Here is a 144,179-nt window from a genome sequence, read left to right as displayed (position 1 = left end):
ATTGCACACTGGAACAATGAAATACATTTTTGCTATGAAAAATTGTACCTGAAAGACTGATACTGAAGCACTATGAAGAATTTAGCTAATTAGCTTGACTTATTTTTGTTATATTCCTTCAAAATGTTGACATTGTGGCTTGTGCTATATTTAAAATATTGTAATGTCTATTTTTAAAACAAAATGTTACATCCTTGTTTTCTCTATCCCATGAACATTATTTTTCTAAAGAATCTGAGCAACACAGCTATAGATTTATGTTTAGATTTGACAGATTAGAGTATGTTGCATATAATTTCTAGAGGGATGTGCCATGTGATGAACAGCACTGGGAACCTTAAATATGTTCCCAAATCCAACTTGGATGTTGGCAATGCCTGGATTAAGAAATGTATCTTCCTTTAGAGTTTTCCATTTTCTCAGGTAAAATCATAATAGTTCAGTTTACATGTGACTTTAATGCTTTTATTTATTTGTTTGTTTGTTTATTTATTTATTTATTTATTTATTTTTGAGACAGGGTCTTGCTCTGTCTCCCAGGCTGGAGTGCAGTGGGGGCAATCATATAGCTCATTGCAGTTTTGAACTCCTGGGCTCAAGCAATCCCCCTGCCTCAGCCTCCTGAATAGCTGGGACTACAGGTGTATGCCACCACACGTGGCTAATGCTTTTAAATTTTTTAAGTGGGTAAATACTCTTAAACGAAAAATATATATCATATGCACGCACACATATACACACACACAAAATGTGGCAAAGAGGTGAATCTGTACCTAGGGCTATACACAAAACCAGATGCAGCATGTTTAAAAATTGAACTCTGAAGTCATACCGCTTAAGTTCCAATCACATTTCTAACCATTACTTTATGGTGACTGTAGGCAAGTTATGTAACTTTTCTGCAACCTCATTTCCTTATATGAAAAAATTCCATCTTCCATGTAAGTTGTTTTGAAGGTGAGAATTGTTAATATATGTGAAAGCACTTAAAACAGTGCCCTTGTAGTCAACACTACATGCAAATTTTAGCCATGATTGTCATTGTACTAATGCACATGGAGAAGTTAGTTACCTCACCAGAATATAAACTTAAGCTATCAGACAATCTAGATGAAAAATATAAACAAAAAATAAAAGCAATAAGATTTTATGCTTGTCTTCACCCAATGAAAAGAAATCACTATTAAAACTTTAATGTATTACATCTGTTACACTTATATCTTCTATAAATGTTCTAAAATTTATCAAATTCTATTATTTCATGTTTTCCTTACTGTTTTGCTTCCAACAAACTACCCTCCCCCCCAAAAAGAAAAGAAAATGAATTGCTAAGAAGTTTCATCATTGTTATGTAAATGATTTCTGTATCTGAGCAGAGCTGATAAAATAAGACCAACGTTATCTCATGCTTAGAACTACAGAATCTAGAGTAAATTCATCTGTTTTATTTTTGAAGAAGTATTTTTAAATGTGTACAAAGGCTTATGGAGAAGGAGCCTTGTTAGGAGCGCAAACCTGAGCTATATGATTTGGAGGATAAATATAAAGGTAAATTCTGATATTCAGGTGGAAACATGGGTATCAGGATGTCATTACCTTTAGATATTATTATCTTAGATACTAAACAAGTATCAATTTTTAAAGTTAAAAGCCTAAACCAATAAAAGCATAAACATTTCAAATTTTTCCAGCAGCAGAGTATCTTTAAGAGTTTTGCTTTATATACTAGTAATAGTGGTATAATATATTTACTGGTTTATTAGGACATCTTCGGTCAGCTCTTCCTAATATGCTTATACTGGGAATTTTATATTATTATTTTTACTTACAACCAGTCCCTACATCTGCAAGAAGCATGGAGAGGTAAGACCAATATTTTTTCCTGAACAAGTTAGAAAATATAAAACTTATTTCAGGATTTGGCAAGCATCTTGGCATTTAGCTTTAAATTCAAATGTGATTTTTATGTTAATATATATATTGGAATTAAAATATTCAGTATTTAGTTGATTTGAAAAGTCAGATAATTACTAACCCATTTACTAATTATCCAATTATATAAACCATACCTTTTTTTCTTTTCTAAAAGATATGTTAACACATCTAAATAGAGGATAGCTGTTCATTTTTTCTCAACTATTTTTTGTTTATATTCATCAACACCATGTATCTTTTCACCAATCAGTCAATAACAAGTAAATATATTCTACCACTGGTTAATTTGTTCCAAACGGATGTATCACATGGTGAAAATCCACTTGATGTTATAAGGACCACCTGGATTTTCATTACCCTAAAACACACAACGACAGATGTATAATAATACAACCCCTACAATATTAACTAAAAAGTGATGTCAAACTCAAAAGTTCTAAAGGCACTAATAGAAGCATGACTTTATTAGGAAAACATGTTTTAGTTACACTGGACTGGCCACCTCCTCCTTCATTATTGGATTCAGTTTCAACATCATCTTCCAGTCCAGAGTAATACAATAATAAATAGTAAAATACTTAGATTACTATACTTTTATTGAGTCATTTGAAAAACACTTACATTTATAAGTACCTCAGGTCTTTTAAGCCTCATCTCAACAAACTATTCATATATATGTGGTAGTTAGATCTTGCACTTTCAAAATCTGACCATTTTTAAAATTTGAATAACTTTAAAAATTTTTTAATTAAGGATTAAATTTTAAGATTAAAGACTGCTTAGAAATGATTAATTTTTCTTTTCTTGCTTAGGAATAGTCCTTCCGATGACTTTTGCTTTAAATTTTTTTTCCAGATATCAATTTGAAAGTAATCATTTATGCCATTTTGACTAGAGCTACAATTTTTCACATTTGACATTCGAATAACTGAAAACAGTTCCTTTAGGATGATCATCATGACATTATAATCAAGATTGCAAAACATGATACCTATGTTGGAATTTCCAGTCTTTCATTGGTCACGTCTTGATGGATTGCCCATTGAAGGAAAGGATCCATCCTCCACCCCTAAGAAGTTCAACTTAGAGTTTTCACTTCCTACTTTAATTCCTCTGGGAACACTTTTGTTCTACTCCTCTGTCCATTCTCTTCTTTGGTTTTGATCATCTTACTTCTTTTATTTCCCTCTACTCTTTCATGAACAATCTTCCTTAGTACACTTTTCTGCTGTATGAATACTTCATCTCAGCTTTTACCTAGAGAGACAGTCTTCTCTCTGAGATATTGAGGAATACATGAATCTAACATTTAGAAATGAAAGAAATGAGACACAAATGCCATTAACAAAGTTGTCACAGTTAGTTAATGCTAAGTCTAAGCATAGAGTCCACCTCTCACTTGAGATCTACTGTGAATGTCCAAGTTAAATGGATTAATACACACTTAAGCTATCATGCTCAGATGTTATTAAATCAGATAAAACCACTGAAAAGTAACTGAACAGATCACCATCGATGGCCAATATAAAAATCTATTACAATACTGACATGCTATGTACAATATTTTTTCTCTGTGAAACCTACTCTCAATTAGGATAAATGCACTTCAAATGTTTACTAAAGGCTTGTTCACTAAACATTTTGCAACATTATCTTAGGTGGAAGACCTATCTTCTTTTAACACCCATATTATGATATCTATCATGTCACCTAGCATTTTTCTGCTTTATAGTCTCTGTAAGTTTTGTCTCTTCTATTCTAAAACAATTTTCATGATGGCAGAATCCACATCTGAATCCTCTTTCTCCAACCAATAATACTAGGCAAATTGTTTGTACCCAATAAAACTCAGTATTATTGGACGAGAATATGTTCCTGTCTTCATAGCTATGCAGTCATTGAGAGAGCTGTGAAGTAGGTCACAAAATTGTTATTATTTTTTAAGCTGTGAGCATCTGAATTATTTTTCCTCTTAATTGAATTCAATTATAATCATTGTTATTGGTAGAATTAGGAAGAAAATCCTCTCTTTGCAGTCTTTTAATAAAACAGTGGTACAAAGGGTATGTTTTTAAAATCCATATATATTACCATATGCAATGATTTTTCAATGCTTTTTATATCAAACCTGTTCCTTTTTTATTATACTTTAAGTTCTGGGGTACATGTGCATATTGTGTAGGTTTGTTACATAGGTATACACATGCCATGGTGATTTGCTGCATCCATCCCCACATCATCTACATTAGATATTTCTCCTCATGTTATCCCTCCCCAATCCCCCCACCCTCTGCTAGAGCACATTGAACAAATGGCCCCATGTATTTCTCCCAAATGACAAGCAGCCAGTATCACGAGTGAAAGGTGGACAATTTGTCTGATTGGAGATCTAGCTGTCATTTAAAAGAAATTGGAGTTGGGCACAGTGGCTCACGCCTGTAATCTCAGCTCTTTGTGAGGCTGAAGCGGGTGGATCACAGGGTCAGGAGATGGAGACCATCCTGGCCAACATGGTGAAACCCTGTTTCTACTAAAAATACAAAAATTAGCTGGGCATGGTAACACGTGCCTGTAATCTCAGCTACTCAGGAGGCTGAGGCAGGAGAATCACTTGAACCAGGGAACTGGACTTTGCAGGGAGCCAAGATCTCACCACTGCACTCCAGCCTGGCAACAGAGTGAGACTCTGTCTCAAAGAAATTGGTTCCCTGAAGAACTCAGAAATTTTATGAGAAAAAAATAACTTTGCCAACTTAATATCAAAATTTTCTTTAGAGATATGTTTTTGTATAAGAAACTTCCTAGACATTTCATACCAAGTAGGTCTTACTATGTAAGAGCCCAACTCCCAGTTTAGAAATACCAGAAATATATTTAAAGTAAATAATTCAACAAAGCTCACTTTTCACAATTTATATTTTTCATAGAAATATATTTATATGAAAGAGCATTTATTTTAATTTTTTCAAACAAATTTAATTAGATGAAACAAAGTAGGCTAAGGTGGTATATTACATTAATTTATAGACTAAACTTATATTTGAGTTCATGACCAACAGCTTGTCAACTGTGAGACACTGGGCAAATTATGTAACCTCTCTCTGCTTTGTTTTCTCATATGAAAAATACAGTGAATAACTATACCTACTTCATGAGTTCAGATGGCTTAAAAGAGACAACGTACACAGTTTAGTAGAGTACTGGTTCATAACGTTCTAAATATTCTAATAACAGAAATATCATAAAATAACATGAAAAATTAACATTTTGAAGTTTTGTTTTTTTTGAGACAGAGTCTCGCTCTGTTGCCACGCACCAGGCTGGAGTGCAGTGGCATGATCTCGGCTCACTGCAACCTCCGCCTCCCAGGTTCAAGCAATTCTCCTGCCTCAGCCTCCCAAGTAGCTGGGACTACAGGCGCATGCCACCATGCCCAGCTAATTTTTGTATTTTTTTTTGTAGAGATGGGGTTTCACCATGTTGGCCGGGATGGTCTCGATCTCTTGACCTCGTGATCCACCTGCCTTGGCCTCCCAAAGTGCTGGGATTACATGCATGAGCCACTGCACTTGGCCACATTTTGAAGTTTTATGTCAGTATCTTTCTGAGGTTTGAAATAAAAATATATTTACCAAAATAATCTCAAATACTGTTACTATTTTAGAAAATATCTCATTATAATATCTGTTAAAGTTGTAATTTTTTAGGCAACAAAATTCATTCAAGTTAGACTCAAAGTGTTAATATTATTATAGGAAAGAGAGACTGTTTCCAGAATCTTAGACAAAGAACAATTCTCCATATCAAATAACATTATCTTCATAGATTTTACTCTACTAAACAGCTTGGTAGAAGGAGATGAGGGTGAAGAGTGGTCACAGAAAAGAAAGAGTTACTCTTTCAGCCAGCTAGTAAATTAAAATTGTGTATTTATTTGAGCACCAAAGTGAAGCCATCTTGCCCTGCTATCTAAACTGACTTTGAATATATACATAGAACATGTATTTTAACTAACAGAAAATCCAGATGGGTCAGCAGTTAGAAGGCTGGGCAAACACTCAAGAGGTAGCAGGGACCTAGTTGTCAAAATCAAGTTGATAAGTAACACTCTAGCAATTTGGAGGTAAAAGGAGAAGGGAGACTGCCAAGCATCCAACCTTCATGGGCACTGCATGAGGTCTTAGAAACGCAGGCATGGAGGAAAATAAAATTCAGATAAGGACTGGGATAATATCTTGCAAGGTGATTTAATAGTCTCAAAACTTAGACCTCCTTAAATTCCTGCTACCCAAGGTTAGGAATAGACTGTAGATGGCAACAAAGCTACAGCTATGGGTGAAGGTCAAATGGCGCCAATTTCAGAAGACAAAGCTAAATGTCTATTGATATCCTGGAATGGAAAGCTTACTTGGCAGAATACTGCTCAATGGAAAGAATACTAGCAGCATCTAGTGGCTGGCCTCTGTAAGTGCCCCTGGACTTAGGTCCTAAGACAGAAAAAGTAAAACCTAAACATGGTGAGCTATTGATAGACTTTAATGTATTTCTTATTTCTGGGAGAATGACAGTAGACGTAAGGGCAGTTGTCTAGACTACCACGTTCAAATTATCATGGGAAACATAAAGAAGCATAAGGTATTCAAATGGTTTCATATAACTCTGTTCCTACTATAATTTACCCCCTTAGACCAAATCAGCAAAGTATAGCTGAACATGCTTACCTTTTCATACTTTTCATCAATCTACATATATCATTAAAATAATAAATAATTAATTTAGAAAGAGTAACATATGACATATTTCCTGTACTCAAACTACATATGGTTATAGAGCCTGCTTGGATTCTACTTCTTTGTCTACAATTGGCATTTTTAACTTCCTTATTGCAGAAGTAGTCTCCATATTATAATATTATATGGAAAATGGATTTTTTTTTACTGTTTGGTATTGACCTTTTAAAATCATTTACCCTTGGTGATCCACATGTGATTTTGATGAAAATCACATGGTGATCAACATGATTTATTCTAAATGTTCTGAGAATCGTTAAGAAAAATTATTTGGGAGAAGTATTCTATTGAAGAAACAACTCTATGACAATTTTGCCAAATATCTAGGCCCAATAGGTCATCAGTGTAGTTTTTCAAAGAAATGCAGATTTAACAAAATATCGAAAGGATCTTAAATGGATGGAAAAATCTTCTAGAAAAAGAAGTGCTTGATAACTGAAAAAATCAATTAATTAAGCTCCCATTTAAAGATAGAAAAGAAATAGAAATCACCTGAATTTACATTCACTTGGCTGTTTTTAAAATATTAATGAGTCAGTTAAATCTCGCCTCTAACTGCTATATTAGAATTTCGCTTTGATAAATAAGGATCATTCTTTTTCTGGATGCAGCAGAGTTGCAAGTTTCTCGTTAAAGCCTTTTAGAAGGCAGTTTTTTTTGTTTTTTTTTTTTTTTTTTTTAATTCACAGCTCACTTCTCTTCTTTTCTTAATTAGTAGCTTGAATGTGATTTTCCCTTTTTAAAATTGAGCAGGCTGTGTAGCTAAATGGTGTTTTTGACATTCCTGCACTGGGGACAGATTCAAAACGGAGGCAGAAGACAACAAGAGATTGACTACATACTTCATGGACCCAAATCGAGGCAAATGCTGGTAATTACAGGAATTCAGCAACACTTTGTTTGCTGGCATCTGTACTTGAAAAAACAATGAAATAATCATGGACAAATATGATGTGAAATGTGTTTATGGAGCAGCATGTTTTATTAACACTGAGCACTGTGGAGAGATAAGCACCACTTGCTAATTTTAAAATTTCTATGAACTGTGGCAATTAAGCCTAATAATTATTTAAAGACTATAATAAAGATGAGACCATTTTGTACTGAGTTGAGAGAAAAGAATTAAGTGCCGAATTTCAGTTTGTAAGATATATCACCTATGCATTTTTTCCTACCTGGTATGATTTGAAATTGGAAACATTTCCTGACAAATTCCTTTTAAACTTAAGGACTTATCAGTTCTCATTTTGCTTCTTTGTTAATTTTTTCTTGTTTTTGTTGTTATCACAACTATTTATTGGGAGTCATTTGTACCTAGATGTTAATTTTATGGAGTATTTCCAAACATTCTGGATGGCTATCAGAAAACAATAGGTCTAATTGAATAAACCATTAAATATATTAACTTTTTCTTTTAGAACACCAATTTTTCCCTTTATAGATTATAATAAATAACCGGAAAGCCGGTTATTGTTCTGAGTCTTTTAATGGAAAACTATTTCCAAATAGAGACTTGTTAGAGCCCTGGACAGAGAACAGCACTGTCTTCCACTGTGTTAGCCCAATGGTAACAAAAACAGACTGGATATCAAAGCAACCAGAACCAACACTGTAGGATTTAAAACACGGACAGACAAGAAATTGAATTATTGATCATTAGTATTTATGTTAAAGAAAGGTGTAGCTTAATTTCCTATGGAGAAAATAAAACATTTTTTTCTCTGTTTTTGTCCCTCCATATTCTTATACTCTCCTTCGCAATTCATTGTCATTTCTTGAGTTATTTTAAAAGATAAACTTGCATATTTTACTTTGCAGTGTAATAAAATTAACGAATAGCTATGTTCTGTGTATAAACCAAGGATGCCAAGATTCATTCATCTCTCTTCTTCCCTCACAGAATAAGTTTATTATGACATATATACTGAAAAAAAAAATCATTTCTGTGGCACAGAAAAGGGATGTTGCCAATAATTACTTCTGAACCAGATTTCTGTAAACAGAAATGGAATATGATTGCCCCATCACCACCCCTATAACAACAAAAACAAAAAAAAACTAGATGAGTTGATTAGCAACACAGTGTCTATTGATTACATTCTTCTTGAACTGTCGGCAAGATCATTACAAAATGTTGGTATGTATTTCATAGTTGGGAAGGCAAATTCTATGAAAAGGAATATGGAAAAATAGATCATATCAGTAGCATACGTTCAATGCCTTTCAATGCCTCTCTCTTTTTTTTTTTTTTTTTTTTTTGTAGAGATGGGGTTTCACCATGTTGACCAGGATGGTCTCGATCTCTTGACCTTGTGATCCACCCGCCTCGGCCTTCCAAAGTGCTGGGATTACAGGCGTGAGCCACCGCGCCTGGTCCAATGCCTCTCTTTTTTATTTGCACTCACATAGTTAAAGAGGAAAAGGGCTGGCCTTGGGCAGAAAGATGAAGTAGGAAATTTAAACCCAGCCTTTTCTGTGGTGTCTAATCTTCCTGAGTTGTGAATTTAACCCACTTCCAAAACTCCTATCCCTCACCGCCCCCACCCTCAACACATATACTTCAAATTCTCCTCTTTGTTTTGAAGTCAAAGGCTTAGAGCAATTTTTGACTTCCAATACAAATGATTCTAAGTCAAAAACTGATTTTTCCTGAGACATGTGGATTTTAATTCAAATTTCTGTTTGTGGACTATAAAAATCATGTCCAGTTAGAGACAGGGACAAGTGAAGTTATTGTTCAGACAAAAAGGTAAAGCTGACCATAGGAATAGGTCAGATTTCCAGGATCAAGTTCAGGCAAGTCTTTTTGTTTTGCCAAAAAATTTTACCAGCCACCTCTCAGACTGATTCTGAAGGCGAGCTTGATTCAGTTGTATCAGAGAAATGAAAAAACAAAAAAAACAAAAAAAGTGTGCAGTACATGTGGAAGACTCACACACTTAATCTCATATTTTCACAAATTCGATGGGGCTGGTCCCATTAGAAAAGAAAAAAAAAAGAATAAAAGAAGGAGGGGAAAGAAAGCAAAGGAGAAAGGCGGAGGAAATTACTCCTCACTAGGAGCTGTGAGGCTACAAAAGAAACATGAAGCATAATGTTTCTTCCAACTCTAATAAACCCTAATTCCTGGGTCTTACTCAGAAATTAGTTCTGAAGTCTATTAACGTGCAGAAAATCATGTGGAATCCACATTACATTGAATAATATGTCAAACCATTGATAATTTTGCCCAATTACGTATGTTTTCAGTAAACTCAACACTGACCCTTCTTGGTTGTTATTTTTCCCCTCCAGTCTTCAAGTCAGGTTGCTGTCTCCTGGTTGAGTACTGATGAAGTTTAAGAGTTATGTTGTACGGAAAATATTTGTTTTGATCCTTCTCAGTGTTGTGATGTGTAAGAGGAATGAGGCAATGGAACTAGAGAGAAAGCAGGGTCATAGCTCACATTATGCTGTCCACACTATTACTGAGTGAAGTAGCTGGCAAAATTGCTTACATTAAAACCATGCAATCTGGAAGCTGCCCTCCTAGAGAACTGGCCTATCAGCCCTGATCTAGCATGATGATTTAACTATTCCTCCAACAAAAGCCATCTACAACTTCTTGACCCAGAACTCACTTAAGTCAGTTCTAAACGTCTGTCATCCAAGTATTTTAAATACCAAGACTTTATTTATTTTTTATTTTTTGGAGACAGAATTTCGCTCTTGCCATGTTGGCCAGGCTGGTCTTCAACTCCTGACCTCAAGTGATCTACCCATCTCGGCCTCCCAAAGTGCTGAGCTTACAGGCATGAGCCACCGTGCCCGGCCCCAAGATTTTAATATAAGCTTAGAAATGACTGAAAACTGAATTCAGTCCTCAAGTTGAATAGGCTTAAAGTATTAGGCAACTCAATAATTCATAAAAAACAATACTTCCAAAAATAGTATTAGTATGGGTTTGAATAAATTATAAATATTATTAGGTATAATAAATATTTATAAATGCATATTTATAAATAAATATTCAATCTTTTTTTTAGAAAGAGAAAAAAGAAAGAAAGAAAGAAAAAGAAAGAAAAGAAGAAAGAGAGAGAGAAAGAGGAAGAGAAAGAGGGAGAGAGAATGGGAATCTTGCTCTATTGTCCAGGCTAGAATGCAGTCTAAAAATGGGTATTAAAAACCTCTTTTATGCCGATAATTGTGCTTAACAATGGAGACAGGAAGGAATAAGGGAGGAAAATAGCAAACAAGCAGCCAACCAATATTTCATTTAAACTGTGAAATGCTATGCAATTGCTGAGGAGTGATTTACCTCCAATTATGTGGTCACTTTTAGAATAGGTGTGATGCGACACTGAGAAGTATGTTTTGTGGATTTGGGTGGAGAGTTCTGTAAATGTTTATTAAGTTTACTTGTTCCAGGTCTGAGTTCAAGTCCTGGATATCCTTGTTAATTTTCTGTCTCGTTGATCTGTCTAATATTGACAATGTGGTATTAAAGTCTCCCACTATTATTGTGTGGGAGTCTAAGTCTCTTTGTAAGTCATTAGGAACTTGCCTTATGTATCTGGGTGCTCCTGTATTGGGTGCATACACATTTAGGATCATTAGCTCTTCTTGTTGCATTGATCCTTTTACCATTATGTAATGCCCTTCTTTGTCCCTTTTGATCTCTGTTGGTTTAAAGTCTATTTTATCAGAGATGAGAATTGCAACTCCTGCTTTTTTTTCTCTCTCTCTCCATTTGGTTGGTAAATCTTCCTCCATCCCTTTGTTTTGAGTCTTTGTGTATCCTTGCATGTGAGATGAGTCTGGATGCAGCATACCAATGGGTTTTGACTTTTTATCCAATTTGCCAGTCTGTGTCTTTTGATTAGGTCATTTAGTCCATTTAAATTTAGGATTAATATTGATATATGTGAGTTTAATACTGCCATTTAATGCTAGCTGGCTATTTTGCCCATTAATTGATGTAGGTTCTTCATTGTGGTGATGCTCTTTACCTTTTGGAATGTTTTTGGAATGGCTGATACTGGTTGTTCCTTTCTATGTGTAGTGCTTCTCTCAGAAGCTCTTGTAAAGCAGGTCTGGTGGTGATGAAATCTCTGAGTACTTGCTTGTTCACAAAAAAATTTATTTTTCCTTCACTTATGAAGCTTAGTTTGGCTGGATATGAAATTCTGGGTTGAAAGTTCTTTTCTTTAAGGATGTTGAATATTGGCCCCCATCTCTTCTGGCTTGTAGGGTTTCTGCTGAGAGATCTGCTGTGAGTCTGATAGGCTTCCCTTTGTGGGTAACCTGACCTTTCTCTCTGGCTGCCCTTAGCATTTTCTCCTTCATTTCAACCCTGGTGAATCTAATGATTATGTGCCTTGGGGTTGCTCTCTTGAGGAATATCTTTGTGGTGTTCTCTGTATTACCTGGAGTTGAGTATTGTCCTGCCTTGCTAGGTTGGGAAAGTTTTCCTGGATAATATCCTGAAGACTATTTTCCAGCTTGGATTCATTCTCTTTGTCACATTTAGGTACACCTATCAAATGTAGATTAGGTCTTTTCACATAGTCCCATATTTCTTGGAGACTTTGCTCATTCCTTTTTACCCTTTTTTCTCTAATCTTGTCTTCTCGTTTTATTTCATTGATTTGGTCTTTGACCTCTGATATCCTTTCTTCTGCTTCATCAGTTCAACTGTTAAAATTTGTGCATACTTCACGAAGCTCTTGTATTGTGTTTTTCAGCTCCATTAATTCACTTATATTCCTCTTTAAATTGTCTATTCTCATTAGGATTTCGTCAAATCTTTTTTTGAGGTTCTTTCTTTGCATTGGGTTAGAACATGTTCTTTTAGCTCACAGAAGTTTATTATTATCCACCTTCTGAAGCCTGATTCTGTCAATTCATCGTACTCATTCTCCATCAGGCCTTGTTCCCTTGCTGATGAGGAGCTGTGATCCCCTGTAGGAGGAGAGGCATTCTGATTTCGGGTGTTTTCATCCTTTTTGCACTGGTTTCTTCCCATCTTTGTGGATTTATCCACCGGCCATCTTTGTAATTACTGACTTTCAGATTGGGTCTCTGAGTGGACGTCCAGCTTGTTGGTGATGAAGTTTTTTCTGTTTCTTAGTTTTCCTTTGGCGGACGCCCCTCCCCCACAGAGCTGGACCTTCCTGGGTTCAGCTGTGCTTGCTGTGAAACTCTCAATCCTCAGCGTTTCCAGTTGCTGTTTTCTTTGTGGGGGTGGGACCAGCTGAGCCTGATCACCTGGCTCCCTGTCTCAGAGCCTTTTTTTTTTTTCTTTTTAGTTGAACTGTCGATTCTCTCCCAGGTGTTCCAGTCGCCTGTTGAAAAGGTGCCGGAATCTGTGTAATTTCCCTTGAGGCGACCCACTGCACTGGCTGAAACAGTGGCGTTGAGATTCATGGCACTTTTTTGCCCAGGAATCTCCTGGTCTGGCTCCCTGATTCAGTCCCCTTTTCAATCAGCTGAATGGGCGACTCTGCCTTCCCAGAGCTCCAAACGCCAACTAAAAGGGCACCCAGTCCCATATACTCCGCACTGAGAACCGCCGTGCCAGAGCGCTGGCAAAACAGCCACACCAGCCAAAAGAGTCGCGCTGGTGACCTGTGGGGCTCCTCCGCTGGGAATCTCCTGGTCCGTGGGCAACAAAAATTCATCTGGAAGTGTGGCATCCACTCACTCTCTGCATTTTCACTGGGAGCTGCAATCCTGAGCTGCTGCTAATCGGCCATCTTGGATCATCGGCCATCTTGGATCTCTCTCCAATATTTAATCTTTTAAAAACTGAGGAGTCTTAGGAATTCCATATGCCTTAAAGTTGCCCAAAATTTTATTCTGAATTTGTTATTAAACTTCACTTTCCCTCAAGAGCACTAAAACCTGATTTTCAAAGTAAAGATTTAATGTAGCCAGCATTTCAATATTTGTTCTAAAAGCTGCCAGGTAGAAATATGACGTTAAATATCAGGCCCAACTTTTATTTAAAAAATATATCTGTGTTAAAGTGAATATGGTACTGGGAATTGTGATCATGGATCATTTAAAAATTCTTTATTCTCACTTGTGTTCTAGTGGTTCTATAATGTTTAAAATTTTTATAATCAGATAAAAATAAGTTAATAAGGAAAATATCCACTGCTGAACCAAAAAAAAAAAAAAAGATTCTCTAAGATGAAAGGCTGTATGGCAGGGAATCAATAAAGACTGGCAGAAAGTGAGGGACATGAAGAAAGGTCTGGCATGAGGATTTAGATAAAACATTGAAGGATAAACTGTATGAGGAACTGGGGTGCTGGTGGTGGTTAGATGCAAGACTTTATCTTTTAAAATGTGTGCACATGTCTGGGTGTGAATATATGATTATTAAACAGTAAAGTAAAAGAAAGAACTGTCAACTTTAGCACAGTTTTGAGACACTATTGAAATGATAAACAGAGAAAAAAGTCTACACATTTGATTTCACTATGAAAATAAATCTTAGCTATAGAAATTCACATGAATTACTATAAAATGCATAGCATCAATGGCCAAGTCATATTACATTTATTAAAAAGTATGTATTAGATTACTGTTGCTTTCCTTGACTTCATGCTTTCTTACATACATAGTATGTGCTCTTCAGGATGCTCTACTCATGATTGTTTTTAATTGAAATAACTTGACAAGCAATTAATTTTGTTTTGCCATCACAAACATTATTTGAGAGGAATGCTGTAAATGGAAATATTTAACATTACTGAAAGAATATGAACAACTTGCCAAATAACTACAAGAAGCCTTTTCAAAATAAAGAGAAAAAAACTCATGCTACACTGAATTTTCTTTCTAAAAAGAATAAAATACCTAGGAATACAATTAACAAAGAATGTAAAGGACCTACCTCTTCAAGGAGAACTACAAACCACTGCTCAAGGAAATAAGAGAGGACACAAACAGATGGAGAAACATTCCATGCTCATGGTTAGAAAGAATCAACATCGTGAAAATGGCCAAACTGCCCAAAGTAATTTACAGATTCAACACTATCCTCATCAAGCTACCAATGACCTTCTTCACAGAACTGGAAAAAAAACCACCTTAAACTTCATATGGAACCAAAAGAGAGCCCACATAGCCAAGTCAATTCTAAGCAAAAAGAACAAAGCTGGAGGCACCACACTACCTGACTTCAAACTATACTAAAAGGCTACAGTAATCAAAACAGCATGGTACTGGTACCAAAACAGATATATAAACCAATGGAACAGAACAGAGGCCTTGGAGGCAATGCCACACATCTATAACCATCTGATCTTTGACAAACCTCACAAAAACAAGCAACAGGGAAAGGATTCCCTGTTTAATAAATGGTGTTGGGAAAACTGGCTAGTCACGTGCAGAAAGCAGAAACTGGACCCCTTCCTGACACCTTACACTAAAATTAACTCCAGATGGATTAAAGACTTAAACATAAGACCTAACACCATAAAAACCCTAAAAGAAGACCTAGGCAAAACCATTCAGGACATAGGCATAGGCAAGGACTTCATGACTAAAACACCAAAAGCATTGGCAACAAAAGCCAAAATAGACAAATGGGACCTAATTAAACTCCAGAGCTTCTGTACAGCAAAAGAAACAATCATTAGAGTGAATCAGCAACCAACAGAATGGGAAAAAATTTTTGCAATCTACCCATCCGACAAAGGGCTAATATTCAGAATCTACAAAGAACTAAAACAGATTTACAAGAGAAAAACAAACAAGCCCATTCAAAAGTAGGAGAAGGATATGAATAGACACGTTTCAAAAGAAGACATATATGAGGCCAACAAACATATGAAAAAATGATCATCATCACTGGTCATTAGAGAAATGCATATAAAAACTACATTGAGACACCATCTCATGACAGTTAAAATGGCAATCATTAAAAAATCTGGAGACAACAGATGCCGGAGAGGATGTGGAGAAATAGGAACACTTTTACACTGTTGGTGGGAGTGTAAATTAGTTCAACCATTGTGGAAGACAGTGTGGTGATTCCTCAAGGACCTAGAAATAGAAATTCCATTTGACCCAGCAATCCCATTACTGGGTATATATCCAAAGGATTATAAATTGTTCTATCATAAGGACACATGTACACAAATGTTCACTGTGGTACTATTTACAATAGCAAAGACTTGGAACCAACCCAAATGCCCATCGATGATAGACTGGACAGGGAAAATGTGGCACATATACACCATGGAATATTATGCAGCCATAAAAAATGACAAGTTCGTGTCCTTTGCAGGGACATGGATAAACCTAGAAACCATCATTCTCAGCAGACTGACACAAGAACAGAAAATCAAACACCACATGTTCTCACTCATAGGTGGGTGTTGAACAATGAGAACACATGGACATAGGGAGGGAGCATCACACACTGGGGTCTGTGGGGAGGGATCTAGGAGAGGGGGTGGGGAGTTGGGGAGGGATAACATGGGGAGAAATGCCAGATATAGGTGATGGGGAGGACGGCAGCTAACCACATTGCCATGTATGTACCTGTGCAACAATCTTGCATGTTCTTCACATGTACCCCAAAACCTAAAACGCAATATATATATATAAAAATGCATATATATTTTTATTTAGATATGCAGTTTATCATATTTAGTGTGAAAAAATAGTACAGATATTATTTGGATTAGCATTAGCATGCCTTCCTCAAATGTCATTAGTTTGAATGACAGAAGTTTATTTCACTTAGAAGTTCAATGTAAATATTCCTATCAGAAGTGCTGCTTTCTTTCACGTGGTGATTCAAGGACCCAGGAGCCATGTATCTTATAGCTTCTCTATTCTCTAGGGTGTTGCAGTTCTCTGCATCAGCTGGTGAATGAAGAAAGACTATGGAAAGGGTATATCTATTTTCTAAGACTTGCCTTAGAAATGACACATAATTACTTCCACTGATATTCTATTTGTATAAACTAGCTCACATAGCCATACCTAAATCAAACAGGGTTGTAAAATGTAATTCCTGGCTAGACAACCAAATCCCAAAGATATCTCTGCTCACTCCTCAGAGATATCTCCATGTTATTAAGGGGGAACATAAAATTTGGTGGACACTCGACTATCTCTGCCACAGCAGAGCATTTAATCCAGCCTCTAATTTTAGCCTCTGCATTTCTCTTGACCGTAAGGTTTTGCTGTCATCATCATTTCTTTATTTTCTCTTGGTTCATAAAAATTATTTCTTTGTCCCATTTCCAACCAAGAAATTAAGAATACAGACAGTGAGGACTATTCAGAATAGTGAGAAGATAAGTATAAGTCACTTATTAGTTGTAGGAGTTACATCGTTGATGACCTAACACCAGTGTAATTGTGGGAAAAAAAATCACTTAAGATTCACTAGTCCATCATTTCATGTTCTATTGGCATCTGCCCTTTTCCTGTTGGGTGACCTTGAGAAAATACTTGTATTCTTCAGACCTGTGTTTTTGTAGTTACAAAATAAGGGAATTACATTGGATCATTGATTCCCAACCTTTCTACTAAGAAAGACAAACTCATAAAACCAAATGTTGAGATTACAATACTATATAAGCCTATGTTAATTGAGTCATAGCCTACATGGTCTTGCCATCAGTATGATTTCATTTATTCTTTTTGAAATATTAAAAATAACTCAGGGAACTTCATGACTATTAGTACTACTGCTACCACTATAACGATTATTACTACAATTTGAATTAAACTGACTCTTTTTTGAGTGTTTACTATATCCCATACATTTTTCTAGCTGAAGTTTATTCATCTGGAAGAAATAGCACAACTGAGACACAAACCCCGAGCCAAGTCTGAAATCACAACTCTGCATGGCTGTAGTGGTGATTCAGACACCACTGTGAGGAGCCACTGGATAAGATGAATTACTGTTAAATGTTACTATCAGATCCATGTATTTGTAAACTTTGTATCAAAGAGTGAAAGTCAGTTACCCATGATTCCTCCAAGTGCCCTTCTTCAGTTTCAAGACTATGTGTCTCAGTTTCCTTACTTGAAAACTGAAGTCTATATAGCTGATCCCCATAGCTCCCTCAAATGCCTTAAGTGCCAATTAAGTGACTGCTCCAAAGCAGTAAAAAGCCCAACTTCTGAGAATTAACTATATAAACATAGGGTAATGAAGCCAACTCAATTATCCATGGTAAGAGATGACAAGGAAAAATAAGACTAAATTAAATCTACCGGTGTTCCTACACCACATTTTTACCATTCACCTAGGCTCTTAACTAGCACTACTAATAAGCTGCAAATAGAAATATTTGAATTTTATCACTTTCTCTCTCCACCCCCTACTCTTGTCTGGTTTAACTGCTAATGGGCAGTCAACCACCCTTTTAAAGACAGGAAAAGCAGAGGATGGACCAAGCAATCAATAGACTGGATAATTAGCCCCTGAGTAATTGAGAGTTAAATGTCTTATATTAACTTCACCCCATTACTCCCAGAATATGAACAAGCCAGAGCAAGATGGACAAGAATATGAGAGAGCAGAAGCAAAAGGAAATACAGTAAAGGAACAGAGCTTGGGGTTATCATATGACACAAACTCCAATGACATGAAACCAGATGACAACAGCAGGTTAGCAGGGCAATTTAAAACATGACGGGATGGGCCACAAGAGCTGTAAGAGAGTTGTTTCCCCTCAGCACCAAATTATTTTTCTCTCTCTTTTCTGTTTTTTCAGCAACAAAAGACTCACTCCAGGCTTTGGCTGTGTTCCCAAAAGATTGGGTAATTAAGCAGGTATGATTTCCAAGGAGAAATAAATATTTTTCAGTTACTAGACACTGTCATTGGGCTTTGATTCAAATGTGCATAATTTTTGAACAGGAAACATAATGAAAGGAATGTTTCACAAATTAATATAAAGCCCAAAGGCATACCTGGCACTCTCTTACATGAAATCATTGTCTTTCATATGCCAGGAATGTGAACTGAGTACCCATCTTGGAAAATGCTTTTCTCCTTGTATTATTAGCCCTGATTTTAAGGAAAGAAAACTCCATTTTAATAAAAGTGCTCATAAAATATAACTTAAGCCCTTTTTATAGGTTGTAGAGATTTGAAGGCATTTTAAAATATAATATTATTGATTTCAGTATAACAATAAAGAAGTGACTCTTCTTCAGAGGTTGAGAAGCTAAAAAGCAGGTTAAATGACATGAATAATTTCACAGAATGACTAATCCAAATTAGAGATTAGGATATAGAGTACTGGGCTCTAGGCCCAGAGCCCCCAACTATTATTCTCTAAAATTAATGTGGAACTTTAAAAGGTAAAATGGCTTGAAGAGCTAAGAAAATTCTCCCCTACACATACACAAATGTAATTTTAACTCTGCAAGTGACTGAGTAATCACCTAGAAGATTAAATAAAATGTATCCCTTTTAGCAATAATAGGTTTTTCGTGATCATTCTATATTCTCTCTTCTGTTCTACTAACAGTAAAAAGTATAATAGTAGCTTAGCCACAGGATGGAAGTTGTACTTAATAAGATCATATTTTTTATGAAATTAACAAGAAATTAAACATATTTATGCATCTCATTTTATGCACAATATAACAAGAATGTCAAAAAATTACATACATCAAGAATTGCTTAACTTCTAAAATGATGGTGAGCTGACTGAATTATAAATTTATTTTAACTGGTACCTATAATCCCAGGACTTTGGGAGGCCAAGGCAGGTAGATTATGAGATCAGAAGTTCCAGACCAGTCTGGCCAACATGGTGAAATCCCGTCTCTACTAAAAGTACAGAAATTAGCCAGGCGTGGTGGTGGGTGTCTATAATCTCAGCTACTCAGGAGGCTAACGCAGGAGAATTGCTGGAACCCAGGAGGCGGACGTTGCAGTGAGCTGAGATCACACCACTGCACTCTAACCCAGGTGACGACATTAAGACTCTGCCTTAAAAAAAAAATATTTAAACTGGTAAATATTTCTATCATCTGAGCGACATATTTTTTATATGTTAAAATATTTTATAAGTGATTCGTGATGCATATACCACTGTTTTAATATATGTCCTTTAGAATCTTTTTATAGTCTTTATTTTTCAAGTGATCATTAAACAGCTATAGGAACGGAAAGGGGGATCTCTTTCATCCCCATCATAAAGGTCACAGCTGACACCCTTGTAACACTGACAAGCTAACAAGAGAAAAGTATAACAAATGTATTTGATTATAGTTTATGTGACATAGAAGCCTTCAGAATGAAGACATAAAGATGCAGGGTAAACTATTTTTATGCTTAGGTTCAATCAAAAATGGAAAGTGCCATAGAAATAAGACTGGGAAAAAAGGGTATGATCTAATGGTATGACTAAGTGGAGAAACTCAGCAAGGCCTGTCTGTTCAGATTTTTCTCAACCTCTCTGCGCAGCATTCCTCCTTCCAGGTACAGGGTATGGCCCCTCTAGAAGGAAAGTCTTAATTTCTTTTTTTGGAGATAGACTCTCGCTCTGTCATCCAGGCTGGAGTGCAGGGGCGTGATCTCGGCTCACTGCAACCTCCACCTCCCGGGTTCAAGCAATTCTCCTGCCTCAGCCTCCCCAGTAGCTGGGACTACAGGCGCACGCCTCCCAGCCTGACTAATTTTTTTATTTAGTAGAGACGGCATTTCACTGTGTTGCCCAGGCTGGTCTCAAACTCCTTAGCTCAGGCAATCGGCCCGCTTTGGTCTGCCTAAGTGCTGGGATTACAGGCGTGAACCACCGCAGCTGGCCGAGAGTCTTAATATCTTTATGGCCAGATGTTACACAGAAAGGATGGAGAAGGGACAGTTAGAGTAAAATGTTTAAGCATTATGGCTGACTTTGAGAAAAATGGGTTCTGGTTTCTGCAACTTGCCTTGGTTGGGAAAGAGGAATTCTAGTTTCTACAGCTTTCCTAGGGGAAAAATGAAGGACAAAAAACAGGGGGGCAAGAGAACGTTAGAGAGAGACTTTGCTTCTGAGACTGCTCCTTAGGCCTTTATTTTGGGTATCATTGTCTGAGCCCCAATATTCCCCAGTCTGAAACTTCCCCCAAGAAGTTTTGCAGCTCAAAAATTGGGTTGGTGGATGTCTCATAAGGAATTGAATCAGTCTCTCAGTCCTGAGACTGGGACAGTTCAGTTCAACAGTGAAGGTTGTGTTTGATTTCAGGAAGTGCTGTGGCAGTTGGGCGTCCACCATCTATATATCATATATATCCATATCAGGGCTCTATAGAGTGTGAGCAATCACATATCTAATAATAGGCATTGTTATGGAAATACAAGAAAAAGGTTAATGGTTACACAAAACTATAAAATTCAGTCATTTTTATTTTTTGAGTCCAGAAGGCAGCAGTCAAGACCATTTTTAGATGTTAGATTTGAAACATGTTTAGATGGAGTAGGAGCAGGAAGTGGCAATTGGGCTATAGCTTTTCTTTTGAAACACAATTTTCTCTCTCCAGTGTCCCCAATTTTTACCAAAAATAATCATGATAAGACTAATTTATCTGCAAATTAAGTTTAGTCTCATTAACTTGGCCTGATTATTTGCATAAAGTACAAGAGGAGTCGTGATTTATCATATAGGCTCTTTTTAAGTTCACTTTGCTAGAACTGTTTAAAAAGAATATTAGATTAGATTTTTAAAAGCCTCTGGATGCTTATGAAGCCAGGCAAGGATTTGTCTCACCCTCAGATTGCATCTGTAATACCTGTACAAATTGGTTAATCTTCTCTACTTATGAGGTCCCCAAAATATCTTTCCTTGGCCTGTCACAGAAGTGACATTCTTTACCTACCACAATTCTAAAAATCCTGAAAGGAAAGGCTGTGGACAAGGTATCAGGCCAACTTTTCAATTTTATTTTATTTATTGGCTGTATAAAAGTGAACTTCAAACCCTGAAAGCATTCTGTTGGTATCTGAAAATATGACATTCCAATCAAAGCTTTGGTAAAATAGTCAGTGTTTTTAATTGCTCTATTATCAAAAGAACAAATTTTTGTGATTTTTTTTTTGTTTGAGACAGAGTCTCAATCTGTCATCCAGGCTGGAATGCAGTGGCACCATCTTGGCTCACGGCAACCTCCACATCCCAGGTTCAAGCGATTCCCCTGCCTCAGCCTCCCAAGTAGCTGAGATTACAGGTGTGCACCACCATACCCAGCTAATTTTTATATTTTTAGTAGAGACAAGGTTTCACCATATTGGCCAGGCTGGTCTCAAACTCCTGGCCTCAAGTGATCCACCCAATTTGTCTTCCCAAAATGCTGGGATTATAGGCATGAGCCACTGCGCCAAGAATGAAGTGCAGATTTTTATTAACTTGTGCAAATATCTATATTGCTAAAATATGAGAATACTCACAAATAGTTTCCAAATTTTAAATAAATCAAGTAAAAAGGCAAAGGTTTTTATTCTTATCACAAAAGTATACTTTACTAAATTGCTGTAAAGCCATGGAAGTCCAAAAGAATCAGCAATGTCTCAAACAAAAAGCCATTTAAAAATAATCATCCTTTATCAGTTTAGTCCCATGTAACAAATTCTTGTTCTGCTTGATGTTAACAATTTTTAGTCTTTTTAAATTAGAGTTCTGAAGTTTTTACCCAGTCCAATTATATTATCTTAAAAGTTATCAGAAGTTTGTGTTTAAGAGTACTTGTCAGAGTCCTTTTCATGAATTTTCTTGAAGCAGCAGCAAATTCCAATTGTAGCTGATTATAAAATGCTTATTTTAAAAGAGTATCGGAGTAAAGCAATTAAATGTTATCAAAAGATTAAAAGAGTACCCTAAAAATGCAATTGACAATGAAATTTTATTATTTTCTTTGGCCTATAACAATTTAACTTAATAGTCATAATTATCACTAACATATACCAAGACGTGTCAGAATTTTAGGACTTTCATACAATTTTAGAACTCATATTAATAACACATCCATGCAAATATAATACATAGAGTGGTAATCATTATTTTCTATTTAACAACACTTCTCATATAAAATAAGCCTGATTTGTTTCATTTTTTTTTTTTTTTCCAGAAGCTTCAGGAGCCCTCTGGAACATCACAAAGTTAGTTTGAGGTCAAAAAGATAACTTAGAATTTGGAAATTTAATTTTGGTAAACCTGTCAAATATGTCAAAAGTTTAAAACACTTGATCAGGCCGGACACGGTGGCTCACGCCTGTAATCGCAGCACTTTGGGAGACCAAGGCAGGTGGATCACGAGGTCAAGATATCGAGACCATCCTGGCCAACATGGTGAGACTCTGTCTCTACTAAAAATACAAAAAATAGCCGGGCATGGTGGTGGGTGCCTGTGGTCCCAGCTACTCGGGGGGCTGAGGCGGAAGAATCGCTTGAACCCAGGAGGCGGAGGTTGCAGTGAGCCAAGATTGAGCCACTGTACTCCAGCCTGGCAATAGAGCAAGACTCCATCTCAAAAAAAAAAAAAAAACACTTCATCATAATAGAATCATAGATCATTATAAAATAATTATCATTTATTTAACTACACTGTTAACTAAAAGATTTCTTAAACAAAAACCTTTTACTCTTTAACAGAGAAAAGACTCAGTTTCCCAAATAGTGAAAATATCTCATAAAGACACTCTGAAGCACATAGAATCTGGTTCTCCACCTCACCCCTTTTATTTATTTTTTTATCTTTTTGCAGTTTAAAGTGAAAAAAGTCTTTTACTATCCCTTATTAATGCTACATTAAAATCTTGTTCAAAAGAGAAAACAAAATTTTATTCTTGTACCAGTGTCTTACGAATAACTAAGCTAATTTTATAAAACCTTATAAAGAAATCCATCCAATCTTAGCTTTGACCACACAGATAAGATTTCTATAAACCATTTATATCCTCTTACATTTTATCTTATTTCTAAATAATTTACAGACATTTAGTTTTGCCTATATATTTTTTTATGCTTCTTCACTTCTAAAGCACCTTTAAATAATGTTTAAGCTAGACAAAATTATTTTTTCTCAACAAAAAACATTCTTATAACATTTTTTCCTTGTATACTCTGTATACAGAAATATTTCTCTTGTATATAGTTTTAATTATATATATTAATTAGAATTTTAATCCATAGCAATTATAAATCAGTATTTAGTAAACTAACACTATATATTTTAGAGAGACATTTTTTCTCATTTTTTATTAATAGATCTAGATATATTTAGCTTTCTATATCATATAAAAGCAATATGCCAATATATATAGACTTAAATTTATGTGTAATAATGTTTTAATATTTTAACTTATTTAGAAATGACTCAGATATTTCATTATTAGCCATTATTTAATTTAATATAACTTTAAGATTTTAAATTACTGCAAAGATTTTTTTAAATTATGAAAAGTTTATTTATAACTTTATCTCATTTACATTTACCTATTTGTTTTGAACAGTTATATTTGAATTGCTCATGGAAAACAAAGCCGTGTATTTCAGTTATTTTCAAAAAAGCAAAATCAAGCTAACCCTGAATCAGTCAGCCTTGTTCTAACCAAGGCCTCTAAGACGCCAGACACATGGGGCCCTACTGGGCATGGCCTGTCCTTCAGCTGGCAGTTGAGATGCTGTGGGCACACACATGTCTCCAGTCTTTACCATAGCCATCTCTTCAGATGCCAGAATCCAGAAACTTAAAACTAAAGATATATGCCAATTGCAAGATGTGTGCAAGACTTTAGGAGAACCCAGCAGTTGGTTGCCAAAGCTTCAGCTCACCAATAAATTAGGGAAGTATCAAAACGATCATTGAAAAAAAAAAAGACAGACTGAAACTTTTATAACTGATATGTGCTAAGTAATTAAGTAATTCATCTTAACTGTCCGTATTCTGCTCTTAGGTTATATTTATAGTTTTACGATTTTAAAGCACTAGTAGAGACAACACAAACCTGTCTGACCAGAAATCCCAGGCAAAACTGTATGCTGACAATTCTGAAGACATTTATGTTTTTATTTTACCAACTTTATTTTTGTTAAATAAAGGTAGTTTACAGTTTTTTTTTCTGAAGACATTTATGTTTTTATTTTACCAACTTTATTTTTCGTTAAATAAAGGTAGTTTACAGTTTTTAAACTACCTTTATTTAACAAAGATTGTCTTATATTATGAAGGTCATTTCAGTTAGTTTGTATTTTATTTTATCTCTAGGAAAGTCCTCAGAGCATAGTGCTTATTGTCAAAGATAAGTTTTACGGAAGCTGTGGACTAGATTTTAGGTCTGAATGTTTCTAAAACTCATCTGGGTGGAGGAAATATTCATTTCTTCTGAAACTAGATTTGTTGCATTTTTTCCTAATTAGATCTTGAAGATTTATTCTGGAAAGTGACTCTAAACTCTAGCTTTGGTCTGACAGGTTTCTCAATATAGCCACTCTATAGGAGAACCCTGATGAATGGAAGTATTGGTTTCAGGTGTGTCAGTTAGATGAGACACAGGGGATTCGAAAATGGATGCCCAGGCAGCCCTGAAATCATAGAAATTTATTACAAGGTTTTACAAAAACATATAGATGACCCAAGGAGAAGATTCACAGGTCTTTTCAAATCAACCAGCTGAATATCTGAGAGTCATATTTTGGAGGCCATTCTAATTAGATAAGTGGCATTTTAATTTATTTTTGTTTCTTAAAAAATAAATGAGGTAGAATCCATTAATGAATAGGGCTGACAAAGTATTTGTAGTGCCCAGTACCTAATACTCATACATATAAAAGGCAGGTACAGCTGGAAGGCAGAGCATTCAGATATCCAGAAATTAAGAGTCATATATTTATGTTGAATTTCGGATCTCCCAGAGCCCAGAAAAATGTCCAAAATGGAAAGACCACAGGGGCGGGCTGTGCTGTGCTTTCACAGTACACTTCACCACAAGGATACTCCCTCTGAGGCTGACTGGGCTATCCAACATCAATTAATTTACTTTGTGACTGGGTTGGCAACCATAGGAGCCCCACCCTTTGATGGTAAGTTCCGCAACAGCCTGCAAGTGCCCAAACTGTGTCCATTGTCAAGCTGTGGCTTTGGCTCTATGATCCTTTTAACCAACTTAGCCAATAATTTTCTTGTACCAAATTGCCATTTACTGTCAGTTTCTGTTTGACTCAGTCAGAAATATGAGGCTATTCTTATCTAAATTTGCAAAACGCTGGAGTTCATCCTCTGTGGTAATAAGCATTCCTTGTATCTGCTGTCGGTTACCTTAAAAATTGCAGCTTTTGCCAGTGAATCATTAGTTATCACATACCCAAAGGTTGAGTGTCCTCTCACAGTGTAAAGTAACCCTTGGTACCTCCAAAATCCAAAAAGATCAGGGAACTCAATGTAAAAGCAGAGCTTTAGATGAGACACACCCATCCACAATGCTTGGGGCTCTATTAGGAAGACAAGGGACCCAGAAAGAAGGGTCAGTGGCACATTTTCTGTGTTTCTCAAGGAGTATCAGAGTTGCAAGAGTCTCATTTAGGTCCCACCGTATGGTGGCCAGAACTCTGATGTTCTCAATCCAACAGAGAGCACAGAGGCCTTGAAAAATGTATAGCTTATGAGCTTTTAATTAAGCCAATGCTTAATTTTTCTTTAAATTGTGTCCCCCAAACTTCATGTATAAATTTTATCTCCAAAGTTGGAATTGGAACCTAATAGGAGGTGTTTGGGTCATGGGGAAGGATTCCCCCCAAATTGCTTGGTGCTAGCCTAGCAGTAATGCATTAATTCTTACTCATTTAGTTCCCATGTGATAAAGTTTGGCTGTGCCCCACCCAAATTTTATCTTGAATTCCCAGGTGTTGTGGGAAGAACTTGGTGGGAGGTAATTGAATAATGGAGACAAGTCTTTCCTGTGCTGTTCTTGTGATAGTGAGTAAGTCTCACAAGATCTAATGGTTTTAAAAAGAGGCTTCCCCTGCATAAGGTCTCTCTCACTTTTGTCTGCTGCCATCTATGTAAGATGTGGTTTGTTCCTCTTTACCCTCCACCATGATTGTAAGGTTTCCTTAGCCACATGGAACTATAAGTTCAATTTAAACCTTGTTCTTTTGTAAATTGCTCAGTCTTGGGTATGTCTTTATCAGCAGCATTAAACCAGATGAATACAGTAAATTGGTACCAATAGAGTGGGGCATTACTAAATAGATACCCCAAAATGTGAAAGCAACTTTGGAACTGAGTAACAGGCAGAGATTGGAACAGTTTGGAGGGCTCAGAGGAAAAAATATGGGAAAGTTTGGAACTTCCTAGAGACTTGTTGAATGGTTTTGATTGAAATGCTGATAATGATATGGACAATGAAACCCAGACTGAGGTAGTCTCAGATGGAGATGAGAAACTTGTTGGGACCTGGTGCAAAGGTAACTCTTGTTATGTTTTATCAAAGAAACTGGTGGCATTTTACCCCTACCCTAGAGATTTCTGGAACTTTGAACTTGAGAGAGATGATTTAGGGTATCTAGTGAAAAAAATTTCTAAGCAGCAAAGCATTCAAGAGGTGACTTGGGTGCTGTTAAAGGTGTTCAGTTTTATAAGGGAAGCATAGCATAAAAGTTCAGAAAATTTGCAGCCTGACGATATGATAGGAAAGAAAAAACAATTTTCTAAGGAAAAATTCAAGCTGGCTACAAAAATTTGTGTAACGAGGAGTTGAATGTTAATCACCAAGACAATGGAAAAAATGTCACCAGGGTATGTCAGAGATCTTCATGGCAGCCCCTCCCATCACAGGCCCAGAAGCCCAGAAGGAAAAAGTGGTTTCCTGGGCTGGGCCCAGGGTCCCCATGCTGTGTGCAGCCTAGGGACTTGTGTCCCAGCTACTCCAGCTGTGGCTAAAAAGGGCCAACATAGAGCTTGGGCTCTGGCTTCAGTGAGTGCAAGCCCCAAGTCTTGGCAGCTTTCACTTGGTGTTGAGCCTGTGAGTGTACAGAAGTCAAGAATTGGGGTTTGGGAACCTCTGCCTAGATTTCGGAAGATATATGGAAATGCCTGGATGACCAGGCAGAAGTTTGCTGCAGGGATGGGGCCCTCATGGAGAACCTCTGCTAGGGCAGTGTGGAATAGAATGTGGGGTCAGAGACCAAACACAGCATCCCTACTGGGGCACCGCCTAGTGGAGCTGTGAGAAGAGAGCCGCTATCCTCCAGACCCCATGATGGTAGATCCACTGACAGCTTGCCTCATGCAACTGGAAAAGCTGCAGAGACTCAATGCCAGCCTGTGAAGGCAGCCAGGAAGGAGACTGTACCCTCCAAAGCCACACATCTAGAGCTGCCGAAGACCATAGGAACCCATCTCTTGCATCAGTGTGACCTGGATGTGAGACATGGAGTCGACGGAGATCATCTTGGATCTTTAAGATTTGACTGCCCTGCTAGATTTCAGACTTGCATGAGGCCTGTATCCCTTTGTTTTGGCCAATTTATCCTATTTGGAATGGTTGTATTTTCCCAATGCCTGTACCCCCCATTGTGTCTAGGAAGCAACTAACTTGCTGTTGATTTTACAGGCTCATAGGTGGAAGGGACTTCCCTTGGTCTTGCTTTTGGACTGTGGACTTTTGAGTTAATGCTGAAATGAGTTAAGACTTTGGGGGACTGTTGGAAAGGCATGACTGGTTTTGAAATGTGAGGACGGAGGTGCCAGGGGTGGAATGATATAATTTGCCTATGTCCCTACCCAAATCTCATCTTGAATTCCCATGTGTTGTGGGAGGAACCTGGTAGGAGGTAATTGAACCATGAGGGCAAGTCTTCCCTATGCTGTTCTCATGATAGTGAATAAGTCTCATGAGATCTCATGTTTTTAAAAAGAGGTGGTCTCAGCCAGGCATGGTGAGTATGCACTTAAGGAGGCCAAGGCAGGTGGATCATTTGAGGTCCTAGAACTTTGGGAGGCCAAGACGGGTAGATAATTTGAGGTCAGGAGTTCAAGACCAGCCTGCCTAACATGATGAAACTCCTTCTCTACTAAAAATACAAAAATGAGCCAGGTGATATTGGCACACACCTGTAATCCCAACTACTCAGGAGACTAAGGCAAGAGAATCACTTGAAACTGGGAGGCCGAGGTTGTGATGAGCCAAGATTGTGCCACTGCACTCCTGTCTGGGTGACAGGGTAAGACTGTGTCTCAAAAAAAGAAAAAAATAAATAAAAATAAAGAAAGAGGCAGTACCCTGCACAAACTATCTCCCATTTTTTTTGCCTGCCACTATCCACATAATATGTGACTTGCTCCTCCTTGCCTTCTGTGATGATTGTGAGACTTCCCCAGCCACGTGAAACTGTAAGTTCAACTAAACCTTTCTTTTGTAAATTGTTCAGTCTCATGTATGTCTTTATCAGCAGTGTGAAAACGAACTAACACACCGTGAGAGCTGGTTATTTAAAAGAGCTTGGCACCTCCTCTCATTTCACTTGCTTCCTCTCTTGCTATGTGATCTCTGCATTAACTAGGTTCTGTTTGCCTTCCACCATGAGTAAAAGCAGCCTGAGGTTCTCATCAGAAGCCAACCAGTTGCTGGTGCTATGCTTCTTAGCCTGTTGACCCATGAGGAGAATAAATTTCTTTTCTTTATAAATTACCCAGACTCTGCTGGACATGGTGGCTCATGCCTCTAATCCCAGCACTTTGGGAGGCCAAGGCAGGTGGATTACCTGAGGTCAGGAGTTTGAGACCAGCCTGACCAACATGGTGAAACCCTGTCTCTACCAAAAATACAAAAAACTATCCAGGCATGGCAGTAGGCACTTGTAATCCAGCTACTGGGGAGGCTGAGGCAGGAGAATTCCTTGAACCCAGAAGTCAGAGACTGCAGTAAGCTGAGATTGCACCACTGCGCTCCAGCCTAGGCAACAAGAGTGAAACTTCACCTAAAAAAATAAAATTACCCAGACTCAAGTATTCCTTTATAGCAAAATGAAATGGACTAAAATGGTTGATTTCAGACAATATAGCAATCGAAAAAAAGTCCCTTTAAATCTCTTACCACATTTCAGCTGGATAAACCAGAAAATATTTCTGAATTTTGTGTTTTTTCTTTTAAATCAAAGATATCTACAGAACCGAAGCCAATAAGCCTTTTATGACTTATCCAAACATGTATAAGACATCCAAACAAGTGCAAAATAAGCCATCTTCACAAGATCCAGAGCTACCACCAAAGACAATTAAAAGAAACTCTTTGAGGGCTAGCAATAGTTAGTATGCTAGCTGCAGATAGAGTTCAACACATATTTCTGTCAACCATATTCTTTTTATGGGCCCCCAACTTTTCAGTCGACTCCTTGTCCAAACAAATCCAGTAACCTGCATGCCCCCTACAGGCAGCAAGCTAAGTCAAGTCTTAGAACAGCAAATGAGACAAAGAGGAAAACGGTAAGTGTCCATGAGAGCAAAAGGATAATTAACTAATGGGTATACTAAAACCAGATTTACCCAAGAGTCACAATCCAGACAAATGGTTTTCTTCTGTCAACCTGAATTTGGTAAAAAAAAAAAGTGAGGGTGAGGAATAAAGAAAAACCTTTACCTTCCATTCTTGATTGGACATTACAGAGATTTTGGAGAACTGATTTTGACACAAATGCTTACCTTTTGTGCTAGATTTTTGTAAGTTGTCTTAAAATTTTATCTGCATGCTTTGGAATGAGTCAGGTGTGACCACCATCTCACCTTTGTCGCCAGAATTGCAAGGGTTGAAATGGAATAATCCCTTTCCTTTCTATCCTAAGGGTCACAGCCAACACCCCTATAACAAAGACAGGTTAATAAGGGAAATGTATAACAAATGTATTTGATCATGGTTTCATGTAACACAGGAGCCTTCAGAATGAAAACATAAAGATACAAGGAAAACTATTTTATGCTTAGGTTCGTAGCAGGAGCAGCGGAGAACAAACCTCTTGAACACAGAACTGAGGAAGGTGGTGGCTTTTTAGTTGGCTGGGAGCTGCGGCAGGCAACAGCCTCATTCAATGAGCTCCCTGAGCTGCTGCTTCTCTCCTCTTTTATATGCCTACAATGCTAAAGGGGAAATTGAGGCAGAACTATGTCATTGTCCATTTGCTGGGTGTCCAACCCTACAATCTTTTGGCTTCATTGATTTGCTAATTCATATGCAGCGTGAGTGGGGACCAGCAAGGGAGGGGGGCTTACAGAGACAAGACAAAAGCAACAAGCTGTTTGTTGGCAGAGATGTTTCAGGAGGGAGCCTGGCCCATGGAGACATGGTGGCATGAACCAGTGCTGGGCTCCAGCCGGCAGGGATGACATTCATTTGCAGCTCTTTCAAGGTTAACAGATAGTAGAGATGCTGGGAACTAAAGAGGGAGTCATTTTCCCAGCTCTTTGGTATTTTATTTTCTTTTTCCTTCTTTACTCTCCTTTCCATCTGGAAGGTGGGGAAGAGGTGAAATTGAAGGAGGCAAGGGGGTCTCCCCTCTCAGGTTCAATGAAGAATGGCAACCCTTTAGAAATATGATTGGAAACAAAGGGTATGATCTAATGCTGACAGACAGAGAGGGGAGACTCAGCAAGGCCTGTCTTTCAGATTATTGTTGGCCTCTCTGTGTAGCATTTCTTCCCTCTAGGTGCAAGGTAGGACTCCTCTAGAAGAAAGGCCTTAACTTCTTTATGGCCAGCTGTCACACAGAAAGGTCGGGGAAGAGACAGAGTAACATTTTAGACTTTATGGCTGACTTTGAAAAAAATTGGTTCAGGTTTCTATGACCTGTCTAGGAGAAAAGGAATTCTAGTTTCTATGGGTCATGGAGCAGGGTCAGCAGGATTGGGAAAAAGAAAATGAAGGGTGAAAGACAGGACAGAAGGAGAAGGTCAGAGAGAAACTTTACTTCGGAGGCTGCTTCTTAGACCTTTACTTTGAAGTACAATTTTCTGAGTTCCAAAATGGCCATATTAGTGCTTGGTACTACCAAGAAGAGAAAAAAAAAACTGGAAATCAAAAATTTGGTAGTAACAATTTAGAAGTAAAAATATATATAAAGATTAAGGCTGTGCCAGATATCAACTTATTGTCCCCTCAGCTCCAAATACATCCTTCATTTCCTGCTCTGTGAAAAAGGAGAAGGGGCTTTTAAATAATTTTTTCCTTTGCTAGCTGGTTGATGTTAAGCTTTGCCAAGAGGGCTCTGGAAGGGCACTGCATAAGAAAGAGGTTTTCTTTCCAGGTTCTGGCATGTTCCGTGGCAGCCTCCTGCAACACTTGCAGCTTCTCTAGTACCAAGCACCTACAGTACAGGAAGATTCCATCACACCCGACTCCTGCTGTGTATGGGATTCAGCTACACCCAGGGGCCAGTCAATAGCTTCCTTAGTTGCCTGTCCCAGGAGGTTTTGTTTTGACAGCCTTTTGGAGAGGCACTTCATAGTGAACATCCTTCTCCAGCACCTTCATAAATAGATTTCTCATAAGTTTTAGAAGATGGATTCTAGCAAGTTCTGCCAGCTTAGCAGTGAAATGACTTTTTCTGCCATTCAGAAAACCACAGCTGTGCCCTCTCCAACAAGGTCTGCATCTCAGCCATGGAGTGGCAACCCTACAGCATCCAGTCCGCTATCTCATCCCTAGCGCAAGGCACTGCTCTTTCTATCTACTAATACTATATTCTTCAGAATTCTTTTCTTACTAGTCAATGCCTAGTAACTTCAATCCTCTGTTATAGTTAATAATTCTTTATAATTACATTCCTGTTCTAATTAATCTATGGATGATGTCTTCTGAAAGGACTCTGACTGATACAAACTGTGACTCACCCGCTACAATTCTCCATAATGTTAATATTAGAGAGATCACTGAGTGTTTTTTAGAAAAATGCTTAAAAAATAAAAAGAATTTTTAAGATATGCTAGAAAGCTGACTATGCATTTGAAGGAGGCATCTACTATTTACATTTATTTTTCTAAGAAACTTTTCTTGATTTATCCTCATTTGGAATTATACCTGGCTTCTAGGAACTCAGCCCTGCTATGCGATGCTCCTACATCTATCTATCCATACATACCAGCTTTCTAAAATTTTCTGAATGTTTTATGCCAGCCAGAAAGATCACCAAGTCTTGTGTCTGCAATTTATGTGTAAATATAACACTTTATAACTGCAAATATGGAACCATACACTGACCAAAATTACAGAATGTTTAAAAATATTGTGAAACTGTCTCAAAGCAGTGACATTCTTTTATGGATCTCCTACCAGTCCTTGCATCATGCTGATCCTGTCTGCTTAGTCAAGTATCATTTTTTTGCACTGAAAGGAGTCACAGGGGGAATAAACTACTATGCAGAATGAATCAGCATCCAGCTTGCAGACCATTGCGAATATTTATAGAACATTTGAGTATTATTAGCTGAGTCTTTTTCTCAAAGTACTGTTTTGTTTAATATGTGAGCAGAATAATATTTCCTGTGTTATATCATTTGAGAGAAACTGTGTGTGAGTGCGTGCTCACATTTATGTAACCTGCCCACTGACATATTTCCTGTGATACTTTTAATCTCCTTCTCAGGCCCAATTCTGTCTTTCATCTCTCATTTGAGGCATCTTGCAAAGTCTAGGACTAGACCTTCTTTCTCTGCATACTCACTCCCTTCAGACATGATGAATGGGAGCAGGGTTAAGTTACTTTACAAAGGCAATGCAGGCTCACTCAAGGAAAATCAAGTCATACAGACAAGCAAAAGTATATAACCAATACCCATAACTTCTCTAATATATCCAGAGTCAATTTCTTCTACCACTTTCTATAGGCATACATATATTTTCTCATTCACATTCAGATACACAACTCCCGCTCTACAAGATATTTTTCTAAATATGCATAATGTATTTACTGTTTTCCAGTAGATTTTCCCAACTATTACACCAGTATTATACGTTACATTTCAGTACTACATTTCAGTATTGTAAAGAGTAGGAGGTAAAATTAAATGACTAAAAGTATAATATGAAATAAAGAATAAAAAACATCTGAAACAATCCTGAAAATAAAAATATTCATTTTCTAACAATGCTTTTGTTGATCAAACTAATTGCTTCTAAGTCTCTTTCTATTGCAGGAAAACAGCATTGTTTTTCATGATTAGAATTATTGAAGTGGAACCAAGAATTCATGAAGTATGTCCAAACATATCAGAAATCATGCTCAGGTCAAAAGTTTAAGATTCAAAAGACTGAGATTTAGGGTAGGAAGCATCAAAGCAGATCAGGCCAGTTGGCCCTCTTTGAATTTTAGATCTTATTTCAGTGCCAAAAAAGAAAGAGTTGATATAGCTGTCTCAAAGTCAGTTATGAAAAGTCACTCTCTCTTTCATAGATTGTTCATAATGAACTTCACAAAGCAAGTAACTTGGTGATCTAAAAGTTTGCCATAGGATCAATATGTACTCTCTAAAGCAATGTGTGTATGTAACTTGTAACAAGACAAAAACTAAAATATATTAGGCAAAGGTTGTTCTTTGTTATACAATCTTATCTCAGAAAGTGACTTTACTAATGTGTAAATTCTAGCATAGATTTTTCCTTCTGCCAGGAGAACTAAAAAAGATCAGATTGTGTCACTATTATCTAAGAACAAGATGACATTCTACATTATTCCAGCTCAAGAGGATAAAGAATTTCCTAGTATTCAACAATTTGTTTTTGATGTTAAACAAGTCACTTCTGAATATATGTAACCTGATTTAATAAATGTTTTCAAAACATTGTGTGTTATCAGTAAATAGAATCCTTCATTAAAATTAAATTATGGTCTTAACAGCAGTAATAGATGTACTTTACTAAAACTTTAGCCAGAAAACAGAAAACACAATGTTTTGAATCATTTCCACTCACAAGAAATTTTCAATATGATTCCTAAAGGATTTCAATCTAAAAAAAAATTTCCAGTCTATCTTTTTGTATTAATGTAGTCTACTGCTGCTAGTCTTATTTCCAATGTAACAAGCTGCCCTAAAGAATCATATATTAGGAAGTCCAATTCTTTAAGGATGAATCTAGAAAACTTCCCAGATAATATATCTTCACAATAAATTATATATAACTCAAGTTCAGACTGAACAAAGAAGCAAGGAAGACTCAGTAATTAAACTTATCCTCCATGGATGAATTGCTCACCAGGGAAATTTCTACATAGGATTACTATGGTCTGATGTACCTATTGCCTGGCTACTTGAGAAAACATGAGGTTATTATAATTAATCTTACCATGTCCTAATATTTAAGCTCAGCGACTCCCAATACCCAACCAAAACACCCACAGTATGACTTAGTAAATTTTCAGAATCACAAGGTGAATTTTACTTCTTTGACAATCGAATGCCTACTACATATAAAACCCTGTTTTAACAGGGATTCAAGCGTGCACAAAATCAGAGCTCTACCCTCTAAGAATTTAAAATGTGATTAGAAGGAGACACAAATATGCAAATTACAAATAGTAGCTTATTTTAAGAGATAGTATTCAAACAGTAAACCTGTACATATGTATATTAAGTAAACTATGGTTTCAAATCTAGCCATAAATATATTTGGTTAATTGCCACATTCAACCGTTTTCATATTTATTTAATCTTATCAATATACAAGTAAAATATTTTGCTGGTTTAAGTAGAAAAAGACCATCAGACTGTTTTTCTTTTTATAATACAAAATTTCAGACTGTTTTCCTTTTTATAATACAAAATGTTGACTGTGAGAACACCAGAACCTCACAAATAATCACTCTTAATCTACATTAAAAGCTATTTTGGGTTTGAAATCAAACAAGATTAAACACTACACATCATCACACAAGAAACTATGAATAATTGAAATCTTGACTCCTTTAAACAAGGCAATGATGTTAAATCTCTGATACATACACTCAAGGTAATAGCCTCAGTAAATAATTACAGACTATATTCAGAATTACAAAGCATGTAACAAATAGAGTATGTACAAGTCTTTCAAGAGATATGTTGGATGGTTTGGAGACGGATAATCTCATTTTTAAATCTCACAAACATACATACACACACATACACACAATAACCATATGAATCTATGAATCACAATGATCTCAAAAGACCCATTGATAGTAAAAAGTACAGTGATTGAGGGTCAAATATTAGTAGGCAGTCCTCTATTTATGCAATATTCAGTAATTTGATATATATATATATATTTTTTGAGATGGAGTTTCGCTCTTGTTACCCAGGCTGGAGTGCAATGGCGTGATCTCGGCTCACCGCAACCTCCGCCTCCTGGGTTCAGGCAATTCTCCTGCCTCAGCCTCCTGAGTAGCTGGGATTACAGGCACGCGCCACCATGCCCAGCTAATTTTTTGTATTTTTAGTAGAGACGGGGTTTCACCATGTTGACCAGGATGGTCTCGATCTCTTGACCTCGTGATCCACCCGCCTCGGCCTCCCAAAGTGCTGGGATTACAGGCGTGAGCCACCGCACCCGGCCCAATTTGATATTTTTTAAGAGTAGACAAGAGCTGAGGAAAAGAAGTTGCACACCAATGTTAGTTCTAAAAGGTGGAGATAATAGTTTTAAAAAAATTCTTAAAATTTGGTTTATAATTATGAAAAGTTGGATTTCAAACTGCAGCAAGTATGGGAAAATACTATTTGATTCTTTGTGTCCTGTGAGTCTACCTTCATTGCTTCTTATAAAAAGTACCAGATTTTTCCCAGTTCAGAAGTGTGACTTCCCCATGATACATTTTGAATTGAACCATGGTTGACAGTTTTATTACAAATATGTTGCATTTGTAATTGTTACATCGAATAAAGTGATTGAAAATTTTGCAAAGTTATAAAATTGAACTTTAGTTCTACAGAGAACGAAGAAATAAATGTTAGCTTTAAAAATAAAATCCTCAGAGATGTATATATCAAGATGAAAAATTGAAATTTGATTTATTATTCACTTTGAGTATAGCATTTTCTGATCTGGAAAAAAAAAAAGTCTGAAATTATTTCACTTTACGTAAGTGGTGACAAATCATTGCTTATAGATTTCTTTCCAGAAGCCTTACTGTCCGTGGCATAAAAATTGCTTGAAAGGATTCTGGGTGTTGTTATTTTAACATCTCCCACCACACTATACAAATGCCAATCTGACCACTCTGCCTTTAGGGATTTTCACAAAGCAGCTTTCTTTAAAGGTTACAGGTGATGTTATGTCTTCTAAGAATGTCAGCTCTCTTGACAGTTCTCCATGATGTCAATATGGTTGATACTAAAATTTAGGTAAACGAATTTAATCTAAGAGTGGATTCTGTTCATGGGTTTATTTTTATGCTTGCTAATTGTTTCATGTTTAATCATGTTTTTAACAAAAGCTAGAATACCTCAGTTACATAACTTTTAGCTCTAATTCTTTTATTTTTACTTTTCATTAGGAGAAATGACACCATTAGACCCTTAGACACTGGAGAGGAGATATTTTGTTTAGAAACAGACTCTGTCCCATCTGGGTAATGGACTGGCAGATTTTTCATTAGAAATCCCCATTTACAAAAGCACAAAACTACAAAATTTCTCTAATTCATTTGTGGTTAGAAGGTATTTGACATTGGAACATTTTAAAAATATTATTTTTGTGCTATTTCAATTTCCAAAAGCTGAAAAATATGTGCTTTAGTGTACTTAGTGTATTCTTGCACAACTCAAAAATTAATTCACACAAGAAAAATAAGTGTTATAAGCGTTTATCAGCTGAGTTAATCACTGTGCTTTTTAGAATTAAAAGCTGTACAGAAATTCAGCTTATAATAAAACAAAATTTTAATGCAAACATGCAACATCTTATTTTATCCTGGCTTTTGGAAAGGTTTACATCTAATGCCATAGCAAAAATCCACAGATAAAGCTAATCAGTGTTCTAAATTGCATTAAATATGCATTAATATGTTCTCCTTCCTGATCTCCCCAATTTGGAGATCATTTGATCATAAATTAAATTTTTACAATCTGTTTTATTAAAAAACAAACTAAATTGTTACTACATTGTGTTTTTAGTAACAGTTGAGATGGCAGTTTTGTAATGTTTTTCACAATGATTTAATGCCAACCAAAAATACACCTTAATATTAACACATTTTTTTAAAAAATCAGATGATCCTCTATCAAGGAAAAACTGCTGGCAAATTAATAATATATCAAGTTTCTGAAGATTTAAATGACTACAACTGAAATAAAAGCATCATTTAAGCTTATGACCCTATGACATCAACTCTGTCCAATTATCCATCTAGTTCTTAAGAAGGAAATAATGTTGGCTGCTTTTGCCCAACACTACTGTACAGCAGTCATTTAAATGCCCACCAGACCCTTCTTGGCTTAACACTATGTCTCATGCTGGAGAATGCTTTAAGCATTTTGAAACATTCCAGGAATGAACTCTAGAGAGCTATCATTTCTGCTATCAATCATCTTTTAAGAGTCAACATGGGTTCTCAGAGCTGCTTTTTATATTACAGTTTATGTTAGCATAAGATTGTTGTAGGACCACATCCACAATAGCTATGACCTTCCATCCTTAAATTTGTACAGACAACTCTGCTAACCCCCCTCAGCTGTAAGATGTGATAACCATGTTGCACTGCCATCTTACATGCCACCACCTCCTCTAAGTTTACCATCAACATATAACATTCTCTACGTTGCACACTTCTAATAGATATTTGTTTTCTCTTTCACTCCTGAGTACCAGGATGCCATCTTGGTTCATTTGGCCCCCACCCTTATGGCAGGTGTACAGTCATCTACTTTGCAGTCATATAGTGATTTTTTTTCCACTTCAGATCCCCACCTTCAGCTATCTGTGACCCAACTCCAAATCATGTTCCAATTGTTACTGGTTCGCCAAATTTGCAGCAGCTTCAACAGGAATTCATAAACTTAGATGTTCAGACTTTAATAATGTTACATGTAGCATATATCCGTGTCACAAATATATGCCATTCCAACATACCCTACATGTGAAAAGAAGTAAAAAAAAAAAAAAAAAAAAGACAGGAGGGAGGGAGAGAAGAACATAGGGAAGGAAGGAAAAAGAAAGGGAGAGAAGGAGAAAAAAGGAGAGAGGGAGTGAGGTATGGAAGGAAAAAGGAAAATTCTATTTTAATTAGCTGGTTTATTATGAGGAGTAAACCTGATTCCATGTCTTTATTTTTTTTGCAATTTTAATATATAAATTACTGTTTTGTACAAATTTTTTGAAACCAAATATTTAATTAAATCTGAGGTCAAAGTTCAATATATTAAACAAAAGCTTCCTGTTCACTCTGTCGCCCAGGCTGGAGTGCAGTGGCGTGACACTGCCACCTCCACCTCCTGAGTTCAAGCAATTCTCCTGCCTCAGCCTCCCAGGTAGCTGGGACTACAGGCACCCCTCAACATGCCTAGCTATTTTTTTTTGTATTTTTAATAGAGACGGTGTTTCACCATGTTGGCTAGGCTGGTTTTGAACTCCTGACCTCAAGTGATCTGCCTGCCTCAGTCTCCCAAAGTGCTAATGCTAGAATCACAGGCATCAGCCACTACACAAGGCCCAGTACTTTCTTCTCTGGCCTCCTTATTAGGCTCTGGAGTAAGAAAACAATATATTCTGCTATTATAGTTATATATACTGTCTTCTTTTTTTTTTTGCACAACAGGCTGTTAGGGTGGTGATGTGGTTTGGCTCTGTGACCCAACCCCACCCAAATCTCATGTTGCATTGTAATTCCCAGTGTTTGGGGAGGGACCTGGTGGGAGGTAATTGGATCATGGGAGCGGATTTCCCCCTTGCTGTTCTCATGATAGTGAGTGAGTTTTTATGAGATCTGATGGATTAAAGGTGTGTGGCCAGCCTGGCCAACATGGTAAAACCCTGTCTCTACTAAAAATACAAAAACGGTGTGGTGCCATGCACTTGTAATCCCAGCTACTCGGGAGGCTGAGGCAGGAGAATTGTTTGAACTGGAAGGGCGGGGGTTGCAGTGAGTCAAGATTGTGCCATTGCACTCCAGCCTGATTCTTAATCATTTCCTATATTCTGTGGTGTAATAGAAGGAATTACACTTTATATTCAATGAAGGTCAACAGAAAGCTGAAAGGATAGAAAACAAGAGATACATTCCACTTCCATAAGGGGCTAATGCAAAGAATTCCCTAATCTTTCAATGAAACTGTTTTCAGGCTTCTCAGACTTCCAAGTTTCCATTCCAAAGTTAAGATATAAAAGTTGAGTATGATTTCCTGAAAGTCGTGATAAGGCAAGACAACCTGGGTATTTATGAGTCTCTTATACTGTCATGCTTGAAACTGTAGAATGTTAAGCAGTCTACTGATTCACTAGAGAAATACTCCCAGTCATCCCAGGTTTGTTAACAACAACAGACAAAGGAGAGAAGTAGCTCATAGATCAGCGTGTCATAAAATGGAGATAGCTTCCTGCCAAGGGCAAATTTAGAACTCTAAATGAAGAAAAGATACTGCACCCACACAGCACCCAGACGCAGAAATCCAAGTGACACGATATGGGTGTCAACATTAGAACTGCCACATATAATACAGGGAAGCTCATAAAAAGAAACTTAATTTTCCTGTTGTAATTAGAAATTAGTGAAAATATCTCAGTAAAACCTTCAGAGTGAAAACACAGCTCAGGGGGATCGACCTGAAATAATTTACCAAACTAATGATTAATTGTCAAAGGACCTACACAAGCAACAACAAAGATGATTTTTTAATTATGTATGCACAACTCTGCGATAATAAATTTGAAAACATCAGTGAGATGGATTTCTTTCAGGGAAAATCGTCACAAAATTTAGTTCAAGTAGAAGTAAAAAAGCTGAAACAAATCAAGAGCCATAGAAGAAAGTTAAGTTAGGAAACAAATTACAAAATGTTTCAAAAGAAAGCTTTGCCAGCCAACTCTTTCACACGCCCAAGGAACAGAGAATTAACGTGATATATACATCATTAAATAATATAGGAAAGAATAACTTTGGATGGAAGGATCTTTAGAAAGTTTGATGGTCTAATTGTAACTCTGCCATTAGAATCAGACAATGTCCTCAACCAGAACTTTCCTGAAAGGAAACCTTTCCCTAAGACTTTTTTTTTTTTTCTTTTAGCAACAATGTTGCCTTTTCTCCTGGTTCCTTCTCAGCTTCTTTTTAACCAAAGGAGTCTAGGAGAAATGTTTGATGTTATGTGTCTCAGGAGTCTCTGGCCTTGCTCTTTGATGTTCTAGGATACACACAAGGATGTAGTAAGTCTCTCATGCTAACTTTAAAGATCCTTATTTACCTAAATGTTACTTGTGGGAGGAATTCGGGAAATAACTTTCTAAAGCAATTAGCTGGTACAACCAAAAAAAAAAAGAAAGGAACAACAGGAAAGACGCAAATGGGTGGCTTTTCAAAAGCATACTGCCTTGAGAAAAGTGTGGTCAGAGACCGAATGGTACAATGGGGAGAGTTCGAAAATGTTCTGTTGTTCTATATTTGCTTACAATTCTGTTCTGACATTAAGCCTCAATTTTATTAATACTACACATTTAACAACATAAAAATAACCTTAGAGGAAATTCATTTATGACTATAGATTAAAATGTTTCTAAATAAGATATAAGCAAATTGAATTCAATAGGGTATCTAACATGATCAGGTTGGTTTTAATTCAGGAAGACAAAGATATAACCATAACAAATCTCTTTAATGGTAGTATGGTCAAATAAGACAATACTCTTGATAATTTCAATATATTCCAGAAAGACACATTATAATATGCAATACTTATTCCTGATACATACTTTACAAACTGAACAATTCACCATTCTATATTTTTAAATAAGATCAAAATTATTTTTGGTGATTAATTTTTAGAGGTTTCAGGAATGAGATTAGCATGCTGGTTTTCCCAATAGTATTAACATTTTTCTAATTGTTCTAACAAATACCCAAAATGTAAAACAGGCATAAAACTATAGCAATCAGAAAGTGTTAGCAATGGAATGTATCCGAGACATGGCACCAAAGTATGTTACTGGCGGGAATCAATATGGGTCTGCAGCAACCTCAATTCCTGCCTCCTCAGAAGAAAGAATTTGACTGAGGGGCATTAAGGCAGAAGGAGAGGCCAAGGCAAGTTTTGGACCAGGAGTGAAAGATTATTAAAAAGCTTAGAGCAGGAACAAAAAGAAGAAAAATACACTTAAAAGAAGGCCAAGCGGCAACTTGAGAGAGTCAAGTTTGCAGTTCTGAGTTCCTCAGGAAAAGACCTGCAGGTTCTCAAAAAAAGTATCAAAGAACTGAGACTCACTAGATCACCACATGGAGAAAACGAGATGCATGACCTCTCCATCATGATTGCTTCCTCATTCCTCACTAGTTCCTGCTTTCTTATACATTATTACATTTCTTCCCTGGTAGATAAACTCCTAGTTTTAGTCCAACAGGGAAATGGATTTGAAACTGATCTCTCAGCTTCTTGTGCAGCACCAGATTAAGGTCTTCTTCTTTTGCAGTAATTGTCCTCTCTGTGATTGGCTTTATGCATGGCAAGCAGCAGGTCCTACACAGAACCCCTGGAGTTTTGGTATCATTTTCAAAGGTGTCACAGTGATTCTTAAATTTATAGATAGGAATTAACATGCCTATTATATTTTTGAAAAAGAAAAATAGTGAAAATAAATTTCACAATTTTAACGTTTGTCAAAAAAATGAACAGGAAATGAAAAAGCAAACTAAAATTTGGAAACATCGATTGCACTAAGAAACCTTTATATATGATTTAGACACACCAAATCAATGTTATTGGTTTGATTGCTTCATGCACAAGAAACAGAACAAAAATACATGTAAGTTGGTTCTGTTTGTTTTCTTTTTTGCCAGTATGCTTAGAAACTGGAAAGAAAAGTAGCTCAGAATGTCTGAAGAATATGAGGTGTGCAAAATTTATCAGGCCCAGAGATACCAGTCATGCCTCCTGCACCTATCCCTGGGTTAGTGGGGTTAATTTCCTAAATTCATTTTGAAGTTTTCTTCCTGGTAGTTTCCAGACTAGCTGATAAATTACCTAAAATGTTACCACACATTGCATAATGTGAGCCTTACTTATTACCTCCACCTTGCCAGAATTTGTGATACAAAGAACAACCTATACAGATACCTTATGTAAATTTAAAAACTGCTCTTCCTTTTTCTCTTTGAAAATCCACTTGTAACTGCAGCTAGTCGGAGCATATATTTGGTACAACTTGGGGATCTATGTATCCCAGGCTGCGATCTTCAAACTTGGCCCAAATAAACTTTCTACTTATCATAATGTTGTCTCAGTTTCTTCCTTTAAGTCAACACAAACAAAAAATGGACCAGAAATCAGAAACTTGTGATGGTTAGGCTCAGCTGTGTCACTCATGATGTGGCTATTTATGCATTTATATGCTTTCTGTGTAAACCTTTTTCAGAAGAATGCTTAAAGAAGCATTTTAGAAGCCTGAAGCAGATGGATCACTGAGGTCAGGAGTTTGAAACCAGCCTGACCAACAGGGTGAAACCCTACCTCTACTAAAAACACAAAAATTAGCCAGCCATGGTGGTGTGTGCCTGTAGTCCCAGCTACTTAGGAGGCTGAGGCAGAAGGATCACTTGAAGCCAGGAGGCAGAGGTTGCAGTAAGCTGAGATCATGCCGCTGCACTCTAGCCTGACTGACAGAGCAAGTCTCTGTCTCAAAAGAAAAAACCAAAAAAAGAGAAGCAAAAAATACAAGAATAGTTATTTTTGTTTTGGTTATTATTACTAAGTAACAAAAGAAAGGCAAAAACAAAAAAAATAGAGAAGTGATAGGCTTCAAATTTCCAATATAGTGAATTAAAAAAAAAATGTATCTCTATTAAGGATAGATGACTAACAGCAAAGGAGATCATTTAAGTCTTAATAATTTTTTTTTAAGCAGTTGGGTTTCCTGAATTCCGTTTCCACCTCCCATGAAGTCATTTGTTTGATCATATAAGCACTACCTCATACTAATCTGCATTTTATTACCCTCTATCTTCTCTTCTTTCTCTCATCAGTGCATTATCTCCTGCCTCTTATTCACTCAAGTCCTTGGTCATAACTGGCTGTCTCATGTAATAAACTAATTGCCACCAAAGTATAATTATGCACAATAAGATTACCTATGTCACTTCAGAGGATAGAATATGACTGGTTTTAACACTTACATACTCCAAAAATGTGGTCACCAAAAATATCTTCAATAAATAAATATCTCTTAAACATACGTGTGTGTGTGTGTTTGTGTGTGCATTTTAGTTGTTCATAAAGACATAACATGCAAAATAATTCACTTTGGGATAATGCATGCCACAATCCTAGGCAACTTTAAATTTCTGTGGTTGAATGAAGTTTCAAAAACTCTGTCCAAGTCTGATCTAAAGGGACTACTGATCTAGGCCCTTTGAGAAGTGAAACTTTTCAAAAATACAAAGTAGGAAATTGTGATCACTAAGCCAGAGTTACCACTGTGATGTTCCCTGTGTATGGCTTATTCAGAGCTCGACAAAAAAGAACACAGGTAAGCTGGTGGCCTCTGAAGCTCTAGCCCCATGCTTCTTCAAGGCTGCAATCCTGTGAGCTATTCTTGCAGTGGCCTTTGATGTAAAATAGTGAAAACATTGGATTATCCTAAGAATACCATTTTAAAAGGAGGAATTTCTGGGATTGCTTTTTTTCTATTGCTGACCCAGAAAGACTCGCCAATCCATGGGCAAGCAGATTGAAAAAGAGTGTGACAAGACCATCAGAGATTGCTTAGTTACAGTGAAAGACATGGAGCCACCACCATTTTCCACAGCGGGGATAAAACACAATTCTAGTATTCATAGGTCAGGAATCAGGGAGGGGAGGGGAGTTGTACATGGGGAAAATTCTAGAGCCAATTCACTGTTCCAGTACTGCTGGGCTACTTTTTCACTAATTAACAGAATTCTTTTCTACAACCATTTACTGATAAGCACACATAAAAGACATAATTGTCTGTGAATGCCATTTATGAAGTATAGATGTTCTGATCGAAGACTGACCTACATTAGCTCAATTAACTTACATGTGTATTCTCTTTAGTATTGTGGGCTATGTGATGTCTTAGTCACCGCCTCTGAAAGTTTTCCAATTTGATCTTAGTTGCAATCACCGCCTTGAGTTATTCATTCTAACACACTTTGCATTCAGCCCACCTGTCCTGGGTCACCTGGTCCCTGCTCACCCATAATATGCCTGTTTCATTACTCCAACAATCATCTCCTGGGCTTTGCTTTCATAATCACTGAAAGCAAAGTGAGGCTGAGTATTGCTTTCTGTCCACCCTTGGGATATGACCTGAAGACTGCTCATTCTCATCTCTGGGAGACAACCAAGCTGCTTGAACCAATTTTTCAAGTCAGCCCTTTATCCTACATTGTCCATTTTGATTCTATCAGCTTATACTGAGAACATAGATGTGCCCTTGAGTCCAATGTCAGTTTGAGTCCCTTTTCTTCTGTTTTAGCCAAGCATGGCCCCTGCCTCTAAACTTGAATTGCCTTTCCTTCTGCCATCACAGCTGGTTGCTGGCCTAGAGTTTTATCTCCCCCAATGACTAAAGTACAGGATTGATTTCTGCATTGGGAGGAAAGAATTTAATTGGTGAATAGCAGTCACTTTTGTTCTCTTGTATTCAGCGAATTTACAAGCTATATCAGTATTTCAAAAAATAGGGCCTTCAGGCAGGATTAACATTTGAATCTGAACATCAGCCGTCTATCTACCCAAAGCACTTAGTGCCCAGTGAAATTCAGTTGTTACTTGGAAGGCCTTACTAGGCACCATGGGACCCTAAGGGCCCTAACAAACTCACTCTTTCACACACATAAGCAGTCTGTCAACTATTAGTATCTAAAGAACAAAGACAATCAGCAGCTCTCCCCACTTTCCTATCAAGCTCAATTCCTGCTCACTTAATTTTTGTGTATCCCAAATTAAACTATTTAAGGTATTTTCTCTACTAAAACTACAACTAAACTGTTATATACAATGAAAATATTTGTTAGTGTTTCCCAGAAATATAAGAATTGAATTAAACATCAACACTTTTAAAAGAATAAAGGTATTGTGGACTACTATGCCCCAAAATTCAAACAGCAAACATAGCTCTTATGCAAAGATGAACAGAGGGAGCCCCAAAAGGTCTTACCTTTGTGTTGTAATATCCTCAGGAGGAGATAAACTGATACAAGCTATGTTCCATGTCACTTTATACATCTGCCACAGTCACAGGGCACACTTCAGCTCTATACTACAGAACCAAACAATATCAAATATCCTACATGCTGAAACTGATCAAAGCCAGCTATGCATACTAGCATATTGAAATAAACAAAATGTCATAGAATATAGATTCACGGAATACAGTAATGGAAGGATTTTGCTCATGGGGTAAAAGGAGAAGAAAACTCACTGAAATTCTAATAGGAGAGAAGGTGAATCATATGACTGGAGGACAAACTGAGTGGAAAGCTGAGAAGGCACAAGTAGAATTCAGAGAAAACTGAGATCCTTAGAAACCTAAAGGTCTCCTTCCAAGCCCTCACTCTCACCCTCACCCCATCCATACGTAATTTACGAATACTACTAAATTATATCTTTGGTATAAAAATTATCCAGAGATGGATTTTCTCTCATACAATTTTTTGACATTCCAATTAAAATTTCTCCCTAAAATATCTTTCTGCTGCTGTCAAAAGCACATGCTAAAAATGCCTACAGGCTATTTGCTGTTTCAACACCAAGAGAAACATAGTTAATCATATGTGAGAATAATAAGGAAGTCACACAGAGGTGATAATGTTCATTTTGATTGACCCAGAATTTTTCTTTTTCAGATGATCATAAGGATGAGGAAGCACTAAGCTAATTTTATTTTTTGGAGGACACTAGGGCTATTCTTTTTTTTTTTTTTTAGACTGAGTCTCGCTCTGTCACCCAGGCTGGAATGCGGTGGTGTGATCTAAGCTCACTGCAACCTCCGCCTCCCAGATTCAAGTAATTCTCCTGCCTTAGCCTCCCAAGTAGCTGGGATTACAGGTGCGAGCCATGAAGCCCAGCTAATTTTTTGCATTTTTAGTAGAGACGGGGTTTCATCATGTATGCCAGGCTGGTCTTCAACTCCTGACCTCATGATCTACCTGCTCGGCCTCCCAAAGTGCTGGTATTATAGGCATGAGCCACCACGCCCGGCCAGGGCTATATCTTTTCTTTAGAAAACATGAACGATTTCTGCAAATAACTTTAATAAGTAATATTCTATAGACTGTGCTATTAGAGATGAGCAACATTACAGAAAAACTGAAAAGAGATTTGGTAAGCAACGTCAAATGTCCTGACACAAGCTCATCCCTTTTTCTGCTGACAGTGGACCTTCTTAAAACTGGATCAGCCTTACAGATAATTTTATCTCTTACTAGGCAGAAGCACAAGAAGAACGATTATTCTAAATTATATGACTTAATTCTGACCAACAGAACCGACAGAATACTAGGGAAAGCACAGATACTTTTTGAAGAAGAGATAGCTTTGGGTTTGCCAATTTAAAACTATGTAACTTTGGGCAAACTTTATGAACCTAAATTTTAATGTATGTGTAATAAAAGAAAAACAACCTATTTCGCACATTTATGTGTGTGTGCACATACATACATATGTGTGTGTGTATATATATAGAGAGAGAGACACAGAGAGAGAGAGAACAGCATTACAGCATTTCTGGTTCAGAGAAGACATCCAGTAAATTGTAGGCATTATTACTGAATATAGAAGTGTGAGAAATATTGGGGGAAAGTTACTACGTGACCTAAAGGTCACAATAAACAACTAAGGGTTTGGTGTAGTCTAGATTCCAGAAAAACATTTTTTTAAATATATATATATATATATATTATTGCATTTTAGGTTTTGGGGTACATATAAAGAACATGCAAGATTGTTGCATAGGTACACACATGGCAATGTGGTTTGCTGCCTCCATCCCCATCACCTATATCTGGCATTTCTCTCCATGTTATCCCTCCCTAACTCCCTACCCCCCACTGTCCCTCCCCTAGTCCCCTGCCCCACAGACCTCAGTGTGTGATGCTCCCCTCCCTGTGTCCATGTGTTTTCATCATTCAACACCTGCCTATAAGTGAGAACATGTGGTGTTTGATTTTCTGTTCTTGTGTCAGTCTGCTGAGAATGATGGTTTCCAGGTTCATCCACGTCCCTACAAAGGACACGAACTCATCGTTTTTGATGGCTGCATAGTATTCCATGGTGTATATGTGCCATTTTCCCTGTCCAGTCTATCATTGATGGGTATTTGGGTTGGTTCCAAGTCTTTGCTATTGTAAACAGTGCTGCAATGAACATACATATGCATGTGCCCTTATAATAGAACAATTTATAATCCTTTGGATATACACCCAGTAATGGAATTGCTTGGTCAAATGGAATTTCTATTTCTAGGTCCTTGAGGAATTGCCACACTGTCTTCCACAATGGTTGAACTAATTTACACTCCCACCAACAGTGTAAAAGTGTTCCTATTTCTCCACATCCTCTCCAGCATCTGTTGTCTCCAGATTTTTTAATGATCGCCATTCTAACTGGCGTGACAGAAAAACATTTTAAAACATTTATATAAAAGATGCATATGAAGAAAATAAGTATTAAGAGAAATAGAAAACTGATTTAAAAAATAAATTCTAACTGTACAATCTTGACTCAATTTGGTCCGTATGTCCATACTATTTCCTTTGGCTGAACTTTCATTTTCAAATTGTATTATTTCACAAATTAGAGAGCAATTGTCTCTGTATGTCTAATCCAATTTTTCACCTGCCTGCCTTATATGTAGTCATGTTTTCCTTTTATTCTTGCATGGTCCTTCTTTCTTCCTTTTCTATTTTATCCTTTTTATTATTAGTAACACCAGTAGCTAGCTGAATCATTGGGAAAAGCACAGAATGCTGGCAACTAACATTGCACCCTGTCCCTGACATATCTCATTACAGGTGTCACTGGGCCACACAAAGATGGTAAGGGTAAGAACAGTCCATCATAAGTGACCTCATTTGAGTTTCTCCATTCCAATGGGTCCTAACACTAAGACCTGCAATTCATGAAGCTACACAATCAGCACTCTTATCTCCTTCAGAGCAAAGACCAGAATACCCATTATTGAAGCAAGAAGTTCATTTCCATTTTTGTACTTTTGCTCTCCTAATGTATATAAAAAGGAAATATGTAAACAACTAAGAGGTATGTGTTCTGTTTTACTGAATAGCACTTTTGCATGAATCATCTCAGGGCAAAAATACAATAAGCTACATCAAATTAAAATGCACAAAACAACCACGGCAGAAAATAAAATGGCACTTGAAGCATAGACTTAATTTGTCAACTATCAGTTGTATGCAAAACAGCAATAACAAAAGCATGGTCTATCACTGTGCCCTAACAGTTAGATCATGACATATTCTGGAAGCATGAAGTTACACACTAAAGTATGTATTTTCTGTCTTCAGTTTCATAGAGTATAAATTTAGAGGGGACTAGCAAAAATATACCAACTGATAGCAATATTCATAAGGATGTAAAAGATCATTTTCTAAAAGAGTTAGGGTCCATATTGACGGCGGCAGCAGCCCATCTGAAGCAGTTGTTGCAAAGAGGATGACTGCACTGGGGGAGGCATGGCCAGGTTGCATGCTCTACGGAGCCCTGACTCATTCTGAGTTGGTGGGCAGGAGCTCCATGCTCCGAGGCTGCAGCTGCCCAGCCATGGCTGGGGACCCAAGCATCCCTGCCCTCTCAGGGGCCTGGGAAGCCATGAATCCCCACCCCTACAGGCTTCAAAGTGCCTAATCCCACTGCCTGGCCTCTTCCTACTCCTAGCACCCACTTGGATTTTGAAGCAAAGTTGTGGCCAAGCCCAGGCATTGTCACAACCTGGCAGGGTGTGTGTGCAATCAGGGCAGTGCTGACACACCAGCCCCCTGCCACCTTGGCCCCCTCTGGACTTTGGTCACCCATAAGCATAAAAGGGAGGCTGAGAGAGGGCTAAGGGAAGCTTGGTGCAGGCCTGCAGTTCCCCTCAGCATGGACAGCGGGCATTGTGGACAACATATTGATGGCAGCAGGAGGCAGACAGGTTCCTGAGAAGAAAGGGGCAGGTACCTGGTGATACCCCACCTTCAAGCCAGGTACTGCCAGGAGCCAGGGGGCTGAGCTGCCAATTCCAGAGACCAGAGTGAGAACTTCTGGTGGTTTTTCTGGGCCTGTCCATGGCCACCCATGGACCAGTTAGTGCATACTTCCTCCCCTCTGAAGCCCATAAAAACCCCAGACTCAGCCAGACTTGGGCAGATGACTGAGAATCTGCCTGAGGATGGGAGCTACCCATTGTGGGTTTCCTCTCTGCTGAGAGCTGTATATTCATCAGGACAACCTGTTTGTAGGTAAAAGTTACCTACTCCAGGTGTCCTCCCCACTGAGAGATAGAGACATCAGGATGACCTGCCTGTGGGAAGGAGTGATCCACTTTGGGTCTTCTGAGATCTGTACTGTTGCTCAATAAAAAGTACCTCCTCACCTTGCTCACCCTCCAGTTGTCTGCATACCTCATTTTTCCTGGACGTATAACAAGAACTCTGGACCCACCAGATGATGGGACTGAAGGAGCTGTAACACAAAAAGGGCTGAAACTTGCCCCTCTGCTCTCCACATTGCTTGTGATAAGGAGAGAAGAGCTGTGACTCTTTGGGGACCCCAAACTTAGGAGCTCTCAGAGTCAGGGCTGTGACACCCTCTTTAGGGCTCTGTGTGTTCCTGGCATCTCCAAGATTCTAGACACCCCCATGTTTCCTGGTTTCAGAGTCGAAGCTGCTTGTGGTATGTCTGGTCCAGCCACAGCAGGGAGCCAGTGCCATGTCAGCGCTTGGAGCTGCTCACCCTGCCACAGCGAGCATGCCTAGCTGTGCACAGTGGCCGGACCCCATGCTCACTCTCATACACCCCTCTGCTCCACAGCTGGCTTGCCCTTGGCAGGCATGGGATCTGGGCCACTAGCAAAAGCCAAACACAGCCTGCCAGGCCAAGTGGTGAGAATGAGCCCAGCAGGCCCAAGCAAAACTTGGGCAAAGGCACCACCAGCCACAGGTTTCCAGCTGGCAAAGTGACACCCTAAGGATCTTGTGACATTATCATAAACATATTGATTTTATTCTTTCTTAAAACTAATGTGTGCACTTCAAAAGGGTATCCCTGTGAAAGATAAAATGGATATACAATGGGGAATAAAACAAAACAAGAATAAGCAGCTATTAAGGTGTATAGACTGTGCCAATATTTAAAAACAGAAAAAGGAAAAGAGAAAACACTTTGTTCTTCTTAGAAAATCACTGACCCCCTTCCCTTCCCTACATATGCTCTGATTAGCTCAATAGCAGTCTTTTTCTCATCCAAAGCCTTCAACCTTGAAAAAGTACTCATCTCTATGCAAAGCAATTAGAAAAAAAAGTGTGCCCTGCACAAGATAGCTTCTCAATAATGATGCTTTGACCATCCAGAGCAACATGGAGAGGAGACAGGCATTAATGAGTCAGGTCTGCTGGAAGCAGCACACATCTTAGAAATAAAAGGCTTTGAGATAAGGGGCAAAGTTCCATCTCTGAAGGCCATGGAGTCCTTCACATTGCTTTACTTCTGGATATTGTATGCTGAAATTAGAATAGTCCTTCTAAGTTTGGTTAGTGTCTGCTGACTCAGGTTAGCAAAAAGAAATTGACTTTAACATAATTTGAAATGCTAATTGTTTCTACATGGTCATTACTTTCAGAGAAATTATTGCAGGAGTATACACTTGTTTAAGTATGTCCACTTAATTTTGTTTGTTGCTCTTAAGCATATGAGTAATGCTGGGGCAATTTACCAGAAAAACTAAAAATTCCAAATTCCTCCCAAAATATGACAATAAAGCCAGAGGAGCAGTGTCGGGAATAGACTCACAAAGCAAGGCTTAATATGATTATTTATGTTTAAAATGTATAATCCTAAACCATAATTTAATTGAAATTTCAAGATATTTACTACAGTTGATTGTATTTTCCTCAAATGGCCACAATAAGATTTCTAGTCCCACATTTTCTTCCAGATCCTTGCCACTAACCTTCATCTAACACCCTTCCTTGAAATTGGATGGGACTTCGTGACTGTCTTGACAAACAGAATACAAGAAGTGATGCTGTATAACTTCTGAGACTAGATCCAAAAACAATTCAGCTTTTGCTGGCTTTCCATACATACTGTTTCTTCTAAGGACAAGAGAATTGGGAGCCAATGAGTAAAAAATCTGGCTACCATAAAGCTGCCAATTTGTCAAGATCACAGAGAGAGACTACAGAGACATAGAGAGACATACTCAGAGAAGCCATCAGATAATTCTAGCCTCTGGTCTCCAAGTCTTCCAGCAGAGGACCTAGACATTGTAAAGCAGAGACAAGCTAACACACTTTGCCTTAACAATGTCCTCGCCCCACAGAATCTGTGAACACAATCAAGGGCCGCCTTGTGCTACCAGGTCTGGGGACATTTTATCATACAACTGTAATAAGTGTAACACCCACATACGAGACATTCAGAAGGAACTTGTAGATAAATTTCCACTAGTGACTCTGACCCTTCCCTTTATCTTCACTGTCTTTTAGATATGGTATCAATATTTCCATATCAGTGTTAGGTTTTTTTTTTAATGAAATAAAAGAACTTCATGACTGATCAAAAATGTGAATACAAATGGTAGGAAGGCCACTAAATACTTTGACCTGTCAATAAGATTAAGTAAGGTGAAAAATCTTCCCAAATGAGTCTGATAGAGCTGTCCTCAGTACACACACACACACACACACACACACACACACACACATTCATACACAATGTCTAATATGGCCAAGTGGTAAAGCAAACAAGCTAGATATACCTCTCTCTTCTTTATATCTCACTTGCAGTATTCCAATATCTTGTCCTTGAGAGTCAAAGTCCAAGCAAGAGAAATCATTCACCTGGGGAGATTGTCAGAAGAAGTCAATAATATTTAGTGGTAAATCTGCACAAAGAGAAACAGTAATTTTTAATGAAAGATTTTCTCATTACTTAATTTTCAATAAAAATGAAGGCTGACATGTAATTAAATGTGCAGGTTTTTTCTATTTGTACATACTAGCCACCATCATTATAATAACAGGCCTTTTTTTTCTGAAGGATCTTTAGAAGCACAATAACTTTTTTTAAAGGATCTCAGAGAATAAGAAAAATGGTATTATGCTCTTTTCTATTCATTCAGCAAATATTTATAGAGTAGCTAGAAGGTGCAATGGAAGTTCTAGGCATTTGGGGTATAATGAATCACTCAGGAATGTATAGGACAGGAGATAAGGACCATAAATTAAATAGAAAGTAATGAAACAAAGAAAAACAAGTATGATTTTTCAGAGATATGAGGAATTTCTTCTATATGTAGCAGGATAGGGTCATGAAAGACTATATGAATGAAAGAGAATAAATTGAAAATTAGGAAAAGAAAATTTTATATAAAATTAATATATTAAAAGGGAAAAACTTGGAAAACTGTTGAATCAAGAGTATATAAAAGAGAGGAAAGGAACAGGACTGGAATGGTAGGTGAGCAGAGGGTGTGCGTGTGTGTGTGTGTGTGTACATGTCTGTATTTCCAATTTCAGGGGCTCTAATCTTCCATCTACATAGATATGTAGGCTCTCTTGAGCTACTAGGTTTTGGGACATTTTATTATACAACTGTAATAACTGGAAGACCCACATATGTATTCATACGTATGTAGGTGAGCCATTAGAGACCTTCAGTGATTTTTTAAAAGGTTGGAATTTAGGCAAGAACAATGATTTAAGACTTTTGAGAAGGAAATGGCATAATATGGGCTGTGCCTCAGGAATAATAGTGTCTTTTATTTATGTGGCACTACCATTAAAAAGCACCTCTACATATCTTATGTTCCTATCACAAAACTCTTTGAAACATGTAGAGAAGAAATTATGAGGCCAGGTGTGGTGGCTCACACCTGTAATCCCAGCACTTTGGGAAGCTGAGGCAGGCTGATCATGAGGTCAAGAGATCGAGACCATCCTGGCCAACATGGTGAAACCCTGTTTTTACCAAAACTAAAAATTAGCTGGGCGTGATGACATGCACCCGTAATCCCAGCTACTTGGGAGGCTGAGACAGGAGAATCGCTTGAGCCTGGAGGTGGAGGTTGCAATGAGCTGAGATGGTTCCACTGCACTCCAGTCTGGTGACAGAGTGAGACCCTGTCTCAAAAAAAAAAAAAAAAAAGAAATTATGATCAAAATAATTCACCTACAATCTAATCTAACTGTTATTTGGTGGCATAAACCAGACTCAGTGCCAAGCCTTGTATCAAATTTCTGTGGGCTCTCCACTAAAACACAGTGAGCTCATTGGTGGTGTGTGAGAATGAAGGTGAAGAGACAAGTTGGGTGGGGATCAGGGAAGAATCAGAATTAATCCCATTGAAAGATGATGACAGTGAGTGCAAGATGAGTTATTTCCTATTCATATAGGAGGCAAAATTATCTAGTTGGAAGATGTTAGACCACATTTCTCACTGAAAAAAAAAAAAGAATATAAAACTTTTACATTTTGTATGACATATGTATTGCCCTCAGCAAATCATTCTGTAATTCTTCAGTTTATAGAAGAAGAATTCATGGTTCTCTTAGTAACTGAATTACCATTATGGAAAATTAAATGGAAAAAGCATATGTTCTTTCTAAAACAAAATAAAAGTTTAACATTTTTCTTATTTTATAAAATTTATTGTAACACTGGATAATGAAAATATCATGCTTTAACACTTATAATGGGAATGACATTAAAGCCAAATATTTTAAGAAGATTTAGAATATTCAACATATTCTAATGAAAGTAAAATTATCCTTTATTTTCATCACAATCTCCATAATGAAAGTGAGTACTAAACAAAAGGTAAAGTCCTTTTCGCTTTTTCCCCTTTTTTCCCAGATCTTAAAACAATTCATAAAAGTTCCATCAACGCTTTGGACTTTTATATACAGATATAATTAAAAAGCCTAGAGGTGAATGCTAAGCTAAGCTTTAAGAATTTAAAATTGCTAAAAATCAATAAGAAATTAACATGGTAAACAATAGTCAGTCTTGAAGATCGTTGCAAATTCACAAAATGTTTCTAAGTCATGGCAGTTTATCCCCAGTGCTCCAAGGAAACAAGATAGTTTTTTCATAATTATGTTTCCTCATGAATGGTAATTGTAATTATTCTTTCCCCCTCCCCACTGTCTTGTCCTGTGCCTTATTAGAATAGAGGAAAAATGATAATTCATCAACATGAAATCACACCAAAGAGAAGCAGGGCCAAATGGATACAACACAGCACCGAGAACCCCTACGGCAGAATAATTGCCCAGGATTTCCACACAGAAGACGTGTGGGCAAAGTTTCAGAAGCTATTTTATCAGAAATTGAACAAAAACAATTAAAATGTTGATGCATTTTAACTGACACAGAATTACCTTTTCTCCTTCTTACCAACTCTGCCAAAGCTACCCTCACAAGCAAATGTCAGGAGACACATTTCATAGTTAAGTCGATAATCAAACAAGAACAGCTGTCTGTGTCTGGCACATTGGAGATTCTGAGAGCATTTACCAACTAGACAATCTGGAAGCCAGATTTGTTAAGTAAAGACAATATCCACCTAGATATTCATGGAATGATATTCTACCAACATCCAGGAAGAAAGGGAAAGAAACGTTTACTTCCCGGTATAAATATGTTCACATTTGCACTCACATGAGCTTCATCCTGTGACACTCAGAGCTCTCAATGCATTCATCTTCAGTCTTTCCCAGATGCAACTTTGTAAGTAGGAAATACCTAATACTGGATATGTTGAGTGGGCCCTTCTGCCTGTAACAAGACCACCAACCGTACTCAAGGAAGTGCTGCAAATAATGAGGGAGAGAAGTGCTATCAACTTTTCTTCCCATATTGTAACAGTATCATAGTCACTTCACCATCCAAATATCATTTTAAAAACTCATTGAACATTGCTGAAAATACTCTCTTGCCTACAGGAAAGTATGCTGATTGGAACTAAATTGGCTTAATCTTTTTAGTGTTTTAATCTTGAGGGTCTTTAGGTTTACTCAGTCTTTTCCATTAGGAAAGATATTTTTCTATGATCTCCCTTCATCAAGTAATTTGCTTGACTTGAAAGTCACTAAATCTTTGTGCAAGTGTTTCTATTTTTAAGATGTTAAAATGATTGTAAAATCTATAATGCAAACTGCTACAAAAATTTAGACATTTTTAAGACAGTGGGTCATATACATTTTGTTTAATTTTTGAGTTCCCATTAACTTCCAATACATCAATCACATTCTTTCCCAAGTACATATCAAATATCCCTAAACTCCACGTGCTTAGAGTCGAGAAAGGATCGCAACTTTCCTCCTGACTCTCCTTTGGAGGATGTTGGTTATTTATATTTATATTTTGACCCGGATATACTATCCTGACACACAAATAATAAACATGATCTCTTCAAAGAGATATAAATCTTTAGAGTAACATACCAACAACAGAGTAACAAACCATAAATGTGGTTGCTGAAAAAAAAATCTCTATAATTGCACCACCAGTGATAAGGAGTTAGATGGAGTGTGAAAATAGAATGGTCACTTACAGTGTTTGTATCTCCTGCAGCTCTCCTGTGTTGACATCACACAGATATTTCTCAGTATCTATACTGTATCCTTGAGTTTTTTACTGGCGTGTTTCCATACAGTACTCTGTGATGCAGATTCAGCCCCAGCTTTCCCCAAACACACCCTTTTCCTCCCTACCCTCACCTCTTATCACATGTGGAGGGCTGATGGTAGCTGGCTTAGGAGAAGTTAGCTCCTAAACACGAATATTAAGCATTGGGGAGATAGAAACCACGTGTTGCAGGTGAATCGGATGGCAGGAGATTTCCCTGCAGCACTTTGTTTCTCATGACTCCATGAGATTCTCCTGCTTCTCTCCCATCTGAAAACACTCTGGTGGATTTCCATAGTTTATAGGAAAATATAAACTATGGCTCACAAGCCCTGCATGATCTGATTTTCATGCCCCCTTTTTAACTCAAGCTTTGTCTAGACTCCTACCTTCTCATCATGCTTCTGCCACACCAGCCTTCCTGCTGGCCTTTCAGCACCAACACGGTGTATTGCATTAAGAACGCACACTGCATACGTGCAAATCGCAGCCCTGGCTCTGGCACTTTCCAGCTATGCAATGTTGGCCAATTTACTTAACTTCTCTATGCAAGACGGGACAATTCTCCTACTTGTAACTTGGGAATAATAATAGTAGCTACCTCAAAAGGATGCCATGAGGATTAAGTGATTCAAATTCACAACGGACTTGGAACTGTTTCTTACTCATACTAGATATTTTGCTGATTATTCTTCCTTTCTAAACTAACATAATTTCTGTCCCCTCTATTAGGAATGTTATTACACTAGTTTTCAGCTCAGATGTTTGCTCCTCTGAGCAGCCTTCTTCATCCAAACACGTAAACACCACCCACCCTCATCTATCTCATCCAAATACGTAAATACCACCTGCCTTGACAGATTATGCTTTTTCTCATTACCCTTGTAGTTTTCACTCATTATCTTGTTCTCACATTTCTTTCCTTTCATTCTACGAATTCTCATTAGGATGCAAGCTCCATGAGGGCAGAGACATTGCTTTCTTTCAAATCCCTAGCTCTTGACATAGAACTCGATGCATATTGAGTATTTGTCTAAATATGTGTTTAATTCATTAGTTAATGGCATTTGGAGACTTGGATTCCAGTCTCATTATTTGAAATGTCATTTAATTTCCCAGCACTTTAATTACTTTATTTATAATTGAAGATAATTACAGGCTCTCTATCTCTGCCTCAGTGTGAAGCACAAATTGGATAATCTACATGAAAGTGCTATAGAAACTGTAAATATTATCACAATGTTCATTGTTATCTTAAAGAAACCAGTTAACATAGTAGAATCGGCACCAGACTTAGAGTCAGAAACCTAAATGCAGCTCCCTTCAAGTCCTTATTTTGAGACTGACTTTTTGAGCTTCTGATTCCTCATTGCAAAAATGGTGGCAATATCATTTTATAAGGATTATATGACTCATTAGACAAGAACAAAATTTATGTGTGAAAATAAATGAAACGTTACTTATAAAGCAATAAAATTAAACTAAGACAGCCTTAATATTTCTCTCAGACTGACAGGCTTCTTCCTAACTATAGGCCCCTGACCTGCCAGTTCTTAGAGCATTTGCTTTAGAAAACGTGCTGTAAATTCTTGCTCTGCCCTTTTGAGATATTAATATTCTTCTAGCCTCTTGCCAATCTTACAACCCAACTCCTGGGAACTAGGAGCCATTTATTTGAAAAGTAATTATTAAGAATAATAAGGCTGGGTGCGGTAGCTTTAGTCCTAGCTGCTCAGAAGTCTGAGGTGTAAGGATCACTTGAGCCCAGGGGTTCAAGGCCAGCCTGGACAAAACACAAAATAGTAAGACCTTGACAAGAAAGAGAAAACAAGAAAGAAAGAAAGAGAGAGAGAGAGAGAGGGAGGGAGGGAGGGAGGAAGGAAGGAAGGAAGAAAGGAAGGAAGGAAGGAAACAAACAAAAGAATTACAAAGCCCCTATCTCCAGACTCGTGGGGGGGCGGGGTGAGTAGGAGTCTAACGTTGTTAAGTGAGAATTAGACATAGATGGCCTACTTACATTGACCAATGTCCTCCAGTACTTTTGCACTAGCTCAAGGCTGCTTAAAAATACTGCCTTTTGTTGAAACAGAGTTGAGTTCAATCTGTCTCTTCCATTATACTTATCTCTATCCCTGTTGCAATAATCTTGAATAAAGTCTTTCTTGTCCTTTAACCTTCCTCATGATTTTTTTTGGCCCATTACAAAGATAAAAACCGTGACACTAATGGCTTGGGCTGAGCTAATTGCAAATCCCTCCAGGGTAATCTCAATCAGGCTAACCCCTGTCTATCTCTCTAAATACTTTTCTCTTCTCTTTTCACCTTCTCATATCTTATCTTTTCTGTGTCAAGTACGTCAGAAAGAACTATACCTTCAGGTTTCTCCCTATAATTGATGTTCACATGTAAATAGTTTGATGACAGTGACTGCTTGTCTAATTTGATTGTATGATTTTTATAACAACTGGCATTGGTGTTGTTCAACACAGGTCACTTCTGGGTCTAAATCTCTACTTCTGTTGAGATGAGCAGTTTAGATCAGACAATGCTTTTTCAATCCTGTTACATAACGAATCTAAAATACTTTTCAGAGTTTTTCTTTATATCTTGATAGTGCATCTACAATCCCTTGGGATGTTGAAGAGAAAAGATATAAACCCTCTACCCAGAAGCTACAATGGTAACTCTGCTATGCAACTTGTTAAAGTTTGAATGTACAGATTGTTATCACTCTCTTTACATCATCACTCTTGTACTAACACTACATTTACCTGCAATTTATGTAAACCTCCCTAAGATAAATTCAGCTCTGAATGACACTTGGTGAAATCAATTTTAGATACCTAAATTGAAAATTAAATTAACATTTATTTAGCAAAGAATTATCACACTGCTTTAGATTTTTATTTTATTTATTTATTTATTTTTATTTTTTGAGACGGAGTTTCACTTTTGTAGCCCAGGCTGGAGTGCTGTGGTGCAATCCTGGCTCACTACAAGTTTTGAGTCCGTCTTCCGGGTTCAAGTGATTTTTCTGCCTCGGCCTCCCAAGTAGTTGGAATTACAGGCATCCACCACCATGCCTGGCTAATTTTATATATTTTTTTAGATTCATAGCTTCACTATGTTGGCCAGGCTGGTCTTGAACTCCTGACCTCAGGTGATCCGCCCACCTCAGCCTCCCAAAGTGCTGGAATTACAGGTGTGAGCCACAGTGCCCAGTCACTGCTTTAGATTTCTAAAGATTATTTTAGTTTTAAGTTTGTTGCTCTTTTTAGAAGTCATCATTCCTTTGAAAATATCACATGATCCAGAAAATTTCTCCTGGCTACATTTATGTTTATTGATCCCATGCCTTCAACATAATGGTCTCCCCATTTACTGAACTTCTGTATTCAGGATATCTTTCAGTTTAGAACTACTGAAGAATCTGCTTTCAGTTGATAAAGGTGGAATTTCTGGACAAATAGATATCCATGAAGATTAAATCAAAAGGGAATATCAAGGTAAATCAGATTTATATTTGATTCAGCAGCTGACTTTCATTTGATCATTTGTCTGATTTCTTTATCATCCCCTTGCAGGTGGGTCCCGTTTAATCTAATAGTTGCTTTATGTCAAAAAAAAAAAAAAAAAGTAAATATGTGAAACTGTTGATCTGTGGACATAAATTTAAATTCAGTAAAAATTTTCTTGAGACTCTAAGAGGAAAATCTTCCTTGATTTGCAAAGGACTAATCAGTATAAATAGAATACAATTAATGCCCTCAATGCTTTATTTGGCTTTCCATTTTGATACTATTTGATAAGGACTATTTGGTTGATACCGTAAACATGTAGTCAATGAGCATGCCAAAACACTCATTTTATAGAAATCAAAATGGTTTAACCTGTCAACAAATCACTGTAATATAAGAATCTTAAAGAAACATACCACAAAGAGCCCAAAAGAAGAAATGGAAGCTTGATACTGAGCTATACCAACACATATAAACTCTCTCAAAATGATTCTCCATTCCTTTTATTCTGAATAATCCTAAGTACTCCTTGAAACAATCAAGATATTTTCCAAAATACTCTAATAATAACCTCCTCTTATTCGGTGAGAGTTAGAAGAAAAGAAGTACAATGTTTTTGGAACACATAGATTGTCTCATTTACCCCTCCTAGCAGCCCTACAAAAGAGGAATTGTTATTTCCATTTTGTCGATAAGAAAACTGAGGCTTAAAGTGCTTAAGTAGAACTTATCCAAGGACAAACAATAGAAATGTCAGAGCCAGAATTTGATACTAGTTCCGTTTAAATAAAAAAACCATAAGTTTTTCTTATACCTCACTATCTCTGGCATTAAGAGAATGTTTTTGTATCAGGAGGCTAGGGACAATATTAAAAAGAAAACAGCCAGTCTTGGTGATATGTGTGCTTTGTCCTGTCAGTCCCCACAAATTGGAAGGACTGGAGTGAAACATAGGTTTGATTTGGAGTCTTATTTGATAATGGAAATGATTTTCCTCTAAAATATTTTCCAATAAAATAAAGATAATGTAAAAACTCAAACATCTCCCTGCAAATATAATGGGAAGCACATCTTTCTGGCATAAATTTTTGTGAGGAGCTTTCAAAGATATAATTCAAGGCCAGCAATAACTCTTTAATTACGAAGGCCATTCAAGTTTGCACGTAGCCACTTTTATGAAATGCATTTGCTGCTTTGTCCATTTCTCTGAGAGAAAGGCCTTTCCATTACCTGACTGCTTTCCCTAAGGTACTCTAGCTACTTTCTCAACAAGGTTTGTGATAAGACTTGTGCAACCCTAAAGCCAGACTGTGTGTCTCTCTAGTCATTGGTCATCTGTCTCGACCTATTATTACTAAGATCCCTATGCTATGGCCTGCATAGTTTGTTTCTTCAGTGATGTTGTAGCTAGAATTCAACTTTCTTAGGTAGAATGATTAATTTTATGTGGCAACGTGGTTAGGCCATAGTACCCAGATATTTGGTTAAACATATTTAGATGCTGCCATGAAGGTATTTTTTAGATGAGATTAACATCTAAATCAGTAGACTCTGAGTAAAGCAGACTTACTCAGTTATCCTTCACAATACAGGTAGGCCTTATCCAGTTAGTTGAAGACCTTAAGAAAGTTACTGATCTCTCCTGAAGATAAAGGAAATCTTCTAGCAGTATGCCTTTGGACTAACACTGCAATATTAACTTTTCCCTGGGTATCTAGCCTGCCAGCCTGCTTACCCTACAAAATTTGGACTTGGCAGACTCCTTAATAGAGTGAGCCAACTCCTTAAACTCTCTCTTTCTCTCTCCATGTATACAGATACAGATTAGATAGAGATACACCCACACTTGCATGTGTGCTTGCGTGCACACACACACACACACACACACACACATATCATATTGGTTCTGTTTCTCTGGAGAACCCTGATTACTGTATACTAGGTGGACCATACTACTCTGGAGGTAATCTTTAATATCAGTTGATATTATGAACCTCCCTCTCCTTTTGATTTCCTAAGATTCTCAGCCCTCAGGTTATCAAATGACCAAGGTACTTAGATTGTTCTCATGTTCTTGGTTCCATGGACAGCTTTTGAAAAAATTACCTATTTCTAATGCTTACTCTTATTCTTCCACTCTTTCCTTCCTTTATTAACATGCATTCTTAATGAAACCAATTTGAAAAAAAAAACAGACATTGTTGTCTATTGTCCAAACTATTAATACTACAAGAGTGACTTTACAACTTTTCTATTACCCATAAAGCAGTCAACATGATCCTTTAAAAAGATAAATTAGTTCATGTTATTCCTCTGCTTAAAATCTTCAAATGGATTTCCTGCATTTATGACAAAACCTGAACTCATCACTGCCATGTCTTATAGAGCCCCAGCTGATCTGTTTGCTGTCACCTCTTCAAATTCATGTCATACACCACCTACTGCACACTGGCCACATTTCTTACCTTGCTCAAACAAGGTAAGTTTTAAAGGTAGTCAGCATCTTGGGCTTTTGATAATTGCTATCAGCAAGACTTGAATGCTCTTCCTGAGTTTCTCTTGGGTTCATATTTCCATAGGGCGCACAGTGAAACAGTTCTCTTCTTGGACTGAACATCTTTGCCTGTTTCTCCCATGGGAATTTAAGTAATACGAGAGTACAAAACTGTCTGTCCTGTTGAGCCTGAATTTCTAGGGCCATATAAATACTCTAAATATATCTCATAAATATTCATTGAATGAATAAATCCAGAACAAGATACTTTCCATGTTTCAAAAGCGAAATTAAACAAACCTACAAAAAACGTTCTCAAGACAGACACCCAGGAATCACCTATTTAACATGGCATACAATCAAAAGGCTGTCCTCAGGAATAAAGCAAAGAATAAGTTTTCAGACCTAAAATATAAGATGAGCTCTGGACTGGACCAGAACTAAAGCTAACAGCAGAGCACTGACCAAAAGCTCGTTGTCTCCCTTAAGACATGATCAGTGGCAGGAAAGAGTCAGAACTAAGCCATCAAGGAAACGTTAAGAAATCTTGGCAAAAACAGCAGCTGCTGAAGCAGAAATGAATACAGAAACTTTATCACATAGGTCAATTTCTCTCAAAACCCAGACAGTAACTATCTAGATTTTGCAGGCCATAAGGTCTCTGTGACAACTATTCAACTCTGCTATTGTAACACAAAAACATATATGGATGATACATAAACAAATTACTATGACCAATAAATAAATCATTTTTAAAAATAATAAACATTATTTACAAATAATAAATGATGAGTATGTACCAATAAATCATTATTTATGGACATTAAAATTTGAATTTTCTATCATTTTGAATGTTGTTATTTTGAGATAATTATAGATACACTGAAGTTGTAAGCAATAACACAGATTCCCACACACCCATTACTTTTATTTCTCCAATGATAACATCTTGTAAATAACAGTACACATGACATGCAGGATACTGATTAATGCACTTGACATACAGAATATCTCCTTCACCACAATAAACCCTACTTTTGCCCTATTATAACCACACCTACTTTCCCCTCCCTAAATGTAAGCCCTACCAATCATTAATCTTTTCTATAATTTTGTCATCTCAAGAACATTATAAAAATGAAATCATACAATCTTTGTGAGATTGGCTCTTTTCATTCAGCATAATTTTTTGGAAATGTATCCAAATTGGTGTATCAACAGTTTGTTCCTCTTTGTTGTTCAGCAGTATTCCACAGTATGGATGTAACACATTTCCTTTAACCATTTGTTTATTTATTTATTAATTATTTTTTTGAGACAGAGTTTCCCTCTTGCTGCCCTGGCTGGAGTGCAGTGGCACCATCTCAGCTCACTGCAACCTCCATCCCATGTTCAAGCAATTCTCCTGCCTTAGCCTCCCAAGTAGCTGGGACTACAGGCGCCTGACACCATGCCTGGCTAATTTTTGTATTTTAATAGAGACAGGAGTTCACCATATTGGCCAGGTTGGTCTTGAACTCCTAACCTTGTGATCCGCCTGCCTCGGCCTCCCAAAGTGCTGGGATTACAGGTGTGAGCCACTGCACCTCGCCCTACTTTAAAAAAATTTTTTTTTTTTTTTTAAGATGGCATCTTGCTCTGTTGCCCAGGCTAGAGTGCAGTGTCATGATCTCAGCTCACTGCAACCTCTGCCTCCCAGGTTTGAGCGATTCTCCTGCCTCAGCCTCCCAAGTAGCTGGGATTACAGGTGCTCACCACCAAGCCAGCTAGTTTTTGTATCTTGGCTCACTGCAAGTTCTGCCTCCCAGGTTTAAGCAATTCTCTGCCTTACCCTCCCAAGCAGCTGGGATTACAGGCACATGCCACCATGCCCAACTAATTTTTGTATTTTTAGTAGAGGCTGGTTTCACCATCTTGGCCAGCCTGCTCTTGAACTCCTGACCTCCTGATCCACTCACCTCGGCCTCCCAAAGTGCTTGGATTACAGGCTTGAGCCACCAAGCCTGGCCAACAAATTTTTATTTTAGTCCCTCTGATAGGTCTGTAGTAATATTTCATTATTCTTTTTATTTGTATTTTCCTAATGATTAATGATGTTGAACACTTTCCATGTACTTAGGTTTACATAAGATAATATATCCTCTTCAATGAAATGTTTATTCATTTATTTTGCCTGTTTTTAATTGGATTTTTGTTTTCTTTTATTATTGAATTCTGAAAGTTCTCTGGATATTTTAACTGCTGATCCTTTGTCAGATATGCAGTTTTTAAATATTTTCTCCTCGTCTGTAGATTATCTTTTTATTCTTTTAACATGGTCTTCTGTAGAGCAAAAGTTTTCCATTTTGATTAAGTCCAATTATTATTTTTTTTTCTTCTATGCATAGTGATTTTAGTGTCACACCTAAGAATTATTGGCCTACCCATAGATCTAGATTACTTTCTTCTAAGTTTTTTTCTAAAAATATTTTATAGTCTTACGAAACATAGTAGTGTTTACTCTTTAGTAGTTTCAGATTTATATTCAAGTGTATTATCCATTTTGAGTTAAGTTTTGTATAAGGTGGGAGGTTAAAGTTGCTTTTCTATTTTGCCAATGATATCTAATTGCTCCAGCACCATTTGTTTAAAAGGCAACCCTTCTTCCATTTAATTGCATATACACAACTGTAAAAAATCAGTTGAGCAAAATTGTGTGTTCTATTTCTGGGTTTTCTGCTTTATTCTGTTGATCTATGTGTCCATCTTTCTGCCAATATTACACAGTTTTGATTACTACAACTATAGAAAAATCTTGAACTCTTTTATAACTATTCCTTTTATTATTCTTCTTTTTAAAAATTGTTTTAGCTATTAAAGTTCTTTTGCTTTCCACATAAACTTTAGTGTAATTTTCTTTAAATCTGCAAAACACTTGCCAAGATTTCCGTAGGGATTACACTAAACCTTTACGCCAATTTAAGGGGAATTGACATATCTACTCTGTTTAGTCTTCTAATCCTTGAACATGGTATAGCTCTCCATTTATTTGGTTTCTTTCATTAGTATTTTGTAGTATCTAGCACACAAGTCTTGCACATGTTTTGTTAAATTTACACCTAAGCATTTATTTATTGAATTACTATAAATGGTACTGTAAATGATATTTTAAATTTTGGTGTTCACATATTTATTTCTAATATGTAGAAATACAATTGTTTTTGTATATTTTCCTTGTCTCCTGAAATTTTGATGAACTTATTTACTACTTCCAAGAGGTTTTCTGATAAATTTATTGGGATTTCTATGGGGAGAGGTGGCATCTGAAAATAAGGCAGTTTTACTTCTTTCCTTCTGATATGTATCCCTTTTATTTCTTTTTTATGTTTTGTTGCATTGGCTAAAATTTCCAGTATGATGTTCAACTATGAGTGGTAAAAGTGGATATTTCTGCCTTGTTTCTGACCTATGAAAGAGTGTTCAGTCTTTCACTTTAAGTATTGTGTTAGCTTTAGGGTTTTTGTACGTTATCAAGCAGAAGTTCCTTTCTATTCCTAGATCTCTGAGATATTTTTATAATGAAATAATTTTTTTTCAAATTCTCTTCCTGCATCAATTGATATGATCATGTAATTTTTCACAATGAAAGCTATGTGAAGATGAGGGCAGATATTAGGGTGATGTGGCCACAAGCCAAGGAATGCCAAGAATTGCTGGCAGCCACCAGAAACTAGAAGAGAGGCAACAAAGAGATTCCCCCTTACAGCCTCAAAAAGAAACTCTCATGACACCTTGACTTTAGGCTTCTGGGCTTGAAAACTAGGAGAAGATAAATTTCTGTTGCTTTAGGCCACCAAGTTTGTGATAATTTGTTATGGCAAGCTTAGGAAACTAATACAAGGGTGTTAAAGTAATTGTGTATTTATTTCTTCTTTAAATTCTATCAGTTTTTGCTTCATATATTTAGCAGCTTGTTTTTTGGTGAATACACACAAAGATTATAATGTAGCTGATATCAGTATACCAGTCCTGCTTTCTCCTTGTTCATATTTACGTAATATATAACAACTCAACTATATTATTATATTTAAGGGATTTTTTTTGTAGAAAAGTTTTTTAATACACTGAGTATATCTCTTCACCTTTTAACAGTGCATTTAAACCATTTACATTTAATGTAATTATTGATACATTGGGACCTAGGTATGCCATTTTATTTGCTTCTTTTCTTTTGTTTCCTGTTTGTACTTCATGTCTCTGTTTTATTTTTCATGTCTTTGTTGGCAAGGTTAGAAGTTAGGCTACTGTTTTCTCTATGGTGTTTGGGTTGAGTATAGCAGTTATTATCTAAAAGTTTGCATTTTGCTAGTGTGTCCCTTTCCTGTGTTTTGCCTAGAAAGAGTAGGCTTTTGTGTTGGTGATTGTTTTTGTCCATGGCATTAACATTTCTAGGTTCCTGGCTTCTTCTACTCTAATTATAGAATATGCAAAGTAAAAAGAAAATCCAAAGAACCTACCATGGTGTTATTTTGGGTCCTGAGGTCCTTTTTCTGCTGTTTCCTCTCCAACTTTCAAGGTCTTCTTATATTTGTTTTTTTATGTAATATTTTTAAATGTACTTAATGGAAAGATTTCAAAGTTCATTTATACCATCTTCCTGGAAGTAGAAGACTCTCAATTCCATATAATTTTCATTTGTCATAAAATATTATTCTTCTTCTTTTCATTATTTCAATCATTTAAGTCTGTAAAACCCTTCTTAGCAGTCAGGCCATAAAAAATTATGTGGTGGGTTGGATTTAGCTTATGATCTATAGTTTCTCTTGACACAGATTAACATTTCTGAACTGCAATTCTCTTTGCTAGTCACAACAGTCCGCCTTAAAAAAGGGAGGTGAAGTAAGGTAGACAGTGGGGAGAAAAAAATAGGTTTTTTTTTTTCTCTAAAATTTGAGCACTTGGAAAGAGCAGCAAATACTGGTTAGGGAATGCATGAGAATAATCAGATTAAAATTATTAAAAGTATTAAGCATTATTAGAGATTTCATGGGACCCTTCAGACATAATTTTAAATAAAACAACGGCAAATTATTAAATGAACATAAAAAATTCAACAAAAGTTTCCATTTTTCTCATTATGACTACTTTTATGTTTATATATAAAATATCCATGGCTTCATATAAAATTTTGAGTGATTTCCCTATTTGCTTATGACTTAATCATATATCTAAACTGGTTGTTGAGTAATCCAAATCTTCAAAATAAGTACATAAATGTGGTAATTTCCCCTTCAATATAAACTTTGTTGTATTAAAGAAGTAGAAGAACACATTCAAATAAATCGCATTCCAAATAGCAAACATGTAAAACTAAGTCTTAGAAAGGAAAGGTAGCATGAAAGCTTATAACTGTTAAAACAAAAAATGAAAAATCTAAAAAGCTGAAGAATATCCAACAAAATAACATCTCCAAAAACCCAAGATAAAATTGACTATAGAGAAGAAATTCAGACAAAATCCTACAATGGAAAAGTCTTACAGCTGCAGAACGTTTTCCATGAAGCCTGGGCAGGGGTGAGGGAGGGGAAGATAATGCTGAACTTATATGGCAAATAAACACACTGCCACATCCTATTGTTCAGCTGAGCTAGCCTGAAAATTCATGCAAAGTTCATAGTTAGTATACATAATTTTATTCTAAAGCTTTCTTCCTTGAATTGGTATTAAATTTTAAATAAACTGAGACATGAGCATTTATTAAAGTCATTATGATTCCATCACCCATGGCATACAGATATGTACCCTTCATGCCAGATGATCTCTGGCACTGAATTCTGTTCAAAGATTTTCCTGTCTTTTTATTTATTTAGTTTGCAGATCTTCAGTAAGAAACACTCAGTGTCATCTGAAAGGACACATATTGCAAGAAACTAATTTCCTCCCTTACTGGAGTTACGTGATGTGTGACTTCTCATCGAGTACAATTGCCAACAAGGCACAGGTGTGCACCGCATGAGGAGGTGAAAATGTAATTATAGGAAGAGAGATTTTGGGATTTTGTCCCTGTATCCATAATTCCATAATGTAGTAAGCCCCAAATGAATGTCTGGTTTTTTTTTCCCTATCGTCAACAACAAGTGTGGGAAGCAGAAAACCCAAAATCTTTGTCATATGCAGATTCATAACTACCATAATTGGATATATAACTAAGAAGGAAAGCTCCTCCTTTCCTTCATTGATACTTTAATTTCATATAGGAAGTTATACTTCAAATTTGTTTTCTTCCAATATTCTCACGTTACTTTAGTTGAATAGGTAAAACCTAACATCAGATCATTTTATTTTTTTTTAACTTATAATGAGCCAGCCATTCAACATTATATTCTTTAAAAGGTAATTCAGAAAAAATAATGACTTTCTTGTTTTCAGTGATAAAAATGTTGTTTTAATTGAAAATGCTTATAAATTTAACTTAATAAAAGGAAAACTTCCATAAATTAAATTATTAGGCAAAGCACCAGATTATTACAAAAGAGTCAAATATTACATGTTGAACAGTTATTGATTTCAACTCAGATGGGTAAAGAAAAACATATTCAGGCTTATTCAATGTAGCATTGTTGGCACTAGCATGAGTTTGGAAACAATCTAAAAATCAATTAATAGGGAACTAGTTAAATAAACTATGGTATATCTATATGTTGCATTTATAGTAAAAGAAAAAAGCAAGATTTTAATGTACTAATATGAAATAATGACATCTCATATGTATGACTATAATATTTTACCATGTGTTTTTAAAATATTAAGAAAGGACAATTATATACTTGCTTGTATATGCATAGAATATTTCTCAAAGGATATAAATAAAGGAATAACTTCGGATTCTTTTATGAAGAACAATCAGGTGGCTGAAAAACATTGGTTTGGGGTAAACTATTACTCTCTACCATTTTAGAGTTTTTGAATTTTTGAGCCATGTAAATGATTATCCTTACAAAGTATATTAAATTTTAAATTTTAAAATTTTAGAAATAGCTATTGAATTGCTAGCATGTTAAAATATGTTGTCATCAGTAACTCTATTGTACTCTATAGATAGATTATCATTAATTTGGGGGTGAATGCATAATGCATTATACCAATTAAAATCTCATGAGATAAACATGATCAGATTCAGTTAACCCAGATGAGCCCCTAACACTGAAGTCTACTCAACAGAACTGATTTTACTTATGGAAAGACTAGGCAGAGAGAGATGCATTATGATTTGGGGAACATGATATATAACCACATGACCAAATTTTCTCAACTCTTAAGTCATACGTTCTAATTTTTCTCCATTTGTAAGACACAAGAGGCTGGGTGCAGTGGCTCACGCCTGTAATCCCAGCACTTTGGGAGGCCAAGGTGGGTGGATCACTTGAGGTCAGGAGTTCGAGACCAGCCTGACCAACATGGTGAAACCCCATCTCTACTAAAAATACAAAATTAGCAGGATGTAGCACATTCCTGTAATCTCAGCTACTTTAGAGGCTGAGACAAGAGAATTGCTTGAACCCGAAAAGGCAGAGGTTGCAGTGAGCTGAGATCGCGCCATTGTACTCCAGCCTGGGCAACAAGAGCAAAACTCTGTCTCAAAAAAAAAAAAAAAAAGAAAAAGAAAAAAATCATGAGAAAGATTATCTTAGGAGAGGCTCATATTGGCTAGTTTATACAGTAATACAAGTAAATTCACATAATTTAATGCAGCCTATTCTATCTAGGTTGAGCAAACTAAAGGAAGATAACACAGGAATGTTCCATTTTAGCAGAAAGAAAAATTTTGAACCATCTTTTGTCATCCCTATACCAACTTAAAGCAAAAAATGAATACTCCAACTGCCTGGTTACTAAATTATTAAACATTTCAGAAGGAATGATTTAAACAGAGGTTAAGAGATTACGAGTCTTTTTTTATTATTTTTTTGAGATGGAGTCATGGAGTCTCACTCTGTTGCCCAAGCTGGAGTGCAGTGGTGTGATCACGGCTCAATGAAACCTCTGCCTCCTGGGTTCAAGCGATTCTCCTCCTCAACCTCTCAAGTAGCTGGAATTACAGGCGCCTGCCACCGCGCCCAGTTAATTTTTAGATTTTTAGTAGAGATGGGGTCTCACCATGTTGGCCAACCTGATCTCAAACTCCTGACCTCAAATGATCTATCCACCTCAGCCTCCCAAAGTGCTGGGATTACAGATGTGAGCCACCGCACCCAGCCAGAGGTTAGGAGCCTTAAAGAAAACTTTGTTTAATTTTAAAATTTGAATAAGATGAACTCTGAGCAAAAGAAGTAGAAAGAGATTTTTTTTTAATATAGGCAAGTACCCATTTACACCACAAAATCAAGAAATTCAAAGGAATCTCTAATTACAAATCTCTGTTGGATATTGCTTGTATTGTTAAAGACTGCAATGATCTAGAAGTATTTTGCTTCTTAGAAAATATTTCATTTGATTCATACCAAATAAAAGCCAAATGAAAAGAAATCAGTAATGACAAAGAGAAATAGAAGTCCAGCATACAGTAATTAAAATAATAAATATGCCCAGAGAGTGAGACTAAGGTTAGCTGCCCTCTTTATATTTAAGTCATTCTTATGGATACCCCTCTCCTAGGTATTTCCTCTTTCATTAGAGCTTGTTGGGGTAGGAGGCAGACCTCCAAGCACTTTAAGTTGAGATTTTATGATGACTCATAAGCATATACATTAAATCTAAGGGAAAGAATGCCAATTTCACATGCCAATTTTTTTTTAGGTACTGGCAAGTAAGCAATAAAAAAAAGCTTGATTTAGGCAAAATTATTCTAAATGGCCGAAAAGAAGAGAGAGAGGTAACGGTGACTATAGGGCAACTAAAATTTTAATGCTAGAAATACATCTTTTAATTTAATATAGTCCTTAGATATTTTGAAAATGCATCTTTTTTCTCAGTAAAACAAATGGCTCATAGACAAAAATTAGATCATGGAATCAATAGTAAACAAAAGTTTATATTGGTATGAGTAGATATGAGAAAAATTTAGAAACAAGTATTATTGCCAGAGTTTTTAAAAGTTCAGTAATTAGAAACACTATTTCTAAATTACCCAAGGTTATTTTAGAGACCCTAAAATACGTCTCCCTTACACTAGTATATTATAAAAATAAAACAACTTTTTCTCAAGAAGGATGTTGTTGAACATCTTTCTTGAGAAAATATAAAACAATTTAAAAATAAAAAAATTGTTTTATTTTTATAAAATTGCCAAACATTGAATAAAAGCAAATAGCCATACTAATTCTATCTATAGTCGCCTAGTTCACAAAAATTTTAAATTCTGGAATAATCAAATGAAAAGTAAGAGAAATATTGAAAGTATACAGAAAATAATATAAAAAGCCCAGCAACTTTGATCCATTTTAAGGGAAAACTGCTATTTCTTTAAATTTTACTTTTGATAAAACCAAAAAAATAGTAAAAGAAATATTATAGACATAATACATTCTGATTCTGAAAATACTTTATTTTTATCTTATACTCAAAAATTAATTTAAATTGGCTTCTATAAAAATACATTTCTATAGAATAAATCTATTTTCAAGACTGCAAACAAAATAATAATAATGGGGGAAGTGATCATAGGACTGAAAATAAATCTGTCTTATTTCCCACCATCAGTAATGCTTTGGAATCAAGATCATGAAATTTTCAGTTTGTGTAAAATTGGGCGATATTGCAACTTGAACAAGAATGTAGAACCTAGACAAACGGATCTGAGTGAAAGGAAATATGAGCAAGAAACAAAATTAGATTCAGTTTAGGGAACATGGAGGTTAATATTGTACATTTTTGGAAATGTGAATCATCAATGGGAAATATAGGAAAAAAATGTCAAGTTGAACGTCTGAAATTAGATAAAATTTTGAAATGATAGCAAGATGTGCCTAATCAGACCTACCTGTCATTTCAAAATCAAAGTCCTGAGTGTTTGGAGAATGTATCTTTTCAATCAAAAGTATTTGTGCTTACTGACTCATTTGTCAAACTAAAGGAACATGTAAAATCATGACATACCATTTTTTGTGTGTCTGAGATGTCATAAAATTGAATGGCACTTTTATACATATGCCTACTTTATAAGCCACTGTGTTAAAGATATTTAATTGAATTTTACCTCTGAACATAAGTGCTATAATTTCAAAAGGAAAAGAGGTAGGAATAAAGGAAAGAAGGGAGAGAGGAAGGGAGGGGGAAAAAAAGGCGGGAAAAAATACCTTTTTCAAAAAGACCTTTTCAATGACAAAATGACCTAAAAATGACCAATTACTTGAATGTTTTTCTTTATCTTCTACTTTCCCCAACATCTTAAAGTAATATCACACAGATCAGCCAGGAAAGTTTCATTTAAAATCTCTCACACAAGTTTTCATGACCCATACCAATAATTACGCTCTTCGCAATGTCAAATGAGTAAAATCAAGATGAAAAGAAGAGATAGGACATGGTTGAGTATATCCTATATTGCAGACAAGTTACACATGTTATCAAAGTTAATTGTCACCACAACACTAAAAGTATATCATTTTAAGAAGGACGCTGAAAAAGAAAGAGAAGAAATTAGCCCAAGGTCAGAGAACTAGCAGGTCACAGAAGATTAATTAAAAGCCCAATCTGTCTGACTCTAAACCTTTCAACTTTTCCACCTGTTCCACAAACTGTATTAAGTACCATAAAATGGAAAACATATCCAGCTCTATCACTGAGCCAGCAGTTAAATGAAATACAGGAAGAAGAATACAGGGACAAAAAAGAGGAGGAGAAAAAGAAGGAGGAGGAGAAACAGAAGCCACCATGGACCTTGCCCACTGTTATTTAAAATTCTGTTAAGGAATGAGAAAACTAGCGTTTAAAGTGATTTGTAAATAAAAAGTCTCCAAGATTTCATAGAATAAATTTCAGTATAAATTCTGACAGGAAAGGTTTTCTGAAGAAGGAAATCCTCAGTGTGGGTAAGACTTGGGGAGGAAAATCAGAAGGGAAGAAATCCAAGAAAGAAAGCAGCACAAGCTTTAGAAGGAAATGATGGTCAGCACAGAGGAAAGACCATCAGTTCCAGGCATTTTCTGGAAACTCACATCCTCTCATATCCCTAATGATGTTCATGTTTTATACTTTAGCCAGCTTAATCCTCGTTTTTTTCTGTTTATTGATTAGACTTTAAAATTCACAGGTGTACGCAATACTTAACTTTTTAAATAAAATCATGGCTAATAATCTAAAATCATTCAAGTGAGGCTGAATATTCCATTTGACCAATTATTCCTAAAGAGCTGACATTATTTGTCGCATTGTAAATTCCCATTCTTAAATTCATCCTGATTGAGTGATGATCTCTCTTTTGTGATGATATTTCTATTAAATGGCCTTATTATTTATTACCTCAACCAAAATCTGCATGGGACCTATCACCAGGAGCTAGTTTCTCCTAGGATTTATGGTAAAAGAACTGTTAAGTTTTCTGAACATTCCATTAGCAAGGTCACAACCCATTAATAATTTATTCCCAAACAATGGGTACATTGTTGAGCCTTAGAAGTGAATAACTTAGTTCACCACCAGTAATAAGGCAAGGCTGTTACACAGACTCCCACCCATCAATATTAGTTAGCATTGCTCTCCAATAGACCACATTCTACTTTTTGGAAAATCATTTTCACCTTCCACTCTTTTGTCTTTCTCTGGGAAACAGACAACATCCATTATTCAGATATAAATTATCAGAATGGGCCAATGAATACAAGTGTGAAACTGTGTAAGTTAAAATAATCGTCAGCTTTTTTGTAAATCCCAGGGATGAAGTTTGGTCTCTCATTTTTATATCTTCCTTGAGGACCCATCAATTACAGCTGAAGCAATCTCACTGTCAATGAATGTTCCTAATCTCAGCACACATGAGATTGTGATGAGACTGAGATTCTTAGTCCTCAAAACTCTGTCCTTTATTCATTTAGTCAGTCACTCAACTAATATTTACTTAGCACTCATATCAGGTGATGTTCTGGGCACAGGAGAAACAGCATTCCACAAAGTCCCTGCCCTAAAGAAGCTTACATTCAAGTAGAAGGAAACAAACAATAAATATACAATTAAATATATAATATGTCAAATAAGCCCTGGGGAGGAAATCTAAGCAAAGAGACTTGACAGGGAATCACCGAAGCACTGGAGGGAGAAGCTGTCACTTTACATAGGATGATCGGGGGTTGCAAAAGGTTCTATATAACACTCCAGAGGAAAATGAGGTTCCTTCTGAGTGTGGAGACATAGTATAGATATAGAGACAACATGTAGAAAGGTCTCTAATATGGTATTAATGACTCTAAGCTGGTAGCTATTCAATCCCTGACTTCCAAGGGCTTAACTGAAGTGTTAAGAAGTCTCAGTTTCTAAACAGTTGCAATAGTTCAGTTAGACATATGGAAGTCAGAATCATACCAGAATGAAGACATTTAGCAATAATTGGAATGTCTGAGAGACAGAAGACCTGGAATTAAACATGTTTCTGGAAGTGAAAACAGAAGCTAGATTACATGATTCCCAAAGGAAAGCAAATTTAGACCTTGTGATTAACCTTATGATCCTGACACTATATCACAGGAGCTTTTGTGACTTGGCTCCAGGTTGTCAGAAGTAATGAGATTATATGATCTTTCTACTAATAACAAATCCACAATGAGTGAAAGTGTATAAGGGGGAGGCTGGTAGATGTGGAGTTACAAGACATCGGAATAGGGACATGGGCCCTCCAAAATCTTTATCATGACTTGGTGCATGAATTTCAAAGATAAATATCTGATACACACATCAAGTGTCTGTGCATCAGTAAATATATTGGGAAGGGAGAAATTACACGATAGACTGTGAAATGGAAATGTAGGTTAAATCACGGCATAATAATGTACAGCCAGGAAGAGAAAAACAAGTCTTTATATAGTCTTTCTTTCCAAGTGTCAAGAATGACAACATGAATAATATGTAACTTTTGGGAAAATGTTAGTATGTTCACATCATACTTCTTCCTACTTTCCTACAATTATTTAATTCATATACATTTTATATACTCTGAGAATTCTTAAGGTGATTGCTGATACTCTCTCTCTGCCTTAAACAAACAAAAAGAAAAAAGAAAAACATCCCCTTAGCTAATAAAATCAAGGGAGACAGTTACTTTGTCCCTGCTGATTAATTGATTGATTTTTTGAGACAGGATCTTGCTTTTTCACCCATGCTGGAGTGCAGTGGCAAGATCATAGCTCACTGCAGCCTCCACCTCCTGAGCTCAAGTGACCCTCAGCCTTCTGAATAGCTAGGTCTACAGGCATGCACCAACACACCTGGCTAATTTTTTAACGTTTTTTTGGAAAGACGATGTCTTGCTATATGGCTCAGGCTAGTCTCAAACTCCTGGACTCAAGTGATCCTCTCACCTCAGCCACACAGGTATTCTCACTGATTTATACAAGATTGCTTTATATAGTATAAATACAAAACATGGTCTATTATCATAGAAAAAAATATAGGTTTGTGTACACATCAGCACTGCAACATTTAATTAAGCTAAAGTGTAATTTCTTGGATGAGAGGCTCACAGACTGTCACACAAAATATAAGCTATTTTGACTAAAAATATATCTTATTTAATAAAGACTCATTAAAAATGCAATTATGATATAAAACTTTGGCCATGTTTAAGTTTCAGGCAATCTTAGGGACAAAATTTGGGGGTTTCCTTGACCAAATTTTAGTCATTGAAACAGTCATCCATGTATATCCTTCAGATCAACTTCCACTAGGGAAAGCAAGCCACTGAGCATCCATGGCAATGATTCAAACCACCATGAGTCAAGGCAATTTTTTATTTTATTTGACCAGTGCTCCAGGTCATTGTAATTTAATGAGTAGTAATCCTATTTAAAAATATGTTGCAGGCAGGAAGGAGCCTGCTGGGAGAGAGCGGCTATGCATGAACAGATCAATATGCATTGTGTGCTTTCAACCATTCAATAATCGATTCACCCTTGTTATGAGAAAATAAATGCCAAAGTCCCCAAAGTTAATTTCTGAAGAAAGCATTTACAAGGCTCCCAGATTATTAAAAGTTTCCATGGGTTATCTTCTGTCTGTTTATTTGTTCCTGAAATCTCTGTGCTGCATTTTCACAACATCCCATTCAAAAACTGTAAAAGATCCTAACAGTAAATTCCAGAAGAAAGATTGGCTACATTTCCTTACTATCACCAAAGTGCTGAAGGCTTATTTGGACTAAAGCATTTTACAGATTCAACTCTTTTTTTCACTCTCTAGTCTTACTTTTAAATATACCAGATGCATTTAATAAGCTATCAAATAAGGCTTTCAGGAGGCTTAACTGTAAGATGTCAGATCTTCTACTTCATGTGTTATTCAGTAATTTTCAATTTCTCAAATTTGTGCATTAAAAGAAGATAACATATTCTTTAGCCTAGTCAGAATTTTAGAAAGTCTTAGTTATGTGTTACGGGCTTTCAACATTTCCCTGTTACCATAGAAATGGTTTTATGAAGGACTGAATCTGTGCAGCATAATCGCAAACATTAAATTGGCATATAAAAGCATTCCAGCCTAGCATCTCTACTGTCTATGTTAATGGTTTTGCTGCTTTTATAGCAGTATCTTACCAGGCTGTAATTCATTCAGGGAGCCTTAAACACTATCTTTCATTGAACTGGATTTCAGAGGAGTGTCTTATGCATTGTGCTTCGTTTTTCTGTTAGCTAGCTAAGCTCTCAGTGCATCATATTGCCACATCAATGAGTTTTGTGGATTAGAAATCAAGCCAGAGAACTATACACATCAGAGCACCAAATGTAATGCATGACTCTTACTCATTTGACTTCAATTAGTAAGATAATGTGAGTGGTAAACGAGATTCATTTTCTTGGATCCCAATCACATTGCCATTTAACAGAAATTGATTAAAAGTTCACCTCAGTGAGTAAATGTACTTGCTCACCTAAATTACTAAACTTAACTTTCTCAAATCTTCTCTCTTAGAAGGTTACTGCATAAATTTAAATAGCATAGAACTTATAAATACAGAGGTTTAGGGTTTCACCTGATTAATAACAAACCCACTCTGCTGTTAAAACAGTCTAAAACAACTGGAGCTAGTAATCTAGGCAGCTTTAGGAAAGTAATATTTTGGCACTTGCTCATCTGCTATAAAGTTCAATCGGGATTCCCAACCCTTCTATTTTAATGGCTCAAAACTTTGATTTTAACTCCCTCTACATTAAGAAAGCAGATGTCTATTCTGCTGTCTACCCAAACTGAAGTTAATTAAATTCTTTCTTGTAACTAAAACTAGCAAGAATCTAAAATTAACAGCTACTTTAATTCTTCTGTGTGTCATCTTTTATTGTAATCTGCTTGTAGAATAGGCATTGTTCAGCAAATTTTTACCTGATTATGGAGAACTAGTTTCATTTGAGCTGATGTCAGTTGTGTTACTTTTACGCTTTCAAAGATCAAGTCACTTCCACAATCCTCAAAGGAGAAACTAAATTCATCTCTTTCTAACTAGGCAAAGAGAGTGCCCAGTGCCATTTGTCAAAATAATCAAATGTTGACTGTTTTCCTTACACTTTGGGTATAAAGCAAGGTCAACAAAAATTAGACCTAGTGATTATTTGTTGATTTTGTAGCCTAGCATCTACCGCCCTTCCTGTGATAATGATGATTCCACTCTCCTTCTATTTTTCTGCTTTGATCTAGTAAAACTGAATCCATCTCCAGATACGAGATACAAAATTTATGCTTAGCCAATCAGAATTTTGCCACTGCTCAGCCACAGGATTGGTTCAGGAAGGTCACAAAATCCACATTAGGTCAATTATGGCAAAAAGTCTCAAATCTAAAAAGCAGGTTTCCCTTCCCCCTAAAATTGGTTTTGTGATGCTAATAATTTGGTACTCCTGGAGAAATGAGGCCAACACAGTAGAGCACAGAGCTAAGAGATGAGAGAAAGTTGAATTTTGATGACAGTTTTTCAGCCCATGAATCCAGTTTGCACTCTAGGACCTTTCAGTAAGATCAGCCAAATTGGCCCACATTTTCTTTCATGTGCAATGGACAAAACATTTGGCTTCACAATTATAAGACAAACATTTCTTGAAATTCAGTCTGGTAAAGATAGGGACATTACTCATCAGATGTAAAACACTACATCATGGTGCAAGAAACAGAAATAAAATACTATTGTATTCACTTTTTAGAAAGAGAAAAAAGATGTCTATTGGAGAAAATTAACTGCTTTTCTTACTTTAGAATCAATTCCTATTTTTCCTCCAAATCATAACACTTTGGGAAATATCAGTTATAAGTAAGACACAATTTACCTGATAATGACAATACATTTATTTATCATTTATTGTGAGCCCACCATGTTATTTGGGAATAAAGAAAGGATGAGACATACCCGAGTTCTCAAGGAGATTACATTCAAGTAGGAAATACAGCAAATAATTGAATAGAAGGTATTTGATTCATGGTACCTGTTTATTTCAAAATAAATTTTAATAAAACAAAGTAAAAAAATGGCATTAGACAATTCTAAAATTAAGTAGCAAAGCAAATTCCTCATCTTTTGTTTCATCAACAAGCCATGGTCATATAGTGAAGTCTGAGCAAAATTAAGTTTTGCTTTATTCAGGCCACTATGATAGCTATTGCTGTGAATTACTTAGATCATTCATCGATTTCTCTTTTAACAATATTACATCCAGGGTCATGTTCATGACTCATGTTTTTATCAGGACCGAAAGTACAACCAACACAAATTAAGGTCATAACTTGAATTAATATCAAAATCTTCTTTTAAACGTATAACAAAATGCCAACATTAGCATGAAGCTAGAAAGGGTACAACTTTCAATTCATTTAAGAAATCTCTCTCACTACTAGCACACCAGGAAACCAGTAAACTGTCTTTTTAGAAATCTACCCAGATTACAAAATTATAAATGATTCAGGCAAACTTTTCTTAACACAAAATTCTCTTATTATCTTCTTTAATCTTCATACTCTTAAGAACATTTTACCTTCTTCCGCTAAAAAAAACTTAAGTATGTGCACATCACATATCAGCTATTTGCACTAATGAAGATGACATATAATTTAACACTTAAGATCTTTTAGACTCAGATAGCTCTATTTCAATTTTCAAAGATTGACAAATTAATTCACCTCTTCTAGGGTCAGTCTCTTTATCTATAAAGGGAACATAATGATAACTGACCTGATTGGTTGAAAAAAAATGAAATGAAATCAAATGAAATATGTTAAGCACTTAGAAAGATACTTACATATAGCAGCCCAAATAAATGTTGGCTAAAAATTAAATATACCAATACAGAATATTATCTTTGAAGAGAGAAACTTTAGCCTAAGCATTGAAAATCCTTTGTGTTATGTGGACTATATCACATTTGCTGCTGTAAAAATTACCAGAAACTTTTTTAGTGGCTTAAAACAACACAAATGTCTTATCTTATTTCTGCAGATCAGACTTCCAAAAAGGGTTTCACTGGGCTAAAACAAATATCTCAACAGAGGTGCAATCCTTTTGGAGGCACTGGGGAAATCTTTTTTTTTTCAAGTCCTTTAGGCCAGCTGCATACCTTGACTTACGGTATTCATCTTGAAAACCAGCAACAAAGGATCTTTAAATACCTATTCTCTTTCCCCCTTACAATAGTGTCCTTCTGATTACATGGAGCTCACTGGATATTACAGGATAATCTCTTTAGTGCAAGGTTAGCTGATTATCAACCTCAATTCCATCTGTACCATTAATTTCCCTTTGCCATATATTATTATAATATATTTATAGGTTCCAATAGCAACTCTTTGGGGAGTTATTATTTTGCCCACTACAACATCCATCCTTAAATTTTTTCTTTGAATTACAAAATAGAAGTTACTAGAATTAAGACTTTACATTATGCATATTTCTCAATGGCCCAGAAAACACACCCTCTCTGGACTGCTATAGTAATTAAGTTCAAAAGAGCCAGATTATTTATTATTTATTATGTTTAACTTCATGGATGATTCTAAAACACAAAAGTATGCTATAGAGCCTCAAGATTGCCAAAAATAATTTATTCACATATCAAGCATAATTCAATTAATGTCCTAAAATGCCATGGATCACAGAAACACAAATTTGGAAAACACCTTAAATTTATTGTACTCAAAATGTATTGTATGGTTAAAATTTTAATTTTGACCACATTTTTGTAAGCTTCATCTTCACATATTAATTCTCTGATTTTCTGCATAATGCATACCTAAGATGTATTTGGAATATGAAACTTAAAATCAAACAACAGACTTGCTAGTAATAATAGTGTGCATGTGTACATGGGTTATGTGGGTATATAGGGTTGGGCGTATGTTCCTCAGTGAGCAGGTATATGTAAATCTACTTCCAAAGGCAGTGGGAGCTGAGAGGCAGAAGAGGCTGACAAACCCAGTTTCTCAGAAATAAACACTTAATAAGGATTTACAAACAGAAGTGACAGGCCTGCCTAGAGACAGTGGATTCCCATACTTGCTCTCCAGAAAGTATCCTTTATACACAAACTCTTATAGTAAAGATATGTGCAAACTGGTCATGTCTCAGACTTATTAGCAAAATTTGTAACCACTGGGGAGGCTAGAGAAACATCTTTATGAGGAGTTATCTACACCATAAACACTGTTTCTTTAAGGGGGGTTGTCAATGCTACAGGAACATCTTGGTATGCAGGAGTCAAACGTTGGTCATCGTGGTGGTTTTGCTTCAAGATGGTGTCACCTTTACCATGCAGTAGGCTGTTTTCCCACAAGGGGTAAAGATGGGAGAAGAAGCATTCTCAAAGACCATATGTGACTGTATGATTCTTGGCATTTTAGAAACTTGACTTAAATCTTTAGAGTTTTAAATGATTTGAATACTTTTGGTAATCTTGGTGAACTAAAGTATGACTTTTTCTGAATCTTAATGAATGATGAAAAGTTTTGGTTTCCTGCAATAAATTTAATCTAAGAGTCCAGAGTTGAGGCATTTTCTGGGTCAATGAGAAATTTTAATAAAATCCCATTTATGGTATATAGAATGGATACCTCTTTCCTACTCAAGTCACTTAGATGCGGGCCAAAGTTAGAATCTTCACACCAAACAGCATTAGCATTGCCAGATACACTATGGTACTTTAGTTAAATTTGAATTTCAGATAAACACATTTTTAATATAAGCATGTCAAAAATATTTCATAAAATATACTAAAAAGTAGTCATTTATGGAGTTTCATAAAAAATTCAAATTAAATCGGACCTCCTATATTTTTATTTGCTAAATCTGAAAGTCTTAGAGAATAAAGCTTATTCCAGACAATCCTGAGAACCATTTCTTCTCCAAAGGACCCTCGACAGAGGTAGCTACAGTACTCATGCTATCAGGTTTAGCTAATCCTAATTTTTAATTCTCAGGGAGAACAAGTTCAGCATAGATCTTGTGCAAAAGCCAGGAAAATCCATCTTCCTTCTGGACTGTCATAACAGATAAACCTTTAGAAAGCCAATCATACTCTGCATGAGGAGAGTGCTATAAATGTATTCTGCCTGAAAGTCAAGAGGCGATGGAAGAGCCAAGTGTCAGGTATGTTGGAATTAGAACAGATCAATTAAGCACCTCTCTCCTGCTGTGTTCAGGGTGTGCATATGTATGTGTGTGTATGTGTATGTAGTTTAGCAACAATTTGGCTAGAATAGTGGTTCTTGTCATTAATTTTGAGGATCATGTATTCATTTCAAAGACTGATAAAACACTATAAAAATGCATGTGCACACAATTTTGCTATTCTGCATAATTTTCAAATAATTCAGGGGCCTACTAAAGCTCATGAAATTTTGGCTGTAATTCTTTATCATATATGTGAAAATATATTCTCAGAATACTAAATTTTGAAAAGGACATACTGATAAAACTTGCCCTTTATGTTTTAGTGTCTCACTTAAGGAATATTTATTACAATAAAGTATAATAATATCTGCCCACAATCTCTTCTAATTACTTTGAAATTTTGTTTCACATATGTCTATAACTTATATAGTTTAATTTGTATATGGTATACTGAATTTTCTTTTCCACATTTAAGCCAATTGCATAAACATTATTTATTTAGTAATCTTTCTTTCCTCTCTTATTGCACATTAAGTATATCAAGTTTCCATTTAAGCATCAGTCTGCTTCTGAGTTCTTCTTTTATCAAGCATTCTTCATATTATATTTTCTTATTGAACTATTAATGGAACTTCATATGAATTTTAAAATCAGTTTGTAATTTCCACAGGAAAAAATACTTTTGGAATTATAATTGGAACTGCATTGAATGTACAGTGTGATTTGAAGAAAAGTTTTCATCATTTTGAAATTCATATTCTCATCAATAAAAATAGTACATTTTTCCTTTGTTCAAATTTTCTTTTATGCCTTTTTATAATTATTCCCATTTTTTCCAAATGCCAGTAGTATATCCAACAACTTTGTGGAACTCTCTTGATGCTTCTAACACTTTACTTTTTTCCAGTTTGCATGTAGGTGATTATATTATCTGCAAATAAAAACTACCTTTTTCTTTTTCTTTCAGTTCCCCAACTGTATTTATTTTTGATGACTTAGTATATTGTCCAGGTAATAAAATTTAATAGCAAATAGTGGGTATAATGTGGGAATCACTATGTTGTTTCAGGCTTCAAGAAGAAGTTATTAAAGGATAATTTTATCCCTCATTCCTCACATTCCTGTAAACGTTCTACTTTACAACACTGTGCAGCTATTGGCACCATTTTAATAAACTGATGGGTTTAGAAGGAACCAAGCATCCTCTAATCCTTCTTTGTGGGCTACTCTTTCTCAGAAATACTTTCCCTTGGACATCCTAAATTATATGGGTATCCATGTAGCATTCATGCGGAGACAGGTAAAGGAAGGCCTCCATATATGCAGCAAGTTCAATATAAGAGGAAAGAATTAGAAAATCAATATAGCTACATATGAGTCATATTATTTAAGAATCTTTGTCAGTAATAAAGCTGCTGTAGTTTATCCTTATCTTTTTGCTTTCTGTGTCAATTCATCAATTGTTTTCAAAACTAAGAAGAAATAAATGGGTCTTTCATGTCCCAAAAGTAACATTGTACTATTCATCATTTGTTATAATTTTAAATATGTTTTAAATGCATGCTGTTTATCAGATTGTTTTCTTCTATTTCTGACTTGTTAAGTTTTTTTCATGAACAAATGTTGGAGTTTATCAAATGGTTTTCTATATCTATTGAGGTGCTCATTTGCTTGTTCTATCCTGTTCTACTAGTATATTGAATGACTTTCACATCCCTGAGATTGAACCCTACGTAAAAGGAGATAGTGACTCTCCTCATTTTCCTATTATCAAGAACAATTTATCTAGGTTAAAGATTAACTGGTTTTTTTAACTTTTGAACAAAATTATTTATAAAAATAAGTTGGGCCTGGTGCCTTTTTCATAAGGTTGCTTATTACTCCTAATTTAACATAGAAGTGTGGCCATTGATGATACATGCATGTGTCAAAAAATTCTTGGATTTCATGTTAATTTATCATATACAAAGCTATATCTTGTTAAAATTGCTTTTTATTTATATCTATGTTTTATTAAAAACACACTATATAAAATTTCTCTTCTTTTTTCTGTGTCTGTGTTGCCACAATTGCTGCTGTTTTATTAGTCTTTCAAAGAACATACTTGAATTTTATTGGCTGATTTATTAATTTGGTTGATTTTTCTTCTAACTTCTTAAATCCTGAAAACTCACAATTCTTTAGCCAGAGAAAGACTTTAGATCTACAAAAGCCCAAGGAATAATTTTTTAAAAATCTTTCTATACATCTAAAGCAACTTAAATTCAAATTCCAAAGGACTTTTTCTGTAGAATAAAATCTAAGTATGAGCTTTAAAGTAATAAAATGACATGAATACCAAGAAGGTTAATGTTAGAAGAAATTTAGACTAAGTCAGGTGATATCTAGTTAATACTTTGTCCCAGGACTAAGACAAGTGGCTAACAAGCAGAGAAATGAAAATGAACATTTCACGTTCAAAGTGAGTCAATAAAACAGGAAGTAATCAACCAATTACTCAGAATAACAAACATATAAGGCTTGACCAGAAGCTAATCCTTTTCTATCTGTGTCTCTACCAGAGATATATTCAGTCTCCCAATATGATTGAAGCATTCATCATACATCATCATTGTGTTCATAGAGTGATATTTTTCTTTGAAATACAAGGATTTGGAAATACAAGCATCAAATTTTAACATTGATTATCAATGGACTTTGAAATTTTCAATAAGTTTTTGCTTCCTCCTATATACATATTTTTTTCTTTACAAATTGAATTAACCACATGAACATAGGATTCTTTTATGATAAAAATGTAATAAAATATTCCAGCATGAGTTATCTCGTTTATTTGTTTGATTGTTTTTGGTACTCTCCTCCTAGAGTTAAAATTATGTTCTGACCCAAATGACATTTATGTGCAATATTCTCAGTTCATGTGGTAAATAGATTAGTGCCCTGCCTTGCCAAAGATATCCATGTATTAACTGAAATCTATGAATATGTTGCCTTACATTATGACAGGTACTTTGAAGATATATGTTAAGGATTTTAAGAGGGAGGAGGCCATTCTGTATTACCCAGGTGGATTCAATGTAATCACAAAAGTTATTTAAAGGGAAAGAGGGAGAAAGCAGAGTCAGAGAAAGGGAGAAGTGATGACAGAAAGTCAAGAAGTGAAGAGAAGAGAAGAGAAGAGAAGAGAGAGAAGGGAAGAGAGAAATTTGATGATATTGCCCTGTTGTTTTGAAGATGAAGGAAGGGTCTAATAGCCATGAAATTCAGGGAACTTCTAGAAGCTAGAAAAGGCAGGAAAGCAGAGTCTACCCTAGAGCCTCCAGCAGGAACACAGCCCCGCCAACACCTTGATTTAAGACTGATCTCCAGCACTGTAAATAATGGATTTGTGTTGTTTAAAGCTACTAAGTTTCTCACAATTGGTTATAGCAATAAATGAATATTAATACAGTCCACAATATCAGATGTATAAATGTTATCAAATTTTTTCATGCTCTTTCCATCAAATTAATTGTGACTATAAATTTGTCTCTCAGAGAGGTGGGCATGAAATTCAACATGCATCATTATTCTACCGCTGGTGTCCCTTCCACCACAGTACGATTCATGGGTGCCAGAGTCTTACAGTGTGTCAAGTCAGTAGTTCTTAGTTCACACTTATTTTGGCCAAAGTACCATCCATTTGGTCCATTCAGCTACAGTGGTTCTCATGCTTTGCCACTATGCTTGGAGTATAAGGCTTTTTGTCAAACTGAGAAACAGCTATTTTCTTTTGAGGTATTGCCACCTACCCAAGAGGAGATAGAGAGACGGGCATTAGTGGCCCATGGCTGAAGAGCTCACACATTTCTACTCCTTTCCACATTCTAAGAATCTCTTTTTAATCTGAGAGAAAGCATGCATTCTGCCAATTCATATTTCTCTCCAAGGCAGCCTCTTTCCTCTCCTTTCAGGAAGCCTAACATAATCTGATTAATGGGCTTCAGTTTTTAGAAAAAGAGGCATCTGGCAGGCAACCTTAAATTTCTGCCTTCCCTGAGGCAGAAAATGCAGAACTGGCTACTTTCTCCAATGAAGGAAAGAACACAGAAAAAAACCAGGGAAATATAAATTATGTCTTTGTCTATCAGCCCATACCTGTAAAAGAGTTACTCAGTGTTAAAGTTGTCATCAGTCGCATTGTTACACTTTCTCTGTGAATGTCCCCCTTTAAGAAAGGACTTACTGCGCACCTATATGAAGTGGTCAACCAACAGCCTTCCCCTAGGCCATACCTTTTCCAGGATAGACTGTATGCATTGAAGGGCTGGGGAGGCATGGCAGGTACCTTCCAATAGTGTCAGCCTTCTGGAGAATTCTGATGGGCAATATTCACACTAGAGCTCCGTATGGAGGGTTTGGCCAATATTCTGTCAGCCCTGCATCACATTTGGACGTTTTCCTCTGCCAAATCTGCTTCTCTTTCTCTATTCAGCTTGGTAAACATCTTGTAGCTCAAGGAACTCACCTGTGACATCTAAATGTAACAGAGTTTTTGGAGAGTTTTGAAGCAAGGGAGTAATGTGATCTGACTTACTTTTTTTTTTTTTTTTTTTTTTGAGACAGAGTTTTGCTCTTGTTACCCAGGCTGGAGTGCAATGGCGGTCGATCTCGGCTCACCGCAACCTCCACCTCCTGGGTTCAGGCAATTCTCCTGCCTCAGCCTCCTGAGTAGCTGGGACTACATCAATGCACCACCATGCCCAGCTAATCTTTTGTATTTTTAGTAGAGACGGTGTTTCACCATGTTGACCAGGATGGTCTCCATCTCTTGACCTCGTGATCCACCCGCCTTGGCCTCCCAAAGTGCTGGGATTACAGGCGTGAGCCACCGCACCTGGCCCCTGACTTACATTTTTAAAAGATCATTCTGACTGATGTTCAGAGAATGGATTAGCGGGAGATAAATCTAAATGCCAGGAAATGGGAAGGTGGCCATTACAGTGGTCCAGGAGTGAGAAGATGGTAGCTTGAGTCAGGTAATGGTCAAGAGAAATAGAGATATCTGGATATATTTTTGGTACAACCATCAGCTACTGCTGATGGATTGGATAGGAGGAAAGAGGCAGTAAAATGAAATTGAGAATGACTCCTATGTATTTGACATGAGCAACATGGATAACATGGTAATATTTATTAAGAAGGGAAAATAATAGTCTAATAAAATATTTACTTCAAAATGCTTTTTCCTATTTGATGTACCATGGTTCTTTATGCCAGAGGGGAATTTCTCATAATTTCATAATTAATTTATTCAAATATTAATAATTAAGGCTGGTCCTGGTTAGCTCATTAGTCAAGTGAGTCTACTCAACAACAAAGAGATTTCCTAAACTTCACTGTTGAACATTATTGAAGGAAGATTAAACACTGGGTAGCACTAGACTATATTTAGTTATGGTTTTGTTTGTGTATTTTAATTTTTCATTTTAGATTTCATTAGGTCATATAAGCACTTAATTTAGAAGTCTAATTAGAATGAAAAGGCTTATAGAAAATATAGTAATTTTCCTGTTCACCTCTCTACACCTATATGCTGTAATACTAAATCCCACACCCTAGAGGCAAACATTTTCATATCTTTAAGATATTTTTTCTTAACCTATATTTTTAGGAAAAAGGGTTTCATCCTCTCTATAAAGACCCAGAAGTAGCCTACAGAAATAGAATTCACAAATAGATAAACTCATAGATACTTTTAATAGGGCAATTTGATATATAAAATTCTATTACAGAATTTCACATTAAACATGGCAGATTTTACACATGTATTTATGTCTACTCCCTTCTGAACCCCCATGGAAATGACAATAACAAGAGAATAGAGTTTTAAACCACAAGGAAAATAAAACAAAACAACAGAGAGCAAAAGACATCCACAAATATTAGGAGATGGAAAAGAAATCCATGAGTCGTAATGTACTGAATGGTGTGGAGACAACTAAACTGTTAGCACATGCAGTGGGGCACACCAGTGAGATGAAGCCAGTTTATGCTGCAGAATTCTCAACAACCTCAAGAAAGCCTTTGAAAGTGAAGAATTTGTTGAGTAGAGTGCTGACAGCAGGCGTATGTATTAAGAGTAGTTAGACAATCCCTCTTCTCAGGCCAAGACCTCTACCCCAGACAACCAAACTACTCCCTCTAGAAAGAGAGGAAGAGTCTTAGTCATTACATGAATTGACCAGAGAGGCTGAGAACATGGGGATGGCAGGGAGGAACTACAGGAGAATAAAGTTAAATCCTATGTATTGAACAATGAGTTTCCAATTTTCTCTCCCACCTAAGTTTTTATTATGCTAGCATCCAGACACTCTAACAGCATAGTGAATTAATATCTGGAGGAAATGACCAGAGAAAAGGTCAATAAGACATTCAGGGGGTCCCACAATGAATCTGGTTCTCTTTTATACCCATAGTACCCATACTTTATAAATAACACCTCACCTGATGCATAGAGTTTCCAATCAGTTTTTTCATCCTCACTTTTAAATTTGAATGATATCCAAGAACCAAAAGAGATTTGAGAAAACCCTCCAACATGAAAGGAGACAACAGATTAAAGAAACTTGGCAGAAACAGAGACAATGTAATGGAGCCAGAAAACATTATTTGAGAGAGAAAAGAAGCTATTTCATTCAAAAAACAAGAAAAGGTTGTAGTTTTTTTTTTTAATGGGGTCCTAAGAACAGAAAGTATACATAAAAATGTTAAAACAGTATTACTGAAATACAAATTTCAATAGAAAGGTTGAAAGATATGAGTCAATCTTATATTAAAGAAGATTTTAAAAGGCTGGGTGCAGTGGTTCATTCCTGTAATCTCAGCACTTTGGGAGGCTGAGGCAGGTGGATCATGAGGACAGGAGTTTGAGACCAGCCTGCCCAACATGACGAAACCCCGTCTCTACTAAAAATACAAAAAATTAGCCAGGTGTGGTGGCAGGCACCTGTAATCCTGGCTACTTGGGAGGCTGAGGCAAGAGAATTGCTTGAACCTGGGAGGTGGAGGCTGCAGTGAGCCAAGATCGTGCCACTGCACTACAGCCTGGGTGATGAGGGCAAAACTCCATCTCAAAAAAAAAAAAAAAAAATTAAAAACAGAAAAGGAAAAGCAGATCAAGAGAAGAGAGGAAGAGAGTTGGAAAACTCTCCAGGGAAAAGGGATAAGAAAATTAAAAGCTAATACAAGCAGCCAAACACCTACCTAATAAGTATTCCTGGTAAAATGAAAAAATAATGAAAGCAAAAATTATGTAAGAAATAATATTTCCCACAACTGAAGGTTAGTTACCATAATGAAAAAAACGATTTAAATACCAAGCACGGTGAATTGAAAAAGACCTACACTAAGGCACATTAACATAAAATTTCAACATATTTTGTATAAAGAGCTTCTATAAATAAAAATAAATTATTAGACATAAAGGACCATGATACAATATGGCATAACAATTCTCAACCGTAATAGTGAGAAATGCCCTAAAAAGTCTAAGGAAAAATATTTTGAACTATAATTTTATAACCAACCAATCAAGCAAATATGAGAGTAAAGACACCATCAAACCTGAAAGCTTTTCATTCCTTGCATGTTTTCCTGGTACCTACTGAGAAAGAGTTCCACTGGAATGAAGCAGAGAACCAAGAAAGAGGAAAGCATGAAATCTGGGAAATGGGAAATAGAACACAGAGAGAAATGGATGAACACAGAGAGAAATGAAGGGAAAAGGGAAGACCCGGGACAACAGTCATGTATCAGGCTGAGACAGCAACTAGTGTGGTTTGGAACAAGTAGGTACAACGCACAAGGGAGCACAGGTCTTCTGCATTGCATGGCCTGGTCATAGTGACTGCCACTCACATCATAGTCTGTGTGAACGCACACTCAGGGACCATGTGCAAAATCTCTTTTACATACAGTTAGTCTGGGAAGAATCCACGTCAGATGTCTCCTGATTTTAAAAAAAAATTAAGTTAATTATCTAATATAGTTTACCATGTGAAAAAAGTACTAAAAGGTGTTTCACAGTTCTATGGAAGCGTATGAAAGAAATTAGTGATAATTAGAGAGAAAAATAACTTCCTTATTATGAAAAGTGAGGCAATTTTCAACTCTTAATAAAAACAAAATAGGCTGGGAACGGTGGCTCATGCCCGTAATCCCAGCACTTTGGGAGTCCGAGGCGGACGGATCACGAGGTCAAGAGATGGAGATCAGCCTGAACAACATGGTGAAACCCCATCTCTACTAAAAATATACAAAAATTAGCTGGGTGTGGTGGCACGTGCCTGTAGTCCCAGCTACTTGGGAGGGTGAGGCAGGAGAAGTGCTGGAACCCGGGGGGTAGAGGTTGCAGTGAGCTGGGATCCCGCCACTGCACTCCAGCCTGGCGACAGAGCGAGACTCTGTCTCAAAAAAAAAAAAAAAAAAAAAGTGCAATAATGGAAAGGTGAGTAAACATGAATTTAATCGAATAGTATGATATAGCTATGGTGGGACAATATAAAAGGAAAAGAACATAAGGTATAAATGAATGCACAAATAGAAACCATTTAATTTAGAAATATGAGGTTAACATGGAACAAAAGAGCCAAAAGACTGGAATGTAGCTCTTCAAGGAAGCAGGATCTGGGTATGGTACAGGAGAAGATGCTTTTATTCAAAGTCTTATTTTATAGACCCATTAATTTTTTAAATAAATAAATATTACTATTATTTTGATAAGAAATACATTTAACAATATGAGAGTCATACACCAAATGCCAACTCTTTCTGTTTGATTGCACATTGTAAGAGTATTATTTTGTTAATCATGCTTTCATGATGTAATCTGTGACATAATATGAATTTGATCTCGTGGAGATTCATAATGAGGAAACTATTTTTCTCAAATCCTAAATGCGTTTTTTATTTTGTCATTGTCAATTTCTTTTAGGAAAAAAAATCAAAAATAAATAGGGCTGATTACGGTCTATTAAGAACAGATGGATAATGTTTCCATCAGGAAGTGGATCAATGGACCTAATTTTTCTCTCCCTTTTTATGTCCATCATCTGCCTTGGGTACTAAAACCGGCAAATACGCATATTCATAGTATATAGATTGAAAAAACAAACATTACTAGACTACAGGTTCAAAATCAAAAAGAAAGAATTTTATTTTCCTTCCAGGGACAATAGACAAATGACAAAGCGATCTTCACAGTTAATGAGATCCCAAGGTAGTCGTGATAGTCTCAAAAGTGAAGGAGTTGAATAGCTGAATTTAAACTAAACGCTTTTCCTAGAACTTTCTAGTTGTTTATAACAAAGAGCGTGGCATACAGAATACTGGACAACAGGGAAATAATGCATTTTCACATTCTTGGGAGCAACAAGATTTATTATCAGGAGTTCAGCACTGATTAATGATATCACAATGAATACCAAAAGGGAGCAAGAGAGATTTGTCACTTATTATAAAGTATAGTCACATTTATTGTAGTTTCTTTCTGAGGGTCCAAGGAACCAAAGTCATTACTTTCTGAATGAAATATTGGAGGCCAGATATTAATAATAGGGCATCTGGAGCTCCCCAGTTCCCCTGGATTATCATCTATGCATACAATTTTGGTAGAGAATTGAGTGAATTGTTTAGGGTTTTGGAATACTTGAGAGTGATAGCATTGCCTAGGGCAAGACACTGGCCCCTTCAGGCCACAAGGTAATCGTATAACTGGCAAAATCTCTCAACTCTAAGCTGAATTTCTCTCCATCCCAGAATTATTTTGCTCCTTGATGTCAATGAACCAAAGGATAATTTTGTTATGAATATAAATTAATTTCTGTCTTCCATGTGATTCATTTTTGGTGCATTCAATCATATACCTAAATTTTACCAATTAATTTTGTCTACTAGAATGTTTTGCTCTCTAACCCAAGGACGTATACTCGAATCAGTCACAGCTAAATGTAGGTTACAGATACTGCTAACCGGTAACCTTAAAAGATTGATTGTCTTCATCCAATAGCTGGTACTCATGTCAGTTTTTATTTTAAGTGTCTGATATATATAGCTTTGTTTGACAAGAACTTGAATTGAAGTGCAATTTTGGGTGGTTAAAGGATATACCTAACTGTGTTTCAAGCCCACATATCCTCAATTGAATATTTTATACGTTTTTCAAAGTGCTCATGTGTTTATTGTCTGTCTTGTTTGACTTGCTAGATGTTTGATGAAGTACATTTTTGTTTCTTATTGTTTGTAGGTCTCTCTCTCACCTCCTACTATCCACCCTCACCTCTCTCTCTCTCTCTCTCTCTCTTTCACACACACACACACACACACACACACACACACACACAATTTTCGATGCTAGCATTAACCAGATTTATAGGAACACTGTTCCAAAATATTTTCTTGTGCCACTCAAAGTAAATTTTCACAGCCTTGCATGAACTTATTTAGTGCCTTTGCTTCTGTAAATACAATATAAAGTCATATGGATAAATTTCCACTTTTTGTGCTGACTCTTAAACCAAATTGCTTTCAACAACATTAACTCTAGAGAAATAAGCTTTTCAGCCACATATAATCACAAAGAAACAAGACTTCAAAGTTTTTAACCACTTGTGGTAGAGTGTATTTATATAACATGTCTTTAGGAAATAACCGACAAAGAAATGAAGTGATCACTCATTGACCAGAATGGGCAGAATTATCTATAGGGCATCAGGACAGTAAATACTCATTGTTACAAATACTGGGACTAAGGTAATATCTAAACTTTTAGTAGTCCTGTTAAATCCCCCACCAATAACAAAGTTATTACTCTTTGACTGTAATGAAATCTTTGAGTATGTGACAGACTTGTGACAGAAATTGGCATTCAACTTGAGGTCTCAAGACCCTGCTGCTCCCATATCCATTTAGCCTTACAGAACTGCTCATCCCAAGTCAAATCTACTGCTGTCAACTTTCATGCCCAGCTATAACCAGAAGATGTGCACTGAACCATCTTCACCCTAGACCTTCAGAATACATTTAACAATGGGATGTGACAGTGTTCGCATCTATCTCAATCTTATTATTATTATTTTTTGCTACTTTCTTTACACATAGTATACATAGAGAAGTACACTGTTTTCTCTTTTACAGATTATGGTTACAGAGCAAGAAACACACACACACACACACACACACACATATTTTATCTATTATATCATTTTGCTAACCTTTGACAATAAAGAATAGTATGTGGACATATGTAATCAAGCCTACCTATCTCCCAGGACAAACTTTCAATTGTACAGAGCACATCCCCTTGGCTGTGGATTTGTTAGAAAGCTGGTAAGATGGTAAATGAGTACTTCACCCACTCTCTTGTGTATCACTAATTAGGTGATAATAGAGAGGCTCCACAAGAGAGTCATGGCTACAAAGTAGAATAGATGACGGCCCATATGGTGGGATGTGAAGGGCACCATAAATTTGTGAGTTACTGAAAGGTAATTCATGGAATATCAAGGCAAGAGAGGGCTTTAAATTTAATCTGCTCCAACCGAGCATCTGATAGTTCAATTCCTACTAGAATTCTTTGTCAGTGGTTGTTTACCACCTTCTTAAAAATCTTCCATAAATTTTCAGGGGCTAAAATTGAAAATAGTGAGCTTAGGATTAATAAGAGGTATGAAAGTTGAGACAATAAATTCAGGAATATCTGTGGGAAAAAAAAGAGAAGAAAGGTAACTTAAGGTAGAATGATGAAGGAATTCACTGGCATCTGAGGGAGTTCTTACTCTCTAAAGATTCTAGTTGTTAGTTCAACTTTCAATGTAAAACAAATTTGATCTTTTGTTACTTCATTCTCTACACATTACTGAATACCTAGCATTTGCTAGGATTTGAGGATACATAAAAAATCAATACATACTCTTTCTCCATAAAGCAGCTTAGACTCTGGCTAAGAGTGACAAATGCTGCTCTGTGAGGAATAGTGATTACTCCCATAAGACAAAAGGAGTTCCCTGCTGGGATGATTACACAAAGGAGGTGAATAGTTGAGTGAGAATATTTGAAGAGGACTTTGTTAGGGGACAAAGCAGATGGATCAGGTGAGTGGGAGGCTGATGGAATCCCAAGTAGTGCAATCAGAGGCATAAAATCTATGACATGATTAGTGTAGTTGAAAGTCAGATATGTTCTACCATCAGATATATGTGAAAAAGATGAGAAAGAATTTTGGGAAGATAATAGAAACTTCATTCAGAATAATATAGCATGCTAGGGAAACTCAGCTGGACCAAGCAAGGAATCTACTTTCTACTGTGCGGATTTGGTGGTTCCAAGTTAAAATAAGCAGCAAAAGACAATTACTAGGACTAAAGCATTTACAGTATACAGGGTCTTATGTTATCCACAACAGTGATTGGTCGGATAGTTAAAAGGGCAGAAAATAAAATATTTTAAATGTTATATACATATACATATATACACACACACATATATATGTATATAATTTTTAAATATTTAAAATGTTATATAAATATATTTTTATATTTTATTTTATGTGAAAAATAAGTCACACCCATTATCTAATATTTTTGATGCAAGACAAGGTCTTTTCTTTAAAAATGTGTGAATTTGCTTGTTGCAATTCTCCATTTTCTTTCCTTAACCATATATATAAGCCACTATATACAATTCCTACATAGTATCTTTTAAGTAGGGCATGAATTTTTAAATGTTACTGAAAAGCAAATATCTACATTCTAATAATGTTCCCTTCAATGGTTTATATTTGACTTGCTCACACTTAATTTGACGGCAAACAGTATTTTTAGCAATTCACTTTTATCAAGCCTTTCCAGAGCATTCTAATTAGTTATCATTAAAACAACTCTCTTTTCACACTCATACTACATTATCTCACAGATTATCAATTAAATTATGTAATTATAATAATAATTGACACAAATGGTTTGGGAATACACTGTGCTAAGCATACAAGCCAACTGGTAACAGAACTGCACAAACATATCAGACAGCAGAGTAGGATAGTAGCCGGCTAGCTATGCTTGTTCAGCAAGTCCTGGGCAGAGAATAGCATGTTCTGTGAACAGAATGGATAGTGTTAGCTGTTCTGAGTCAGTTAGGTACACAAGAGAGAAAGGAGAATGTGACTTTAAAAATCATTTTTTAAATCTCTCCTCTGTGTATATAATAAACAGTTTACAGACTGGACCAGCTTTTTAAGTCATGTATTTACATTATGTTTCTATCAGGAGAAATAGTGATTTCAAACATTTCTGCTCTAGGTATTTTTGGGGGCATACTAGAAATGCTTCATTAGATCCCTAATATTCAAGAAATGACCCTTGGGTTTACGTGAGAGGACTTGCTGTCCAAAGGAATTCTATATCAAGGAAAACTGACCCTCAATTGTTTTTTTTTTTTTTTAAAAGAATTTATTATGTAGGATGCAAGGAAGTCAGTCAGACCTCTAGTGAGACAGAGACACCAAGCTCATAGTCACTGTTGATGAGAGTGATGATTTAGGGTATCTGGCAGAAGAAATTTCTAAGCAGCAAAGCATTCAAGAGGAAGCAGAGCATAAAAGTTTGAAAAATTTGCAGCTTAATGATGTGATAGAAAAGAAAACCAATTTTATAAGTGTCTGGCATTTTCCTGCTGACACTCATTCTCTCTTCTGCCACCCTGTGAAGAGGTGCCTTCTACCATGATTATAAGTTTTCTGAGGCTTTCCCAGCCATGCGGAACTATGAGTCAATTAAACCTATTTTTTTTTTTTTAAATTACACAGTCTTGAGTATTTCTTCATAGTAGCATGAGAATGGACTAATACAGTAATTTCTGGGGAGAAATTCAAGTCAGCCACAGAAATTTGCATAATTAATGAGGAACTAAATGTTAATCACCAAGACAATGGGGAAAATGTCTCTGGGGCATGTAAGACGCCTTCCCAGCAACCCTTTTCATCACAGGCCTGGAGGCCCAGGGGGGAAAAATGGTTTAATGGGCTGGGCCCTGAGCCCCTCTGCTCTGTGCAGCCTCAGGACATGGTGTCCTGTGTCTCAGCTGCTTTAGCTACAGCTATGGCTAAAAGGGGGCAAGGTACAGCAGCTTGGGCCACTTCTTCTGATGGTGCCAGCCCCAAGCCTCAGCAGATTCCATGTGTTTTTGAGACTGTTGGCTCACAGAAGTCAAGAATTGAGGTTTGGGAATCTCTGCCTAGATTTCAAATGATTCATGGAAATGCCTGGATGCCCAGGCAGAATTCTGCAGCAGGGATGGAGCCCTCATGTAGAACTTCTGTTGTGGCAGTGCTGAAAGGAGATGTGGGGTTGGAGCCCTGAAACAGAGTCCCTACTGGGGCACTGGCTAGTGGAGCTGTGAGAAGAGGGTCATCGTCCTCCACCCCCCAGAATGGTACATCCACCAACATCTTGCACCATGTGCCTGGACAAGCCACAGACACTCAATACCAGATCATGAAAGAAGCCAGGAGTGGGGCTGTACCCTGCAAAGCCACAGGGGCAGAGCTGCCCAAGGCTGTGAGAACCCACCTCTTGAATCAGTGTGATCTGGATGTGAGACATGGAGTCAAAGGAGATCATTTTGGAACTTTAATGTTTAATGACTGCCCTACTGGATTTTGGACTTGCCTGGGGCCTATGGCCCCTTTGTCTTGGCCGACTTCTCCATTTATAATGGGTGTATTTGCTCAGTACCTGCAACTCCATTATGTCTAGGAAGTAACTAACTTGCTTTTGATTTTATAGACTCATAGGCAGTAGGGACTTGCCTTGTCTCAGATGAGACTTTGAACTTGGAGTCTTGGGTTAATGCTGGAATGAGTTAAAACTCTGGGGGACTTTTGGGAAAGCATGATTTAGTTTTGAAATATAAGGACATGAGAATTGGGAGGGGCCGGGGGAAGAATGATATGGTTTGGCTCTGTGTATCCACCCACATCTCACTTTGAATTGTTATAATCCCTGTGTGTCAAGAGTGGGACCAAGTAGAGGTAATTAAGTTATGGAGGCAGCTCCACAAATACTGTTCTCATGATAAGTTCTCATGAGATCTGATGGTTTTACAAGCATTTGGCACTCCCCCTGCTGGCACTGATTCTCTCTCTTCCTGCCCTGTGAATAGGTGCCTTTCACCATGATTGTAAGTTTCCTGAGGCCTTCCAGCCATGTGGAACTGTCAATTAAACCCCCTTTCTTTATAAATTACCCAGTCTTGGATATTTCTTCTTATCAATGTGAGAACAGACTAATACAATTATTCTCTTTTGAAATCCTTTAAATAGGAATGGATAGGATTTTTGTTTAGTAATTTAGTAAGTCAAAAAGTAATTATAAACTCACCTAATGTGAACTTTTCCATAGTCTATAATTGAGTAAGAAATACTACATCAAGAAAAATAGTTGAATGTCACATTGGGTAAAAAATACTATGTCAAGAAAAATAGTTGAATTTCACATTCTAACCTAAAAGTGTCACTGATTTTGGTAACACAATAAAAGTGAACTTGCCATGATTTTAAGAACTGATAAAATATCTTGTCAGCTCCCACAATTGGGAGTGTTTTAATTTAAAAAAACAAATGTTGCCATACTCATACTAGTTTAAGCTTTCAGAAATGAGCTAAAGCTAGGCTTAATGTCCTAAGGGACAAGATAGCTGTGAGATCCTTTTGAGCATAGGATATGTTTTTTTCATTTAGACAATCCCTAAGTCTAGCCAAGTTCTGGCACTCTTTAGATATTCATTAGCACATACCAATATGCTGTGGATATCTCATCTGGAAGCTAATGAAGATTAACTTTCCCCACATAGGAAGGAGATATTTCAAAGCAAGCAGGAGTGACTTAATTTTTCTGTTCATCACAGATGCTTGGAAATTCTAGCAAAAGCTTTGTGGTAGCTGCTAAAAGTAACTATTCTCAATCATGGAAATTTTAGGTGGCAAAATGGAAGGAAAGTATCATAACCATCAGAACAATTTTAGCAAAGTGAAAAAATGAGCTGGGATGGAACATAAGATCACTGTTGGGATGGCATAGAAGCTGACAGGGAAGGTAGGTTAGGCCAAGGCTGCTGTCCTTGGATGCCATACTGTGATGTTTAGAATTTGTCCTGGTTTTCAAGCATCATAGTTGCAATGATAAAGCAGTATTATAAAAAATTACTCTAATAGTAGTATATGAGGTCTCCAAGCAGATATAAAGTGCAAATAAAGTAGAAATAGGAGTGGAGAGTTTCAGGAAGAGTCCACTGTTAAGAAAAACACAGTCTTCAGGATGTGCAAAGGGAGAAATAGTTTTAATGACAAGGCAGCAGACAGAGCCAAATGTTCAAAGAGTATAAACAGAAAAATAATTGTTGAATTTGGCAAATAAAATTTTGTCAGTGAATTTAAACAGAGGATTTCAGTAGGCTCAAGGGTGGCACTGCTAAATAAATAGTGGCTTAAAATTAGAGTACATGGGCCAGGCATGGTGGCTCACGCCTGTAATCGCAGCACTTTGGGAGGCCAGGGTGGGCAGATCACAAGTTCAAGAGATCAAGACCATCCTGGCCAACATGGTGAAACCCCGTCTCTCCTAAAATACAAAATAATTAGCTGGGCATGGTGGTGCACACCTGTAGTCCCAGCTACTCGGGAGGCTGAGACAGGAGAATTGCTTGAACCCAGGAGTTGGAGGTGGCAGTGAGCCGAGATCGTGCCACTGCCTTACAGCCTGGCACCTGGCAACAGAATAAGACCCTGTATCAAAAAAAATTAGAGTACATAATTACCCATACACAATTGTTAATTTTGAATCAAAAATGTTGGCAATAGTGAAAATTTTGGCAACCTGTTTACTTTACAGGTTGCAGGGAAGAAAAGTTTGGAGATAAAAAGATTAAAGACGTTTTAAATTAAGAAAAAAAATGAGAGAGCAGAGACCGTAAGGAGAAAATGGATTGAAATTAGCCCCAGAAAGAGAAAGGGGCTGATCTACCTCAGATAAAGAAATGAAGCAAAGAAGAAAGATGAATATAAACAAAGGGTACTTGTGAGTAGAGAAGGAAGATAGGTAAAGTAGTGACAAAAGAAATAAATTCTATTGTTAAGAAGTTAGATTATCTGAACAAATTGAAGCTAATGGTATGAGATTAAATTTTTGAGGTAATCTGAAATTAAGAAAAATTGATACATGAATTTAAAAATTTGCTTTTTGCAGTGAACTAAATGTTTGAGGCCACAATGAATCAAACTGACACGTTCCAGTAACTCTCAATAGCTATTCTATAGCCTATGAGCATTAAAAATGATTAAATTGGTCAAGGGTTGATCCAGATGCTGCAGATCTGGCTATAGGTTAAAGGTACAAGGCAATCTAGAGTGTTAGGACTATGTAAAGGTGACTGATGAAAATTCTGACCAAGCAAGGAATCAAGTGCAGTCAGAGGGAATAATGACTGAAGAAAATGAGGAGCTGAGCCATTAGAGGTCTCCATGAGGGCAGATTCTGGTCAATGAGCATGGGAAAGCATCTGAAACACAGAGTACAGCAATATTACAATGCCAAAGGTACAGCGGCCTTGTCTTCCTAATAGTCTCCTTGGAGTCCCATAAACTTTAAAAAAAATAGATGAAATAATATAGAAACTTGTACTGAAAGATAAACAATTGTTTACTATCATTTGAAGTTTTATTGCTTCACTCATAGAGCATTTTCAGGAAGACACAACCTCACTAAATAGAGAGACATGTCTACTATTACCTTCCGAATAGCAATAAGTGATTAACAGTCATCATCAAAATTACTCTACATTGAAAGTAAGTTTAATAAATTCACTTCTCATTTTGTCTAATTGTTACTCTGAGCACAAATCAGGCAGCTTTGGAACAGCATTTATTTTCTCATGACTCTAGAATGGCATTTTCTTAAGATACGTTTATATTAATTTAGTAAACATCTATTGAAGGCCTACTATGTGCTGAGACACTGTTACTAGGGAATCCAAGCATGCCTAGCTCACAAAACTCCTTTGATAAAAGTTTCTGCTGGAAGGTGCTTTAAGACGGGTCAAGGGAAAAAAAAAATAAGGAGTCAATCAGTAATTCAGCAACTATGACAAAGCTATAGGCTAAGAGTTAGTAGTGTAGAATACCATATACATGAGAAAGCATAGGAAGCTGTGAGTCAACTAACACTTCAATACCTGAGACGCAGCTGGAAAAACAAAGACAGAGAGAGAGAGAGAAAATAGGTAACAAAATACATAAACCAAGCAAAGCCATGAATTAGGAAAGCCATAAACATAGCACAAAAGAATGTCAGTTTCAATGATAAAAATGTTGCAGTTAAACAGTATAATAAGCTAACCACACCTGGGTTAAGAGGACCTGATTGTTAGTATCCAATCAGAATAATGTGATTGTTCGCACTCCAAGAATAATGTATACTCTGGTAATTAAATATATAATCAGTATTCATGATGCTGGAGAGATTGTAGATAAGATAAATAACAAGTTAGAGGGGAATTATATTGTATTTTACATGTATGTGACAAATAGTAAATTACTGAAATGCACATTTCTCCATGAGTCATTTTTGTAGCATATTTTTACATACAATAGACAGAAAGCCAACTCAATTCATTTAGGCCAAGGAAAAAAAGGCACTAATGTGCTATTTTATATGACTAAAATTTTCAGAGGAAATGTTAGCTTCAGGCATGGTTGGATCCAGAGACTCAAACAATATGATTGGTATTCCATCACTTTCCATTTCTTGGTCCAACTTTGTTTTATGATGACTATATTTTAAGTATGGCCTCTCTATATTACAGGTACTGATATTTCCAGCCTTGCCTTTTCATTACAAAAACCAATCTCTCACCCCCAGAAAAATAAATGAATAAACCTTCATAATATTTCATGACAATTTTTTTATGGGAATTGAATCTTGTGCACCTACTTTCTTCATGTATCAGTCTCTGAACTACAACCAGGGATAAAGAATCTATATGAGCCATTGCCCACTCCCCAGGCTAGAGTTGGAATAAGCTCAACCAAACCATATGGACCTAGAGAGAGGAGGGTTGTTCTCAGATCAAAAATGGAGTCACTGTTATCAGAATCATGTTTTATATTAGTATTTCTCAAGCTAGGTTGGTAGGGAAGAACGTGTATCAGCATCTTGGAAATGGGAAGAATTCTATGATTATAAGTAGGGAATATGGAAAGAAGGGGGAACATGTATTGAAAAAAACTGAGAACTACTATTTGAAATATATTATTGTCTATGATAAGGATATAATCTATGCTATTTCTATATCCAGATGTCCACACAACATACCTATGTTGTTTTCTGATCCAACTTTATCAAAAATAATGAGAACCTTTCTATTTACCATCAACCTACTTGGTCCTAAAGAAATAGAAACTGTCCGAGTTCATTCCCTACCCCGTCTAGCTTTTATTAGAACTGCACATGATAAACATGCCTAGTAGAAGTAAATCATTCATCACAAAACAAGTAACATGAGATAGTGGAATCTGTGTACAAGTGTGGTTGTAAATATTATATGTCACTACTTACTCTGACATTTCCCCAAACTTTAATTATCTACTTTCAAACTTTGGATATGTTTAGGACATTATAACGCATGTCTAAGTTTCTCTCAAAAATAATACCCGAGTACATTTGCCATAAAAGGAACTCTGGGCTTAAGACATGTAAAGCCACACTACACTATATATTTTATTGAACCTCTATTGCATTCTTATATACAAAAGATTCTAGTGCACATAAGAATCACATTGTTTATGCATTAAATTACTGAAGACACAATTATATAATGTCATATGTTGTTTAGAAAATGTATTGATTCACATATTTTAAGGCTTTAGTCTATTTATGAAAATAAATCACAATTCAATTTAAGAACATTAAAAAACAATAATCACTACTACAACACAGCAAATGATATGAAAATATGTTGCAATGCAATGAATACAAGGTATGAAATATGAAAGAAAGGTTGTATAAATGCCATCCTGGCCTGGTGTGGTGGCTCACGCCTAGCACTTTGGGAGGCCAAGGTAAGTGGATCACAAGGTCAGGAGTTCGAGATCAGCCTGACAAACATGGTGAAACTCATCTCTACAAATACAGAAAAATTAGCCAGCCATGGTGGCACATGCCTATAATCCCAGCAACTCGGGAGGCTGAGGCAGGAGAATCGCTTGAGCCCGGGAGGCGGAAGTTGCAGTGACCCGAGATCAGCCACTGCACTCCAGCCTGGGTGACAGAGTGAGATGTCATCTCAAAAAAAAAAAAAAAAAAAGTGATCCTATAACATGTTCAAAAAGAAAAAAAATGAACATGCAATTATTTTCAAGAGCTGACTTTAATTTCCTACATTTCATTCTAGAACATTAAATCATTTTTTAATTACCATTTACATTATGGCTATTAAACAGATGTCTAGTAAATGTATTTTGAAAATTCAGGAAATGTAGATATTTAGGAACTTTAAAATTGTTTTTTGTGTATTCTGTTTTAGCCACTATTTTGGTATTTATTTGGACATCTGACTAGGGACTTTTTTAATCTTAAGTTACCTATACCACTTCATCAATGATAATACCATCAGAAATATAACTAACAATTTTTAATAATCTTTGATGTTATAAACTCACACATGAATTTCACACTTCACTTTGGGATTCTTATTTCTCTTTACAGTCTTCTTTGACAGGTAGTTTGCAGACACATTTTTTTCAAGTCAGGCATTTTTGAATTACAAAAATATTTTTAATTTTTGGTCATTTTTATATTTGCAAGCATTTATTCCTAGCTGACTTGGTTCTAGCTTTTACTGATTTTTTTTCTAATGTTTCATGATCTGTTCAATTTAACATGTCTGTCAATCAAATTGTTAGCAATCACATATATCCTGATATACATGCACGAAATTTTATCTAATAGGTCACCGTTTATTTTTTAACTTGATAAAAACTAGTTAGGTCAAAGAAAACTAGCCCCGCTTTTGAGTCTGAGATAGCAAGGCTTCTTTATGATGTGTTTTCCTGGACATATGCACACCCAGTCTATAGAGACTGACACCTGATAGATTGGCTAATTTTTTCTTAATTATCAAGACAATACTCATTCACAGGAGAAAAAAAAATAGTTTCATCATGTCTGTACCTAATGGTAAGCGTTGTCCTGGCTGTTTCAGTATCTTTCCTGCTTTTGAATTTTATTCTAACTTACCTATGGTTACAGCATTTTTTTTCTTTTAAAACAAATTTTCCCTTAGACAATTTTGAAAGGCTTTGCTATCATCAAATAAATTTTCAATAACAGTCCCCAGTGTTTTTGCATCATCTGCCCTCATCTCAGACATCCCAAATGTCCTTCATCAGACCCTGCTGATTTGACTAAAGCCTATAATAAATACACATCTGCCATTTCCTCCCTATCCTTAAGAAGTTTGTCACGCGGCCTTTAGTTGTCCCTCACACGCACTTGCATTTAGATAAAAGAAAATGAGTGATTCTGAATAAGTTGACATTTATTCCTCTAAGCATACTACAGTTTTCTCTATCTTCTTAACCAAAAAGGGTTGCATACAATTTAACATTTTCTGAATGACTCAGAGCCATCACATGAAATCTGTCCAGCAGAGCATAACATAGCTATAGGAGTGCGTATCCTGCTTTGCCTCTTTAAACTGTGTGACCTCATGCAGATTACTTAACATCTCTATACATCAGTTATAAAAATTATAAAATAGGGGAATCAATATGGTTTTCACATATTTATCATAAGGATCACTATGAAAATCTGCACGAAGTAAATAAATCTCAGCACATAGAAACAATCAGGAAATTAAAACCACTACAATAACTACTATTATCATCATTACCGTTATTACTATTGCTGTCATCACCACTTTCTCTGTATAGTATCATTATTCTGAGTTGTGCAGGCTGACCTCAGGGAGCATGGGGATTATCAGCCTGTATCCTGTCTCACGTGCAGACTGCAGTGGTCCTTCCGTTTACCTGGGTCTATTCCTGTACCTCCCTCTCCCTTTCTTTATTTTTTAAGTAGATGCAGGGTAATCAGAAAATAACCTTATTAAATTTTTATAATATAAACCCAAACAATTGCTATAAAACTCTAAGAGCACAATTCATAAAGTTTAGTACATAGGAATATATGTCGGCAAACCACAGGCCTTATCTATTTATTTCCCCTTTCTGTACTGTGATCCTAATAGAAGAGATACTAGATAAATGACTCTTTGATAATCAAGGGAATAATGGCTTTTTTTTCTGTTTAGTCCTCACTGAGCTGAAAATATTGCACATTGAACCTTTTCTGGAGTCTCAAGTGCAGCAAGAAAAAACATCCCACCCATACATAACAAGGCATTATCAAGTAGAAAACTTCTAAAAACAAAAAACGAAGCCAAGCTCTTCTCACACTGGGATTGTCCTAAGGAAAACAAAAGTGCTCTGGTTCACTCATACTAATCCATCTGGATCAACAAAAGAAGTATTTGTTCTCTTGAACCAAGTAGAATGAGGATCAGGCCACAGAGAACCAAATTCAGAGACTCCTGATTGCTTTTCTATGTAGATATATTGGCTCAGAATTTTAAAATGCTAAAAGTAATTCTTGAGAAACATCAGTCTCATGAGTTTCCAGACTATTTTAACATCAGCTCCTGAAAGTTTGTTTCTTTCATGTCTTTGAGTGGACTCTAATCTCTCAAGTATCAATAATTCACACACACACACACACACACACGACTAGACTAGCTATTTAATAACATCATCTACAATAGAAAAATAACTTACAAACAAAATAGGCAATTTTAATTATTCACACATTTCCCTTCAAAGTAACCAATTAGACAATAATTTAAGGTAACATTTTATGAAGTTTTATATGCATTTAGAGTCAAATAAAAATGTTATTTCAACAATTTAATACTTTAAAGGTATTCGTACATTTCTTTTTTTCATTTTTAAATACTCAGTGCAATACTAATTTGTATATGTCATAATTTATAATATTGGCAGCAGTTTCAGTATCTGCAAAATCTTTTTAGAGTTACAAATTAAAAAGGAGAAAAGCATCTTATGAATTCAAATGGATGAAACTTTTTTCCAATTACAAATTGTTATTACTAATTTGTGTATAGTAGGGTCACTTTTTAATGCCAGAACACTGATGTTCTAAACTATTTTGCTGTAGTTGTCACTCCTGCATGCTTGTGTCCATGTTAGAATTCTTAGCTTTGTCAGAACTGTCTTGAAACCATCTCATCTTGCCTCTTTTTTTTTTTTTTTTTTTTGAGAGGGAGTTTTGCTTTTGTTGCCCAGGCTGGAGTGCAGAGGCGCAATCTCTGCTCACTGCAACCTCCGCCTCCTGGGTTCAACCGATTCTCCAGCCTCAGCTTCCTGAGTAGCTGGGATTATAGGCACCCACCACCACACCAGGCTAATTTTTGTATTTTTAGTAGAGACAGGGTTTCACCATGTTGTCCAGGCTGCTCTTGAACTCCTGACCTCAGGTGATCTGCCTGCCTCAGCCTCCCAAAGTGCTTGGTCATCTTGCCTTTTAATGCTAGACCAAACAATGCAATGGATCAAAACATATAATGACCTACAACTAGAGAAAAACTTTGAGGTTAGGTGGGTATTATATAACCAAAGTTATATACAGGCTTAGCTGCATTGTAGAGTTTTTGGAATTTTTTTACTTACTGTCAAATGTAGGAGGGAATATTTGCATTAATTTTCTAAGAACAATATAGCAAAAGTTGGCCCAATTGAAAGAAAATAACCATTTCAAAGGAGAATAGTTCTATTAAAACAACAACGAGTTGGCCATAGAGAGAAGAAAAAAGCAACCAATCACCTGCAGAACCCACAAAACTCAGGCATTAGAGTTATTAGTTAGTTACGTCTGGAAAAGAGATGAAAATAGAACTAAAGAAAGGAAGGAGGTTGAAAATCTTTCTTAAAAGCAGTTAGAACCCACAGATAACTTCCCTCTCCTGCACTTTATGCAACCAAAGAACTGCTTCTCCACAATCCCTGCAGAAAATCGAGAGTTATTTTCTTTAAGAAAAAGACTCTTTGGACCTAGAGTTCACCAGCACAGTTGACAGCAACTGGGAGAGCAGAAGTAGTAAGTGAGCATACTACTCCTCATTCACAGCACGCTTCTCACCTGGATCCCAGAATACCAGGAGCCAGGCCTACACTCCCCAGTAGGACAATTAGAATGATACTTGTCATGGGAGTCTGGACATTTCATGAAGAAAGTCCAAAAGATACTGGTATCAGGGGTTTCCAAAGAAAACAGCCCATCCAAGTCAATCTAGAGTAAGGTACCCAGATGTAAACCCCATCTAAATGTTCAGAGTTTCCAATCAGCATTTAAGTGCTTTGGAAATATGAAAGGACATCTTAGAAAAGTTTCTAACACTAGGGAAACCAAAATGATATTTTTTAAAAAAACCGACTTGAAAGAAATCATACCATGTAAGGAAAATATCAAAAATACTGTTATTAATATCCAAATAATAGAATTTCTGGAAAGAAAGAAGGGAGAAAATCGTTAAAGAAATATCTCAAACAATTTTCCCAGAAAAGAATATGAGTTTCCAATCAAATGGGTCTCTGGGCCCAGCTCAATAAAATGTCATTGAAATTCAGAAAACAGGAGATAAAGAAGATTCTATAGGCTTCATGAGAGGAGGAAGTCATAAACAAAAGATCTAATATTAACAGAGCTTTGGACATCTTTAAAGGAATAATGAAAAGCACATTTGGAGGGATCATACCTTCAAAGACATCGTAACTTCAGAGAGAGATAATTATTTTTAATCCTGAATTCTAAGCCCATTTGATGTAGTCAGGAGTTCTGTTCACTAAATATTTCCAGCTCTCTCCTTCCCTCTTCTATGTAAAAATAAAAAAGTAGTAAGAGTATGATATATAGCCAAAGGAAATAAAATTACTTCTTGAAGAGACATCTACATCCTCATGTTTACTGGAGCATTATTCACAATAGCCAAGATATAGAAACAACCTAAGTGTTCATCAACAGAAAAATGGATAAAGAAAATGTATGTGTGTTTAAATACATACACAATGGACTATTATACTGCCATAAAAAAAGAAGGAAATCCTGCCATTTCTGACAATATGGATGAGGCTGGAGGACATTAGGCCAAGTGAAATAAGCCAGATACAGGAAAACAAACACTGGAATAATCTCATTTATATGTAGAATCTAAAAATTCAAATTTACAGAAACAGAGTGGAATAGTGGTTAGTAGGGGCTGGATGTTGGGGGACATCAGGAGATGTTGGCCAAAAATATAAAGTTTTAGTTGTAAGATAAGGTCAGTGTTGTAAAATACAGCATTGGTGGTGATGGATGGGTTAATTAATTTAGTTAATTGTAGCAACCACTACACAATATGTATGCAAATTAAATCATCATGTTACACACCTTTATATATGGTATTTGGCAACTGGATATATATTTTTAAAGCATACTACATTGCTCAGTTTTATGTAGCATTTATTCATCGTACTTAATATGGATCTGCCCAAATGCATACCATGATATTTTAGGAAAAAGAAAAAAAGTACAAGCATGATAAGTGAAATAAAACTAAAGTGAAAATTCAATAAATAATATCTTAAATTGAAGTAAAATATGCAGATACTTTTTAAACTCATGGAGGAAGATACTAAAGGAATCTGCTTGAGACATTTCAAACTGAACAGGAGGAAATATGTGAGAATGTGAATTAATGCACAATGTTGGTCTGATAGAGAAAAGTCTGGATAGATTATCTAAATTTTCTCTGCATGTATAATTGGTAAAAAAGAAAAAGGAGAAAAAGCCACTTTACAATAAGTTAGCAATCCAAATAATCAATCTAAATAAGTTTTTACTGCAGCCAAACTTGGCCTCCTTATTGGGTTCATAAAACTCATAGCTAGAATCTCTTTGTAAATGAAACATAGCACTCCTTGTTTAACATGCCCAAATAAAAGTCCTTGTTGTCAAACTCAAAATAGCAACTCATATGACCCAGTATTTTTGTCACATTTCACACCATGGGTATGTTTTTACAAAAGTTCAGGCTCTCATTTGTCATTTAGATACTCAACATGTGAGCCAGTGGTCATGTAAGTACCATAAATGTATAATCACATATGGGTCACAATAAGAAATAGTGTGTCTGCTGAGGCATGCGATAATCACCCTCAGCGCAGTGCAGACATCACTAATGTAAGTACAAAATGGATAAGTACTAAACCTTCTTTTCTTTTTTTCCCTCATTTTAAAAGCTTCATCAACATCCTCAAAGCATGTTTTCCTCCAACATTCATCAAACATCTCTCTCATCTTCCATAAGAGTTATCCTCCACATGTTTTCTTCTCTTAGCTTTCTACTCTCATTTAAGTGCTATCCTCCACTCCAATACTCCAATCCCATGCCTAACCTAGAATTGCATCCTTGACTGGACTTTCTCTCTACATCTATAACCAGTTTATTTTTACTTCTCTGAATCCCTTTAGGCTTTTTTATTCTTCCACTCACTTTTCTAAAAGCCAGCTCACTTCCTTTGAGCTCTATAGCTTGCTGGAGTTTTAGGCCTGTAGAGTATTGAGGCTACAGGGTATGGGAGTGCTGAGAGCCTTGTGATGGAGGAAATACATTCAAAATTTAGGCGAAGTCTTTAGGAGACTAGGAGGCAAAGGAATAAAAGTGAGAGAGTAAAAGTCAAGTTGTAACTGTCATACAAAAGGGAAAAAGTTAAAATATTTATTGATACCCTTTGTGTTGGCTTTACAATGGGTTTTTATATCTACCTAAGATGGCTACATTTTCCTTTTTTTTTTTTTAACTTTTATTAAGAATGTTAAGTGGATGACCTCTATATTCATTGGTCATGTAATTTCTACTTGTAAAGAAAGTTTTTGACCTTGCAAGAATTAGAACTATACCATCTGAGTTTATTTTGTCCTCTAGAAGGGAAAAGAACACATTATCACAACAGACCTCTCGAGTCTCATTTTCAAACTAATGCATTCCAAAATGCATTCAATTTCTAACAAAGAGCAAAGGATAAACAATTAAACATTACATGTAACAGAACTCTTACCCACCTGCCAACAATTAAACCCAGTAATTAAAAACTGTAGGAGAATTCACATAAGCATATCTTCAGCAACAGTCATACCACGGTCAAAGAGGGGAAAAAAATCTTTCCTAATAAGTTCCTTTTCCATTTCCCAGGCTGCTTTTCTTGACATTAAACAGACACAAGACTCTGTCAACTGTTTCACTTTCTTTAGAAAAAGGGAAATCCCACTCTGTGTCCCCTGGGAGGACTATTATATACAGATGAATGTATTTTGTTATTTAGTTTAATAAACGTAGTGTTTAGAACAGATGTTAAGGCTTGAAATTGTCCAGAGAAAGGAACAGCTCAGGTGGCAATAATGCAGGCTTCCCGCCTGCTGTGCTTTCTTCTTTGTCTTTGGAAGAGCTACTTTCACAGGTGAGAAGGCATTACAGTATTTATAACCACTCACATCCCCACCACTGGACTGAAGCTGACAAACGGGGTGCTAATTAATACCAGGAGTGGTGGTGGTGATGGTGGTTTTATGACACAGACATCTGGCCAGTAAATTGGACTAAGAGAAACAACACATTTACAGAAGCACAATTCCAGTCATGCATGGTGTAAAGGGTAAATGTGAGGCCTGTTTTTAAAAGGTAGATTTCTTGAACACCAGAATATTTGGGCTTTCCAAGGCTTTGTTCTTCTGTGGATGTTCTCATGCACTAGCTACTTATGTCACCATGATCCAGAATAATTTTTTTAAACTACACCTGTGAATAAGGGTATGCTTCTGAGAGAGGCAAGACATTATTTTGAGTGAATGTATGTTTTCTGTGAATGACAGTTTATAAAATAACAAATCTCAATTTAAATGACAGTCGGAATATTGTTCTGCAAGCTAGGAGGCAAAAAAACAGTAAATCCAATCAAATAATAATTATTTTTGAGTATTTATCAATAATAAAATTCATTACATACTCATTATTGTATAAATTGTATAATGCTTCATTTAGTTTAATTAAAATCTACAATTCATAAGTGTGGTCAGCACATTTACATTGTCTTCATTAATTTGGGTCTATAGTTGCAGTAAGAAAAAGAAAGCATAATATAATGGGGAAAAAAGGTATTTGTTATTAGGAAAATTGCAGTTAAACCCCAGGAGCATAGTAGTATTGTTAAGAACAGGACTTTCAATTCCAGTGGATTGGGTGCCAAACCTAGCCACTTACCATGCCACCTACTGTCTGGTGTTCAGCAAGGCAATTGCCCTGAACCTTTGTTTCCTCATTGACAATACCTACTTTATTGTGTTGCTGAGTGGATTAAATGAGATGATACATATACACCAAGTAGCAGAATTTCTGATATGTTACAATTACTCATTATATGGTAGATATTATTAAAACTATTAACTATAGTAAGAAAGTCACCACTTTTTCTCTATTTCTTTAATCATTCAAGTACAAAGTTTCAAGTTTATCCCTAGATGTTTGAGTATTAAATGTGCTATAAACATGATAAAATATGCAAAATCACTTAAAAATTAGTAAAAGCTTCATAAATACTGCTAGAAAACATGTGCCTTATTTTCAATAAAGGCAGGCTTTCCAAAAATAATTTTTGTTGCCAGCATCATTCACTTTGCACACATTTAATTCTTCCAAACCCTCTTTCACAAAATGTAAGATGTTTTCCCAGAGTAACATACATGTAGCCTGGAATCAGAAAATATAAGTGCAAAGTGGCTAATTTTATTGTGAGGAGCAGAATGGTGATGGTTTTAAAGAATTTGTCCAGTTTGTAAAAACAAACCAATTAACATTTCAAGTTCAAGGCTTAAAACCACATTTCAAAGAGGTGCTATAATGTGATACAGCAAAGGAAACAGAGTGGAGAATTCAATTCTCAGTGCATAGATTTTTTTCATTCTCTTTTAAAAAGTACTAGATGGTCACAACCCATAAATACACACACATACACACACAGACACACACACACAGACACACACACACACACACACACACACACATATATCTGCTATAATAAAACATGCCCCACATCATTTCTATCAGGCCAAAAGAAATAAAGGGTGAGAATGGGGCAGATTTGGGGAATTTATTCATTCAGTAGATATTAACCTCGTAACTGCCCCAAGGAAGTTTCAGTATAGTGTAAGATTAATGTGACACATTATATTCTGAGATTTTAAAGTTTGAAATTAGCAAATTACTTGTGCAAAATTATAGAATCCAGTAAATTATAAACAAAAAGTTTATCACAAAAATCCAATCACATACAACCTTACGTTTGAATCATAAGTCAATGAATTTTACAAAATCATACACGAGGGGGGAAAAAGCCTTGAAATGTTCATCAGTTTGTTGAAAGGTAAAAAGTAAAAGTAAAAATAAAATGCAGCTCAGAATTGGTTTATTAGATTTCCTCAAAGAACAGAACTTTTTCCAGAAATTTTTCTAAACTAAGTTATAAGAACAGAGAGGTTCCCTGTTACAGCTTTCTTATTTCCTTTAACACGAGCTTTGAAACTTTGTGAAAAATCTCTACCAAGAAAGAGCTTGTTTAGTGTGTACTAGATATTGCATTAATTTCTAATCTATGCTTTTAGGAAAAAGAAAATTGCAAAGTGACTGCTGGTATTTTTCTCAATTAAAACTTCAGCATATGTGATGATTCTTAAACCTAAGAGTGCATTAAAATTAGAGATCTTTAAACCTGTGTATCTATCCCTAGATTCTCCAAATCAGTAAGTCTAAGATGAAGCCTTGGCATCTGAATCTTTTAAAGCCCCGTGGATAATTCTGATGCACATCCAGGACTGAAAATCGTCACAAACCAACCAAAGGAAAATGTCTTATTTTTCTTTCCCACCATATTCTCTGGAAAAAAAACAGCCTAGATGGAAAAATGTTACATAAAGTTGGATAATAATGCCTATTTATATGCTTGAGAGGTAAGTCGTTTTAAGCATTGAACTGGCTGGTCAAGGTAAATTGAAGCCAAATTACCTGACAGAATCTTCTGTGGACTGTCACATCTGTCATACTCTACCTTCATAGATAGCTGGATGATTCATTACTTTCCATAAAACAGAAAATTCCAGTGTTGTCATTAAAAAATGATGATATTCTTAATAAGAGAAGACAAGCCCACACTGATTTGAATTCAAATAATTAAATTATTTACCTTTCCAGAGATTCAATCTAAGAATCAGAGTCATAAAAAGCCCAGGAACTAAGTGATTTGAATACTTCCTAAATTTATAAAAAAGAGTCAATTATACATCTTGGTACATTCCATTTACCAACTCAAGTATTCGCATATTCCTTTACTTACCATGTGCAATAAAAACAACGACAGAAGTTTATCACTAAAGATTATACATTATTTTCTAAGTATATTATTGGACATAGTGAGTGTTGCTAGTGTGATTGATAACACAATCATCAGAGATCTGACTTACGAGAGAACAAGACTGAAAAGAGAAAGCAAGAGGCAAATTCTCAGTAAAACTGGAGTAGCTGGGAAGCTTGACCTGCAACTCTACCACAATTAAGTGTCTTATTGTCATTAACCAAGTGACCTTAAGGGGGAATAGTAAATCAATTAGGCCATTTGGTCTGATCCTAAGGGAATATGGATAAATTCTTTGAAAATAAGGTGCTTAAAAATCAGATGTTTGATAGCTGATTGGTTTAAAGCTTTGTTTGCTAAAAGAGGACATATTTAAATATCATAATATCCATGAGAAAGAAATTAGTGGTCTCATGTCACTTGTCAGTTACTTAAAAAAAAATAAATGTCAGTATATATCAGTTTTGTTCTAATTTTTAAAAATGAGAACACTACAAATAACTTGTATTGAGCACTTATGTGTCAGGCACTGTGCTAAACAGTTGACATGCAGGTACATCATTTACTCATCATAATCACATGGCATATGCACTATTATCACCTACAGTTTACAGACAGGGAAACTGAGACTTAAGCTATTTAAATATCCAAAAGTTACAAAATTCTTAAGTGGTAAGGCTAGGGTTTAAACCCATGCATGTAGAGCTGGAGGCTGTAAACTGCATTTTATCTATGAACGCAACTCAAGGATGATGAATGCACCACAGAGTCTGACTTCAATATATCAAGGGTGAAAATGGAAGATACATTAAAAACAGCCATAAGGCTGGGTGCGGTGGCTCATGCCTATAACCCTAGCACTTTGGGAGGCCCAGGATGGCAGGTCACGAGGTCAGAAGATGGAGACCATCCTGGCTAACACGGGGAAACCCCTTCTCTACTAAAAGTACAAAAAATTAGCTGGATGTGGGGGCATGTGCCTGTAGTCCCAGCTACTTGGGAAGCTGAGGAAGAAGAATCGCTTGAACCTGGGAGGCGGAGGTTGCAGTGAGCCAAGATTGTGCCACTGAACTCCAGCCTGGCAACAGGGCCAGACTCCCTCAAAAAAAAAAAAAAAAAAAAAAAACCCAAAAAACAGAAAACAGAAGAAAACCGACAAAATAGCCACAAATAAGGCAGAGGAAATTGTTATCTTTATAAATTAAAAAACCGGTTCCCAAGCACAATAAAGTAAACATCCAAGCTATTACTGTTTTTACGCCATAACACTAGCCAAGGTGTTGGTAGATTCAATTGTATGCAATATATTTTTCATAATACAGCCACCTTGGATATGTTTATTGTGACAATATTTTTCACACATATATTTAAAGAGTAAGAAGTTAAAGTGGACTAAATTACAATGTTCATGATAAATGTAGAATGACTATTGTGGTGGTTTTAAAACACGCCTCATATTCTTTCACATTTCTCCCTTCAAAAGATGAAGACTAATTGCTCTTCCCTTGAATATATGCTTGACTTAGTGACTGACTTCCATCAAACTAAATGAGATCAACAAATTAACAAATAAAAATGGCAAAAGTGACAGTGTATTTCTCCTAGTCCACGTTATTGTCTTAGTTCAGGCTGCCAAAAACAATTACCATAGACTTGGTGGCTTAAACAACAAACACTTATTTCTCACAGTTCTGGAGGCTGGAAGTCCTAGATCAGGGTGTTGCATGGTCAGGTTCTGGTGAGGACTCTTTACCAGGTTGCAGACAGCTGACATCTTATATCATCACATGGCAAAGAGTGAGGGGTACTAGCACTTTTTATCTTCTTACAAGGACACTAAACCCTCATGACCTAATTACCTTACAAAGTCCCTACCTCCTAATACTATCCTATCAAAGGTTAGGGCACCAATATAAGAATTTGAAAGAGGTAAAACCTGAAGTTGGCCAGGCACTGTGGCTCATGCCTGTAATCTCAGCAGTTTGGGAGGCTGACGCAGGCGGATCATGAGGTCAGGAGATTGAGACCATCCTGGCCAACACAGTGAAACCCATCTCTAATAAAAATACAAAAATTAGCTGGGCATGATGGTGTGAGCCTGTAGTCCCAGGTACTCAGGAGGCTGAGGCAGGAGAATTGCTTAAAACTGGAAGTTGGAGGTTGCAGTGAGCTGAGATAACGCCATTGCGCTCCAGTCTGGTGTTACTAGCCATCCTAAAAGGTATTGAAGGCTCTCTTCCTCCCTCTCTCTGTTTCTCACTCTTGCTCTTTCTTTCTTAATCATCATTCTTTTTGGAAGCCAACCATCATGTCACAAAAAAGCTCAAGCAACTCTATGGAGAGGGACAGTTGCAAAGAACTGAGGCCTCCTGCTAATAGCCAGCACAAATTAACCAGGCATGTTAGCACCAACCCAGTCTGGAAGGGAATTCATCAGCTCCAGTTATGCAGGTGACTGCAGACTCAGTTTACACCATACTGCAACTTGATGAAAAACTCTTAGCCAGTAACATCTAGTTAAGTCGCTCCCAAATCCCTAACTGAAACTGTATAAAATGTTTATTGATTTTAGCTGCTAAGTTTCAGGATAATTTGTTATGAAGCAACATAAACCACCAATAACTAGCACAACCACCTAACAAGGATAGCATAATATTACAGCTGGAGACAGCTATTGCCTCTCTTTGTGCATGTCAACATTCCTTTTTGTGCCTCAGTTCTCTTACCTGTAAAATGAAGAAATACATTTGCCCCCTGTAGCTCTGAGGATTTAATGCCATAATTCACAAGTATTCATTACAGAAGTACCCAGCAGACTAAGCCATAAATAAATATTACCTGTTGTTATTATTATTATTACTATAACATTTCTCTTTTTCCTTGGAGTTTTAGTGGTACTGTGGCATCATGGAAGAAGAAAAAGTTGAACTACCCACCTACTAGTCTTAGCTGTACTTCTTGATTTCACCTCCTTTTTAAATCTCCACAATTCTCATTTCCCTCATCTTCACATAAGAGATGGTGAGAGAATATTAAATAATAATATCATTTATTTTATTTCTTGTTACTTCTTAAAACTTTTCTCATTTGATCTGCATAGCCTTGGCATCCATGAAAAGTTGAGCACAGCAGAAAAATACAGAACAAGCTTAAGAGTGTCAATAACCTAAGCTCTAGGAAGTATCAAGGATATAACAAATATAAGAAGTAAAAGCAAAGTTTTCTACTTCCATTAAGAGAAAAAGCAATGAGAGATCAGATTCTGATGTGTCCCTAAGAAAGATGCCTGCACATAGCCTAGCCACACTCCTCATCTTAGACCAAGGCTCCAGACTGAAGCAAAACAATAATTTCAAATAGCTGTGGAGAATTGCATATTATAGAGAAACTATGTCACTGTCCAGTAGATCCTGGAGAGGTAGGAAGACCCCAGAATATCCCTGCACACTAGACATGACACAGGAGCAATGGCTGCAGGGTGAGTTGAGGACAATGGGCCTCTGACAAGCTCACAATTTCCACTGCCTGCCAGAATAACTCAGGAAGAAAAGAAACCTAAAATTGGGATTCAGCAGACCCTATGAGGACTGTTAGACAAATTTAAGACATTAAACAGCAATGGCCTGAAAAAAACCCACAAAGACCAAGGACCCAATGAGATGTACAACTCAACAAATATTAAGCACCAAAGGGTGATCCAATCTCATTGCATTGCATGAGTTATCCAAAGTCCCTTTGTAATTATAATCAACTTCAAAGAAGGGATGACAATTTGCACTGACAGATTATTTCCATTACTCAGTAAAAAGAGGCTTGGAGTAGGTTGTAAAAAGTGAAGTCATAAAGGTAAAGTGAAGTTAAGTCACCTCTGGTTTGGTGACTGAGATTTATGCCACTACAGAGTATATGACATGAAAAAATGTCCAATGTCCATTTAAATTATCCTATTCCCTACACATCTCAGTTTGTCAATATCCACAAAATGACTCACTGGAAATCTGACTGGGATTTCTTGGAATCTATGATCAACTTGAGAAGAAACGACATTCTGACAAAATTGAGTCTTCCTATCAATGAACATGGAATATATCTCTATTTAGTTCTTCTTTGATATCTTTTATTAGCTTTGTAGTTTTCCTCATATAGACTTTGTACATATTTCCTGAGAAATATGACTTCTAACATGCTGAAACAGAACTAGAAGTCCTCCAAAACGAAGTCTTTTGTACGCACAGTATTAAATAGCTCTTTCTCTTACTACTACTGCAAACTTGTACTGTCTTTCTTCATAGTAAAGTCTGAGGTTACTTGGAGGAAGTAGGAACACCATTTTTTTGAAAGATGGAGGATTATTGTAGGATGCCAGAAACAAGATTTTATATTTTATTTGTCCCCAAAAGACCTAGCATGGTACCAGAGTCTACCACTTACTGTATAATTGAAGTCAAGTTAGTAACCTCTCAGAGTTTGAGTCATTTCTCTTTTAAAGTGAGGGCAGGCCGGGCACGGTGGCTCACGCCTATAATCCCAGCACTTTGGGAGGCTGAGGCGGGTGGATCACAAGGTCAAGAGATCGAGACCATCCTGGTCAACAAGGTGAAACCCCGTCTCTACTAAAAATACAAAAATTAGCTGGGCACGATGGTGCGTGCCTGTAATCCCAGGTACTCGGGAGGCTGAGGCGGGAGAATTGCTTGAACCCAGGAGGCAGAGGTTGAGGTGAGCTGAGATCGCACCATTGCACTCCAGTCTGGGTAACAACAGCGAAACTCCACCTCAAAAAAAAAAATAAAAATAAAAAAATAAAAAAATAAAGTGAGGGCAATGACTTAGTTCTTGTGAAAATTCAATGACATATCTATATACACACATATATATACATATATATAATCATATATGTATATATATGTTACATACATAATTATATATATGCATATATATACACATGTATATATAGGTGTATATACATACATATAGGTGTGCATATATACATATATACATGTATATATGTGTATACATAATTATATATACAGTATATATACATAATTATGTATACATATACTGTATATATAAGTATATACATATATATGTATATATAATTATGCATATATATATACAAGTATATATGTATATATACATGTATGTATAATTATATATAATATACACATATATAATTATATACATATATACACACGTATATATATAATTATATATGTATATATACACACATATATAATTATATATAATATATACACACACATATAAATTACATATATAATAAAAATATATAAATATAACTAAATTATTTTAGTTATATTTATATATTTTTATTATATACAAATAATTATATATGTATATAATTATATATTCTAATTATAAATATGTATATATACACATGTATATATAATTAGATATATAATTAGAATATATATTATATAAATATATGTGTACATACACATATATATAATTATATGTATATATATACGCATTGTAATTATACATATAATTATATATACGTGTGTATATATACATATAATTATATATATACGTGTGTATATATATATATGCTGCCAAATTTAGTTATATTATTAATGGAAGTTATTTTTGAACCAACAAAGAGCATTGGATTGTCAAATGAGACATGCATGAATTAGAAGTTTTCCCCAGAACCAAGAGGCAAAGATGAAGTGGGGGAAGCTCTGGAATTTCCCGCATGGCTCCGCAAGATCTTCCATCTCTATTTGACAAACTTTCTGAACCAGAGTAATAGATGAGGTCCCAGAGAGTGAAGTTTCATCAATCCATAGATTCTATGTTTGCTTACCATAGGTAATCTAAAACAAGGACACCCCACTTTAAGCATTCTATAGATAAGGACACTCCTGCTAGCAATATCAGGGGGAGAGTTATCAGCACGGTATTGAAGGGGGTCACCTGCCTTCTTCCACAGGGAGGCAGTAAATTATTCTCATGTTCTTGTAACAATTATTAGGAGAAAAGTAGATTGCAAGCCACTAATTTTAACCCTTCCTATTTTGTACTATTCTGTTCAATCATTATTAAATTGCAAATGATCTTCAAATAGAAACTCCCCTGGCCATTTGCTCTAAATTAACTCTTCTTTGTATCTCAAGACCTTTTCTTTATTCTTTACAAATAGTTCCACATTTTTTCCCTTTAAAATATGTTTAGAAAAATATTTATAACAATGTCTCTCTCTCTCTATCTCTCTCTTTCTCACATACACACTCTCACATACACACACACACACACACACATAATGATTGCTTTTAATCAGAGCTGCTGATATAAGCTAATGTGTTAGTCAATATTCATTCTTCTGTTGTGTTATATATAAAGCTGGTTTTGGAGCATAAAAATGGAAAACTACTGATTTATGAAAGTATATACTTACTACTCACTCAGGATGACAGAATGAAAGGGGAAAAACACTACAGAAGAACTGATGAGAGAGAGGAACTCTGAAACTTTGTTTTACAACCTTAGAAAGAAATCTGATTTTTTAAAAATCTGCTAAAGTGGAGAGATTTGTTCACTTTACTCAGCTCAAGTCTCTGTTCCCCTTGGTGGTTGAGAGGCTCAAATGGTCCTTTAGTCTTGATGTAATGATACCAGAGAGGTGCTGTATTGGAAATGAGTATATTTCCACCCGGTGCTTGTATTGGAAATGAGTATATTTCTACCCAAGGACTTTTTAAAGTACCTTTTAAAAAATACTTTTTAAAGTACTTTAAAAAATGTTTTAATGAATTTTCATTAAAGTCTTGTTTGCCCTTGGAACATTCTTTTTTAAATAAAGTGCGCTAATTTCTCCTCCCTAAATGAAGTCACCCAATTATGTAGTTAAGTATGTGTTTTTTAAAAATCCTGGGTAAAGAACATTATTATGAATCATCTTTACTTCTTTTCTGTCCTCGGGCACTGAAAATAAAAATGAGATAATTCTCACTGGTTCACAGACATCTTTAGCAACATATTGTCAAATATGATGGCAAAGAAAGTGGTCAGATATCCATAGGGTTCACAAATACAAGCATTTCCCAAACATACTGTAACGCAAAACTACAAGCATCAAGAGTACTGGCTGGGTGCGATGGCTCACACCTGTTATCCCGGCACTTTGGGAGGCAAGGCGGACGGATCACAAGGTCAGGAGTTCAAGACCAGCTTGACCAACAGGGTGAAACCCTGTCTCTACTAAGAATACAAAAATTAGCCATGTGTGGTTGTGCACATTTGTAATCCTGGCTACTCGGGAGGCTAAGGAGGGAGAATTGCTTGAACCCAGGAGGCAGGGGTTGCAGTGAGCCGAGATAGCGCCACTGCACTCCAGCCTGGACAACCGAGTGAGACTCCAAATCAAAAAAAAAAGAGTACTGTGCCACATCTGGAATATTTTCACACACACACACAAAATGTGATTTGCCTTTGTGGTTGTGACTTTTACCCAGGATAAAAATTAGGGTCAAAATGATCAATCAACTCTGCTATTAAGAAGACAAAGTGTCCTAACAAAAATCAGAATTAACCCCAAGGAAAAAAAGACGCTTACAGAATGATTTTAATATCTCCAAATTTGGCATTTATTTTCATCTTCTGTTCTATTTCATCTCCTCTCTGTCTCCATTTTATACTATTTATTTCTAGGAACATGATGATACACTTTAGAATTTCCTTTCTTTGCTTTTTACAATTGATTTTTAAATGTGAGAACCAGGTTGAAGCACATTCTTAACATCTGTACAAATTCTTGCACTCCAACATGGTTGGCTTCTTTTGTCTTTAGCAAGGTGCATACTTCTGTATTTTTAGGTTCCAAAGCTAGATAGACAGAAAGATTCGATACGTAACTAGTTACCTACAAATACATCCTAAGGGTTCTATATCAGTCTTAACTATATGACATATACTAAAGAAAACTGTTTAAGAAATCTTTGTTATGTTACCAAATTATCTTTCACTGCAAGACCAGATAAAAATTATATTTTTCAAACACTTATTTAGTTGTATAATTTGAATGAAAGTTTAGAAGAATAGAGAATAAAAGCAAGCAATAGTATGGGGATAATAAATGAGAAAACAAAAAGTTTTGTAGAAAAACCTAAAGGAGAAAGGGTAGCAGCAAAGAAGTAAGAGAAAAATGATTTTCTAGGAAATATATAACAAATTTAAGAGACTATATATGCTATCATTGCACAGAACTTTTAAAAACCTGTCTGTTGGCCGCGCACAGTGGCTCACGCCTATAATCCCAGCACTTTAGGAGGCCAAGGTGGGTGGATCACAAGGTCAGGAGTTTGAGACCAGCTCAGCCAAGATGGTGAAACCCCATCTCTAGTAAAAATACAAAAATCAGCCAGGCACAGTGGTGGGTGCCTGTAATGCCAGCTACTCAGGAGGCTGAAGCAGGAGAATCACTTAAACCCAGAAGGCGGAGATTGAAGTTAGCCAAAATCGCACCACTGCACTCTAGCCTGGGAGACAGAGAAAGACTCTCCATCTCAAAACAAACAAGCAAACAAACCCTTCCCCAAAACAACAACAACAACAACAACAACAAAAATCCGTCTGTTGACAGGATACATTATCTGGTCCAACAGTTTTTACTGGACTCTCTTATTCTGTCTAGTATACTAGTAATGTGTCATAATGGAAGACGAAAACGAAAACACAGCTTCAATATTGATAGACCAAGTTTTGATTTTTACTGATTTATTAGTTCACTTTTCCATGTACTGTTTCATTGCAGATCAGGCAAATTTCTTCCTAAATCTAAATTGTGGGTCCTTTTAGCTAGTAAATGTGTATTAAATAAATGAATGCATTAAATGTAGCATATATTTAACAATAATGGATGGTTTAATTTAGAGACAGGAAGCCTATTTCTATTGTATATGTATGTGTGTGTGTATTTTTTCTTTTGAATACCTAACTATTAGTATTTAGAAATGGAATTATTGTGGTAATGTACTGAAACTTTTTTCCAGAAGTGAGTTTTGACAAGAAATCTGGAAAAGAACAGGTGGTTTTCTTGCTATATCACAGATGCAAGGAAGGAGAGGGGACAAAGTTAAGTCAGAGTCAGGGGAACAAACAAACAGATGTGAGACACAAAACAGCAGCAAAACGTTCACTGGGAGGAAACGAATAGATATGGGAACTAAGAAAGGAAACAGGCAATGAGAGAAAGTACACAGTAAGAGGGAGGCCCCACTGGGAGACATCTGCAGAAAACATCTGTAGATACTTCTCTATCACCACCAGGAAGGAGGATCCCTGCCACAGAGCACACAGAAAAAGACTTCACTATCTATGGTATTTGGTTGAAGGGCACACATAACGCTCAGTGTACCATCCTCGAATTATTCTACGGCAACCCCAGTTCCACCCTCCCAGTGGAATACATGTCAATGCAGCATTTAGTATTGATTGAAACATAAGGACATTCTTTGATTCATCGCTTTCCCTACCACATGCTGCCTTATTCCATCCTCATTTGTCTAAAGAATAAGAAAATAAGTATTTTCTTCCAAGGAGAGATAAGAAAAGTCTCTGACCCATTCATCATGTAACTGTTTTGCTTTTCTTCTGTACCTGAGGTTAGAAAAATTCTGCCAACACTGCACTGTCAGACTGGCATTGAATGCAACAGTAAGTATGACAAAGGTACTAGCAGCTGGAAGGGTACGCTGTCTACAGAGCTAGTACTGATGACTGAGCTGCCCACCCGGAAGACTGAACCAGCTATTAGAACAGCAGCTGTGAAAAGGATCGCCCTCCCTGCTTTACCCCCTTAAACATCCTATCTTCCTATAATCCACGTTATCTCATTTACAGCTCATTCAGGGCTAATGTAGCAGAGAGAAAACATGGAGAATTCAGAGACAGAGTGAGAAATCTTGCAAATGGGAAGAAAATTCTTTATTCTGACAAGTGGAGTTTATAGTTTTGCAAAAGAAAAATAGGGGGGAGATTTCTGCACACACATTACTACCCCTGGCCTGTTCAGCTCATTCAGTCTGATTAATATTAGCCCTCAGGGAACGAGAGCATTTTGTGGGTCAATCACAGGCATGTCTGTGTGGATGGGCTGCTGTCCAGAGCAGGGTTCCCAGGTCAGTGATGAACCAAATGCCACCAATGGTGCCACTCCCAGAGCTACTGCTTCTGAAAGCTGGTGCTTTTGAAGCGTGGCTGGCTGAGAGAAACACGTGGCCACAGAAAACATAATGGAGCCTCTATGAGGACTGAGAAAAAAATGCACATATACAAGTACCTGATTTTTAGGCTTTTCACTCAATTTCAGAAGTAGGCATTATTTTGACAATGACTTGCTGGGCAGTGCTAGGAAGTCACTAAACTTTCTATGCTACTCAGTTTTTCAATTGATAAAGTTAATAAAAGCAATTTGATATAGAATAGTGTTCCATTACAAGCAGGCATCCTTGAAACCATTCACTTTATTTAAGAGATCAAATAGATTAGCTTCCTATTGACAGCTTCACAGAAAGTATCTGTGAAGGACAACAATCACATACCTAGGACATTCATAAAACCAAAGTTTAGAGTCACTTGGCATTTGAGAAATCTTCTTCTCTTCCCTTGCTCTGGCCCTCAAATTAGGAAAGATCAAGGATGCCAACCCTCCAGACAAGCAAAATAATCTAGTTCTTCTTTATATACATAGTCAACAACAGTCACCAAGGAGAATTTCCTGTGACCAAGACTCAAGTTGAGATTTGAGACCAACAAAAAAGAAAAACTAAAATACTGCCCCATAAGCAATCCAGCCACATTCTTCCTCCACTCTAACCACCTTGGGCTCAGCACTTAAGTATCTGAGGAATATAAGAAAGGAGAAATATTTCTAAAAAGAGGAAGGAAAAGCAAGCCCAAGATACAGTTTGTGGAACACGAACCTTCACTCTCGCTTCCTTTTTCCCCATCCATAATCACAAACCACTTCACTCATAAGAACAAAATCATTCATGGTATTTCTTATGAACATCTCCCCATCCAAACTTCATCTTCTGGCCAGACACAGTGGCTCATGCCTTTAATCCCAGCACTTTGGGAGGCCAAGGTGGGTGGATCATTTGAGGTCAGGAGTTCAAGACCAGCCTGGACAACATGGTGAAATCCCACCTCTACTAGAAATACAAAAATTAGTCGAGTGTGGTGGCAGGTGCCTGTAATCCCACCTACTTGAGAGGCTGAGGCAGGGGAATCACTTGAACCCAGGAAGTGGTGGCTGTAGTGAGCCAGGATTGTGCCACTGCGCCTGTACTCACTCCAGCCTGGGTGACAGAGCAAGACTTCATCTAAAAAAAAAAAAAGCTATCATTTTACCCTCACATAGCTTTTAACGAAATATCATGCAGACACAGTAGATGCTTCATAAATATTCTGAGCATAAGACCAATGGTTTTAATGCAGTGATTACTCTTGGAAACGAATACAATTTTTCTAATATTTTGGTGTTATACAATTTGGCAGAAGAACAGATGGAGAGAAGCATAACCCTTGCAATATACTGAGACATAGCAACTTGAATTTGTATTTGTATTTATTCATGCATGAGACTTTTCTCTCTTCTCCAAAACTTATTACATATTTCTGTACAAATAATTTTATATAGAGATTTCACTTTTATGTAGATTTATGTAACTGATGTAAGTTCTATCATCTTCATGAGATGGTAAATTTCTTTCGAGCAATGACTTGCATTGTCTTGTACCTCCAATTTGCAATAAATGCTGATTGACCAAGACATACATATTTTAGGGCCAGTCTGTTAAAGTATTATAGTTCACCTCTTGCCATCGCTAGTTTTATACTCCTGTTTTCAGTCTTTTGTTTGTTTGCTTTTGTTAATATGAACCATCTGTGCCTCTCATTCTGTGTTTTTAAATAAGCTGCCTAATTATAGGGTTTAAAATTTTTATATTTTACCCTCAAGCCTGCTGTTGAACATTTTTGTCAAAATTGAATGCCTGCCCTTTCAAAGGTCATTTCTGAGGTTTAAACCTGTTGGTTTGTGTTATTACAGCAAATCTCACCACAGAATGTTTGGTGTTGTACAATAACCACCCATTCACTGCTGTGTGCAATGAATACAAAAGTCAAAAGCCAGTATTTCCTCTTAGTGATGAAGATCAGCTTTCAAACATATACACCTTTTGTGGTTTGCCTTTTCACGTTTTTCAAGCAGCTAGTAAGATAATACTCAAAAAGGTTGATGAAGGCAACCCTTTTTAAGTAACATTTTGAAAGGTAGTATTATTATATAGGAAGTGTGATAAGACTGACAAATTTCATTAATATAGTCAATAAATTATTTCTCTAGCTGTAATTTTCCTTGGCTTCATAGATTTAACAGCTAAATTATCTTTTATTTTTATTTGATACAAGAGATTCGTGGTTATTCAGAGGAAAGAGAATATATGTTCTTTCTAAAAATAATTAGAGACTAAAATATAAATATATGACCCTAAAAATGCACATATGAGTACAGGACAAAAAAAAAATTTCAGGAGTAAAATTAAAAACTTGTAAAAATGAGAAAGGATTTTTAAACCAGGAATAGGAATTAGTTACAACAATTGTGTTTTAAATTTGTCCCTAGGCCGGGCGTGGTGACTCACACCTGCAATCCCAGCAGTTTGGAAGGCTGAGGTGGGAAAACAAAAGCATATACTCCTACAAGAATCACCTGAGGTCAGGAGTTTAAGATCAGCCTGGCCAACATGGTGAAACCCTGTCTCTACTAAAAATACAAAAATTAGCTGGGTGTAGTGGGACGTGCCTGTAGCCCCATCTACTCAGGAGGCTGAGGCAGGAGATTCACTTGAACCTGGGAGATGGAGGTTGCAGTGAGCTGAGATCGCACCACCGCACTCCAGCCTGGGCAACAGAGTAAAACTCCATCTCAAAAAAATAAAAAATTAAATTCAAATAAATAGATAAATTAGACTCTAGGCTTCTAGGAAGACAGTGCTAGAAGGAGGTGGTTGCAGGGTTTTGAGAAACTATTGTGCTTGCAAACCCTCATTTAGTCTTTCTTTTTCTTTTTTTTTTTTTTTTTTGACATAGCGTCTTGCTCTGTCACCCAGGCTGCAGCGCAGTGGCGCAATCTCGACTCACTGCAACCTCTGCCTCCTGGGTTCAAGTAATTCTCTGCCTCAGCCTCCCGAGTAGCTTGGATTACAGGCACCCACCACCATGCCTGGCTATTTTTTGTATTTTTAGTAGAGACGGGATTTCACCATCTTGGCCAGGCTGGTCTTGAAACCCTGACCCCGTGATCCACCTGCCTAGGCCTCCCAAAGTGCTGGGATTACAGGTGTGAGCCACCACACCTGGCCATTATTTAGTCTTTCAAGAGACACATACCACCATCTTTTCCTTGATATCTGCAGAATTCACAGAGTTCCTAAAAATAAATACTAGAATTGTTTTTTGGGGTTGAAAACCATGGCCAAATAGGATGTACTGCTTTATCATGTAGAAATGAAGGAAGAAACTCAGTAGTCCTGAAAATGATTTACGGCACCAGTAAAGTCTCTACTTTGGGGGGTATTAAGAGTAATACTGATAACGTTAAACATTAAAGTGACTAGTATATTGGTCTACATATTGTAAGAATGTTAAATATATCATCACGGACACTGAAAGACAACCGTCTCAAGATAGGAGACAGGTATCTCAGTCATTATTACTTTTTTTAGTATATACTTTAAAAATTACAACTAATCACTCTACTATTTGTTTTATTTTGATGCCTTAGAAATTACAAACACAAACATATGCTTTTCTCTTTAAATTAGTTAACCTGGAGGGTTTAAAATGTAGACAATGCTCCAAATACTATTAGAACATAAATATAGGCATTGCCATTAGAACAAGTTTACAAGAACATAGGTCTTAAGTTTTACCAAATGCCTGGCATCCCATGGTCTTTTTTTTTTTTTATATATATTAAGGGGATGTAATGGCCACAAAATGAATTTAGAAGGCAGACAATCCTGGGTTTGAAACCTAAGTTTAGTGCACATTGTCTGACCCAGGGCACATGATTACTTAACAGCTTGGTACCTCTGTTTCATAGCCTGCAAAATGGGGTGACAACACAGACCCTGAAGACTTTTGTAAATGTAAAATTATGTGTGAAGCACCTCTTACAGACTCTTAAACACAGTTGCCTTTTAAGAAGTCTTATTTTTCTATAAACAATCCTTCTGCAATTACATACAATGTTACAGCAGAAGTACTACTACTGAGTTACATTCTGGAGATTCTTTTACTAATATTGCCAGTGATAAAGGCAATGCTAGCAGCAAGGAGAGGTTTTATTTTTTGTTACCACTATTAATGGAATTCTACTTTATTTTACAATTCCCTTGTTTATGCTCTATCTCACTTTTAGCTTCCTCCACTTAACTGTCATTTCTACCTTTTTGCCATAATACAATTATTAAAGAACAGGATGTGAAAAGAAAACAAAAGCAGGTACTCCTACAGGAAAATCCAGCTGCAAATAAACCAAATATTTTCAGCAAGTCAACATATTTTGAAGCTGTTAAATTCTCAAAAAATTCACCTTTTAGCTTATTCATTCGTATTATCAAATGACCCTCCAGTAAACATTCTAATCATAACCTTTGCCTTCAAAGACTTGGTAAGAGTTAGAAATAAAGGGGGTGGAAGGAATATTTGTATATACTTTGTTTGGTTTTAAAAATTGCTTTTCTACTTTGACATATCAAAGAGGTATCATGAATTTATCCTGCTTTATTCAACAAAAACATGTAGCTCCCATTCTAAAAATGTCTAAAAAAATTTGCTATTAAGATGCTTGCAGAGAAAAGGCTATTTGGTGAATAACATATAATGTTAACTAACATGTAATAATGGTGTCTGTCAAGGGTTCCCATGGACACATTTTATTTTGGAGATAAAGAAAGTATTGTTCATTACCAATAATAATTTAAACTGTTTATGGTCATTTAAATATTTAAAACATAAATTTATATATAAACTCCTTATATTAATAAATATAAAGTCAACAACATGTGAATTAAATATGACCAGAGCTATAAATCAATATATAAAAATTAACATTAATTTGTAAAGTCTGTGATGCTTATCTTTAGCCAAATTACCAGATTCAACATATGTATCACCAGCTGGTAGAACATTTTCTCTTAAGTTCAGTATAGCTATACATCTGCTTTGTATAAAGATTTGATTTTTTCCACTACTTTACAAGATGCCTATAAGACCTATGAAGGGATACTTGGTAGGTAAGTATAGTTTGGATATTTGTCCCTCCAAATCTAATGTTGAAATTTGATTGCCAGTATTGGAGGTAGGGCCTACTGGGAGGTGTTTGGATCATGGCGGCAGATTCCTCATGAAAGACTTGGTGCCATGGTAATGAGTGAGGTCTGCTGTGTTAGTTTTCTAGAGAGTTGATAGTTGAAAAGAGTCTGGCACCTCCCTCTCTTCTCTTTCCATCCCTCTCTGACCATGTGATGCCTGCTCCCCATTGCCATGAGTGTATACATTCTGCCATGAATGTATGCTTCCTGAGGCCCTCAAAAGATGCAGATGTTGCTACCATCCTTCTTGTACAGCCTTCGGAACTGTAAGCCAAATAAACCTTTTTTCTTTATAAAATTTCCTGTCTCAAATATTCCTTTATTGCAACATAAATGGATTAAGACAGTAGGCAATTGGACAGAGGAGTCTGGAGCTCAGGGAAGTGGTTTAAGCTAGAGTTATCAAGATTATAGTTCCATGAAATTTCGTGATACTGCATGTGATCATGGTAGAAATGAATGTAGTTGGAGAAGAGCAAGGACCCATAGCCAAAGAGTCATGATAGAACTGTGATAAAATAGTTCTCCAAATTCACTAAAAGAAAAAAAAATACTTCTGTGGGTCTGGATCCCACTTTTTTATTCATCACTTGTTTACGGGATTATCTGTATCTTTAGTTCAGATCAGTGGGGTTTAAACTCTATGAAAAGGGAACAGAGTCTACAGAGTTGTCTCAGTGGGTAACAATGGGGAATTAAGAGGACAAAGCAGAAATTGTGAAAGGTACTTTAGTTCCAACCATTTCTTAAAGTATACAGGATTCTATTTGCTTTAAAATATTAGGAAGATAAAAAATATTTCATGTAAATCTAGATTCTGGGCTGGGCATGGTGGCTTATGCCTGTAATCCCAGTGCTTTGGAAGGCCAAGGCAGGAGGATTGTTTGAAGCCAGGAGTTCAAGACCAGCCTAGGCAGTATAGCAAGACTCTGCCTGTATAATAAATAAACAGTAGGGTGCCGTGGCATGCACCTGTAGTCCCAGCTACTCAGGAGGCTGAGGCAGGAGGATCGCTTGAGGCCTGGAGGTAGAAGTTGCAGTGAGCCATGACAGCATCACTATTTACTAGCCTAGGAAATAGAGCAAGGCCTTGTCTCAAAAAAAAAAAAAAAAAAATGTATAGTACTCTGTGTTAAGAAATAGAAACATACTTCAATTTTCTTATGTAATAGGAAGTGTACCCTAAGGATATATGGCTACAGAAACCTAAGACACTCTGGTGTCCAGAAAGACAAAACCCTTGTAACATGGCAGAATCTTCACACCACTGTTCTGGTATTACTTTAATTTTGTTACTTGCCTATTACATGCTTCATTATTCCCATTCATACAGCTAGAGACAGATCTGCAATCCTTTCTCCTTTGTAACTTCTGCTTAGGCAGAGTTCTGCTTCCTCAGAACTTTAGCTTCTAGTTATGACTAAGGGTTCTACCTCTATCCCATGAGATATTCGGCCTTACCCTCCCACCCTTATTAATCACTAACTGTATCTCCATTTTCAAATTCAAATTCCCAAAAGAGAATACGATAGACCTTGAATACCTTTCCACACCAGGCATTGTTTATGCTACTCGTACCTTCCTACAGTCAATCAGCTAAATCAAGGGTCTAGAGCTTCATCATCTACACAGTTTGGATTCTTCAACAATCTATGTGCATAGGGAAGATTGACCTGAGAAGGGTCATAATTTGTTAGGCACCAGAGTTGACATCTATAACATAACAATCTATACAATTTATTCAACATATACTTTCAATGAGAATAAAAATAAAAGTCCGTGTTTTAAATAATTTACCAAAGGATAAGGATTACTTATGGCATAGCATCAGAGAATAGCTATGACACTACTTGCAAAATATATTAATTTAGTGTAAATAATACCTGATCTTGGTGATGTTCATGTGCGCATGCTAAACTCTAATTTAAGAAGCAATTTATAAAAAGCAATACAGTGTATGGGTAACTTCGTAATGAGTTCTGACATATTTTCTACTTCAACTGGAAGCGATTTAAGTACTTCATATTACAGCCATATGGGATCACTACATCGTATTCAAATAACCAGAGAAATCACAGCTGCCAAAAAAATAAAATTGATGCACTATATGAATTTCACAAAAATATTTCATATTCATTCTTTTCAAAAGAGTGGTTGAGAACAAACAAAAAATAATCAACTTTTTAGCCATGGTTAAAATTTAATTTTTAACCAACATACATGCTCTGGTTTAAAATTGCCAGCTGAGGAATCGAATGTGGAAGCTTTCAAATTAAATTTAATAAACACAAAAATTCCCATCCCTACCCTACTGCTTCCAGGACCTCTAAAAATTTCCTCGTCCTGCACATGGCAAAAAGTAACTTCAGAAGAGGATTAAAATTTTTAAATATTTCAACCTCAAAATAAATTAATTTGGGGCCATGTTTCCTTTAAGATTTGATTTTGCATGAATTAAACACCTAGAATATAAAGCAGATAACATCAAAATCCCTACAGAATAAAAAGTCTTCTCAAGCAGGTGTAAACCCCACATTTAATGAAGATCAGATTATTTCAATTCATTGTGAACACCAAGGCTCAGTGTTTGAAGCATTTTTATTTCTTTCTTCTTCCCTAAGGAATTAAGTCATATTTGTTAATCATTGAATTCTGTGTACACATTCAATAAGAAACTTCTATCCTACTTAACATATATTTGTTCTATTCACATAGAAGACTGATATATAGAATTTGGCATAATTAGCCAAGAGTCTGAAAAGAGTTACAAGCAAATCAAAAGGATTTGATTTGCATGCAGGACCCATGTCCTAGAGAAAATGTAAGTTATCTTTGATAAGTGATACCATGCTGGCATGAGTTGTTAGTACAATTATTTTTTTACCACTGCATTGAATAATAGCAATATCACTATCTCCATTTCCTTATACTTTTACAGGCTTAAAGTATTTTTAACTGTGCAAAGACAAGTTATGCACATATTTTTATGTTTGTGGTCCATTTTTAAATTCTATGTTTGGGGACAAATAAAAGGAAGCACTACATTATTTGCTTATTATAGGACATATGGAACTTATCCCAAAAATGTTATTTCAGTTGGAATTATGAAAAGTTTAAGGGCTAGATGACTTCACAAATTGACTCTATTATGCGTTATTTAAAAGGTAATATTCCTAATCTTGAAGAATTACAAAGATAGTAACATCGGCTACCCCTAAAAAATATATATTTGTCATCTATTGCCATTAACCAAAAGGAATCATTGTATCTTAGTTGAAAAGAATGTTATGATTTTCATTCTTAAGTTTTATATGTTACTGAGAGGAAAAATATATAACTTTCAGAAGATTATATAATTTTACCAGTGTCAAAAAAATCACCAGAGCAGCATAGGAATTTTTGTATATTCACGTACACTGAACTTAATATCTAGATGGACTGTGTGGCTAAATCAGCAAGCATGTTTCAAAACAAAATGGAAATAATATTCATAGAACTCTGCAGAGGAAATGGTCTCCTGAAAGGCAAATATCAAACTTAAATGGTGGTTAAAAAAAAATGTGCTCCACATTCTTTCCGTTTTAAACTTTATATCTTAGTTGCTTTACAATGCTTTAAATTAAAACAAATGGGAAGATAAATATTCTTCCATATTCAGGTAAAGTGGTCTTGTTATTGTTATCCAACAACGGCCTTAAGAATCATTAGTCCTACTATCCATGTAGTATAATGGAGAAGAGATAAACACTAATTACATAACATACAATTAGACAACAAAGCATTCTATTTGTAAATTCTCCACAGAAAATACAAACTAGATACATGCAGATAGACTCTAGTCTTCAACCTTGATTCTTGGCCCACTTGTATTTTCTTTTTATAAATTGAATTAATCATAAATGTTCAAAAATTTAGAGATTCCACAGAAAAATCTGGATTTTCAGATTTGCTAAACTATATAATACCAGCATTGAATTTTCAAATGGTAGCAATTTTTAGGAGTGGAGTATTTGTTCCTTTAGGTAGACTACACTCTCCTCAGGTACTCCATAAGCCCTACCACACCTTATTGTTCAAACACATTAACTGCCAAGACATATATTCCTATGGGGTTGTAACTTTATTTGGTAATCAATACCTAATTATTACACATAGCAAACCAGTTAGTTCAATAGCCGGCCAATTAATTTAACTCCCTAGAGATATATATTACAGTAAACAATATTTCAACAATAAATAAAATAACTAGGATTAATTTAAACAATATGGATATTTATTATTTTGCTTGTCAAGAAGTTCTAAACTCAGTCGGGCATGGTGGCTCACACCTGTAATCCCAGCACTTTGGGAGGCCAAGGTGGGCAAATCATGAGGTCAAGAGATCGAGACCATCCTGGCTAACATAGTGAAACTCAATCTCTACTAAAAATACAAAAATTAGTTGGGCATGGTGGTATGCACCTGTGGTCCCAGTTACTCGGGAGGCTGAGGCAGGAGAATTGCTTGAACCTGGGAGGCGAAGGTTGCAGTGAGCCAAGATCACGCACTACACTCCAGCCTGGCAACAGAGTGAGACTCCATCTCAAAAAAAAAAAAAGTACTAAACTCTAGTTTCTTAGGTTGACTTATTCAGCAGCTAAATAATATCTCAGGTACCCAGAATCTCAGCTTCCTGCTCTGCCATCCTGAAAGTATTGCCTTGGTTCCTCTGGCTACCTTCTCCCATCATCAGGAATGGAACAGCACGGCTCCTGGCATCACAACTGCCAACAAAGTCCACCGTGATAAAAGAAAAGATCTCCTCTTTTGTGTCACGTTTCATCATTGAGTAAATATTTCCCAAAATGTCCCCAGCAGAATTTCCCTCACTTCTCACTTTTACCTTCTGTGGCTGAAAAAAGACCAACCTCCCCTGAAGCAAATGGCTATTATATTAGTCAGTGTTCTCCAAAGAAACAGAACTGATAAGATGTGTGTATAGATATGTAGAAAGACATTTATCATAATGAACTGGCTTATGAGGTTTTGGAGTCTGGCAAGTCCAAAATCTGCAGGGTGGACTGGCAGGCTGGAGACCCAACAAGGGCTGAAGCTGTAGTTCAAGGTCTAACGCCATCAGCTGGAAGAATTTCCTTCACTGAGAGGAGGTCAGTCTTTTGTTCTATTCATGCATTCAACAGATTGGATGAGACTCACCCATATTATGGGTGGCAATCTGCTTTACTCAAATTCTAAAGATTGAAATATTATTCTCATCCAAATCACTCTGACAATATCCAGAATAATGCTTGGCCACATTTCTGTACACCATGGCCTAGTCATGTTGACACCTAAAATTAACTACTACACCACACAAGACTTCAACAATCATGGAATAAATTATGGGGATAGAAGAGTGGCTACAGGAGGCCAAAGGTGATTTATCCTAAAAGACACATCCATTGGTTATATTGCTTCAATTTGAAGGCTCAATGAGAATATTCAAGTAGAAAGAATATGCTACCTTCTTAATAAAGCTCAGATAAATCAAAGTTGACACTGACATAAGGCTCCCAATGAAGAGGTGATTTAGGCCATCTGCCCAACTTGGGAAGCTAAAGTGTCTTCAAAAACAAGTCTTTGAATCTTCTTTTAGTATATGCAGGTTGATTCACTGCCCATTTCATAAAATCATTCTTCAAACACAGTGGAAATTAAATGACGGTGCATTTCATCATTTGCTAGCACCAGCAGGAAATTTAGATTCAGTTTTATTCAGTAATCATATTCACTCTCATTGCTCTATTACCCTATTAAGAGCATTTGAGAGGCAGCATAGCATAATAGTTAAAAGTACAGATTCTGAAACCAAATCACTGGGAATTTGATTCCAGTTTGCACTTAACAAATGCGTAAGCTTGAGAAAGTTATTGGCCTCTCTGTGCTTCAATTTTTCTCATAAAAATGTTGCGTATTAATGTAAAATAAGTAAACATGGAAGCGTTTAGAACAGAGCCTGACACTTTTGTATAAAATGTGTTTCATATTATCTCCCTTATAAAATTTTTACTTTGTAAATTTGGCTATGCTTATTATTTAAAGCTATATCACAATCTTTTAGAAGAGGAAGGGAAAACATTAACTGGTCTCTCCAGAGACTGAACACTCATTTTTCCTTGGGTGTAGAGAGAAGAGAGATGTCTCAAGACGAAAAGGGGAGTATACACAGGAAAGTAAAGTAACTGCCTTTAGAGAGCAAAGGGAGCAAGTTTTTAAGAGGAGGAGAAGCTGCAGGCAATTGATGTGAGAGAGAAAACAATCCTTTGGTTCCAAAGATGAATTAAAAATAAAGAACAGTTTTAGCACCCAAACAGCAAAGAAACTAAAAAGGATTTCTTAAAATTATGCATTTGTTATTTACTGCTGCACAACATTATAACAAACTTAGTGCTTATAACAAGACTCTTTTATTATCTCACAATTTCTGCAGGCCAGGAGTATAGGAATGACTTGGCTGGGCCCTCTGCTGCAGGATCTCACAGGCTTCAAGACAGGTGTCAACCAGGGCTGCAGTCTCATCTGAAGCTCAAGAGGGAAATGATTCCTTTCTCAGCTAATGTGGCTGTTGGCAATATTTCAGTTCCTTGTGTACCACAGTGAAGACCTTAGTTTCTTGTTAGTTGTTGGCTAGAGGTTGCTGTCCCCTTGCCATGTGGCCTTCTCTGTAAGGCAGCTCATAATATGATATCTTGCTTCTTCAAAGCCGGTAAAGGAGAAAATTTGAAAGCCCTAGCAAGACAAGAGGTACAATCTTTTATATTTATTTATTTTGTGACAGTGTTTAACTCTTGTTGCCCAGGCTGGAGTGCAATGGCACAATCACAGCTCTCCACAACCTCTGCCTCCCAGGTTCAAGCAATTCTTCTGCCTCAGTCTCCTGAGTAGCTGGGACTACAGGTGTGTGCCACCATGCCCAGCTAATTTTTAGTATTTTTTGAGTAGAGACAGTGTTTCTCCGTGTTAGCCAGGATGGTCTTGATCTCCTGACCTCGTGATCTGCCTGCCTTGGCCTCCCAAAGTGCTGGGATTACAGGTATGAGCCACTGCACCCGGACGAGAGGTACAATCTTATGTAAGCACTTACCTATAATCGCATATGTCTTGTCACTTTTGCCATGTTATGTTGGTTACAGTTTATAAGTCCTGATGAAACTCAAGAGGAAAGGTTTACATACAGCATGAATGCCAGGAGACAGAGATTATGGGGCACCATAGAGTCTACCTGTCTCAAATTTCTAAAACTTTTTTCTTTCTAACAATTCAATTACATAAGGGTCATGTTGCCATTTCTTCTTGGCCACAAGGAAGCCCAAAGTAAAAATTTTGATTCAGCTTTAGTGATGGATATAAGGCTAATTAGTCTGTATATCTGCAGTGAAAATATCCCCCTGATATTGACCTTTCTTATAAAAAGATGTTTAATGTACTATAATCATTAACATATATCCTTTTTATCCATTTATTTTAAAATATGTTTCTACAATGTTGTAAACATTCTGTAGCACGAGTTATGGAATAAACAAGTATACCCTAGGGTACTGTTAAAAAAGTAGCTCAGCTTTGAAAAGTTATGAAATCACAATGCTACATCAGCTTTTTTGGTTTTCTCCATTGGTATTCCAGATACCCGCTACGTGAAAACAGGCTTCTACCCCTCACCTTCATGCCACTATGATCACCCTAATTAAAGCACAAATCAAAATTTTCTTTTAATCAACAAAAATTTCCCTTTCTATTTGACTTATAAAAGTGCTCTCCTAACACCTCAGCTAAGAAAATTAATGTCAAAAATATGATGCTATCATTATAGAATTAGTATGAAAAGTGCTTTGGTTTATAGTATCCACGCTATAAATATGTGCATAAAGCAGGAAAGGAAGAGAAGTGACACCATTTTAGATAAATATTACTTTGAACTAACTTGCATGATATATGAAGTATTTTAGAAGAATTTCTTAATTTTTACCAATATTAGTATATCATCTTTTAAAGCACTTGTGTTAACTTTATCAAGCATATTTTGACCTCTTGCTCTCCATGTGTTTTATTCAAGTCATAAGACTAAACCACAAGAATAATTAGTATCTTTCAAGTCACCTATAATTTTTCTGTCAACTCTTTTCAGCAGTTTTTCTTTCCTGGTGAATAATAATTTCATGCAAGAAGAAAATGAGAAAAATGCAAAGATATATTTTCATCCTGTATTTTTCTCACCTTTCTAAAAAAATTAGTGCACTAATTCTTTTCTGCTGTTAACTTTACTCATAGAATTAAATTATACTCCTTGACGTTCAGTGTAAGTGAGAACTGTGTTTGATAATGGTGATTACAGTCTTCTCTGGGGAGATTAAATTATTCAGTTGTATGTGTTGTTCAACCTCACTTTACACAAGGGAGATTAAGGAAGATTAAAATTCTCTCGTTTTTGGTATGACAGTTTCTTAATAGTCAACAACCCAGTTCCTAAGGCCACATCTTTGCCATGTGATGTAAGCACTCTAATTTATTATAGGGTAAGCTGGTCCAACACTCAGTAGTATGCAGGGCATGTTCTTTAGAGTGTCCCTGTAATTTTAAGAGGGAAGAGTTATGTGGATGATAAATCTAGATTTCTTTTAAAGAGGAAAAAGGACACCACAATGCTGCCTTAGAGGGCCAGGGACAGTGTTGGGGAAGGAGGGGTGGTCTACAATAAACCAGACCTGCCTGCCTGGGAAAGTTAATCTCACTGCCTGTACTTCACATGGGACTATTTGTCAGCAGATTGCTTTCTGTACATTATAACTCTCATATTCAGGAAGAAGAGAATCAGCCAAACCAGTAATATAAATGCATTGTATGCTCTACCCTCCCTCTTTATGATTAATTCTACCAGTGGTACAAATTTGCATGAACGAATGTCAGTGTGTTTTCTGCCCTGAACATTTCCTGCTGGCTTCAGTTCAGCCCTGCTGACATTTATTACAAATAATAGCTAAATATTCCTGATTTAATAGCTGCAGTGGCCCCACATCTGAAGGTGATGTCTGTAATAAAAGCAGACAAGATGAGCTTATAACAAATACTAATCAGATTGTGTTTGCACACATAATGGATAAGCCTCACAGATATACCCGCAAAATGTAATGGTTGTTTTTTAAATGCAGCTGCTTGAAGTCACAGTTCAAGAACATATTGGTTGCTTTATTTCCTTTTCATTTCTCTTCTTTCTCCATCTCCTTAAAGTACTCAAGGCCTCTGCGCACGATCAAGATTGAATATTATCCCCTTTTTTATCTGGAAAAATGGGACACTAAACATAGAAGACTGGCTGTGTCCTTTTATTCATCTTTTGTTGCTCCTTCTAAACAAAGGGCATTGTCCCCTGATAAATTCTATTTGCTGCCTCTTATTCAAAGGTAGTTTACACACCAGCTATGGCGATTCTCACACAATGCGGTTACTGGCAAAGATACAAATAACTTTCAAAGTTCTTTCAACCTGTTGACCCAGGTGTCCCTTCTGAAAGATATAAACTAGCCTCCCACACCTCTTACAATTGACAAAGAGACTATAAAAACTGAGATTACAAAAAGAAGGCACACAGTGCCTACTAAAGGCAGGTTTTTAAAGCCTTTGGGAATAAAAGGTTCTTTTCTCTTTATCCTACCCAAACTTCACAGCCTCCATATAAAAATTGAAGAAGGTCAAATTAGCATTGTCTTTACCTTGACATTTAAACACTTAGGAATTTTACTTACTTGGCATTAATTGTGAATAGCTTTATGAAAATACAACTCTTTAAATATTTTTCAAGTTTTCTTTCCAGAGTAGACCGTGCAGAAAATTATAATTAGAGGTGATTACAGACACTGAATTTTTTAAAAATATTCCATTGAAACTATTTGATTGGCAGACATTCCCCGTGGTGCATAAACTATTTGACACTTGAGAGCAAAAGTCTTAATCACAAATTGTGTTAAAAATCTTTCACAGTATAAACCAAAAAAAATAAAACATAAAACCAAAAAACATAACTTGAAGTTTAAGCATCATGAGCTCAGGCAGGGGATAGGACTAGACTATTTTTCTGGATGCCCAACATCATGTCCTACTCACAGACCCCACCTTAGGATGCCCCAAGTCACAGCTTCTAAGTTGTGCCTTCCTCTTGTCCTCCTCTGATCAGTCCAATGAGCCATAAAGGCAGTGAATAGGAGTGTTAGGGCCACTGGGGCTTTTTCTGAAACTCTGAGTACCTGAATATCCAACAATGGTTTCATGTGAATCAAAACAACAGAAAGATTCAAGATAAAGTATAGTATTTTGATATTGAGAAAGAAATATAAACTACCTACCTTATCACCTTGCTTGGCATAGTCTCTCAATCAGATTTTGTTTGTTCATAGTGACCTTCAAATGAAGTAGAAAATTAGGTATAATGTGTTAACTTTGACCAGGAATTTCCACATGAATCATAGATTTAGAAAATGTTAGACCTAGGAAAAAATTACAGAGATTATTGTCCTTCTACAGATGACGACATGAAGCCCAGGAATTTGAAGTGACTTGCCAAAAGTGACTTGACATCATGAACTGGGTCATAGTCTTTGTACTCCTTGTCTTAAGCCCTGGAAAAGTGCTTTCTCCATCACACTATTACCCATTCAGATCCTCTTACTTGTTCTCTTCTGGTTCATGACAACAAATCATTGTTACCTGTTTCCTCTGTCCTGAGCTGCAAAGTTTAATCAATAGGTTTACTGGATTCTCAATCTACTAGGTGCATTTGGTAAAACATACGGCCCGTGTATTGTTTTGTCTGTGTGTTAATGTGGTTCAGGATAAACTCAATGGTGCCATTGGTTTTTAGTATATCCTTTTTCCTATGGATAAGAAACATTACTCAGAATGAAAAGAGAAGGACTTTATATACATTTCTTCATTGCTAATTGTGACCCTTCCACGGCTAATCATTAGCTGTCAGACATTTTGGTTGCTAAACTTTATATCCTTGTACTACTTTTCTCCCACTTTCATCTCTTAACAGTTCTGCTCCTTCCAGAAATCTAGTTCATATGCTTAGTACATTGTGTTCAGATTTCCCTGTCTTCCACCACTGGCCTTCACATATATTCAACTTCACCTAGATGTTCATTATGGTTCTAGATGCATCTTATATAAATCTGTTTTAGTATCTGTACTCTCCCTGTTCCCTGGGCTGGAAATACCATTTCCCTAGACTATTTCTGTTTTGTTCGGATATTGTCTCTTCTTTGAACCTTTTCCTAAATACTAACCCATGAGCATTTTCTTTCTGAATGCTTTTCTTGTCACTTCCATTTTCATGACATTTATACAGCGGCCTCCCTTTTTATGACAGTCACGTGCACCGGGTGCTCTAGACCATGTATTTTATAATTCATCTTTATACTGCACACCACACAGCACAGGACCCTACTCTTCATTGGGAAAAAATAATTTTAGAGATAAATAGATAGTTAATGTTTACTACCGAGAAGCCATATATTTTAACCCTTCTCAAAAATATTTCTTGTATCTTAAAAGCAATATATATTTGTAGCTCCATGTTAACTAAAAAGAAACATAAAGGGCTTCAATGTCCTAAAAGCTGTATGAAACACGAAGAGAAAGCACAATTAATTTTATACTCCAGCATACACTCTATCTACAGAAGTGGTGTACCTAAAACCAGAAGGCTAAATGAGGGAAGCAGAAATCATAGGCAGGCAACGTAAGGACTGACCCAGCCAAGGAGCACATGCAGTTGTGTTTTATATCACCAAGAAGTGATGGTGTGGTAGATAGTCATCTAGAGGTACTGCTTATGTTGAATACACACATCAGGCTCAGCTAGAAGGCCAACACACTATCCATTGCACCATAGAGCTGTATGAACAATGAAGGGAAAACATAGAAGTGCTTTCTGATCTGAGGTACTCTCAGCTAAGAGTGGACCAAGAAGGGAACCAACCCCCTAACTCTCCCTTCAAACACTGCTAGCTGGGTGGTTCCAAAGAAGCCAGGAGAGCAAGTAGTAAGGAAGGACAAGCCTTCACATCCTTCAAAATCTAGTATCTATAGGCAAGGTCAGAATTCTAGAAAAAAAATTTAAGGAGCTGAGATTATTCCAGCCAAAGAATCCAAAAAAATCACACTGTAACAATTTCTAAAGTCTGGGTTATAAAAACCCTGTACCCTGGCAGCAGATCAAATTTCTACAGGCAAATGACAAAGAATGAGAAAAGAATATTGCCATTAGACAAAATGAAAAGTTGTGCAATTAGGGCTCAAAAGCAAGCTGTGCTGGGCATGGAGTCTGTCTTCATTCTCAGTGTTTTCCTTATTTGCGCATGATAGAAAGGCAGGTACTACAGAAGACACATTAACTCTTATACCCTCTGTAGAATCAGTTATTACCCTCATATTTAGCCAACAAACTACCAACTTGGGCTGTAAATAATGCACAGGACTTTTTAAGAGGCAACTCACCTTCCTATAAAGCAGTCATCCAAACGTATGCTTCTCAAACTTCAGTTTGCTTGTGAATCCCCAGGAGATATGATTACATTTCTAATTCTGATTAGTAGGGCTAAAAGGAACCTAAAATTCTGCACTTCTGGCAAGCACCCATGCTACATGCTGGTTCGTAGGCCAAAATTTGAGTAAGGAGGCCCTAAACAACCTAAACTGGAGCCTAGCATATAGAACAGTCATATTTTAAAATCACAGCCTAACATTTAAATTAAGTAATATACATCTGTTTTACACATACTGTATAATGTAAATGTTATATTTTCTGTAACAACATGTTATATTACTTCAGATCTCAGACTATATATCGTTACATTTCCTTGCCACCACATAACAAAAAATTTTGACTTGCTTTCCTTATTTATCTCTTGCCTCTGTCTGCTTATATTCTTCTTAATAGATTCCAAATGAGAAATGTTCACTTCACAAATTTTAATTACCTGAAGTCTTTTTTTCTTATTGATTACCAAGAGCAAAGTAGCATTTTGTGTTAACCTTTCAAAATGTCCAATTTAATTTATGAATACAGTATTTTTTCAGCTCAGTGTGTATAGATGATGCATATTGTTTCATACTGCCTTCAAGAAAAGACCATTTTAATTTTAATTACCCCACAGAGATGTGCCTGGGATGGTGAATTTTGAGAATTCATGAACAGGACTGCTCAATAATTTGTTGGAAGAGCTCATGGCATCTACAAAGCAATTGTATCTGCAGTAGATGAGGCATTCTCTCAACTGCTGGGGAAATTTGTTTTGACATCATATTAGAATTTAATCAGTTATGCAATATTCCAGACTAGCTTCCTTTATTTTGTAATTTTTTATCCTTTTGCTACAGAGTCTCACTCTGTCGCACAGGCTGGAGTACTGTGGCATGATCTTGCCTCACTGCAACCTCCACCTCCCAGGTTCAAGTGATTCTCCTGCCTCAGCCTCCCTAGTAGCTGCAACTACAGGCTCATGCCACCACGTCTGGCTAATTTTTTGTATTTTTAGTAGAGATGGGGTTTCACCGTGTTAGCCAGGATGGTCTCAATCTCCTGACCTCATGATCTGCCCGCCTCAGCCTATTTTGTAGTTTTGAAAACAAAAGCCTGATATTTTATATTCCTACAGCTGGACTAAACATTGGCATTAGTCCTGGAAACATCTCAGTAGGAGAAAGAAGGCTGCCAGTAGTGAGGTCATCCTGAGGCATTTGAATTCAAGGCTTCCATTATTCCAAATGTGGTGGCTATTCTGGGAAGCATCAAGGTCACACAACCAACGCTGCTTGATTGCAGTCACTTCTCTGATGCCTTCAGCAAGTGTTTGCTCCTTTTGCATTTTCTGGGCTTTGAAATTCACAAAGCAACTCTATCCCCTCAACCCAATCAGAAGGCTTTCAAGCAAGCCATTCTGCAAAACACCAAATCAGGGGGAAAAGAAGCTAAATCAAACTCAAATAAAAAGCAGTGATAGAAGGCTTCAACAAAGTCCACACAGGGAATCAAGCCTGCTTTTAAACAAAAATATTGACATAGCAATTTAAAATAAATACCAGCTTCATATGCTGAACACTTTATTATTGGCTCACAGGACTGCAAATGTAAGGAACATATTCTCTGAAACACTGCCAAAGGCAAACCTCTTAAAAGCCAAACATTGTGACATGTTCTTAAGTAGCTTGCCATCATGTCGATTGTTGCATTTGGTATAACATAACGCCTGCACGTTCATTAAGCCTACATTTTGCAATTAAGGTACATATGTTTTACTTCTCCAAATGTCTGAAAGCCAGGTGGAACAAGTCAATCGCTCTGGTGACATTGAGCATTTCTACAACAGTGCTGAATTCTAGCTTAGTATTTTGCATAGTCTCCTTATTATATAGGAAAACGAAATTGCCAATATGTCCTTTTGTGTAAAGCTGTAAAAGCTCAGAAGATCTTAGCAAATACCGGCTATGTCACTGCTAAGGTACATGAAGCAGATGCCTACAATTAGCCTGTTAAAAAGTTTCATTGTAAAAGACCCTACAAATAAAGCACTGCTGCCGGTAATTGTACATTAATTGGCTTCATTTCTCTCTGAAGGTCTAACAGAGTACAGCCCTATGATTTGCTGCCTACCAAAGCATACTATGCTAAAAATATTGGAAAGGGAGGTCCTCATTCTTTTGTTCTTTCTTGTCGTTAAGTAAAATGCCTAGAGAAGTAACTGGTAGATTCTATGCTGATAATATTTCTTCAGATTTTTAAAAAGCAAAATAAAAATGATTGTATTATAGCTTAGGATGGGTAATACCTCACAACAAAAACCAAGTAAAAGGGTGACCCACAACCAAAATGGTAAGTTTCAGTTCATTGAAAATGATAACGTGAGCACTTGAGCAACTGAAATGTTAGATGTCAAGTATCTAAACAAAATATGGGTTTTACAAATAGATCCCGGCAAGGCTAGAGTTGTGTGACCTCTTCCAATCTACCTCTCTAGGTAGAGCCAGTATAACTCTCATGGTAATGTCAGAAAGAGCTAATAAGCTGAAAGCTACATCTCAGGTGAAAGGGCAATGGGAAGTCAAAACAAGGATTGCTTCAAAATCGCTTGCCCTGTGTCGACTGGACAGGAGTTTGGGAAGATTGCTTAAAGTGCAAAAGCTCTTTCTGATATTTCTGACAGTTAAAGTACCCTAAATTGGAATGCAATCCTGTATAACAGAAACAGGAAGAAAACAATTGCAGGGTAATGTTGATAGTTATGGGGGTGGTTAGACTTTGCTGTAAATGCCTAGGCAACTTAGTGAAGAATTTTTTTAAAGACTTTGAAAACATTAGATAAACATGATGTATGAAGTCTTCCGTGTTTAACCGCTCATTATACACACTACCCAGTGTCTCATATTTAACTACACCAAGTTCAGCAGCCTTTCACTGTCTCTCTTTTGTTTTAGGAAAAGGCTTAGAAGAACACTGATTATTTGTGATTTATTCTAGATAGCAGAAGGGGTGGGAATAGAGATGAGAAAGAATTGAACAAGTGAGAAGGTTACATTTACCTTCCAGGACAGTGAAGTTGAAAGAGCACTGGAATAGGAGTCTGGTAATCCTTCAGTTACTAACTAGTGTGCATCTT

The sequence above is a fragment of the Aotus nancymaae genome, unplaced genomic scaffold (assembly GCF_030222135.1).
Source record: "Aotus nancymaae isolate 86718 unplaced genomic scaffold, 86718_ANA_hifiasm-v0.15.2.pri h1tg000014l, whole genome shotgun sequence".
Taxonomy (NCBI): Eukaryota; Metazoa; Chordata; class Mammalia; order Primates; family Aotidae; genus Aotus; species Aotus nancymaae.
The sequence above is the reverse complement of the archived record's forward strand: the minus strand, read 5'-3'. Positions refer to the sequence as shown.